Here is a 142,712-nt window from a genome sequence, read left to right on the forward strand (position 1 = left end):
ACATGTTGCAGGTAGTGTACATGTTGCAGGTAGTTTACATGTTGCAGGTAGTGCACATGTTGCAGGTAGTGTACATGTTGCAGGTAGTTTACATGTTGCAGGTAGTGTACATGTTGCAGGTAGTGTACATGTTGCGGGTAGTTTACAGGTTGCAGGTAGTTTACATGTTGCAGGTAGTGTACATGTTGCAGGTAGTTTACATGTTGCAGGTAGTGTACATGTTGCAGGTAGTTTACATGTTGCGGGTAGTTTACATGTTGCGGGTAGTTTACATGTTGCAGGTAGTTTACATGTTGCAGTTATTCTACATGCTGCAGGTGGCAGCAGAGGCTGTGACTGAACTTGGTGCGTGAGCTTCGCCTTTAACCCCGTCGTGTGTCAGTGCAGATCTGCGGTGAATTGCGCACATACCGAGGCGTGGACGGAAAACATTTACACTGCGGGCTGGAAATGAAACACAGTTCTTATTTAAACTTTTTTCCACTGAAGACTGAACTGAGAGTGTACTGGGTGCGCTCTGGATTTACTGTAAACCTGACTAAGTTGAGAAGTGTCGCTAGAATGAATGCTTGAGTTAGCATTGCGTTAAGCTAACTGTGCTACTCTACAGTCTCTTCTCCTAGCTTCAAAGTTCTTGTCGAAATGATCGCATTTTCGAAAACGCTTGATCATCATGACATTTTCTGACTAGTATTAGATGTGGATTATACACGCTCATGTGGAGTTTCGATTGCTTTGCATTGCGTTAAATGTCAAGACCGAGTCAAGTAGCAAGGGTGAGTAGCAAGCAACAGGCTACATTGGTTTAGCAGCTCGTCTAGTTTGACAGTGAACTTCAGATGTTACGAAAGTGGGACATACGATCATATCTGGACTACGATCAACCGAAGCTATGGATTAAACTGGGATTTCTGGGTTGAAGTTGCGCTGGCCAGCAAGATAAACTGTCAACCTTGCTAGCTAGCTTAGCGACCAACCAAGTAAGTTTTGCAGCTTTCCACAAGATAACAATCTTCTTGTTTACATAGCTTTTTGTTTACATAGCTTTCATTACGGTCCTTTTAAAATATTACTCTTTATACTGTTAATAAACTATTTAACGCAAATGCATTACGATTCGTTAACTGGCTGACCTGTTGTGTTTAGACTAACCTATCAATTTGTCATCTGTCTGCTGACCTAGTTTACTGTTGTTAGTAGATGCGTCCCAACCTCGTATCTTCTTAACGGTGTGTCCTAATAGTATTGATAATGTGCTGGTTAAGATGTTGTGAGCAATTATACTATATTTATGTGGAATTTAAAAGATTAAAATGAAAGGGTTCGTACCACAGTAAATTAGGATTACCTTCTTAGCTACTTTAGCAACAAACCTAGCAAGTCTTCATATTAAGTTTTCATTTAGCGAGAATTATATTATTTTAAGGTACATAAATTGGTAACATGCAATAAAGAACGAGCTGTTTAAGCAGTACTAACTCGTATATTTGGAAAGTAATACTAAATTAACTAAATTTGCGTGAATTTGTATTGTATTCACTTTAATGAATACGTTTTTAATATTTGTTGGGTTGTCATAACCATCTTTGTTTTAGTTGTTTTATTTGATTTATATGTTTATATGTTGGTGCGCATGTATATTATTTTGTATGTATGTTAATGATTTGTTAAATGTTGCATAGTTGAGTGGTATTTATACTTGATTTTAATGTACAGCACTTTGGTTGACACACGTTGTCTTTTAAATGTGCTATAGAAATAAAGGTGACTTGACTTGTAACTGTTTACCTTTGCAGGTTTGTTTTTTATTGGCTGCGTCTTAAACCACGCAGGATTTGCTAAATAGTATGTAAAAGTAGTAACGATAACAGACATCCCAAGTTGCAAAAACTCATTTTAGGGAGGTACGCCCGGACCCGGACCTCGACCTCGACCCCCCAAGCCCAAAAAAGCTAAAAAAAAAAAAAAAAAAACTCTCGCACACACCAAAGGATATATATGGGTGATAACAGAACTTTTAGGAGCTGCTAACGGAGCTACTAAGCTAACTGTTCGCGTCACAAACACGTGTACTACCTAGTGCACTAGATAGTGTGAAAGATAATAGATTTATGTTCCCTACATAGTGCACTAGATAATGTGAAAGATAATAGATTTATGTTCCCTACATAGTGCACTAGATAGTGTGAAAGATAATAGATTTATGTTCCCTACATAGTGCACTAGATAGTGTGAAAGATAATAGATTTATGTTCCCTACATAGTGCACTAGATTGTATATTAGAAAAGAATTTATGTTCCATACCTAGTGCACTAGATAGTGTACTAGATAATAGACTTATGTTTCTTACATAATGCTTTAGGTAGTGTATTTGTTAACGGATTTAGTGACTGAAGAAGTCATTCGGATTGAGTGACGAAACGTATCTCTACAACAAACTTGTGTCCAGATGAACTGATTCAACTTTGTGGATTTGTGTACGTGGATTATTGAGCATGCATCAACAGATTAACGGATTTAGGTTCCCTACATAGTGCACTAGATAATATTTTAGATATGAATTTATGTTCCCTACAAAGTGCACTAGATATTGAATTAGACAATTGGTTTATGTTCCCTACACAGTGCGCTAGATTGTATATCAGATCACGGATTTACGTTCCCTACGTAGTGCACTAGATAGTGTATTAGATAACGCATTCATGATCACTACATAGTGCACTAGAAAGTATAACTAGATGATGATTTGTGTTCCTTACATAGTGCACTAGATAGTGTATTACATAATTAATTATGTTCCCTACATAGTGCACTAAATTGTATATCAGATAATGGATTTATGTTCCCTACATAGTGCACTAGACCGTATATTAGACAATTGATTTATGTTCCCTACACAGTGCACTAGATTGTATATCAGATAACGGATTTAATACGCGATCTGGGAAAAAAGTCTGTGTCGCCTGCGTGTGCGTGTGTGTGCTCTTGGTCGCTCGTTCTAGATTCCGGGAGATTTTATCTGACTTGCGGGCATCAGGGAGTCGCTATTGTAGTCGCAAAAAATGCTTTTCCGCGATAATAACCAGACCAGACCAGTTTGCCTTAGGAATTAAGAATACCCTTTATTCTTAAGAACGTAACACCAGCGGGAAGGTTTCAGAACAGATCTGACAAAACCTTCCCCGAGATGTTAACATTTGTGTCTCTTATACTTTCAACATGAAATGCATGGTTCATGGTGTAGTCTCATTGGCTAATCACAAATGTCCATACAATGAATATGCATTGTTCACAGGAATCACGGGACCCCCCAGGGTGAAACAGATGTAAAACTTTTGAAATGAGCCCAGTTGTAAATTCCAGACCCCCCCATGGGTGAATCCTGTTATCTCCAGTCATAAAGTCCAGGTGTAAACCATTGTGCCTTTCAACTACCACACTATGTATATGCGAGAGACTCCTGGACCTTCCGGGAGACTTGGGATGTCTGCGATAATGAGTTGTGCTTAGTACTGTTTTGTGTTGTAGTTTGCGATTTGGGACACAGTTACTTCTCAGTTGCTTAATAATGTTGCAGTGACTTACTTGCTAGCTAGCTGCATGATAATCTAGATTAAGTTTTGCAACGTTTCCAAAACGAACATAAACTGTTTTACTTTGCTTTCGTTTCGGTTCTTTTAAAGGTTTATACATTTATGTGATTAATAAACAACGTATTGCAAACAAATCAGCATCTCACTTACTAACTTGTTGTGAACATTTGCTTAGGTAAACATTTTCTCAACTCTCAGCTTGCCTAGTTTACTATTGTTAGTGGATGCGTCCAAACGACATATTTTCTAAACGTGTGTCCCAATAGTATTGATACTTTTTATATCATGTAGTTTGTTACTTTTTGGGATGTTGTCAGCTGACCATTAGTTTTTGGACATTCTGTTCCAAACCATTGATAATACTATGGTGTTTCTCCTGCCCCCTACTTAGAGGTGTAAAACCCTCCACTCTTCTAGGAAGGTTTTGCACAAGATTTTGGAATGTCTGCAGGAATTTGTGCCCATTCAGCTGAAAGAGCATTCCTGAGGTCAGGCACTAGTGTTAGGTGAGAAGACCTGGTTGCAAACAATGTTCAAGTTTTTTTGAGCTGCAACTTGGGACATGAGCATTGTTGCTGGAGTAATTCCAAGTCATTCACATCCATACTGTGGACCCTAATTCACCCTTAACCATTACAAATCTTGGCTTTTGCATCTTGCTGATAAGTCTGGCCGGTCCTTTTTGTGTTTGGCACTAGCTGAAATGTGAATTCATCTGACCAGAGCACACGTTTCAGTTGTCTTTTTGTCTATCTGAGATAAGCTCGCTTCCAGAGAACTCGGCACCATTTGCATGTAGAATCCATAGACATGGATTTCTCGTTCAAGTTCCTCTTTCACTTTCTCTTTCAGTTTCATGTTGCATTTGTTTATGCAGGGGGGAGGAAGCTGTGTTAACTGACAATAAAGGTCAGCACCAATGGTTTCCGGCTTCACTCTACACGGACTAAAACCTTTTTGTATTTCCTGAATCTTTTTACTATATTATGCTTGGTAGATGGCGAAAGTGTTTTGCAATCTTGCGTTGATACATTTTTAACTGATATTTTTTTCAAAGTTCTTATTTGCAAACACTGAGCCATTTGGTGGATCCTCCTTTTGTCATGATAAATCTGGAAACAGTGCTTGTGTCTTTCAAACATCTGCTCCTCCAGTAAGTAATTCTGAAAAATTCATGTTCAACACAATATGAATGTCTTAAAATTATGGAGAACAATAACGGACCATTCTTATTTATAACCAAACCGGTATGCAGATTGTTTTCAAATAGCGTTTTTTGTATTCTCAGCAGTTTGTCTTGGTGTAGGGCTTTTAAAATATTAGGGGTTTTGTAGCATTTTCAAGATTATAGTAAACTGTAAAAACAACTTTTTAACGTTTAGTGCAACTTGTTAACTTAATATCATACACTTTAAAGCTACCTTTATTTTTATTTTAAATAGTACCCTGCAGTAAAATATGGTACACATCCAAATTCAGAACCATCTGTACAGTATGTGCTATTGTCCATTTACAATTGCTTTTATTTTTTTCATAGTACCATTTTAATAAAAGCTATTGCAATTGGGTTTTAAATATGTTGCTTGTATTGCCTTACCTTACTGTACTAGTGATTTTGTGATGCTTGCATTTGACATCACCATGTGTCCCTAGTAAATAGTATATGCACCAATGGCTGCAAATGTTTAGCCACACTCCACATTGAACAGTGAATGGTGTAAACACAGTGACACAGAAGAAATTAAAAGTTGATTTTGATATAATTACTGGGTGCAGGGGCTCTGGACTTATGCGTGATAGATTCCCAGTTTAGAATTGAAATGTGTAAACATGGATTGTAGTTTCCTTGTTTGACTTGGAATCAAACAGCCAAGCCATTGGGGATGCACCTGCCAGTGTGTTCTCTTTTAGATGCCCAGGTAAAATAAACATGGGTGTCAATTTAAGTATGCTGGCCAAAAGGATTTGATGTGATGAAACCTTAATATGGGTGCAGCTAAATAAAACAAACGTATGAGTAATCCAGTAATGCAGTTCCCTTAACTAACAAACATTATTGTTCCCTTAATCAATGTCTTTAATCAAACACTGTAAATAATAATACTTTGATGGGTATATTATATTATGGGCACTTGGGTCCTATAATGGTCCTGAAATTGAACACAGTCCTACTTATTTTTTATCCATTGCAACACTGGAAGAGCTGGATCCATACACAAAATGACTGAAAGGGTTCAAAGTAAAAACAAAATAGACCTAGTTGCTATTGTATTCAGTTTTTTAAAGGTTTTTTAAAGCACTAGCTATTTAGCTCCAATGCAGAATCATAAAACACAGGACGTGATGGTAAACTTGTCCATTGTGCCAATAAATGGTATGCACATGAGGTTTGCCTTGGTGTTGAGAGTGGCGTGAGAGCTATATCTCAGACATGGAAAGGTGTAAATTTTGGGACACATCATCAGTAGTGTACCTTTGAATCAAGGGGTGTTTCGGCCTTTCAACACTAAACACCCTCATCAAAGGTGGCCAACTACAGGGTGATCAAACCTGAGCTTGTGTCCCATGTCCAATCATGAGAATTGCCTGGTTATTTAGTCCACGGGACTATGCGTGGGACTATTAGGGGTGTCCACTAATCTCATACCTTGTTCATTCTCCTCCTAGAGGCTTGTGACATGGGTTCTCTAATGGGATGGGGTAGGGAGGGGATTAGTGAGCGGGTCCTGTCGATGCTCTTTGAGCCCAGCAATGGTCCTTCCGCTTGATCCATATCCACTGGCTGCTTCTTTCGGCCGCTTCAGAAACTGATCTAATTGTTTGTCGCAGAGCCTGTCCGTGGATGCCAAGGTCTTTTAGCAGCCTGATGGTGGAGGAAGCTACAAAACCTCTGCAACCCACTTCGACCGGATAGACTTTCGTGTTCCATCCTCGTTGCTGAACATCTGCTGCCAGTTCTGTGTAGCACAGTTTCTTGCGCTCATAGGCCTCTTCTGTTAAATTCTCCCATGGGACTGTGAGCTCTATGATGTAAACAGACTTCAGTGAAGGGGACCAGAGTACCAAGTCTGGCCTAAGGGTGGTGGCTGCATTGTTATTCAATTTTACTGGAGATGCTGTAGAGCTAATGCTACAGAGCAGCCTACAGTCTACCTGGGATAAAATGTGTGGGCAAGTCGTTTGAGCAACAAACATAGTACAATATTTGCAGATGTATTTACATTTCTGTTTACTTTAGCATTTAGCAAACACTTTAGCATTAATGTACCAACAGTGGGTTTCTGTAAGTTCTCACAATGTGTCAGTCACTAGCACAAAACCACTGAGTTATTACAGCTAATGTTGGTTTTTATTATTTTTGTATCGCAATATTTGTAGACTTAAATATTTCCTTATTTCAAATATAACTAGCTAGTTTGCTTATTTATCTTTCAGAAAAATGACAGCAGACCATGAACAGTAAAGCACAAAATCATAGCTTCTATATCCTAAGACTGAGTTTTGGTGGTATGTCACTACTAGTGTGTTTTTTTTTTTTTTTTTTTTTTTCTTTATTCCGCCATTCTTGCAATTATTTACATAGTCATGTTTTTAAATTTATGAATGTGTGAAATATGTAAACTTGGTGTGTTTACAATCAGTGCCTTTACACCAGCTGTAGTTTATGTGTCACATGAAAGGACAAAAAGACTTTAGAATTAGAACAAAATTCACCATTTTCATTAAACTGATATCTGACAGCCATTAGTCCATGATTCATTTATAATCTGCAACCTTTAGCACCATAGCAAAATATAGAACACAGCATGAGTGTCAGATTTCAAGAAGTCATGCTTTATATAATTAATGTAACATAGTAAACATGGTAGTAATGTAGCAGAACCAGTTCAGCATTTAGAGTGTACATTTTATACAGAGTCCGTAGCGAACAGTTAATTAACAGTTAAGTAAACAAGCACTGACTAAACATGCTAATCAAAAAAATCCAATAATATGTCGGATTTTTTTGGCATTTCCTCCAATCGAATCATTGCCAATTCCCTATTGCAATTCTCTTGTTGCTTGTACCTACCTGTGCTGGCCAAGAATATTTTAGATCATCACATAGACCTGCGTGTAGTCGCTGGCTATATCTTTCACCTACCAGTAAGGCAGTCTCACAGAGAGCCGTACCGCGTACGAAGAGACACTCTAGGAACTAACAGTAAATACCCCACCATTGGTGCAGTCACCTCAACCACACAGAATATGTCATTTGTGGTTATATGTATACCCGGCCAGGGTTATAGCACCGTCTGGGATTCAAACTCGTGAGCCTGAGATCTCAGAGATGGTGGGCTAGCATATTAGACCGCTTCGCCACCTGAGCGATCTTGATTATGATTATGATTAAAAATACATTTTAGTCAGACAGGAGAGAGGGTTTGTTAGTAGGGGGGGGGGGTTGTGTTTATTTTACCCCGAAGTAAATACAATTAAAAAAATCATAGTTAAGAAATTGTATTGTGGAATGCAAATTTATGATTGGTCTACCTCTAACCTGTAGTCTGTGTTCACATATTGGACAGTGGGAGCCTGGGTTTGACTCCCAGTTCTTCCTTGCAACCAGTGGTGGGCCACTGGGCAATGCCCTTAACCTTCTTGGCTCCAGGGGCGCCATGCAATGGCTGACACTGCGTTCTGACCCTAGCTTTCAAAGATGTTGGCATATGCAGAAGAAACATTGTGCTGTAGATGTGTATTCATATATGACAGATAAAGACATTTCATCTGCAGTTAGATAAATTTTTTTATTATTATTATATTACATGGACCCTGTTGCCATCTGTTAAAACTGCACTGCTGGCACTAAATTCAGTGAGAATTATCAGTTAATTAAACATACTCATTGACGCACTGCTATACATCACAATGACGCTACATTTTCTGTTTTTAAAAAAGTTCACTGGGTTCGGAGACAGATTCAGTCACTCAGGTCAGTGAAGAAAATAAAGGACAAAATTAATACATCTTGTGTAAAACTGCCCAATCCAGCTGTTATTTATAGTTCTTATACCCAGTGCACAGGAAAACAGGCAGTTTAAAATTGTTTAGTTGTGCTGACTGTGTTAATGTTCATCTTACAGTTCTATATTAATGCTGTGCTCATTATGTAAAGCTGTCTTTTAAAAATAGAGCACTAAGGCTATGTAGTATAAGGTAACTTGCTCAAGTCATAACCACTTGCAAATTGTAAACCTGTATTAACAAGTGCAGTCATTGCTCAGTTATTATTCCCCTAATCATGTGCTAAGCATGTAGAAAAGGGTGCTGGGGTTTCTGCATCAATTATTAACTGGAAAGGGGCAAGTTTAATGTTTTTGTTCTGGACTGTGGAAATATTTCTAGCCAAGTAAAAAAAAATTGCAATTTATTCTGAGACTAGCAAAAGTGTGTATTACCGTGTGGTTACTCACAGCCATCTCTGTGTCATACTTCTCAGGTGAATGTAGCCTCTTCACCCCCCATCCACGTCTGTGACTATAACGGCCATGGCCGCTTGCCCTCCTCCACATCAGAACGGTGGCGTCCACAGGCAGGATCGAGTGCCAAAGCCTCCCGTCACTGCTCTGACACTTCATCTGTACCACAGCAGCCAGAGGGAGGGAGACTGCACCCCGCTCTGCTACCCTCCAGGAGAATATGTTGTTGAACAGCTGGCCATCGAAGCAGCCAAGGAGATTGGTGAGTCATTAACAAATGCAGTAAGCAAATGTGAACCAGGAAACAGAGAACCAACTAGTGAAAGTTCAGAAGAGTTCAGTGCTGATCTTAGATTAGTGTCTAAATCAATAAATACATACACTGTGTGGTCAAAAGTATGTGGACATTTGATCATAAGCTTGTTCGGCATCTTGTTCCTAAACTATGGCTCCACTTTGCAGCTATAACAGGCATTTGACTTCAAAATTTGGGCCTATTTAGTTTTATCTTAAAGTTTTTCCACACCAAACTTGTCAATCCAAGTCTTTATGGACCTTGGCGCAGTCATGCCGGAAGAGGAAATTGGACTTATTATTTCTTTCATATAGTTGATGTTAGCAGTAGGTTCAGCAGAAACATTGAAATAATTAGAGGGGGTGTTCATACCTAAAGCCACATAGTGTCACTCTTTGAAGTGTTAACATGTAATCCAGGTTTAGCCGTATGTCCAAAATGCACTCACTGTAAATGAATGACAGAAATAAGTTTTGGATTTTTGACTGTGACAGTCCAGCACTTTAACAAGGTGTCGCCTATTTGAAAACAAAAAGAGAGATGTCATTGTTGAAGCATATTTGGAGGCCTAAAGAGTCTTTGTGTTCTGTATTGGGAACACTTTACTCTTTATCACTTTTGAGTAAAGTTGTGTTGCAAGAATAGCAAAGCATTTTCATCAAAGCAAAGATATTCCTTTAAAATATGAATCCTTAAAATGAATCCTGTATGGTGGTGCTGAAACATCTATACTGTAACAGAAGTGTATAGGCTTCTAATTCCTCATTAGTGATTATGATTGACTGTGATTGACCATGACCTTAAAAATAAAGCTAGTTTGACTGCACCTATTAAACTCCACAAGCATTGCAATAGGGAAAGTGTAACAAGCTTGAAACTGTTTTAAGCAACTTCAGATACCAAAATCATTTGTATAAACAAATATTTGATAAGTTCAAGGAGAAATCTTTTGGCCAAGGATTTGGCCAAGAAAACCCACTCTGTCATATTATTATAAGAGGAAATTTGTCCAGATGGTAAAGAACCATTAAAAGTGTCTGCCATTAATTAAAAGCTGCTGGGACACTGCGTGATCACTTATCAAGGCTTAAACCACTTTAACTTTTTAAGAGTTTGTCGATAGAGGTGAAGCGGACAGTATTGACAGCCAAATTTGGCTACAAAACGTGTCAGCTACCATTTGAGCTTCAATCAGAATGATCACTTGAATGTTGGAGCTGCAGGCATGTCTGGTTGGAGCAATTTCTATAGTTCCTATAGTTCTTTATCCTGGCTCAGGACCAAACAAGACCCCAATCAGGATAAATCTGTTATAAATGGATTAATGAATGGAAAATATAGGTTTATAGCTTTTATTAGTAGTGAACCAGTCATACCCATCACCAGTACGCACCCAGAGTAACATGGTTCCAGTATACACATCCAGTCCCATTAGGGAAGCTTTTAAATGAGATATTTGGAGAGACCTGTTTGTCTGCCTCTATTTATCATGTACCAACATAAACATGTAGCATGTCAGGCAGGAGTTCATCATCAGTTCATTGCAATCAGAAGCATTCTCCAGACAGAAATATTGTTGTACGACCATACGAATCAGTGCTTGTTTTTAAATGGGTTAGCCTTAAAAATTTGTAGGATTTTATCTTTGTTCTGTATGTGTGACCAAGCACAAGGTCTTTTCAGTAATGAAAGTAAAGCAATTGAGTGATTAGCCCTCTGTTTGACTCTTGTTTTTCCTTCCTTTTACCTTCCACACAGGGGTGTCGCCAGTCTACTTCAACCTTTTCGGCCTTTACAGAGAAAGTGACCGTGTGTGGCTGTCACCCAATTACATCCTTCACTTAGATGAATCTGCCAAAGAGAATCTGATTTTCAGAATTAGGTAATAAAAATGTTTTTATCTGTAAACTGATATCAGTTATTTAAAGCTGTGTAAAGTGTTTATGCGTCACCCTGCACATAATGCGTAATTTGTTTATACAACATGATGCTTGAAATGAATTGGGACATCCTGTTATGGAAAGCACAATATCTGACTCTGTTGTTAGATCTAGATGAAAATATAGACCCTTTGCATAAGGGCAATGTCAGTGTTTATGTTGTGGTATTTAAATACAGGCAGTATTTAATGTTTTCTAAAATATGTCTATGTTTAAAAGTGCACAACTTTGTTTGCTTAGTTTTACTGTTTTCTTTTTCTTTTAATTACATTTACTACATTTAGCAGACATTTTTGTCCAAAGCGACTTACAATTATGACTAAATTGCGGCCTAAGGGCCTTGCTCAGGGGCCCAACAGTGGCATCTAGACGTACTTTAGAAAACAGTTGTCAAGAAATGCAATCTGAAACTGTATTATGCAAAAAGAAAGGTGTACACCAATTCTATGCTAAAACAACGTCATGTTTTCTGGGCCCAGGCTCCTCTCAGATGGACCTAAAGTCATTAAAAACATATGCTATTGTCAGTTGTGTCCTTGTTTCAGCTTGTTTTGGGAAAAACAGACCATACTTCTGAATGAACTGTTGCTAAGAGACGTGTAATGTGATTTTAGAAAGACACATGCTGCTATCGTATTGATCACGTTATGACAGCAAGACAATGCCAGACCTGATTCTACACATGTGGCTTTATAGACACAGATACACGCACACACAAATGTTTGGACAGACACTTATTGTAGCTTTGCAAGTGAAATTGTTGCCAAATTTTGCTTGGTGCAAGACTTCAGCTGCTTGACAGTTGTAGTTGTCTGACTCTCCACCTCATGACGCGCCATACATTATAAATTCGAGAGAGATCTGGACTGCAAGCAGGCAAGTAAAGCACATGCAGTCTGTGCCTGTGACGCCACACCAAATTGGTAGCATGCTACTAATTCTGCCAGGCCAAGTGTTTAAAGAGTTAACTTGTTAATGCCTATCAAAAGTAGTTTATTTGAGTAACAAGAGCTAAGGGACAAGCAATCAATTTTAGGTGTGCAGAATGTGTATTTTTGTCAAACGTTTTGTTGTGTCTGCCATGAGTTTGTTGTGTCTGCCATGAGTTTGTTCAATGTCTAATTCTTAGTTGTTTTTTTACAGGTTCTATTTTCCTGGATGGTATAGCTGTGGAGGATCACGAGCTTACCGATATGGCTTTACTAAAGGATCCGAAAGTTCGGTGATGGATGACCATGTTATGGCTTACCTTTTTGCCCAGGTAAGACTCCTTTAAAACATCCAACCGTGTCATAGTTACACATTACTGAAGCTTTACTTAGACAAAACGTCATGGTCATTTAATCATAAAACCTGGCAGTAGTTTTAAAGACATGCAGCTGGAGGGGCATTATAGTTAAATCCAGGTATATCAGGATGCCAGGAGTCCCTGGGGGCATGGCTATCCTTGAGAATAAGAGGCCATGTTTGAAGTAGTAAATGAATAGTTAAATTATTTATGGGTTTGTGGTGGTGGTGAGGTGATCTAGTAACACAGGCTGTATGTGTGAAGATTGGCATGTTGCTTACATTTACATTTTAGGCATTTAGCAGATGCCTTTATCCAAAGCGACTTACATTACAGTTACAGTATACAGTCTGAGCATTTAAGGATTAAGGGCCTTGCTCAAGGGCCCAACAACAGCAACCTGGCAGTGGTGGGGTTTGAACCAGACCTTCTGATCACTAGTCCAGTACCTTAACCACTAGGCTACGGCTTGCCCCGCTTGCATGTTGGTGCACCAGTAGGTGCATGACTCTTGTTTACATAGCAAAGGCTAAATAAAGAAAACCCTTGATGCTGCTCCAGAAAGTGTTTGCTTCTTTGGTGCTAGTTTTTCTTTGCCACTATTTTGGTACGTGCTGTTTATCATTCGTGAGGTAGCGTGAAGTTCGGTTTTCAGCTTAAATGTAAACAAACAGGTTGTTTAACTGTTTTGATGCATTCTGGTATAGCATTTGGAAGTCATTTATGGTCAATAAGAGCTAACAATGTGCAGAGCTGTCATTGGCTACACTGAGGTGGTTGAAACAAAAAGTTAAACAAAATACACTATATGTCCAAAATATGTGGACTCTTGACCATTAGCTTGTTAGATATCCTATTCCAAAACTATGGGCAATAATATGGAGTTGTCCCCCCCCCCCCCCCCCCGTGGCACCTATGACAGCTAACGTTGGATTCCCACCCTGTCAGAGTTGTGTTATTGCATTGAGCCAAGTGCTTCCAAGGAGGCCAGACCTACAGCGATCCTGACCAGGATAAAGTGGTCTATAACGTTAAAATAAAATGTGGGAAAAATATGTTTTCTTAAATTCTTAATAATCAAAGATTTTTGTGTAAACGATATAAATGTGACAAGTTCTTTGTGGTAGCAAACTTTATATAATGCTGGATGGTAGCTTGCCAGTTTGCTTCAGTAACCTAGGACTTGGCGAGCAAGATTAAACCCCCTTCTCTGCCAGAAGGGTCATGTTACGCACTTCATTTACTCCAGATTCTCTTTTGTCATGTCAATACACCGCTTGTCAGCCTTTGCCATTTCCATCAGTTTGTACCACTAACATGCCATTGCTCTTTCTTTTTTTGATCTCAGTGGAGAAGTGACTTTGTGAACGGCTGGGTGAAGCTGTCCAATAACCACGAGACCCAAGAAGAATGCCTTGGCATGGCGGTTTTAGACATAATGAGGATAGCCAAGGAGAAGCAGTGCTCACCACTTGATATTTACAGTGCCATAAGGTACGAATGATTTTGAGCCTGTCGAATCTTTCAGCGTTTAGAAGGTGGAGGTGATTCTATCTTTGTCATGATTAGATCTGAAGTCTTCCTTCCTCAGTCTGACCTAATTTCAGTGGCTAATATTCTCTTTAGTTATCAGTATTTCCCCTCTGCATTTTGCAGCTTTTAGAACTTTCAGAATGAATGAAGTGTAGTTTTTGAGAATATAATGCAGAAAATAACCTGCTTTTTTGCTTTAAGCTTTGCGTGTTCCAAATAAATATTTTTAATTCTGCTTAGATTGGCAGGAAATGCACTGTAAGCTACAACCAATTCTTTTCTATTTAATGCTGAGACACTGCACTACACTGCCTACACAGAGCTCTAACCTTAACTCAATTCACACAGATACTCTCTAAGACTGCTTTCCCAAAGAAGTGGGGGCTTTTATAGCCACAAAAAGGTGCAACTCTATATATTCATGCCTATGGTTGTGGAAGAGGATGTTTAAGCTTTTGATCAGTTGTCTGCAATCAATACACTGACTCATCATTCCAAGTCCAAGCTGGAAGATAACACAACCTTCTGGGTCACATTCTCCAAGGTGATTACATTAATTAGACAGGATTTGAGGTATGGGTTAAAGGTGTGCCTTCCACTATGAAAGTCAAAGCCTGCTGTCTTCAGAAAACTCTTAGCTCTTAGCTCCAAGCTGAAACAAATGTATAGTTCTGGCAGTCTTCAAGTAGATGAAATTAACTACAATTTCGTTTACCCGCAAAAATCACACCAAAGAACTCACAGTACACCATCATAAATCTTTAAGACTTCTTATGGTCATCTCAGTTCCTGTGTCATATAGAAATATATAGTTAATAGTGGGAGTCCTCAGAGAAACCCTTTGTTTTCTTAAATATACTGTATTTCTACAGGTTTTTAATGCTTCTGGGGCATTATTCTATGAAAAACATAGGAAAGCACACAACACTCTGTCTGGAGGAAAAGGCCTTTCATACAAACACCAAAACCTTACCGGAAAGCACAGTAAAATAAGCATCATGGTTCCCGGCTCATTGACTCCCTTGTGGCCTGAACAGCTTCCAAGTTATTCAGGGAACAATATATTAAAAACGTATCAAGACATCCGAACAATAGAAGTCGGATGACGCAGAATCAGAGTTAAGATCTTAAATACAGGGCTGTAAAACAGCTGCTAATGCAAGAAATCCTGGAATAATCTACAGTTCATTTCCACCATTGTGTAAGTCTGATTAACACTGATCGGCAGGAACCATTATTCCAGCTAAAGTAGGTTCTGACTGAACAAATACAAGGGTTTACTTACATCTGTCTATTATTCCTAACTTTTTATTAAAGCTCTAAACTAGTCAGCAATCTGACTGATTTCTTTCCACAGCTATAAGTCCTTCCTCCCGAAAGACATGCGGGTGCAGATCCAGGACTACCACTTTGTGACGCGGAAGCGGATACGCTACCGGTTTCGCAAGGTGGTGCAGCAGTTCAGTCAGTGCCGGGCCACCCCCCGAGACCTCAAGCTCAAGTACCTGATCAACCTGGAGGCGCTCGATTCAGGCTTCTACACAGAGCGCTTCCAGGTCAAAGAGGCATCGGCTGGCCAGGTTGTTATCATCGTGTCCGCTGATCAAGGCCTCCAGTGGTGCCGCGAGAAGCAAAAAGATGCCCAGCCAGAGGTGAGCAAGCTTGACTGGTTTTAAAATTCTGGCTTTATATTACAGTTTTAACCTGCAGTTAGGAGAGGCTTCAAGTTCAAATTAAATTGAACACCCCTCCCCTATGTATTAAATACTCGCGTTCATAGAATTGGTTGGGAGTTTTCCAAACTGTTACCTGAGTAATGTTTTTAGCTGCTTTAGACTTCGGCATCTTGGACATTTTGACTAACCAATTGATAACTGAATTGCTGTAGGATTGCTAGGACCGCCTCATAGTGAAAATTAACCAGTAAACGTAAAGCACTTGAATGCTTTGCAAATGAAAATCGCTATATACAAACCATAAAGTTTACATTTCACAGCAAATTGCATATTACACAGGAAAAGGCACATTTCACTGTCCATGAATTACGTAGGGCCTTAGTTATAACACAGTGGTTCTCAAAATTTATTCCAGACACCAATGAATTCAGTAATCCTATCACACTGACTAATCTGCCAGATTTATGTTGGATCAAATTCTTCCTTTCTGTTCTGTGTAATTTCCTTGTACTTCTTCTGCAGGAGCTGCAGACATATTGCGATTTCCCTCACGTCATTGATATCAGTATCAGACAAGCCAGCAAAGAAGGTGCCAACAAGAGCCGGGTTGTCTCCATCAACAAACAAGATGGCAAAACTCTGGTAAGCATGTTTCAACAAAAGTTGCTATCACAGCATAACGTTTCATAATGCCACTAGAGTGTTCTTTGAGTATTAGCTAATAGCCTGTAAGCATATTAAATGATTTCACATGTCCCAAATGTTAAGAGTAAACTGATCTTTCATTGTGCCATATTAGGTTATATAAAAAAATTTTGTTTGTGTAATCAGTGGTGACATAATGTAACCAACCAGATGGGTGACGAGGCAGTGTAATTGTTGCCACAGTTCTGTTGTATAAGCCACCAGTGACGCAGGATGAGGCATGTTTTTGTGACTAATTCAATTTTATTTATGACCGGGCAGATCCAGCTTTCTCTCACACACACACACAAACACACACACAAACAAAAAAAAGCCTTAGTACTTAATTCTCATTTTGGATGAACAGGCATTTTACATTTGCAGTTTTACCCCGTCACAAGCAGTTAATTTTTTGACCAGTCTGAGCATAGAGCATTTTCTTAAGATGTTTTATAATCATCCAGGCACTTTTTTTCTTTTCAAATGTCAGACAAGCACTGATGTTTTTTCTGTGCTATTCTCCCACACATTTCATTTTGCCTGCTATTGTTTGGTTTGTGTTTGCAAGGTGATTGCATTTTAAAATCTTTTGTGACTTCTTGACCCATGGAAAAATACCTGGCTAGATTTAGCAATGTTTCCCTCATTAAAAGATAATTGCTCTTATTGTGGTTTGGTGGGGTCCTTGGACCTTTTGTATTTTTTATTGTTTGTTTTTTTCCTTTTCTCTAGTTTTCCTAGATCATGGCATAGTGTTTTTGTAGATAGATAAGTGCTTATTTTTGTATTTTTTATGATTTAAGATGGGTGATATTTATACTCTACAGCCCTGGCTGAATTATGTTTTGGATACCTTTCATTAAAATAATAAGTAAAGTTTTTTGCTCAGAATCCAGTTTCTGATATTGTCTTTTGTTTAAGGATCTGAAATCATTTAAATATTATTTATATGGTTAATTGGTAAACATGCAATGCTACAAAAAATCAATTTGAGGTCTCTAATGGACACGATTGTGTGTTTTGGTACAGGAGCTCGAGTTTACCTCCCAAGCCGAGGCTCTTTCCTTCGTGTCTCTGATAGATGGCTACTACAGGCTCACTACAGATGCCCATCACTACCTCTGTAAAGACGTTGTTCCTCCTCGATTACTGGAGGTCATCGAGAACTACTGCCATGGGCCAATATCGTAAGCTTTGTTATGCATTTAAGTTGATCAGTATAAACACTGGAAATAATTTTTTTACTTTTGTCAGTTAATTAAAGGTGCAAGAGAATTAAAATAATAATTGTAACTTTTTTGGAAACGGGGTTTGTGAGTGTGCAATATAAATACCCCTTACTGTGCATAAACAGGCAGCTCTGCATTCTACTTGTAAAAGAAAACTGTAAAAATAACCAACCCCCACCACACACACAAACGCACAGACAAATTAAATATTCCCTAAATTAACATGATGAAAAATGACACCATCCGTATGTAAATGTCTTATTATGTTCCAAAATGGGCTTTATATTGTTGATGTAGTTTTGTCTGGTTTTTGTTTTGTTTAAATGGACCTTACAACTGATCACATTTCTCTGTGTGTTTGTGTAGAATGGAGTTTGCCATCAGTAAGCTGCGCAAGGCTGGAAACCAGCGAGGTCTATATGTGCTACGCTGCAGCCCCAAAGATTACAACAAATACTTCCTGACATTTGCTATCGGGGTAGGTCACACATAGCTTAACAGCAGCCACCCACATTTTCTGCAGCCCAGGTTCCCAAAGTCAGTTCTCCATAGACATGTAAAAAAACAATTGAGTTGAACCAAATGAACCAGCTACCACTGAAAATTAAGAGAAAGAGTTAGATAATAGAAGTAAGTACGGTGGCACTTGGGTGGTGTGGTGGTCCACACAAACACAATTGGCCATGTTTGATTTAGGGAAGGTCTCCAGGACTGGTCCTGGCACTTGCATAAATGGGAGCTGGCAAAGTCACGTTAAGTTTAGTGATACAGCTCGGTGTGGTAACTTAACACTGGAACTTATGGACACTTCTGGTGATCTAACTCTCCTTGATCAGATTGGGGGTTGTGCATGCAGAAATTGGAGGTAGATTGGGGGTGTTAAACAGTATAGCAGAAGCTGCAAGTCAGATTATAATAGAACAGTTTTAAAGATCCAAATGTTGATCAATTTTCAAAATTCTTTCACTGTTGGACACAACAACGTCATTTTACTTATCTAAAATACTGCCATGACAACCATTGGTGTTTCCTGCTCAGCAGCATCAGACAGTATTGTAACACAAGATAAAATGGTTTTACCACAAAGGACAGAATGTTAATGAAGAACTTTGCTGTGCAAGATCTGTGAAATTGGTAGAAATAAAAAATGAAAAACCTTTCGTACGAAAAACACCCAGTACATAGTTATACATTGGATGGCTAAATATATTTGAATACCTGACCATGAGCTTGTATGTCAACCTATTTTTAAACCATGTGCATTAACATTAGATGCAATGCAGCTAAAACAGCCTCCAGTCTATTTTAAACATGATTTTGGAGATTGTGCCAATTCAGTTAAAAGAGCATTTGTATTTTCAGGCCCTGTGCAGACCATTTAGGTTCTTCCACAATCTGGTCAAATTATGTATTTGTAGAATTCACTTTGTGCACATACTGAAACAGGAAAGTGAAAGCACTCCCCCTGAAGTGCTGCTACAAATTTGGAAGCAGGTAATTTATTTGACATTGGAACTCAGTAGTTGGAGCCATGAAGTGAATGTCACTTAGCTTTTTTTTTTCTCTCGGTACATTTCGGACAGCTGCTTTTAATGGCCATCAGTAAACCTTTGGCACAATTTTACTTGGATCTTTGATCTCTCTACTTGGCAGAATTAATAGTTTAATCAAACTTGTTGATTTTTCAGTACAGTTTACATATTCCCAATAGGGTTAAGGTTAGAAATTTTAAAACATCCTAACATCCAAACTCCTGGTTTGAAGGTGTTTTGCTTCATTGCTTTGCTAAAACACCTAATTCCATCCAATGGGGAAACATTTTTTATTTATTATTTTTTCACTTTCTACAATTTATTGATTTCACTTTGAGGCAAAACAGCCCCAAAACATAGTACTACCACCACCATGCTTGACCATACGTAATTTTTGAATTTGGATTTTTGGTTTTTGGATTACATATAACCATGGAGATACATTTTCTTTAAGGATGAATTGACTATTTGTTTTCTTCCTGATTGTGGTAAAGAGACCACTGTTTCATGTACTTTGAAGTTGTGGATACTTTGTTTGTACAGATAATCTTAGGACCAGATATTGCCTAGAAATTGCTCAAACTGATATTCAGCTTTTTGTAATCTTCACAAATCTTGCTTTTTTCTTTACCTTTCTCTTTTATATTTTTAAACCTTTGGACATTATATATCTTTTACCATTCTAAAGATGATAAAAATTGTGCACCATCTTTTTAGACCAAGTAGAATTTTCACCTCAACCAAATTGAAGCAACTGAAACAAAACTAGATTAAATTTAAACAAAATATTCCATAAAATGTAATTGAATAAATAAAACTGACCTACATTTAATAACGTAAGCAAAATAAAAATACAGTACATTTAAAAATGTGCTCATGTGTGTGTTCAGTTGAGCATATTTCCAATTTATTTACTCTGGTGTTATGCCAGTCAATTAAGGTACCCAAGAACAGCTTAGATCAGGGGTCGAATTTCAGCAGTGCTATCGGCCAGGTGGCCATTTACACAGACATTATGGACTTTGGGGGGGGAAAGGACAAAGCCCTGTAATAGATTGGCACCCTGTCCAGAGTGCCCCTGCTTTGCTCCCAGTGTTTCCCAGTGGAAACAGATAATCCGTGACCCTGACCAGGATAAAATGGCTAATAACATTTACATTTTTGCATGCGTGTTGGTCCTTTTAGTTGTTCTTTACATTAGATGTAATGCAACTAAACCTGATTTTGGAGTGTGACTGTGGGATATTGTGCCAATTCAGTCAAAAATCATTTCAATGGTCTGGCTCTGTGCACACTATTTGAGTTCCTCCACGAACTCCACAAACAAATTATGTGTTTATGGAATTAATTTTGTGCACAGGGCAGAATCATTTTTAAAACAGGAAAGGAAAGGACCCTTCCAAAGTGCTGCCACAAATTTGGAAGCGTTTAATTTCTTGACACCATCAATGTTTAAGTTGTAAATGTGCATACATATAATCAATCTGAACTCTTTTTTCCCAGATATATAATGAAGTGGAGTACAAGCATTGTCTGATCAGTAGATCAGAAAGTAGTGATTATGTTCTGAGTGGGACTAAGAGGACCTTCAGGAGCATGCAGGAGCTGCTTAAATGCTACCAAAAAGAGACCATCAGATCAGACGGAATCGCCTTTCAGTTCAGCAAATGCTGCCCTCCCAAGTCCAAAGGTCAGTACTGCATCAAGACCTTAAAACCAATGTTAGTGGTGCATAACACATTTTAAGGTGAGTGTGGTCGAATATTCTGATTGTACATTTATGCCACAAGTAGCAACCATGGTACAGGTGCAGGAGTTTCCTGAAATTCTCAGAAACAAAAACAGTTAAATGGGAAAAGCTACATAGCAATAGCAAACACTTTTACACTTTTTAATAGTTCATGGAACTGCATGGAATTTTCTGATTCTACATATGCAAAACACCTCTGCTAGTAAAGAAGCACAGAGATTGTTTTCTCCTCTGCAATAATTCAGCTTGTCATGTTTGGAGAATTAAGAGTTTGTACTATAAACACCACACCCACACTGAACTGTGGAGGTGGGAAAATTATTATTAAGAGCTGCTTCTTACACACCATCAAAAAGGTGTTTGCATGACCTATGAAAAAATCCTGATAAAATCATTGAAAATTTATCAAGTATTTTAAAATAATAAAAAGTGAGACCTATGTAATCTTGAAGAATTGAAGGTGGTTTGATAAGAGTACAAAATTAAATGACACTGCTTCAAAAACCTTATTATCTTTATGAGTACATACACTATATGGCCAAAAGTATTTAGACACCTGATCATGAGCTTGTAGGACATCCTATTTCAAAACCAAATAGTATTAAAGTTAAGTGACCTCCTATGTCTGTGGTTTAATCCCCACCACTGCCAAAATGCCACTGCTGGGCCCCTGAGTAAGGCTCTTAATCCTCAAATACTTGCATAGTATTTGTTTATAGTTGTAAGTTACTTTGAATAAAAGCATCCACTGCGTGCCATGAATGTCTTTGTTTTGTTGCAGAAAAGTCAAGTCTGCTGGTGTGTAGGAGCAATAAGGGCTCTGAGGTTCCTCCCTCACCCTCCTTGCAGAGACAGAACATCAGTCAGATGGTTTTCCACAAAATCAGGAAAGAAGATCTTGAGTTGGTAAGTGTTTTCTTCTTTCTCCTCCGCTCATTTATAAAATGTGAATTTGAAGTTTTTTTTCATTCATGCTATACTGCTGAGTGTAACCTGGTGGTTCTCAACCTTGGGCTCAGGACTTCATGTAAGGTCGCCTGATATACAGCTGGGGTCTTATTATGTATTAATACAGAGTTTTAGACACACAAATTAATTTTTTCAGGTGGCACGGTGGCTTGGTGGGTACCACTGTCACCTCACACCAAGAATGTCCTGGGTTTGATTCCCAGGTGGAGCGATCCAGGTTCTTTCTGTGTAGAGTTTGCATGTTCTCCTCGTGTCTGCATTGGTTTCCTCTGGGAGCTCCAGTTTCCTCCCACAGTCCAAATACATGCAAGTGAGGTGAACTGTAGATACAAAGTTTTCCATGACTGTGTTTGACATTAAAGACATTAAAGAACTGATGAACCTCGTGTAACGAGTAACTACCTGTTCTGTCATGAACGTAACTAAAGGGTGTAAAAGAGTCGTTAAAATCCTAATAAATAAATAATTCTGACGTTCCCTTATTTCATATTTAATGTTCATTTGAAAATATTGGCTACACAAACATTACTAATGATTCACTTGTAATAGAAACCACACACACTTAACTAACATTATATGCAGTATGGTTTAATATATATACTGTACAACATTGCACTGTAAATAATGGTCTAGGTTCTAATGGAGTCCTTAGAATTTTGAGTCATTGAAATGTGGTCACTGGACAAAAGAGATTGAGAAACCCTGGGTTTACATTTCAGGAAATTGTCTGTGTAAGTAAGAAGAATTTGATACATTAAGAAACATAATACCTAGCCGCTCAGGTGGCGCAGTGGTAAAGTATGCTAGCTCACCAGAGTTGGGGTTTCGAATACATCATATCAGAGGGTGAAAAATGCACTATCTGTACTGACTGTGCGTACCAGAGGGGGCACATGTCAGTTGGTCAGGCGTCCTCAGTCAGCGGTGAAGGGGCAAATCAGTATAGAGGACGCATTCAGGGTAACTGGACACGACTAGACAGGGGGATAAAAATTGGGGGAAAAAAGGGGAAAAAATATAAAAAAAAAAAAAAAAAAAGAAACATAATACCTATTTTTGCCATTTCATGACTCATATGTGGTAAATATGGCGTTAAAACCCCAAAAAATAAATATATAAAATAAATTATTACAGAATTGGGAAATTGCTCCAGAAAAACTTTCTTTGTTATTTTTTCTTTCTTTTTTTTGGCTTTTTGTATTTACCTATTCTTGTTCTTTTAGGGGGCGAATCAAGGTCAAGGAACATTTACCAAAATCTTTAAGGGAATTCGAAAAGAGCTGGGCGATTATGGAGAAATGCACAAGACAGACGTGATCATCAAAGTCCTTGATAAGGAGCACAGGAAATATTCTGAGGTGTGCATTGTTTAAATAGTTAGCATTTATTTGGTGGAGACACTGCAAGTTTTGTTAAAAAATTATACACAATTAATAACTGTTGATATTTTTGTGCGCAGTCTTTCTTTGAGGCAGCCAGTATGATGAGTCAGCTCTCACACAAGCATCTGGCGCTCACCTATGGCATCTGTGTGTGTGGCGAGGAGAGTAAGTGTGTCACATTTCTCCCCAGACATTTAATCTCATGCCCTCTAACCAACCTTCTCCATTACCCCTCATGTGCCATGCGTCTACTGGCAAGCTTTCATCGGTTGATCTTTTCTTTGGCTTAGAAATGGCATCTGCTTGATGTGTAATGTGTTCCTTTAGATATTATGGTACAAGAATTTGTGAAGTTTGGCTCCTTGGACACCTACTTGAAGAAGAACAAGAATTCTGTGAATATCTTGTGGAAACTGGAAGTCGCAAAACAGCTCGCATGGGCCATGCAGTTCCTGGTGAGGTTTTTTTTTGCTTGTGTAATGTTTGTAAGTTTGGGAAAGCAGCTATTTAACTCATACTTACCCACTACAGGAGGAGAAGAACCTGGCACATGGGAATGTGTGTGCAAAAAATGTGCTTCTGATCCGTGAGGAGGACAAGAAGACGGGCAACCCTCCCTTTATCAAACTCAGCGACCCGGGAATCAGCATCACAGTGCTGCCTAGAGAGAGTGAGTGAACTGTTTAGTCTCAATAGGAATCAAATGTTTGAAGGAATGCAGGCTTATAATGTGCAATCCAGCAATGCACCAATGCATAACTGAGTATTGGTATTGCATCTGATACTGGCTTAACACTGGTTTGTCTGTGTGGAGTTTGCTTGTTCTCCCTGTGTCTGTGTGGGTTTCCTTCGGGAGCTTCGGCTTCCTCCCTCAGTCCAAAGACGTGCAAGTGAGGTGAATTGGAGACACTAAATTGTCCATGACTGTGTTCGATATTAAAGACTTCAGCTGATGACTCTTGTGTAACCAGTAATTATCTGTTCTGTCATGAATGTAACCAAAGTTTGCAAAGAGCGGCTAGAGCTAGAATTTGAACCCTCAACCAACTGATTAACAGCCCAAAGTGCTAACAATTGAGTCACAATATATTGAAGGATCCAATATCTGCAGTCAGCTACTGCACATGTGTCGGAGGGGCCGTAGGAGGGGTTATGTCAGTCTCGGCTCTTATCAACCAGAGCGGAGATCAGCATCACTAGAGAGGAAGCACAATGCATTTGGGTAATTGGATATGCTGGAAGATGGGAGAAAAAGGGGAGATGCTAGCAGTTTTTGATTAGTATGGAGCACATTGTCATTTCTTTCTATAACACAAATCACAGTTTATACTAAATGTGAATTATACCTGAATGTGTGTACTAAGTCTGAACTTTTCCTCTTCCAGTTTTGTTGGAGCGAATCCCATGGGTGGCTCCTGAATGTATTGTAGACCCTAAGAACCTTAGTCTAGCTACAGATAAGTGGAGCTTTGGCACTACGCTCTGGGAGATATGCAGTGGAGGAGAGAAGCCTCTTGCTAACATGGACAACTCAAAAGTAAGACGGTCACACCACACAGACCATTTAGTGATTAATAAGCATACGCACTGATAACTTAATCATGTTTACACTTTATTATCATTGATTACCAGAATTTGTATCAGTTGTTGTGAAGCTGATGTTTTGATCTTGTCACGAGTCCAAGAAATGAAAAAAACAATATTGAATATTTAGGAGCTTGACAGTTATACCCATGTTCTTTTTCATTGCTTTTTAATGTAATGTTTTAAAAATATCCCTGCAGAAACGCATGTTCTATGAGAACCACCATCAGCTGCCCGTCCCCAAGTGGACAGAACTGGCCAACCTGATCAACAGTTGCATGGACTATGAGCCAGCTTTCAGGTTATCCTTCAGAGCCATCATCCGTGACCTCAACACTCTTTCTTGTCCAGGTCTGTGGTTTCTCATACACACATTCTCAGATTTTTGCTTTTGTTTCATGAATTGTCAACAGACTGTGGTCATATCTGACTATATTATTCTCCATTTGGGAAAGGAACACAGTGCTCAGTAAAGCCAATCAGCCTTTTCAAGACAATACCACTCTTTTTTTGGCCAATCAGCCTTTTTAAGACAATACCACTCTTTTTTTTGGGCTAAGCACTTAAGCTTTCAGTCAAATATTCAGTTCTGGCATGGATTCCACAAACTTTTGGCAACATTTCTTTGAGTTTGTGGTCTACATTGACGTTATCACTGACGTCAGTACTGCAGATTAATCAGCTGCACATTGATGCTGCTGATCTCCTGTCATACCACATTCCAAAAAGCTCGAATAAATTCACATCTGGTGACTGGGAAAGCCATTAAAGTGCACTGATCTTATAGTCACTGAATCGGTTAAGATGACTTGTGCTTTCCAAAGTAGTGCCTTATGTTGGAGGTGCCAAAATGAGATGGCAGATTTTGTCAGCAGCAACACTGCAAGATTGGCTGTGGAATTCAATCCACGTTCAATTGGTATAAGCGAGTTCAGTGTGTGCCAAGAAAGCACACCATCACATCACCAACCAGCCTTAACTGCTGACACAAGGCAAGTTGGATTAATGGATCCATGCTGTTTATGCCAAAAACAGACCCAATCCTGCAAATCCCTAATCCTTGTTGTGGCCTATCTGCCTCATGGTATCATGTGTTGTACACATCCAGATGCTTTTCTGCTCATACAGCTGTAAAGACTAGTTCTTTAGGCCTTTGTATCTGCTTTAACGAGCCTGACTTCTCCTCTGAGCTCTGCCACTTTCTGGATGTTTTTTTTCTAACAACTTTTGTGTGAAATCCCAAGTGAACAGCAGTTTCTGACATACTCAAACCAGCCCTTCAGGCACCAACAGCACAGTTACTTAAATCACATTTAACCCCATTCTTGATATGTCTTACCTAAATCGCTGATACATTTGAGGTTAAAATACTGGACTACTAAAAGGAAGGTCTCTGGTTTAAGTTCCACTGCTGCTAAGTTGTCACTGTTGGCTGCCTAAACAGGGATCTTAAACCTCAATTGCATGCACTGTAATCAGTTTCACTTGTCACTTTGGATAATAGCATCTGCTAAATTCCATAGATGTCAGTATGTCTTTTTTTGGCATTGTACTGTGTGCACAATGCTCAGGGTGATTGGATAATTACATGAATGAGCAAGTGTAACATGGTCCTTATAAAGATGGCCTATTACTGTGTTTAATTTAGTAACAAAACCCTTACAATTCTTTCACTTTAGTGATTAAGTGGTTTTCTTTACAATTTCCTTTTAATTCCATTTTATTACCCCTTTTTATTGTATTCTTTACCATTTCCTTTTTATATTATTATAAATTGTTTAAAATCTTTCTCTGAAATGTTGACACTCTTTTCTCTACAGATTATGAAACCGTAATGATGGAGAGTGATGTGGTGCCCATTCGAACAGGAGGTCTTGCATTTGCCACAGGAGCTTTTGAAGATCAAGAGCCAGTGCAGTTTGAGGAAAGGCATCTGATTTTCCTACAGCAGCTTGGCAAGGTAGTACCCCTTAACACTTGTAAAATTATATTGTAGATTTCCAGTGGTTATGCTTAGCAAAAAATACTTTTTAATATTTAACTTTATTTCTGGAACTGAACTGTACATTGAAACCTCAGTTTGGCTATGCATCATAACCCCAGGTCTAGCAGTGTATTTAAAAATGGACGCAAGTATGTTGCATGGTAAAGCAGTAGTAAGTGGCAGTGGCAGTTTATCCGAAGCTCACTAGTTTACCAGAAGCTCACTAGAGCATTGATCATGTCACATGCCATGTGCCTGAAAACTGAAAGTTGATGGGTCCTGCTCTCTGGGTGGAAATAACACCAGGCCTCAGGCCTTTGTGCTAGTATACAAATATAAAGATGTTGGCATCTCAGAACTGGGCACATTATTGCATGAGCCACAGCTTGTAAAATGGAACATAGAACATAGAAATTGCACAATAGTATGTGTTATTCAGGTTTGACTATCAGGTGCATCAGTGTTGTTGGGAATTTTGAATGCTGTTCAAACTTTCTGGCCTCTTGTTTAGGAACACGTTGTTGCAATAGTTTCTGGAATAACCTAGTTTGATGGGTTTGAAAGGGAGAAACTTCAGTGGCCTGCAAAAAGCATTGACATTAACCCTACTGAAGACATTTGGATAAATTGGAATCTTGATTATAATAAATTATTATTATTTAATTATTATTACATTTAAGTAAAAAAAATGACATGGCTAACTTTCTGTTAAACATGCACATTTTCCAGTAAAGCACTGGAAAAAAGCCCACTGGGAAGTGGGTTAATGATGGAATAATGATCATTTTATGACCTTAAAATGTGATCAGTGGTCCAAAAAAAAAGTAAAATTGCTTTAGTGTTGAGCTGTACACCTGAATGTCATGTTCTGATCATTAAAAATATATGTTCTTATATGTATATGTTGTGTGCTGCAGGGAAACTTCGGCAGTGTGGAAATGTGCCGATACGACCCCCTGCAAGACAGCACAGGTGAAGTGGTGGCAGTAAAGAAGCTCCAGCATAGCACCACAGAGCACATCCGCGACTTTAAGCGTGAGATCGAGATCCTCAAATCACTTCAGCATGAGAACATCGTGAAATACAAAGGAGTGTGCTATGGTGCAGGTAAAAATGTGATATGTGATACTTCACAGTGATTTCTGTAAGTGTTTCTGTTAGTTATTCATGAAAAAATGAAATCCTTCTGCTCCAGGTCGACGAAATCTTCTGTTGGTTATGGAGTACCTGCCCTTTGGCAGTCTGAGAGATTACCTTAGCAAAAACCGGGACAGGATTGATCACAAGAAGCTTGTACATTATGCTTCTCAAATATGCAAGGTATTCACAACATGCATGTCAATATCCTTAACTGCTTTATTTGTAATGCTTATCTGTGTTTATGTTTTTATTCATTAGATTGTAGGCTGTATTGTGTAAACTTGGTGTGTGTGACCTGCTTGCGTTGATACAGGGGATGGAGTACCTTGCAAATAAACGTTACATCCATCGAGATCTGGCCACTCGAAACATTTTGGTGGAGAGCGAGTCTCGGGTGAAAATCGGGGATTTTGGCCTGACTAAGGTTTTGCCTCAGGGGAAAGAATACTACAAGGTCAAAGAGCCTGGAGAGAGTCCAATATTCTGGTAAGATTTTTGACAGTATTTGGCTCAGATTTCTTATTGTAGGTCTTTTCTGAATTGTTGTCACACCATCTTAAGGGCAAATCAAAAAAAAAAAAAAGTTTGGTGTTTGTAGGTACGCTCCCGAATCACTTACAGAGAGCAAGTTCTCGGTGGCATCGGACGTCTGGAGTTTTGGTGTTGTTCTGTATGAACTCTTCACACACAGTGACAAGATGTGCAGCCCTCCTACAGTATGTAGCTCACCCACGTTCTTAAATTATTCCCTCTGTCCTGTTATCTAATTGAGAATTTGCAAATAGTAATCACGTTAGCAACACGGCATCATTAACTAAGCTGCAACTCTTTCTCTCTGTTCAGGTGTTTATGAGCATGATGGGAGGAGACAAGCATGGACAGACTATAGTATATCATCTCATCGAGCTGCTTAAGCAAGGGAATCGCTTACCCCAGCCGGTGGGATGCCCTTCTGAGGTAAGACCACCAATTACAATTAATGATTAGAGGTTCTATTAAATATTAAATGTACAATCCTCCATTACAGATTTCATTAAGTCTTTACTTCATTGTTAGGTTAAAGGTTTTCACACTGTTTTTAGAAATACCACGTCTATAGTGATGTATTGACTTTTTAGGGAGAGTTGAATTTCAAATTATTTTTAGAGACGAATTCACTAAATCCATTTCATTTTGACTAAAGTGTTATTTTGTATACACAAAACTGCAAGAACTGGTTCGAATCTCAGCTCTGCTACCGGCAGACTGAGCGCCTACATGAACAATGATTGTCGCGTTGTTTAGGGAGGGTGCCAGAGGGGATTCCTCATAACTGATGCAATTAAGACTTCTGCTGGCTGACTGATGGTGCCTGCACAGAGACAAGGGATAATGTGATCAGGGTGTGTCTCTCCACGCACAAAGCTGATCCGCATATGAACTTGCCTGGTGCAACTGAAAAGATGCAGTCGGCTACTAAATGTGTCAGAGGGGGCGTGTCTTAGTTACGGCTCTCCTCAGTCAGGAGTGGAGGTCAACATCAGTAGGGGGAAGCGTAATGCAATCGGGTAATTGGATGTGACTAGATGCTGCTGCTGGGTGGGAGGGAAAACAATAGACTGTAACCCCCCTTTCCCCCCCAGCAGACATTGAACCCCTAATTTCTGCCTACATTAAAAATACATAGCAGAATGAATGGAGCACACAGAACAATAACAAACTTTACGATACTCATCCTAAGATTCAGATGTTATTCTGATATGCTATCATGCCAAACCCAAAACACTATTAACTTTCTGTGTTTTTAATCTCTAGATGTACGAAACAATGCAGGAATGCTGGGATAGCGACCCAAGCTTCAGGCCAGCCTTTAAGGAGCTCTCTCTGCGCATCGACTTGTTCAGAGATGGCAGCGACTCAGACCGATATACCCAAGTGCCTCAGTTTTAGTAAAAAAACCTTGCTGTGTTTTTATAACCGCCATTGATATTACCAGGACCCGGACGAGAATCAAGACCCGTATCATCAGCCTCCTCATGTTTCTCACTGTGCAATCCTGGCAGAACCTTATTTAGGACCTGCGATCTTAAAGCAGCCTTCAGTTTCTGTCAGGTCTTTTTTTATTAATTTTTTTTTTTTTTTTTTTTTTTTTTTTTTTTTTTTTTTTTTTTTTACTACAACAAACCATTGATTCTTGCCTTTTTGCTAGCAGTGCTGGCATTTCCTCACCCTGAAGAACTGTGAAAGAAGATTGCATATTCATTGCATTCTTTTTGTATCTCTTAAGTGTTTTATGTACATATTAAAAGATTTTATAATTTTGTAAAAATGAAATGCAACCTCTTGCTGTATTTGGACTGTTCAGATGCAATGAAATGCAAATGAAGATAGATATAATTGTTTATAGGTTTGTTTTTTTATTGTCATGCAGGTGGTGTCTGATTAAAATCTTATATCAAAGCTATATGTGCCTGGAAAAGTCATTTTAAAATGTAAACAGATTTTCTGTAAAATGTGATTTTTTTTTTATCTAGGGAGAGGCTCTGGTTTAAATAGTTCACTGTATTACATTAAAATGATGTTATAGAGACCTAGAAGAGGTTTTAAATGTTTTTGTCCCAAACATTAGCCCAGTAATACAACCTCAAATCAGAAATAGTTGGTAAAGATTGAAAAATGCAAATACACTGATCAGCCATAACATTAAAACCACCTCCTTGTTTTTATACTCACTGTCTATTTTATCAGCTCCACTTTGAAGTTCTACAATTATTGACTAGTCCATTTGTTTCTCTACACATCTTTTTAACCTGCTTTCACCCTGTTTTTCAATGGTCAGGACCCCCACAGGACCACCACAGAGCAGGTGTTATTTGGGTGGTGGGTCATTCTCAGCACTGCAGTGACACTGACATGGTGGTGGCATGTTAGTGTGTGTTGTACTGGTGTGGGTTGATAAGACACAGCAGCGCTGATAGAGTTTTAAAACACATCACTGTCACTGCTGGACTGAGAATAGTTCGCCAACCAAAAATATATCCAGTCAACAGCACCCCATGGGCAGCGTCCTGTGACCACTGATGAAGGTCTAGAAGATGACCATCTCAAACTGGAGCGATCATCTCTGACTTTACATCTACAAGGTGAACCAACTAGGTAGGAGTGTCTAATAGAGTGAACAGTGAGTGGACACGGTATTTAAAAACTCCAGCGCTGCTGTGTCTGATCTACTCATACCAGCACAACACACACTAACACACCACCACCATGTCAGTGTCACTGCAGTGCAGAATCATCCACCACCTAAATAATACCTACTCTGGTGGTCCTGTGGGGGTCCTGACCATTGAAGAAAAGGCTAAAACAGTATAGAAATAGATGGACTACAGTCAGTAATTGTATAACTACAAAGTGCTTCTATATGGTAAGTGAAACTGATAAAATGGACAGTGAGTGTAGAAACAAGGAGGTGGTTTTAATGTTATGGCTGATCAGTGTATAAAACCATAGTATTTCTTAGATTGACCTTGACTTTTATTTTATTGCAGACAGTATGAACCCAAGATATTTCATGTATTGTCTAGTCAACTTCATTTTATTTGTTAATGTGCATTTTAATATACAAATATGCATTTTAGGCACATACCCAAGAAATTTGGGAGGGTGCAATTTAGGATTAGTAGTTTAGAATAAACTAAATAAGTATGTGTGTAGCAGGCCTGAAATGCAGGAATGGATTTATATTAACAAGTGAATTTATGTTGACAAACAGAAACTATCTTGGGTTCATACTGCCTGCAGTGGAAAAAAAGATTAAAAAATATATAAATGTAAAAAACTGCTCTTAGTGCTGCAAACCTCCACTCCTGCCCACGGAGGGATAACTAACACACACACCCTTTGACTGCTTGTTTTCACCTGCACAAGGCAGGTTCACATGGGGATCCGTGTGGTGCACTGAAGGTGACGCAACGTTCTTCACTTTTCCCCATTCTCTGTGTAGGTGCCAATTATCAGCCAGCAGAGGTCATAACTGCAGCAGTTATGATGGATCCCTACGGCCTCCTAATTATTGTCACCTGATTAAAAATAATAAAAAGTCTTAATGTTTGAATTATATTGAAAGTATTCTGTCCATTATAACTCTTGAGCAACTATAGAGTGGAATACTGAGAAAGGGAATATAACAGAAATAGAATAATTATGTATGTATAAGCTTTAAACTCACTGTATCATGCTGCACACGGAGCAGAGGAGAGTGGTTGTGTCCCAAATACCATATACATTCAGATTTGGTATAATGGCTTTTGAGGAAGGATAGTTGAAAGGATAGTTGTGAGTAGACGGACATAACCATAGTACCAAAAGGTGCTAGCCATTTAGTAAGGTAGTCTGTCATGTTTTCATTTGTGAGCAGTAGTATATTTGGTAAACTAAAGACTCTCATGCTAGCCATATAACATAAATAGCATGAAAACGTAAAAAAGAAAAAAAAAAGTCAGACCATGTTTTCTCAGACTTATACTCTTGCTTGACTATATAGCTTAAAAATTTTTGTTTTGTGCTCTTTGTGTATTTCTAACTTGATTGCAATAAAACACACAAATTCTGACCAGTATGCATTAACAGGTGGTGAAGTTATACACGGCTGCCACCTATGCAAGTGAGTTAGGACCTGAGTGTGCAGTTTTTTAGATTTTTCTATCTCTACTTTGGTTTCTGCTATGGTTTCCTTTTTCCTTACAAAAATATGAATGTGGGTTGGTTTCTCTAAGTTAGTTAGTAAGTTAGTACTAATGGTTCTTGGAAATAAATAAAATAAATTAATAATAATAAATATATAATAAATAAATAAATTAAAGGTGGTGCCTAATGTCACATTTTTATACAAACATACATGAACAAATTATTACAAAATAAAGGTGTACATATATTTTATATTTATTAGTTTACATATACAGTACAGTATTATGATTAATGATGGTGCCACAACTACTTGTGACCACTAGATGTCAAAATCACTCCAGTAGCTGTATATAACGCTCCTAGTACTGAGTGATATTAATTTGACAACAGCATTCCCAAGTCTGAGAAATGCATAATGTTTTAAGAAAATAATACAACATAATAAAACAAATGTAATGAAAAATTCTGTAACATTGTCTGTCTCTTGGGATTTTAAAATAGAAAATACAGTCTAAGATTTGTACATGTTTTTCTTTATAAATAAAATTATGTGTAACACAACAGGAGAGAGATTAATACCACAGTGTGAAAAACAGTTAGAGGGTATACTATCATTAAAGCTAAACAAATGCCACGACCAAGGAATTCAAATAGTGAAAATTAACTTGAAGTAATAAATTAAACTGTGTTTTTCAGGATAGGCATTGCTGATGGCTATGCACAACTGGCACAGCAACTTGTGTCTGAAGAATTTCTGTCAAGAAATTAGTGTGTATCTGTCTTGCGCAATCTGATTTAAAGTGCAGTCAAACCCAACACTGCATGACTAACCCTGCCCAGATTGATGTGTTTGTGAAATTCCTCTCCAACACATGTTTGAACATCTCCTGCCCCACAGAAAACACATTACCTTTACTTACTTTTGAAATTCTATAATCATCCTCTTTAAATGAAAGCCTTGCAATCATTGCTGTATGCTGTTGCTCTCAATGGTAATTTAGGTAACAATAACTGTAGGTTTATCATGAGCTGTATGTACTCTGATTATAGTATTAACAGTAGTATAACAATTGCAAGTGGAAACAGTAGGAGTGTTGTACTAAACAGCATCACTGCCTCAAAAGTCTGAAGTTCAATTGTAAGCACAACGTAACTGATGATGATTTGAGTGTAGGCCCAGCTTAAGCAAGGGTACAAACCTTTTCTCCAACCTGTCTTGACTCTTGAGCGAAGAAGTTTGTGCAGCTTGTAGTCCCCTAACACAGCTATGGCCCATCCAAGAAAACCTATGACCTGACCTGGGTACAAGCCATGCCACAAAGCTGAGAAGCTGAATGTCATTAGTAGTGGCACCCTGCTGCACCTTTGGAACACAAGTCTGCGAAGCCATGTAGCCGTTGTGCCATTCCAGTGACGAGCGAACTCTGAAATACTTTTTGAACTCTCAATTGTCCATGCGTTGCCATCAGAGAGTCCATTCCACAATGCACGACCATTTGGGCCACGCCCATTAAACCCCAATCCTGCTGCATTGTTAAGACATTCACTTATTTTCCAGTGAGTATAATAGTTAAGTCTAAGAACCAGTGAGAAGACCCAGATCCACAATATATCTAGATGGCTGCTTAAGATGAATATATCAGACTGTAGAGAGCTTGCTAGGAGGTTTTTAAGTGCTAGCAAGATCAAAACTTGTGATAGCTTCCAAGGCAGAATTGCAAAAGGGGAGGGTGGTGGACTGATGCTCATCTGCTCCACAAAGGTTACATAAGTGTTAAATGAGCAAAGTGGTCCTCCAAGAAGAGCAGGAAAATTGAGAATGTAGCTTATGAGAGGAATAAAGAAATACAGTTGGGTCTGATATCTCCTTTGATCATTTTTGATGACTTTTCCATCCTGAAGGTCCATCGATACAGAGGTGACTCTCTGGCTAAGAAGCATTAGAGCAGACATGGCCAACACAAGCCTGAGGAAGGAAAAAAGCAAATCTAAAACTTGATCTCGAATGGCTAATATTAATTAAATACTTTTATATTTGGGTTAAATTTGTTTGTAGCACACAAAAGCTATTTTTTGTCATTTAAAATAGACTTTTTTGACATTTCAAGTACTAACATACTTTCACTTATTATCAGTGATTAGTGATTTCATAATGATCAGGGTCATTATCAAACAACACCTTGGAACTCTGTGGAGATCCAATATTCGAATTATTATTGCCTATTATTTAATTAATGTAATAACTGAAATTATTGTAAAGTACACTGAGAGTTTGATACAAACATTACACTCATGTTTAACATGTTTAACATTAAACTCATTTCATTTTCATCAACTGCCTTATCCTTGTCAGGCTCGCAATGGCTCCTGTTCTACCAAAAAAACTCTAGGCGCAAGGCAGGAACATCTCAGACAGGGTCCCAAATTACCACAGGGCTTTGGCTCCCTTCCCCCTCAGACAAAGCCAAGCATGTCTATGTAGACGCCCAATCGACTGATACCACCACTGAGATTTAAACCCAGATCTCAGCAAGGTGGGCTAGCGTAATAGATCACTGTGCTACCTGAGCGCCCTGTGTTAAATATGCGTTTGTTAAAATAAAACCTTGGCTAACTACGACACGTTAAGTACACACCTAACTCTTAGTACAGCAGAACAGGACTCAACACAGGAGCCAGTTTAATCTGGTACAGTGAGTGCTGCACAGGTTCTAGTAACCTTGGTTTGTAGTTTCCGGTCACTCTCTGTTAGTAGATTTTCAGGTTCTTCCCATTGTGTGTGACTTTTACAGTTTTTCCAATGTTATGAGAGAGGACTAACTGCTCTAAATGGTCTGTATGTGTGATTGAGTGAATGGTTGCAAGAGTAATGCCCTACAATGGATTGGTTCCTTGTCCAATGTGTAGTCCTGCCTTCTAGCTGGTTTTACCAGGTGCCATCTGACCCATGAACTGGTTACTGAAGCTGGATGAATAAATAATGTAATAGGTAATGTATGAGTAATCTGAGCTATGTTGATTTATTAGCAGTTAAAGCTGAAGTTGAAAAGTGTACGTACACTTATAGGGAACATGTAGATCACGGGATATCAACAATTCTGTGAGTTAATGTAAAAAGGCTTTCCCCAATTTGAGTTCATTTATTTTAGTTTTAGTTTAGATTTATTAAGTTATGAGATTGGACCACCAGAGATTGAACTTGTTTGTCCAGCACATCCCACAGACACTCAATTAGATTGAGATCTTGGGAGTTTAAAGACCTGTGTCAGTGCCATTATGGCTATTACCACTGATCACTGCATTTGAGTGGATTAACACCATTGTCATAAGGTCATTAGACCATACAGCATGATGATAGCATTTCTTGTAACCCAATATCCCTAAACAGTGCTTCTAAAATCTCTGCTTGACTTTTATGTCACCTACAATCAAAACATTATTGCTGATTAAGAACAGTGAAAACTGGGATGAATAATTCATGCCACTTACTAACCTTTTCCATTTTTGGTGCAAAGAAAAATGACATGAATTCCTCCTTGTTGGCTGATATGGCCATGTACGTAATGACTTCAACTGTACATTACCAGATAGGTATTATAAAAGAGTAAGATGACATGGATGACATGAATATGCTTTTAAATAGCATATTCAGAGTTATTTATACATTTTAATATTATTAGTAAATTTACGAAGATATTACTAGGCCACTTTAGTGACTTCTTGTGCTATAAAATAATACACAATTTTAAAGTGTCAGGTTCAGGGCTACTTTTCACCAGATCTTACTGACTTCACGTTTTCTTCGAGTTTTTATTCTTTTAATTGTAACTAAATTTGCAAAAAGCCTTTCTGAGGTTCTAGATCTCAGGAATGTTTTAATGATTTTAATTTTTCCTTTTGTAAAGCACTTTGAATTGCCACTGTGTATGAAAGGTGCAGAGTAACAAACTTGCCTTGCCTTGCCTTGAAGGCATAAAGGATGAAAATGTAAAAAATATTTACCTACAATCTATAGACTCATAAAGCCAGTATTGTTTGTACTGCATATAGAAGTGCCAGAAGGATTGCCATCCCATCTGCAAACCAAAAACCCAGTAGTGAATGTGAACGGGTTCCACAAAGTTCACGAGTAGCAAAAATATGGCAGCAGCGATGAAAAGCAACATGCTGTATGGACCCATGGTCAGAATAGCCAGAAACAGTCCACCTGCCATCAAACAGATATACCTGCCAAAAATAATTTTCCTTTAGTAATATGACACACAATATGACACAATTTGATTTTAAAATGAAACTTACCTTTGAAACACAGACAGGTATCCATGTGCAGCCATACTATAAAAAATCAAAGCCATGGGTATAGTAAACAACTGATACACCAGCTGAGGATTTTGATGAAAAAATATACTTAAAAGCCCCATATTATACGAGTGGTGCAGTGACTGCTGTATGTGTGTTTAGTTTCATTTACCCTCTGCTTTATCAACACATACAGTGTGCGTGTCTTCTGTAGAAGTTTATTATTAACAAGATTGCTAGGAGTCTTTAATATTTCTATTTTACACAATCAAAATTCCAGGCATGAACAGACAGAAAGAGGTGCAAGGAGTTCTACCTGACCACATTATCAACAAATGGAGGTCTAAAGCATGGCAACACTATCATAAGTAACCATTGGTATCAAGTTAGTTAATCCCACATCTTCTGCTATAGCAACCTCGACTCCTCTAGGAATGTTTTATCAGGTTTGAAATATGACTGTGAAGATTCTCTTCTACTGATTTGCATGACCATTAGCAATTTTAAGTGCTTTGCACTTACTATTGCAATGTATTTCAAAGGCGTTCTATGAAATCTATGAATTTAGGTTAATTCACACTACACTTAGCAAACAATTTCTTGATAGATTTTACTGCTGATGATACAGATATGCCAAAACTACAAAATGGACAATTCCCATGCTGTTGCCACAAAGCTGAAAGTCCCTCAACCAAACTTTACAGTTTGCAGAATGCATTCAGGCCAGTAGTGTTTTTCTGACATCTGCCACACACCAAATTAATCTGTCAGACTGCCAAATTAATCATGCCAGACATGATTAATGCTCCAAAGATCAAAGGTGGTGCATTACGCTTTCTCAGTCAATTCTCAGCTTATGTGTGGTTTTTTGGCTACAAAAACCCAGCCCAAAAACTGATGTCTTTTCCAAAAGCAGTTTGGAACTTCTTAGTCCATGCTAAAGCGCAGTGTGTGTTCCAGCACACAGCAATCTTTTTTTGTAAACTTGTGTTTTGTACACTTGTGTTCTGCCTTGTGATGTGCTTTTAATGTTTACTGTAACCTCAGATTCCTGTACTTTACTGACAGTTGAGGAACTCAGTGTGGTCTTTTGATTTTCCAATCCAGAACTAACAGACTGGTGTACAGAACCACAGTGAATACATTGTAGTCTTTAGTAGTAGACTGTGCAGTGTGTCTGTATATCTGAATTCTGGGTCCTTTGTGTGTGAAGTCTGTAAGTTCTCCAAATGTCTGGTGGGTTTCCTCCGGGAGCTCCGGTTCCCTCCCACAGTCCAAAGACATACAAGAGTTCTTTAAAAAGTTTCCGCACTTTTTAAACTATTTATTAAGAATTTCAAAAACAAATGACATCACTTTTCTACATAGTCAACTTCCGAAGCATTTTTCCCAGTGTCGTACCAACTTTTTAATGCCATCAGCGAAAAATGTTTTTGGTTGAGTGCATAGCCACTGATGCGCCGCTGCTTTCATATTATCATCACATGAAAATCTTCTTCCCCTTAGAGCTTCTTTGAGCGGAATCTGGACTATAAGCTCTCTCTCAGTCTCTCAGACATGACCAGGTAATGAGTAACCACCGTTCCTGTCATGAATGTAACCAAAAGTGTAAAAAAAATCCTAATAAAACGCCGCTCAGGTGGCGCAGCGGTAAAGTACGCTAGCTCACCAGAGTTGGGGTTTCGAATACATCGTATCGAACCTCAGCTCTGCCTTTCCGACTAGGCTGGGCGGCAGTATGAACAACGATTGGCTGTTCTTCTTAGGGGTAGGAAAGTCGGACCATAGGTCCTCATAACTGGTGCGACTGCGGCACCTGCTGGCTGACTGATGGACTGATGGACTGAGGAATAATGCTGATGGGAGTATGACCCTCCGTGCACAGTGCTTGTCAAGTATATGAACTCGACTCATGCGGGTGAAAAATGCACTATCTGTACTGACTGTGCGTACCGGAGGGGGCATGTCAGTTGAGAGGCGTCCTCAGTCAGCGGTGAAGGGTCGAATCAGTATAGAGGACGCATTCAGGGTAATTGGACACGACTAGACTGGGGGATAAAAAAATGGGGGGAAAAAAGAGGGGGAAAAAAATCCTAATAAAACAAACAAACAAACAGACATGACCAATTACTACTCCTCCCGCCCTCACTGTTTCGTGCGGAAAAAAGTGCGGAAACGTTTTGAAGATCCATCGTATAAGTTAGGTGAATTATGATTGCAAAATGGCCCATGACAGTGTTTGCCATTGAACTTGAACTGATAAATCATGGGTGACCAAAGTACCTGTCCTGTCATGAATGTAACCGAAGTGTAAAACATGACTTTAAAAGCACTGTTAAAGCACTTTGCAGATGGAAAAGTTTTCCACATATCCTTTGGAGCACCTGCATCGAATGTTCCAGATCATATTTTCATTTAGGTTGGTTTTAAAAGTTTCCAGTTTTTTCGAATTTTCAACTTTTTGCTTTGACAAAAATTAAGTTGAGGGTCACATTAGGATAAATTGCAAGCATGTAAGGCCTTTGAGGGTGGTTAGCTGATCAGATGAGCGGGTGTAAATATAAGTGACTTGGCACAGGGCACATGAGCAGTATAGAGGGCGGAGAGTTGACGCGGGGCTCGCCTCTGCGTCACACCGATTCCACCTTCTGATTGGCTGTTGGTTGGATAACGAGGAGGCGTATAAACTACACTGAACTCTTCCAGCAGCTTCACATTCACTTACACAGCAGCGCCAGCTTCAGCTTCAGTCTCAGTGCAGCTGCAGCGGTGGTATTTAGCGGCTCACACAGAGTGCAGTCTGGCTTGAACTCCTGGAAGCTTTTTCTCACTATAGTAAACTTTGTTGAATTGTCGAAATGCAGAGCTGTGCGAGATCCTGGGCGCTTATCACCAGCAGGACGGTTAATACCCGGCTGCACTACAAACCACAGTGTGTGAAGAACCTGTTTCAGAAAGCGCACGCCACTAACCAACTTTCGCACTTCTCCGCCAATGTAAGCCAGTTGAGAACTTCAGCTGCTTCGGGCTCCAGGATGATCGATAGGATACTACCAAGACATGATGATTTTTCTGAGAGACATATTGGACCTGGTGATAAGGAGAAGAGAGAGATGCTTAACACGCTCAGCCTTGGGGTGAGTTCATATAATAAAGACATTCAACATGCAACAGTGTTCCGTACAGTTGATTTGCATTATCGTCTTTTATATTAATTCGGCAAATTAGACTGTCAATAAAAAGAAGGAAATATGTCTCTGATTTGCAGAATATTTGATTTACAAGGGTCATATGTTGTTTTTTTTTGTTTGTTTTTTATCGACGTGGACATAGCATCAGAGACCTGTATTGTAACATGGTGGTTAGATGAAGGATCACAGTGTTCCGCACAGCTAATTGACAGTCACTGAGGTTATTATTAAATATTTTTACTTTAACCAAAACAAATATCTTAGCAAATACTCCTCCAGGTTCATTATTTATTTATTTATTATTTTTTAAAGAAGAAAAACTTACTCTTTACCACAGTTAAACCATATTGAACACTAATAAACAAACACTGACGCAAACATTTTGCAACGCATTTTATATTTATATTTATTTTTAATATATATATATTTAATTTAAACATAATGTAGTGTAATGTATTTGCAGTAAATCACACGGGTGACATTATTCCATTCAGTTTACTCGAAACACTTTAGAGTTAAACTGAACAAAATACTGTAGCCATTAGCTAATAATTATTAGCAAAGCATTAAAGCTAAGGTAATGGTATTCCGCACAGAGCTCCTCAGTGTTCCGTACAGTTGACCTTTTAAAGTCGAATTTCAAATTAATTTTAGTTTCATGCAAAAGTTTGTGCACCTCCTTTTCTGCTAATCTATGTGCCCATCTTCTAATCATGTGTTAAATTTCAGTATTTAATAAACAACAACCGTGGAATGTGCCATAATTTTGCATTAAACTGTATGCAGGTAAATAAAAGTGCTTGTCTCCTTGTTTGTTGACATCTGAAAAGGAACCCATGCCCTTGAAAAACCATCTATGTGTAAAAACTGCAGCATGGGAGGCATTTTAATATTGCACCTTGATGTAGGGTAAAGATTAACCTGTGCTTTAGCAATTTCTGTTATAACACAGCAAATTGGCATCTGAATAGCGGAAATAATCAAGGTGTTGAAATGGCCAGGTCAAAGTTCAGATCTGAACCCTGTTAAGATGCTGTGATGGCATTTTAAGACTGCTGCAAACAGCAGTCTTTTTTTTTTTGACTGGTTCATTATAGACAGGGTCTCAGTGGGTCCCACGCCACATGGGAAAACACTGAGCGAATGGCATGAGGGCATTCTGGACAGCACACTATTCCAAAGGAGAATTTACTTACTCACACCAAGGGCAAATTTAAAGTAGCCAGCCAACCTTCTGCATGGTTTAATCAGGTGGAAAACCAGAGTACAGGGAGGAAACCCATGTGGCTTTTGAAGAACATGCCAAACACTTCATGAACGGGGACAGAAAGTAACATGATCTCGGGATCTCACAATAAGAAGTGTGATGCACACATTGTACTAGCAGAAGAACTGAGAAATGATTGAAATTCCAAAACTGCCATGACATACATGTCATGAGTTCCATGCAGTTTATCATGGTGTTTGTGTGTCAAATTGTGTCTGCTGTTTAAAGTGTTCGTAGTGGCTCGTACAAATTAAAGCTGTGTTTGTTCTATTGATCTGAATAAAATTTAAATAAAACTTAATGTTACATTTTAGCTGTATGGAACACTAACAGTCGTACCTAATGTATAGAACACCATAAACTCAGTGTACATGTTTTGCATTTTGAGTGTGGCTTTTTGTGTAAGTAATATGACAAAGTTATATTACAGTATGTTACAGACAACTGATGTTGATTCACAGAGTTCTGTATACTGTGATTTGTCTGATTTGTTTGTTTATACATCTTATGTTTCTGTAAAATTACATTTAATGTAAAATCATTGCATTTATAAAAAGTGTTGTATACATTTTAAGGTATGCTTTATTAATTTGTTTTCAGTCCGTATCAGAGCTCATAGAAAGCACAATTCCTGCATCTATTCGCCTGCAAAGAGGTCTGAAAATGGATGATCCTGTGTGTAAGTGCTCCTCTTTTCTTTTCTCCTAACATGTGTGTGCATGTACTACTGTACAAGAAAAAGACAGCATGTGTTGGTTGTTGTTGTAATCTAACATTACTTTTAACAATATCAGTGCATGGTGTTATCCTGATCAGTGCTTTAGATAATGGAAGACAATGATAAAACTGAGATAAACCCAACACACAGTTAAGCCAGTTTCAATAGAAGGTGTGAATGTGAGATTTTTTTGGAACTGAAACAAAAGTGAGTGTCAGCTCAGAATGTAGGCTGCACGCTCTCTGTGTGCCAATAGATCTGACCAGACTTGTTACTCTTCCTCTTTTCCTGCCTTTGCACATATTTGGAGTTGTTTATTTGAGGGAAGCGCCTCCTGACGCCCCTCAGCCCTCTGCCAGTAGGATGGCTATTCGAGTGTAAAGTTCAGCCCCGAGCTGCCGTCACACTCACGCAGGGCCAGTTTGAGCTGGTTTAGCGTCAGCCTTACATCATGCCTCACACACTCGCTGCATGAAGAATAACCCACATGCTCAAACACAAAGGGTGCAGTTCCCTTGAATTTGAACGGGTGCTTAGAGTTTTCCATGAATGCAGAAGTGTAGGTTGATGTTATGTAAAATTTCTTTACTTTAAGCAGTGCACATTCACAATCAATTGAGATTAGTGTTTGTGTGTATGATTGATGTCAAAAGATTACATACACTTGTGTTGGACATGTATTTCATGTTCTTGTCTATAATCTGAATTGAGTTCTTTTAAAGGTATATTGTGGCTTTCTAATAATCGTCGCGTCAAAAATGTACAAACAGCGACTCAGATTTTTAATATGGTGGTGTAGAAAGTTCTCCCAATTCATTTAACTTTGGTGTGGCCTTTAAATTCATTGTAACTTATTGTTTGATTATAGCTAAGAGGCTGCCATTCAAGGAAGGAAAACACATTGTGCATGAGTGCACACTAATCATGGCCTTTTTTCCTGGAAAATGTACACTTCTAGGCAAAAGAAATAGGCCAGAACCAAAATTGCACCAATCTTTTAAGGAAAAAAAACAAGCCAGACATGCTGAAATAAGTTTTGTTTTAAACTGTTTAAATCTTTCCAGCCCCCCAACAGTTCACTGCAGTGACAAGCAAATGGTGGTGCAGGTGTCAGGAGTACATAGTTCTTAGTTTTTGCTAACATTCTGCCGAATGATTTGTTGTTCGAACCATGTGGGTTTTTAAGAATTAATGTACACATTATGTTTCTTAAATGTAGTTTTATGGGCGGTACGGTGGCTCGGTGGGTAGCACTGTCACCTCACAGCAAGAAGGTCCTGGGTTTGATTACAAACTAGAGATGGGACGATCGATCGGCTACGAATCGGTATCGGCCGATTTTTTATCAAAATATGCGATCGGCGATATTTCCTAAAAGTAGCCGATCCGATCGTGTGATATATAAAGACCATGTTAAGTTAACAGCTCAGTGGATTGATCCAGACTTTGAGCTACGAAGCACCAACCATCACATCACCATTCATCAACAATCGTACAGAAACCATCGTGAAAGCTCTTACGATGTAATTTTGCTGATTGTAATATTTACTTTAAAAAGATAATTCAACCCGGTCACATCTGAGTCGATTCTATCAGCACGTTATATAAACTCCTGGTTCACTTTGGTAAATCGTGAGCGGTTCTTACTTGTGATGTAGATGAGAACAGAAAACGTTACAGAGCCAATCCGAGGCAAAAGTTTATTCATTACCAAATTCGTTAGTTCAGGATCATCTGCTGAACTTTTAGAAAACTTTTAGCTCCTTAGACGGAACGAGACTGACTCGGTTACAGATCTGTGGTAATAGCAGTTTAATTAAGCTTTTTAATTAAGCTTTTTAATGTAAGAGAGTCACACAAAATGTTCTGTAGTAGCTGGTGTTTATTTAAAACCACGACATTTAATTAATAACAGTAAACACGGAGAGATAACTGAGAAGAGAAACTTACGCTTCACATAAAAACGAATCAACTCATGAATCAATGAATCACTTATAGCGATACTGTGAACAAAGCGTGTCTTCTAAAGGCACAAACACACACACACGTGCTGCTCCGGTTTATCTTTACTGTGAGGCTCTTTTTAAGTTTATTTACTGCTAATCCCACGCCTCCACCCCCCCGATCGCAATCGGCTATCGGCCGATGTCCCTGAAAGGAGATTGGAGATCGGAATCGGTGCCAAAAACCCCGATCGGTCCATCTCTATTACAAACATAAATCATATTATTAAAAAATGCATACGGCCAGTATTATTTACTTTAGATTAGGAGCAAATGTATTGCAGAGAAAGGATCCAGACAGAAACTGTATGTTCCAGATTACGATTAACATATATTGAATGTCGAGTTTTGCACTTTTTGCAAGCACATTTCTGTTCAACATGATTGCAGATTATAACTAGCGCCTGAATGCTTAGTGTTTTGCATTTGAATTTGGATTTTAAATTACAGTTCTACATATATTTGTAAAGGAACAAGCCAGTAAACAATCATTTTTTTATTAGCAAGGAGGTCTTTTCAATGCAGCACTGTGTCCAGATGTCAGTTTCGCCTGCTTGTGTTGTCGTAATGAATCAAGCCATGCTGAAGAGCTCCATGGGGGACCATACTGGATTTTGCTAGTTTAACTGCCAAGAACTGGGTTTGCGATTCCACCAGGAGATCCACAGATCAACAGTTAATGCAACCCCACTTAGGGAAATGCTTTTAAACATAATAAGAAAGACGATGCTTCTATTATATTTACCTGCTCTAATATTTATTTAACAATATATTTACCTGCTCTAATATTTATTTAACAAGGTAAAATAGTTAGGATAACAGCTTAGCTTATTCAGACTCGGCTGTCTGAATTGTTTACCTAATATGATGTGGTTGTGAATTTTAGACAGTATTTCCGCAGTACACAATACATTGTGTGACCTTGTTTTACAGTTTATGATAGTTTATAGTCAATGTAGTCTTGCATATCTTGCAGGTGAGTGTGTGTTTCCATATGAGTCTGTTCTGCTGGATTGGTGTTGCCCTGCTGAGTTGCTGTGTTACTAAGCTACAACACAATGCCTTAGGGATTCCAGCGTGCTCTGGCTTCAATGCCACTTGGCGACTGGAATAAAATTAAGCAAAATCTTGCACTTTTTTTCCCTATCTATTTTTGCACCTGGTTCTTTTTTTTCTTTTAATCAAGTTGTTTCTGGGATTCCAGTGTACTCTGGTTTCAATGGCTCTTGGCAACTGGAATAAACTTGGGCAAAATCTTGTGTGAAGCTTTTGACCTGTGTTTGAATAACTGAATGCATCACACTGCTGCTGCATGCCTTTGGTAATTAGACAAATTACCAAGTGTACAGGTGTTTTCAAAGTGGTCAATTATTGTATGTGGAGTCCATATAGTGAACAGTAAGGTAAAACTAGAACACAACAAGGAATCTAAGCCCAACTCTCTCTCTCCAGATCCTTTAGGTTCTCTCTAGTAGACTACTCTCCCTACTGCTTGCATTGCAGCTTTTTTAAGGGCATTAGGATTGAACATGGATAACCATGGCTAAAATATTCTGTGCTCTTTTGTGCTCACACCAATTTTGTGCGGATTCTGACATATTAGATTAGATTATTGTCCAGCTGTAAAATAACACAGATGAGTTGTGGAAAGGCTTTTAAAAGGGGGACTTCACATAAATGGCCATATGCAAAAGAAGAGCTACTGTAGCACAACACACCGAGTGTGGGGCTGCATAACTGCAAGCTGGTCAGAGAGCACATGTTGACCTATGGAAGAGATGATGCACTATGGGAACAAGGCAAGCCAGTGGTGGCAATGTGATGCTCAGAGCAATGTTCTTGCTTTGAAAGCATGGGTCCTGGTTATTACTTTGACATGTACCACCTACCTGAACATTGTTGCAACCAAGTACACCCATGTAGGGGGATCTACACAGTATTAGGCAGGTGGTTTTACTGTTATGGCCGATATGGTGTGTACAGAAAAATACTATTTAAATTGTTGTCGAGTGTTTATCCAAATATGATTGCCTAGACCAGAAAAACTCATTTATTTAACTAGATTTTTTTTATTATCCTATTATTAAACAAGCACATTCTTAAAATTTTATTCTCCATCTCAACAGCTTTTATTCCAAGAGGGCAAATCCTCTGGTTTCCTGGAGGTCCTATTCATGCATTTCTTATCTTGTCAGTTCAAATTAGATTGATTCGCAGCTATTTGTTCATGTTCATGCAGAGTTGTTCATGTTCAGCAAAGCATGAGAATGACCACGACTATTCATCAGTTGTGTTATGCTACTGACTGTTAGAATACTGATTCCTAAAATTAAACTGTGTATTTTGTAAACTTTTTGAATCAGTGTTGAAAAAATTGTACTTACTGTCCACAGGTGAGAATCAGATTCTTGAGACGCTCCAAAAGATTGCTTCCAAGAACAAGATATGGAGGTCCTACATTGGCATGGGTTATTATAATTGCTCTGTCCCTCCTGTCATACAAAGAAATCTTCTTGAAAATTCTGGATGGTGCGTCTGTGTCTTTCTTTTTTTTTTATCTGTGTAAAACATGACTTTAAAATCCCAATAAATAAAAAAAATATGTGACATGTCCACCTAGGGACATGCCTAGAAGTTAGTTAGCTGAGCTTATATGATGACATAAGTGGAAGGTTGCGATTCATGTGTGCTTTTAGGATTTATTTACTAGTAGCCAAACATATCAATTAATGTCTGCCTTTGTCCAGTGTAAGGAAGAATTGGTAAGAAAAAAATACATACTTGCATAGATGGTGTGCAGAATCTGGCAGGCTGATTGCACTAATTACTTCCACATGTGTTTTATACAGCCTTGTCAAATATTTTTAACTGTTTGGGCTGAAGGGACAGTAGGGCTGTTTGAGGCCCTGTATAAGAGGGTTATTCACCTAAATGTGGATCAGTTCTGATTTGCTCGGGTTTAATTCCACTTAGAAGTTACCTAATATGACATCTTTGCAACATACTTGTCCTGGGTTCATCTTTTATGTCTTAAAACTTATAAGTTTTTCTTGTATCTTTCATCATTGGGCTCAGTTACTAGATCACATATCACACTGCTATATGGACAACATGAAAGAAAGGTGGACCAAGAACTGACTTATGGGAACAACCCTTTAGTTAGACTGTTATGTAATTAAATCTAGACCTTTGTAGACTATCTGGCAGAATTGGCCTTGTTGATAAATAGAAAATCTGATCAGTAAGTGGCTTCCAATTAGTTTATCTTTTGTAAAACAGAAAAAAGAATGTGTCCACTTGACTATTAACGTCTAATTAATAGCCTGGCTATTAAAATCTCTCACTCCATAGGGTGACCCAGTACACCCCATACCAGCCTGAGGTCTCGCAGGGTCGCCTGGAGAGCTTGCTTAATTACCAGACCATGGTGTGTGATCTTACTGGCATGGCAGTAGCCAATGCTTCACTGCTGGATGAAGGCACTGCAGCTGCTGAGGCCATGCAGCTCTGTCACAGGTTAGAACATCTACAGAAGCTACAGCGTGCAATAAAATATTTTCTTCGGCCATGTGACTAATGACTACCATATGTCCTTAGGCAGAACAAGAGAAGGATTTTCTACATCGATCCTCGTTGTCATCCACAAACTATTGCGGTGGTCCAGACCAGAGCAAAGTACTTTACCTTGATTTATAATTAAAATGAACAGTATATCATGCACGTGAATAGTTGTTAATGCTAATTTATGACATGTATATGTTTAGCTACATCGGAGTTCAGACTGTGCTTAAATTGCCACATGAGATGGACTTCAGTGGGAAGGATGTGAGTGGGGTGCTGTTCCAATACCCTGACACTGAAGGCAGAGTGGAGGACTTCTCTGAACTTGTGGACAGAGCCCACAAGGGTGGGGTATGTATGTGAAGCTGGACCTTTTGTTAGCCGAGGGAGCCCCAGCTTAACCTGTGTAGAATTAATTGCCTTGGGTTTTGAAATTTTGGGTTTTTGTTTTTTTTTGTAAATAAAAAACAGAGGAACCTTAGAAGAATACACACTTGTTAGGAATTAAATAATTAATTTGTTAAAGTCTAAACTGCATGTTAAAATATCTCCAAACGCTTAACACTTGCTTCCTTTTGCCTCAAGGCTCTGGCTTGCTGTGCTACTGATCTGTTGGCGCTTTGCATCCTGCGTCCACCTGGCGAGTTTGGGGTGGACGTTGCTCTGGGTAGCGCCCAGCGCTTTGGAGTGCCTCTCTGTTATGGCGGACCTCACGCTGCCTTCTTCTCGGTCAAAGAGAACTTGGTCAGGATGATGCCAGGAAGAATGGTTGGAGTCACAAGGTAGGTTTATATAATATATTTAATCCAGGAATGTTTTCCTAATGTACTTTTTATGATAGACACGTACTTCACTCAGAATTTATTGAGATTTGGAACAGCACTTTTATCCAAAGCGACTTACAGTTATGACTAAATACAATTTGGGGAATTTTAGGCTTAAGGGCCTTGGTCAAGGACCCTAAGGTAGCAACTTGGCAGTGATTGGGCTTGAACCATTCAGGAACGTTCTAGTCCAGTACCTTAACCACTGAGCTACCACTGCTAGTTGCTGAAGTTTAAATGTAATATTTTCTTTACATCACAGTGACACATTAGAATTAGTGTGTTAGGGGTATTCTTCATGTGTGTCAAAGAATGCTTGTACCACTCTTCACCCTTACAGGTTGGCACTGACTGCATTGTAAAAAAAAAAAAAAAAAAGTGTCATGGCTCCTTGTTATTATTGTTTTGGTCTGAGTAGTTAATTACAGAATACTATTTGAGAGGTTTTTGGTGTGCTTGGGTTTGCTAGCCAACTCCACTGAGATCCTGGGTTTGAATCTCAGTGGTGCTATTGATCGGTCTGGGGTTGTATTGGCTGAACCATCTAGCCAGTTGAAGGTGCACTTCTCTGTGCGCTCTCAGTTCCGGTCCCAAGCCCGGATAAAATAAGGCGGACTGTGTCAGGAATTTCATGCAGTGTAAAAGCTCTGCCATATCAGGTATTAAAACCATAATGAATCGCTGTGGTGACCTCTAAATACAGAAGCAGCTTAATTTATATTGACTAAAGTGTATGTGAAAGAAAGGGGGGCACACTCACTACATTCCAATATCTTCTTTGATTTTTTTTTGTGCAGAGATGCCGCTGGTAAAGATGTGTATCGTCTTGCCCTGCAGACCAGAGAGCAGCACATCCGCAGAGACAAAGCCACCAGCAACATCTGCACAGCTCAGGTGCAAAATTATAAAGACTATCAGTAGCAACACAGAAGCCATCCTTGACATTTTTAGTTCAGTGTTAGAAATATCATGGGTGCCATAGTAGTTTAGTGCGGCACCACTGAGCCTTACCTTTGCCACAGGCCAGGTCTAAAGAGCACTCCACAGACACAATTGGTTGTGTCTGAGGGAGGGAAGTCTGCTTCAACCATTTCTCCTACTGTCTGGTCAAGTCATCGGACTAGCAGCAGAAAAATACCTAGAGTGCAATGGGGAAATGTCTTAATTGGGCAGTAAAATGTATAGTATGGATTATACTGCAAATCAATATTATTCAAGTGAATATTATTTTGTATTGTTAGATCTCTTATGCCTAGCAAATTGCTATCAATGACTCGTACTTTTAGGCCCTGTTGGCGAACATGGCTGCTATGTATGGACTATACCATGGCTCCCAGGGTTTGAGACACATTGCTGAAAGGACTCACAATGCAACGCTTGTTCTTGCTGAGGGTTTGTTATCAGTGTTATTATCTTTATTGGCCAATAATTACAATTATGTAAACAATAGTGTCTGCTGACTTATTGCTAAAAATCCTGCCGTCTCAGGGCTTGTTAGAGCTGGACACAAAGTGCAGCACAAAAGCTTTTTCGACACACTGAAGATTCACTGTGGCGTGGCTGCTAAAGACATACTAGAGAAGGCTGCGCAGCGTCAGGTCAATCTACGGGTTTACAGTGAAGGAGTGGTGAGTATTTCTGAGTACGTCTGAAAAAGCAATTAAAAAAGATATAAGAAAAAAATAGTCTGTATAGAGTAGTGTATTAGTCATATGTAAGCAAATATTATAGAAATAAACTTTGCTCTGTTCATAAGGTGTCAGTTGTTTATTAATACTGTTGGTTAAAAAGTCTTTTTAATTCATATTAAAGTATAGACTTCTTTGTTAGTGATTAACAGATTAATTATTAATATCCCTTAATAATATCACATAACATCTAATAGATTGCCAACCAGGGTAAAAGTCTATTGGCTTAAATGTAATAATTTCTTCACAAAGTAATGGCAAATTTAGATTTGCAGCATTTAGCAGCCAAATAACAAATACGACTGACTACAATTTGCTCAGTTGAAAAGGGTTAAGGGCCTTGCTAGAGAAAATATTTCTAGTTTATGTTTAGTGTTGTATTTAAATGAATACTGTTTTAATTCACAGTCTTTTTTGTTTTGGTTAGCTATAATAACACTTTCTCAGTATATATTTATTTAATGTTTCAGCTTGGAGTGTCACTGGATGAGACCGTTACAGAGAGAGACTTGGATGACCTGCTCTGGATCTTTGGATGTGAATCATCTGCTGTAAGTGCTTAAACACACTAAGTGAAATTTGATTTATTTTAGTAGAATTCAGGTGTTGTTGGCGTATCATGTTGTGGGTTCCTGTGCTTTTGCTGAGCTCATACATACCTAAACATGCGGTTATTGCAAGTCGGTGGATTCAAAATTGTAAAAAATATGGAGGATTCAAAAATTACAACCCCAGTAGTTTATACATCAGAGGATTGGCTAGACTATGCAATCACCTTCACACCTTTTTAAACTGTATTTTTATAATTGTTGTTGTATTTTTATAGTTGTTGTGTAAAGATCTCTAAAGACTACATTTTGTAGCTGGTTAGGTTTATTTTTAATGTCCTGATAAGTTTTGCTTCATTAATGTAAGTTTTCTGAATACTATGTGATGCCCAGTATCATTTGCAGAATAGAAGTCTAATATTATAATGCTCCTACATCCATACTTCACAGTAGATTTGGTCTTGTTCCTTTTTCAAACAGGATAAGCTGATTTACAGTTCTTCTTTTATTGATTATTGTTTAACAACTAACCAAACTGGTTAAATACTCCTCACAAGTGGTTGAATACTCCTCACTGAAGGACTTCACTTGTTTATTTTTCTTTTTTCCAATCTGGTAAAACCAGAGTTAATTGCCCATGTAAATACTGTACATGTAAGTTAAAATGTTATGCAACAGCCAAATTGCTAACTGCATGACAGCAGAAGACTGCTTTCATAACCTGAAATTCAATACCAGCTTGTTACGCCTATTCTAAGAAAAACTTAGAATTAAGTAAAGAATTTATTTAATTGTTATGTTTTACCATTGCTTTATCCTGGACAGGCTCGTAACGGGTTTTGTTTTACTGGAATCACTGGTTGCAGTGCAGTAGCACACCCCAGACAGGGGTCCTCAAGTTAGGGGTGATCTTTTATGGGGATTTGTATTGTTTGGCAATGTTGGTCCGGGTGTGGACTTCTGAGCAAAGTGTTATGTAAAACACAGTAAACAGTTAAATCCCTAACAATTTTTAAACCCCTGGCCAAGGTTGCCACTGACATAAGGGCTTGAACTTAAAACCGTTCACCCCATGATATAACAATGTTTTATTGCACCTATAGTTGATGCTTATTGTTTTTGTCTTTTTTCTTGTTTTAGGAGCTTATTGCTGAGAAAATGAGTGAAAGAACCAAAGGCCTGTTAGCAAGTCCTTTCAAGAGAACCAGCAAATTCCTCACACACCCAGTATTCAACAGGTTTGTTATGAAGTGGTGGTGTTAATGGTAATTTATTGTTTGATTAACCATAATATGGCAACATGTTTATGTCCTTGTCTAATTTGTATACAGTCAACTGGCTTGCTGCGTTAGCTGAGTTTTATTCCTGTGCTGTTAAAAAGTCACAAACAAAGCTTTAATATAATTACATTTCATCAAGTTATTTATTTATTGTTTTTATATAGGTAATTCCTTTGTTTTGCATTTTTAGTTATCACTCCGAGACCAACATAGTGCGCTATATGAAAAGGTTGGAGAATAAAGACATTTCACTTGTGCACAGCATGATTCCTTTGGTAAGTAAAAATACAATGGATTTAAAAAATTGTTATTTATACATAAACATGATATTGAGATTTGTGTTCACATGCAGGGATCCTGCACAATGAAGCTGAACAGCTCCTCAGAACTCATGGTGAGTCAGACTTCCTCATGGTAATCATGGATTGCATTGTGGGTGTTGCCAGGGGTTATGTCTGGCTCAAATTTCAGAATGTGTGCAGTCACCAAGACCATCCAGCCAACATTGTTAGGAATGTGCAGGCCTACCCCGTACTTAACGGCTAGTCAATGTGACTTTCTTTGCTTACTCCTGTTTATTGACCCTCACTTAGACAAGTCCATTCATGAGTGTTTTTTTTTCCCACTTGTTGACAGCCAATCACCTGGCAGGAATTCGCTAACATCCACCCATTTGTGCCTTTGGACCAGGCAGAGGGTTATCAGCAGCTTTTTAGACAGCTGGAGAAGGATCTTTGTGATATAACCGGATACGACAAAATTTCCTTCCAACCAAATAGGCAAGCATTGTATTTGTAATACATTGTTTTATTTAATCTACAGTAATATAAATTTTTACTTTCATAATTATTCATACTCCTGGCTGACTAAAAGGTCTTCAGGTTGTATTGGAACACAAGTAAAAAACACTTCTACCTTTTATGTCTATTAAACATACTGATTAAAGATTTTCATTCCATGCATGAACATTATGTAACTGATTTATTGTTAATTTACTGTTTTTATTCTTTTTTGTACCAACATTAATATTTCTGGTAACTGTAATGTCCTGGAATTCTTTAACCATTCTCAGAAAACTTTAAACCTCGAGTATACGAATATGCTGTCTAACAAATGTTGATAAAACATTTGCTCTTCCTGTAGACAGATAAGCTTATTAATTACTGTTAATGTTTAGCATATGTGCTTAGACAGCCCAAACGTCTACTACTTAATACAGTATCTGTTCCATACTGCACTTTGTCCATACTGAAATAACACAGGAAAGAAACTTTGAACTGAAATCTGCTGAGGCTGTGTCGCTGATGCCAGCTAAAATGTTTGATTATTTCCCCCTCCTACAGTGGTGCCCAGGGAGAGTATGCTGGGCTGGCTGCAATCAAAGCCTATTTGAACTCCAAAGGAGAATCCCACAGAACTGTGAGTATCCACTGCCATAGTCAAAAGGAAAAGCCTATTTACTTAGACAGAAAATCACATGCTTAAATCTTCATTGCTGTAATCAGAACGGATTTATGTACCAATGAGCACTGTAAAGAGGTAAGAACAGACCAATGACAGATAAAGAAATGAACCGTTAAAGCTGTCTGATACTCAGCTGTTTGAACAAAGTTATTAAGTGCAAATATCCTTTAAAACTTTAAGCTCTGCTGAGTCATCGATACCTGTGACATGTTGCAACATCCTGGGAAATGAATTAGATGGTGGTAGGAAGAGGATAAATCTAACAATGTTCCAAACACTACACAAGGAGATCACAACACCATAATACAAAGCAGTGATAAACCAGTGTAGACAAGGTAATAACACTAGTGCAACTTGTAATCTGCTGTATTATAAGCAGATCTTAGATAGCAGACAGGTTGCTAGAACAGCCAGGGTCCAAACTGCCATGGTTAAGCAAATAATGAGATAGAAATTATCCACCCATCTCAGTAGGGCTAAAGCACTTTGCTAGTGTGCAAAATTCCTTATTTGGTGACTGAAAGCTCTGAGGCAAAACTTCATAAACAAACTGACCAGGTCTCTGTGCCCTGGTGTCCTAGTACAAAATGTTCAAAATGGACTTTAAAGTTGTTGTAGGATTTTATGTTGTGATTGGCCTATAATTATGGATGATATGCAATACGGGTCGTAATTTTATTATTAGCTATCGGAAGAAGGTCCTGGGTTTGATTTCCAAGTGTGGAGCGGTCCAGGTCCTTTTCTTGTGAAGTTTGCATGTTCTCCCGGTGTCTGTGTGTTGCCTCCCAAAGTCCAAAGACATGCAAGTGAGGTTAATTGGAGATACGAAATTGTCCATGACTGTGTTTGGCATTAAAGACTTGATCTGATTAATCTTGTGTAACCAGTAGATTAGAATAGAATGCCTTTATTTGTCATATATACATATACACATATACAGAACAATAAAATTCTCTCTTTGCATATGCCAGCTTGTTTGGAAGCTGGGGTCATGGTGCTCCTGGAGCAGAGAGGGTTAGGGGCCTTGCTGAAGGGCCCAACAGCTGCATGGCAGAGCCAGGATTCAAACTCTCAACCTTTCATTTGATAGCCCAAAGCACTACCCACTAGGCTACCACTGTCATTACCTGTCCTGTCATGAATGTAATCAAAGTGTGTAAAACATGACATTAAAATCCTAATGAATAAATAAATAAAATTAACTACAAGTTATGAAATATTTTGATGTAGTTGACATTTCTCCCTGTTTTGCTAGGGCAGGTATCCACAGCCACTAAGCTATTTGCTAATAAACACTGATTAGTCACAAGAACAAACAAGTGAGGATACAGTCCTGAAGTCTGGGTTTGCACACCATGCAGTTTAATCTTGGAAAGTTGGATAAAACTACATAAAACAGTTTTAGAAAGACTCATATGTCTCCCAGCATTATGGGTGATGAAAACCTCTACCCAAATAACTTTGATGCACACCACCACAGTTAAGACTCTTGGGGTAGAGAAACATGCCAGTGCTTGTCTGTGAACATTTTGATTGTTACAGATGTGATGTTAGTTTGTACAACACAGAAGTGTTCCTTTCACTTTCTTGCTTTCTTTTTTTAGCACTGTTTATGATAATAACACAGTTATTTATCATATTAAAACACTGCCCACCTTCCATAGTGATGACCAGCCATGTCATATTTTCAATTTAGCCTGGTGTCTTTTTGTAAATAGATTACAGTTTACTTAAATGTCTGCACATTTCTGGAAATGGTTAATCTTACTGTTTCTGTTTTAAACCATAGGTGTGCTTAATTCCTAAGTCTGCTCATGGAACCAACCCTGCCAGTGCTCAGATGGCTGGCATGAAAGTGCAGGTTGTGGAGGTGGACAAAGATGGCAGCATTGATGTCGCTCACCTGAAAGCAATGGTACATTTATTTATTGTGCTTTATTTCAAATAGGTATATTGCAACAAAAACTGGCCAGTCTATTTGCTAATATGCACTTGGGAGAGAAAATACAATACCCAGAGGAAACTCACATGGACACAGTTATAACATGCCAAATTTCTCACGGACTGTAACGGGAGCAAATAATAAACTCAAGTCCCCATGATGCTGAAATAGCTGCACGCACTTTACCCGCTGTGCCTCTGTGCCATCCAGCAATGGTACAAAAGACAGAATATTTTATACTTCAACAGCACAATATACTAATAGTTGTAACAACAGTTCTTGTATGAAGCCATACAATGAAGTCTGAATTAGATTTATAAAAATATTTTACTTTACTGGGGGAACTTTACCATTAAGTTGTAATGCTAAAGAATGAGGAAGATGGTCAAACATTTTATTTTATTTGTTTATTTATAGTGCTAAAATATATATATAAATAGGCTTAACATCTTTCAATCAGGTGACACCGTGGCTCAGTAGGTAGCACTGTCACCTCACAGCATTGAAGGCCCTGGGTTTGATTCCCAGGTGGACCGATCCAAGTCACTTTCTGTGTGAAATTTGCATGTTCCCCCCATGTCTGGGTTTCTTCCGGGAGCTCCGGTTTCCTCCCACAGTCCAAAGACATGCAAGTAAGGTGAATTGGAGAAAGAAATTGTCCATGACCGTGTTTGACATTAAACTTGAGCTGATAAATCTTGTGTAACCAGTGATTACCTGTTCTGTCATAAATGTAATCAAAGTGTGTAAAACATGACTTTAAAATCCTAAAATAAATACATATTTTTCAATCATATTTATGAACTTTACTTGTAAACAAACATCTAAGAGCTGGTGCTATAAATACTAATAAATTACCCATTTTTTGGGTACTTTTTAGGTAGTATATACACATGTAAACAAACCAGACAGTAATGTATCAAACAATGACAACATTGATCTTGCTCAGCTGAAGGCAATGGTAATGCAAAACATATCACAGACAGCTGGCATTAGCAAACAAGCTAAAGAAGCAAAATAATTGTAATATATTACAAATATATATTAATTGTAATTGCCCCCCCCCCATACTATATAAAATAAAATATTGCACTTTTAAAAATGTTGCTTTGTGTAATGTTAGGATTCGTCAGTGTTTCCATCAGTTGTTGATATGGCGTGAATGCTTTACAATAGCTGGACACCCCCCACCCAGGGTTTAGTTCACGGCTACGGCTTTGGACTTTTCGCCCACTGTCCAAACGAGTGTCGCCGTACCAATTGAAAAAAAAATGTATATAGTGACCTCTGCTGGTAAAGCAGTAGAATTACGTTTTTGTAATTAAATTGTGTATAAATTAGCAGCAAAGTAACTCTTTTGTAGCAGACATCTGATGGTGAGACTTTGATTAAATTATTCATTAAATAATCATCTGCTAAATGCCAAACATAAACATTTCCTGTTTATTTAATTGTGTCTCCCACAGGTGGACAAACACAAAGACAACCTGGCTGCCATAATGATCACATATCCCTCAACTAACGGGGTGTTTGAGGAGAATGTAAGTGAGGTGTGCGAGCTCATTCACCAGAATGGAGGACAGGTGTATCTGGACGGTGCTAACATGAACGCACAGGTCAGAGCAGTTCCTACGGCAGCATTAGAGGATTACCATGTATTTTGCCATCTCATTAAAGCCCTGTATGCTTACCTTGTGACGTAAACAGGTGGGATTATGTCGGCCTGGAGATTACGGCGCAGACGTTTCTCACCTGAACCTTCACAAAACCTTCTGTATTCCTCATGGAGGCGGAGGCCCTGGTATGGGTCCTATCGGAGTGTACGTTCAGCTTTCTTTCAAAAATCATGTTGGTTTATGGTTGTGTATTCATGCAGAGACCGATTTCATGTCTGGAGAACTTAAAAAGATGTTAATGTTACTGTGAAAGCAAGTGTGGGATTTTCTCCCAATTTTTCATATTTCCACCTCTACTGCTGCAAACCTCTACTCCTGACTGACGTGGGCCATAACTAGCTGTCCCCCTCCGACACAGATGCAATAGCCCAGGTCACAGAGAAAAAAAATTATAATTAAATAAACAAATTTTAACAAGCACATAAACAAGAAATTAACTTGTCCATGTATGCCCCCATGTGGAGGCTTTGTTACATATTATAAACCACAGTGGGACCAGATTGCCACTTTTTATGAAGTATATTGAAAAACCCTGCAACAGCCGATTGCTTATTTTTACCTGAGCATAATCCCCTGCCTCATTGTGCAGGTGCCATTGATCAGCCAGCAGAGGTAATAATTTTCCAGTGGAGGGTCTGAAAGGATTCCTCATAACTGCTTTAATTATTTTCTGTATAGGTGCCCGACTGACGGCAGCAACTGACTTGCCTTTTATAAACCACATATAGGGATTTGTCTTTTAGAATTAAAGATTAATTCCAAAGTATATATAAGATTGTGGTACAAAGCCAGCATTTGATGACTGAGTTGACACATTTTCTCTATGGTCCAGTAGCCCAAACTGTAAAAAATTACATTAAGCCAAGTTATTTAAACCATCCCATAGAGCTATATATTTTTTATAACAAGGAAAACCATTCTGTTTCAGAAAGCAGCATCTTGCTCCGTTCCTGCCAAGCCACCCAGTGGTAAACATCCAGTCTAGCAACACAATAAGCTCACTGGGTACAATCAGTGCTGCACCCTGGGGCTCAAGTGCCATTCTGCCTATTTCTTGGGCTTACATAAAGGTAAGATTAAAAAAAAAACACTTACTAACATGTTGGAGGATTATAAAAGCCATGAGGAGTGTCTACTGCATGTGCAAGCTGCAAGACCAGTTTTGGTTGATTTGTTGCAGCCTAATCTTGATGATTAATGTGGGAAAAAGCGATAGGCCCAAAATAAACTGCAGGCAGCACCTCCCCATGTTTCGGGATACATATGGCCACTGTCGTCGGCTTGTATTACAGCTGTTGACTGTTACTCCCTATGTTGTGCATGATGTAGCCATTAAAATGATTTAGGATTCACTCTGCCAGAGCCTTTTTAAGAAAAGTGCTAAGAGCAGAGATTTGTTTTTTGAGGAGTTAATTTCCAAAGTATAAGATTGATGCTGTTATTGATGCAAATCTGATATGGAAGGACACTTTCCTTTTTTCTACCTCACTCTTGTTTAAGGGCAGCATAGATTAATGAAGTGAACTATAAACTTTATACCTTCTGTATTTTTTTTTAGATGATGGGCTCTAATGGCTTAAGGCATGCTACAGAAGTGGCCATCCTTAATGCAAATTATATGGCAAAGAGACTGGAAAGCCATTACAAGATCCTGTTTAGGGGGTCCAAAGGTAAACACCAGTATAGTTTAAATATTATGTAATCATTTTTTATTTCAATTGAAATGTTATCCCTTAAATTTCATACTTTCTTTACAGGATTTGTTGCTCATGAATTTATCCTGGACGTTCGACCATTTAAAAAGTCTGCCAATATCGAGGCGGTGGACATTGCTAAAAGACTACAGGATTATGGTACTCATCATTGATCCTCGTACACTATCAGCTGAGAAATAATGATTAATGTACTAACTTCTGAAACTTTTTACTAGGTTTCCATGCACCTACCATGTCTTGGCCTGTGGCTGGAACGCTGATGATTGAGCCCACTGAGTCAGAGGACAAGGCTGAGCTTGACCGTTTCTGTGACTCTCTAATGGCCATTAGACAGGAAATTGCAGACATCGAGTCAGGCAGAATGGACTCTAGGGTTAACCCACTAAAGGTACATAATTAGAGGAGTATATGCTGAACTAGTTAAACACTTAACACCCCCTGCTAACGTGCTTAAGATCAAGTGTACAATCATACAGCCCTTTAATCTTAAAGTACAAACATTAACAGATTAGTTGTACTGAGGATCTTAGTGTTAAACATCAGGCCAGTTTTACATCACTCGCAACAGATTTCCAAACTGCCTCTTGAAGTAATGTAATATACATTAAGCTTTTGCTTGGCCATTAAAAATGCTTCGGATTGGCATTACACATGCATTTTAGAACTGTTGATGATCAGCTAAAGTGGTGTAAATTAAGCCACCACTGGACTGATGTTCTGTGGTGTGAAGAACCAAACTTAAATAAAATGCAGCCTAATTGACTCGTGTTTTGTTTTAGCAAAATGGAAGTGAATCCCTGAAGTCATGTTCCACTACAAAAGAGTGGATGCTGAGCACTGACTCCTTAGTCTAAAACTATTATGTTCAAGTGGCCACATACAGTATGTCTGATCATATAGTGTGTAGCAAGTCAAAGCCTTGAAGCAGGAACTGAATCAAACTCTTGTTGTACACAGATGGCACCTCATTCTCTGGCATGCATTGCTTCATCCACATGGGACAGACCTTACTCTCGGGAGTACGCTGCCTTCCCTATGGTATGTGTTTTATTCTTCTAAAACTTCAATGTGGATGGTTAAGCTCATATATTGCGGGTTATTGACATATATAGCACACACTACACGTCTCATTTTGTGACTAGCTTTAGGAAGCTTAAAGAAATGTTCCCCGACTGCAGACAAATACACACACAATATAAAAATAAGAAAAGACCAGTTAAACAAACAGTAAATTCAATCCAGTGTTTATCCATTTACATTTTCAGCATTTAGCAGACATGTTTATCCAAAGCAACTTGCAATTATCATTGAATGCAATTTGAGCAATTGAGGGTTGAGAGCCTTGCTCAGGGCCCAACAATGGCAACTTGGTGGTGATGTGGCTTGAACCGGCAACCTTCGCATTACTAGTCAAGTATCAAATTTGCTCAATTATTTATAATAAATTATAAACGTCTGGCCAAATTTATCAATTTTGTAATGGCTGTATATAGATTTTAACATATTTCCTTTTAATTTAAATAAATCTTATTGAATCAATATGGGTTCTGTCACTTTTAATTACTAAACAGCGTGCAGTCATGGTCTTCTGCAGCGTGCTTACTTTGTAAGTGAACAGCAGGTTTTAAGCCTAATCATATTTCTCTGCTTGTTGTCAAATATTTAAATCCGATATAGTGATGTTTGTAAATGCAAACTGCTTTTGTTAAGTTTGAGAAAGCTGGTGCAAATATGCATATGATCAGTCTATAATAAGTGTTGTTAAAATAATGAATATGATTTTCTGCATTTGCTTAAAATATGCTTTCTGAATGCTCTGAACGCTCCGTTTATGTATTTAATGTAACCGTTTTATATTATGGCCAGTTATTTAGCCATGCAAACCTGTTCATATAAAATACAATGCTGTTTGATACATCGATGAGTTGTATAAGCTTGCTGAATAAAGGTAAAGCATTGAAGATGAACCGTTACCAATTAAGTGTTTATCATGCTCTACTAAAACTAATTCCTATTCCTACATGCACCTTATCCCTAGTTCACACTACACGATCTTTGCCCCGATTTTCGCTTGGCTAGATTTGCCAGCTCTGGAGCAACTCGGCGTGCACTCGGCGATCAAAACTCCACTCTTAATCGCTATGTGTGAACTACTCAACAACTCGACCCAAGCGGCTCACAGTGCTTGGCGACCGAAGAGAGATTTCTAGCTTGTAAAATATCTGGATCTGAGATGCCCGACTGGCAATGAGTGCTATGTCGAACAGCCAATGAGAACGCAAGATATGAGGGGAAACGCAGGGTAGGTGTTGTAAAAAGGTGGGACGGGGGCATAATATAGATTATATCAGAATACATTGGCACACACACAAGTATTACAGTATTTCTGACCTTATCATTCTTTACAAAACACCAACGCTGCATTGCAGAAAATATTTATTAACCTCTAACTCCCTATAGAACAATCCAAGCCAAATCCACTCATTCATTTTATTTTTTTTCTCCTTGATTTTACACTGCACATCAGCGCACAAACTTTGCTCGCTCACCACTTGTTGATGTGCATTTTTGGACGTGGTATCATAAAACCTTTCGTCACCTCTTGCATTTGTTTTCGTGAAAAAAAAAAAAAAAAAAAAAGTAGTTTGGGAGACCAGAGAAGCTCGCCTGCGATTCCAGTTGGTGATAGATGGTGTAGTGTGAAAGCCACACCGACTTGAAAGACTCCTGATTACAAGAGATCCAGTTGTGTAGTGTGAACTGTACAGCGACCTGATGACTTGTGTAATGTGAACTTGGCATTACAGAAACCTTTACGATGCTTATTTGCTGAGTTTTCTTTCTCCCGTTGCAGCCATTCGTCAGACCCGAGACCAAATTCTGGCCCACAATTTCGAGGATTGATGACATCTATGGCGACCAGCATCTGGTGTGCACTTGTCCTCCAATGGACAGTTATGAATCTCCTTATGAAGAGTGTGCATCCTCGTGACCAAGTTTCTACTCAACTTCCCAAGCAAATCCAGCAAATAATTTGTTTTATCTTGGTTTGAATAGCTGTGCCTTGTTTCGCAATTACTGTACATCCCATAATATCTATAGTGCTACTAAAAACTTAGGCAACTTGATTTAGCGACCTTTGTGTATACGTTTGTTTTTATATTTGTGTGTGAATCTTGATGTATGGATTTCGGTTTGATTGTATGTAGGTGTAACTTACTGTTTCTGTGCTCGATGTTCACATTGATTTTTATACATGTAATCATTTCAAATTTTTTAAAGAATTAATAAATGTCCCTGTGTATAGAAATGTAATAAATGTTTATTAATCTGTTTTATTAAAACCTGTGGTCTTCATTTCATGCTGACTGTGGTTCCTCTTCTTCCACAAATTGCCAACAACTATTCCCAAAAATAATAGAAGTCCTAAGTTCCGATTTGATGCAAATTTCTTCCAGCAGTCCTCAGGTTTGTTGATGTCCAAAAAATAGATCTGAAAATCACAATGTTAAAAGTGGTATTAGTCACTGAATGTTGTATACTTATAACTTTCATAAATGTATTGTACATTATTATGGCTACATGCTGAATTAGACTAACCTGTTGAGCTAGATGAAGACCGACTGCGGACACAGCTGCATAGTACGGGATCGTCTGATCAGTATTGGCGCCGGCCAGTACCAGTCCAGACAGCATGGAAACAGTAAAAGCACTCAGCCATGGTTTGGTCTGTTCCTGGAACCTTAGAGCTGTGGACTTGACGCCCAGTTTAATGTCGTCATCTTTGTCCTGCTCAACAGAGACTCCATTAATAATGAGCTTAAATTTTCGATGGGGTAGACATTTATTCATATTAATCAAGACTCATGTCATTACCTGATGGGCATAGATTGTGTCGTATATGAGTGTCCACATCACACCAGAAAAATACAGAGGCAGACACACAGACCAATCACATGATCCCATCACAGCAGACCAACCAAGCAAAGCTCCCCAGTTGAAGGTAAAACCTGAAAGAAAAGATGTTGATGTTTAAAATATGGCATTTTAATATCTTACAATTGATTTGAACATTTTAAACCCAAGAAAATCTTTTTTTTAATTGTTTTTGTTAACTTTCTAAAGCTAAAAGGTGACATTTGTAGTAAATACCTAAGACGAGCTGAGGCCAGTATGTTATTCTCTTCATTAGGGGGTAGGTAACGACCAGAGATAATGATGCTGCACCAAGGGCTATGCTGAAATATAAGAATTAAAAAGAAAGTGTAAAACACATTTAAACATATTTATTTATTTTAAAGACAGATATTAAATACCTGTAATAGTTAAGACAGAGCAGAATCCCCAATGCTAAGCTCAGCTGCCCCCCTAGGAAGACTAAAGCTTGGAACTGAGTGATCTGTCCTGCTGCTATGGGCCGCATGGCCGTCCGGGTCACCTTAAAAGCAGCAAATACAAGATTAATTAAACAGAACTGAAAATACTGATACAGTTTCACTGTATTATACATAATAGCATGAATTAGTATTAGAATAGTATTAGAATAATACAATAATAATACATTTCAGAGGTAAGGCTGACTAATTTGTAGACTATATTCAGGGAGCAGATTAAAAGACAAACACACAGGGTGCTTCAGTCCCAGTTCTGAAACAGTGACTTTATTCTTGAAGCATTACTTGTTTATTTTTTTTGTTTATAAAACTTTATTTTTTATATTAGGGAGGTGGACGGAGTATAGATAACTAGTATATCTAACTAGTAGAATTGGTTGAAAAGCACTGACTTTAGTTTGAAACACCACTTCACCAGTAGTAAATAATTCAGAAAAGTATTCGTGACATGCAACCCTAAACTACAGACAGCCAACTCTTCCAGTGTATGCTGGTTATTGAGGTAAATAAAGGTCATAGGGTAAAGCTGCAAGTCTTTTGGTTCCAGTCAAGCTATTTTGGTTCCAGTATGCAGTAAAATGTAATGCATGTCGTGTGACACAAACACAAAGGTATAGGTTTGTGCAGAGCAGTTGTTTGTTTATGTAAATGCTTTTTTTTTTTACAATGATTGCTGCTGTATTGTGTTTAATGAATGAAATTCATTTCCATGTATTTATTTGCAGCATTAACATCTAAAACTTGATTTATAACTGTTACCTTTAGATGAATGTGTTTAATATACAGACTGAATAAATTTAATAGTTTTCCTTTATTAAGTCATTTGTTTATTATTGTGTTTATACTTATCAATATCTAGTTATACCAGTACCAGTCTGACAAAATACCAACTGAATGTATGTTGAATGTTGTTTCGTTAATTGTGGATCAGGGGGACAGGTTACGGCAGAAATACCTTCTTATCGAAGTCTTTGTCCCACATGTCATTAATGGTACAGCCAGCTCCTCTCATTAGCAAAGCTCCAGTGCCAAACAGTGCCAACATCTGCAGGTCAGGTAAGCAGCCTGGTTCTGCAGCCAGCGCGATGCTCCACGTACATGGCAGATACAGGAGCCATGTCCCTACAAGCAAAAAACACTTAGGAGCAGAAGGCAGGGATCTCACTGAGCTTGAGACAGAGCCACCAACTTGATAGGTGGGATGAAATATATTGTAACGCTTGATTCAGATTTGACATACTAAATGGCCACATGTTCATGGACACTGCATATATTTAGTGGGTTCAGCTAAGTAAACCAAGCCAAGCCCTGTTGAAGCTGCCTTCATGTACTGTAAAGACAGTGTAGTTGAGCACTGATGCATGTCATACAGAAATAAGCACTTTGTAATATTTTTGACAATAACATAGTAATACAACATGTATCTACTGTATGAGCTTACCAATAGGTTTATCCAGTCTCATTAACCGGAGGTACGGCTGTACAGGTGCTGGGGCTGCATTTACTATCCCAGCAGGAGACAGGCTCAGACATCTTTTGTTGTTAAGTCCATAGATATGAACTGCTGCAGAAGCAACTCTCAGTTTAAGAAAGTCTTTCTTGATACATGAGGATCCTGTACTGTAATTTCTTGTATCCTTTTGAACAGTTGTTAAGGTGTAAACACTGTATGCTGGAATTCTTTTCAGTGTATGTGAGTTGAGCAGTTTCAAATATTTGGTGGACATCATCATGATTGCTGTGACTCCGGGAGCAGCCTACATGCCATGAACATCTGAGGGAAAACATAAACATATACTGCATATATAAACATACACCATAAGACCAATGTTTACATACCTAATAAATACCTAAATTTTGTATCCTATGCATGCACCATAAAAAGGGTTTACATGTATATAGAATCATACTGTAAATTTTTATTTTTATAGCTTGTTTTTATAGTTAGTGAATGTTGTATGTTGTATATATGTTAGAAGTTGTTGTCTGATGTGAGCTGCTGTAACAAAAAAAATTCCTGCAAAGGATCAATAAAGTATCTATCTATCTATCTATCTATCTATCTATCTATCTATCTGTCTATCTGTCTATCTATCTATCTATCTGTCTATCTGTCTATCTATCTATCTATCTATCTATCTATCTATCTATCTATCTATCTATCTACAGTAGTGTTAAAAAAAAAATAGCAGTGATTTTAAAAAAGTGAATAAAGCACAAAATCATTATAATAACTTTTATTTCCATAAATGCAAATGCACTAAAAATACTACACTTTTAATTCTAAATCAAAACATTAACAACATTTAGCCAGTTTGTGTTCATTCTTTACAGAAAGTTAAGAAAAATGAATATTAGGCTGTTCAAAAAAATAGCAGTGCCAGCATTCTTCTTTAAAAACTCAAAAAATGTATCTATAAACTGAAAATGTTTGAGGTCTAACTTTACTTTAAACTACTGAACTAATATTTAGTGGCATAACAATTGTTTTCCAAGATCTGTGTTGCATGGAGTCGACCAACTTCTGGCACCTCTGAACAGGTATTCCAGTCCAGGATGATTAGACGACATTCCACAGTTCTCAAAAAAACGTGTTTCAGATATCAGCCCACAAGTTCTCTATGGGATTGAAGTCAGGGGATTGGGCTGGCCACTCTATTACCTCAATCTTGTTTGTCTGTAACCAAGATGTTTTGGGTCATTGTCATGTTAAAACACCCATTTTAAAAGCATTTCTTCTTCGACATAGGCCAACATGATCTCCTCAAGTATTCTGATATATTTAATCTGATCCATGATCCCTCGTATGTGATAAATAGACGTAACACCATGGTATGAAAAACATCCTCATATCATAGTTTTGTACCACCGTGCTTTACTGTCTTCACAGTGTACTTTGGCTCGAATTCAGTGCTCGGGGGTTGTCTGACATACTGTCTACGGCCACTAGACCCAAAAAGAACAATTTTGCTTTCACCAGTCCACAAAATGTTGAGCCATTTCTCTTTGGACCAGTCAATGTGTTCTTTGGGAAATTTGAACCCATTCAGGACACGTCTTTTTCTTAATAACGGGACTTTGCAAGGAATTCTTGCTGATAAATTGGCTTCACTTAATCATCTTCTGTACTCACTGGGAACTTCAGATGTTCCTTGATCTTTCTGGAGGTAATCATTGGCTGAGTATTTGCCATTCTGGCTATTCTTTGATCCATTCGAACAGTAGTTCCACGCTTCTTTCTGCATCTTTCAGGTTTTGGTTGTCACTTTAAGGCATTTGAGATCATTTCAGCTGAGCAGCCTATCATTTGCTGCACTTCTCTGTATGTTTTTCCCCTCTAAAATCAACTTTTTAATCAAAGTACGCTGTTCATCAGAACAATGTCTGAAACAACCCATTTTACCCAGTATTTCAGAAGGAAATGACCAACCTGTGCATGACCAACCCGCTATGACCAACCTGTGCAACATTTGCCACCATCCTACCTTAAATAAGGGCCAAAATTGACACCCGTTCTTCTGCAGAATGAATGACTTCACCAATTGAACTCCTCACTGCTATTATTTTGAACAACCCCCTTTCAATCAATGCTTCGATTACTCAGAATGAACGGCATGCATACTCTACTACACTTTCAAGTAAATTTTTTGCTATGTAGAAATAGCATTTCTACTAAAAACAGTGATTTATCAAGTTAATGGTGTTGGACTGCTATTTTTTTGAACACCACTGTATATGTCAATCAATCTATCTATCTATCTATCTATCTATCTATCTATCTATCTATCTATCTATATGTCAGTCTATCTATCTATCCATCCATCCATCCATCCATCTATCTATCTATCAATTAACCATTTATGTACAAATGAGCTGTATCTTTTTATTCATCAATCAGTGGGGCACTGTGGCTCAGTGAATAACACTGTCACCCCACGGCAAGTAAGTCCTGGTTTTGAACCCCACGTGAGGCGGTTCAGTGTCTGCGTGTTTTTCCTTCAGAAACTCCGGTTTTCTCCCACAGTCCAAAGACATGCAAGTGAAGTAAATTGGAGATACAAAATAGTCCATTACTGTGTTTGACATTAAACTTGTGAACTGTTAAATCTTGTGTAATGAGTAACTACCGTTTCTGTTATAATTGTAACCAAGAGTGTGTAATAATAAATATTCATCAATCCTCAGTAACCACTGTTGGTTTAAAGACAATCCGGACAACACTGGGTGAAGGTTAAAAACATCCTATACGGTATTCAGTGACATTAATGGAATGTCCGACTAATGCTAATAACTTGTCGCTTGAATTATTTAAACACTGGTCATGAAAACGGTAATTGTAAAACTTTAATTATCTGCTTGTTTCTAACTTACATTAATGTTTTGACAGCACCGCGGTGACATGAACGGTTGTGTTCTGTAGATCTACTGTTCCCCTGGAAACACGGGAGAACGATTGGGTTCCGCTTGAAAATAATTAATTAAGTATAAGGAGATTTTATTTTATTTTATTTTTTTAAGAATAAGCTGTTGGGTAAAGTATTAATGTGGGAAAATTATGACATTATACGTTACTAAATAGGACAACTGAATAAAGCAGGATTAACTCAATGTACCAGGCTGTATAAGAGGGTTCCTCTGAAAACTGTGTGCCAAGGGAAATGGGCTGAACTGAATTTGAATTGTAATGCTGCTAAAAGCTTATTATTTTATAGCATGGATGTAAAGACGTATTTGCTAAGTTTTCTTTATTAAGTACTATTATTTAGTTATTTATTACTTAGTACATACTATTTAATACTTTCTTCCCAGTGTATTTGTTTTTAAAAATAACTTTAAAAAATCATTCTTTGTTGATATTTATGGTAAATACAAAGCCTAAATGTATTATGTGTATATTTGAAGTGGATACATGGGCTGGAAGTATATTAAATAGAAAAAGTAGTTGTATACTTGTTTTCCCCTTGTGCAGATGTAAAGGTTTACAAAAACACCTCAACTCTAACAAGTGTTTTAAACACGAATATATATCATATATTTCCACAGTGCTTACAATTTGTTACTGTTAGGGTAGCATTTCCAGGAGATAAACTTTGTCACTCTGGCTGTTCTGGGATTTGGGGAAAAAAATTGGTAAAGATATTCCAATTAAAAGTCAATATATTTTTTATATATTTGATAACCCTATTTTCCGGCCCATTGAGTCTTATATAATTAACTTAATAATAATACAAGCTAAATATTATATATTAATAAAGGTACAAAGGCTAAAAAAGATTTGAAAATATATTTACAAACAATAAATTCTTTGAGCCCCTCTTTAAACTAGAAATTATGTAAATAGGTAACTTAAATTTATATAAGGATAGCATTTTCTAAAGAGATTTTCATTTATTTACTTATTTATCTTTTATTGACTTTCATTTATATGATATACTATTGGTACAAGATTTATTTTAGATGATTGTAATTCCTCTGGCTTTATTTTTCCTTTTATGTTTATATTTGTTATTTCTTTGCTGTTGTTCAACATACTTTGTCTATTGTTAAAATTAGTGCGAGGTCATATTTTTGATCATGTGTTCATATATACTGTGTGTATGTTTATGTAATATTGTTGATTTAAATAAAAAAAGTTCTATTAAAAAAACGTTGTCACTCCTGGTGTGGTGTTTCTTTGCTGAGGAAGTTCTGATGACCTCTGACGGGCCAGGAGAGAGCCATTTACACCATTACACAAGACACACACACACAGAGGTGCAGATAGCTCTCTGATTTATTGAGGAAATGCTAGGAGTAATTATACAACTGAATTTAGGGGTGTTGTGGGGAATTTACCAGTTAGAGTTAAGAGTGTTCCTGGCATGAAGTGAGATGTGCTTGTATTAAGACAGTTGTTAATGTGTAATTGACTTAGTTTTGAAACACATACAAAGCTTTGCTGTTAATATGGACAAAAACTGGTCAAAGTTATCATGACACCCTAGAAGCATATTACTCACAAAAGATTAAAACATGATAAAACATATTTAAATCTTACAGTGTGCAAATTTTGCAAACTAAAGTGAAAAACTCCAGGTACATGAAAACTAGTAAATGTGTAGAACGTGTGGACTCCAAGGGGCTTGAACTTTAAATAATGTCATTAAAATTCATGGGCTTTCGGAAGTGGAAGATGTTGCCTTTGCCTTTGCGTAGTCAAAATGCCTCAGTATGCACCGCAGTGTTGAAACTGGACACCGCTTCCTGGTTGAGATAGAATCTTCCTCGGAAAAACCCTGCATACTACCGTACTAAATAGTATGTGACCTGCTGCTTCAGCACCTGATTCGTGCTATTCTTTCACACTGGTTAGTACGGAAGTATGCGGTTTGGGGGTTTTGAATATAACTGAGCTCACAGTTCCAGTTTGTTTCATGAGCGTTACTGTGTACATCAGCTCGGACTGAGGAATAACTTCAGGTAGTACTACACTTCTATTGTCTGTAACTTACTGTCTAACTATACATGTCTAGTATATATTCTTTTTATTGTCTTATATGATTATTGTTAGATGAAGGAAACGCCACTAAACGCTTTGTTTACAAACACGTAAACACTGTTTAATTTACATAAAGTTAGGTCGAGTTTGTCAAGATCTAAAAGTAACAGTATGTTCTGTGTAAAGATATATTAACATATTACTAGTCATTTACAGTAAGATCTATTTTTTTAGGTAAGATTCAAAATCCAAATTTGTTTGTGGAGTTGGTAAAGTTGTTCCCTTTGCTACTATAACAGCCTCCACTCTATTGTGGTGGCAGGACTTTTGAATAGATTTGAAAACCTGGCTGCAGTGATTTACCTTCATTCAGCCACAAGAGAATTATTGAGGTTGGGCAGTGATGTTTAGGTAAGAAGGTCTGTCCCAGCTTTCTAATAATTTCCAAAAATTACTTTTTAAGTAGATTGTCTCAGCTTAGTTCAAATATAGGATGAGAAAAGGGTTTCTTAAACCCTGGGTTGCGACCCTTGGGTAGGGTCACAGACAAAAATATTAACAAATAAACGCATTTTCACAGGCACTTAAACACAAAATGAACTTGTAAGTACATGTAAGACCACTTGTGGAAGCTTTACGTTACATATTGTAAACCACAGTGGGACCAGATTGCCACCAATTTTATTAATTAAGTATATATCGTTTTGTGTTTTGTTTTGATGCATTGTTTGTGTTGTCTGGGTTGCAGTAAATAACATGGACAAAATGTGGGTTGCTTGAAAAAAAGTTTGAAAAACCCTGCTATACCTTGTGCCATTTCAGTGAGCACATAAGATGCACTGAGGATCCTTTACAACTGTTCACTTTTGAGGAGGGCAGTGAAGGGAAAAGTGATGGCAGGAGAGAAGAGTACTCCAGAGGACAAACACTCTTCCAGAGTAATTTGGGTGGTGTTTGTGGCTCTTCTGCTGGACCTGCTTGGCTTCACCCTAATCCTTCCACTTCTTCCATCCATTTTAGACCACTACAGTCAAACAGAGGTGAGGGTTATTCTTTCTGGACTATTTTGTATCTGCTCTATTTAAATTTGCATTAGACACTACATGACAGATAATGCATTTGAAATCAAGTATAGAACTAAGGGTTCTGAAAGTTCCATATCTTTCTTTTTTCAGAGAGCTGGTTGTTGCAGATGGCTAAATCAATGGTTTGTCATATTGTGACAACCAGTTCTCAGTTCTGCCCTACCCCTATTCTATTCCCTTTCTCTGTTGCAGGATGCATATGTTTTTCTGTTCTTTCATTTGGTTTCATTTGTTACTTTATTACAAATGAATAGTAGTAGTATAAATGTTGTCATGGAGTTTTTGCCCACTTATTGTAAGATGTATAATCTGTAGTATACTGTGTTTTTAATTTTGTTTTGTTTTTATTTTTTACGTTAAAAACAGGATAATGTATACCAGTCCCTGCAAAGCTTTGTAGACTGGTTTAGAGGGACTGTAGGGGTACCTATGGAAAGAAAATACAACAGTGTTCTTTTTGGAGGTAATGTATATATTTTTTCAGGTTTTGTATTTTTTTATCTGTGCAGTTGTGTCCAACACTGACTGATCACTGTGTTTTACTTTGCAGGTCTGATTGGCTCACTCTATTCTTTGCTACAGTTTCTTTTCTCTCCAGTAATAGGAGCTGCATCTGATCAGCATGGAAGAAGACCAATGCTGTTTTTAACTACTGTGAGGACAATGCACTATTATAAAAATGAGTACTTATTTGATTACTAAAGGGGTATGGTTACCCTTGCCTATTCCTGATATTAGAAAAAGGCTGTTAAATTGCCAGAACTTGCATTATTTTTCCTCAAACTATTTGTAGGAAAAAGTCCAAGAAAACTAGACTAATGAATCAGTGTGTCTGTAACATGAAACATGCTGCTTAATTTTATTAATGTGTGTGTGTGTGTTTCTAGGTGGGACTGATATTCTCCTACATTCTGTGGGTGGTCTCACACAACTTCAGTATTTTTCTCCTGTCTCGTGTTGTGGGAGGAATATGTAAGGGAAATGTCAGCCTATGCACCGCTGTTGTTGCTGACCTGCCATGTCCTAAAGCAAGAAACCGAGGAATGGTAAGCCATTAGTTCAGTTTAATTACATGTTGTGTTAGTGCATTTTAGCCATTTTCCAAATCTTATTAAATTATGAGATAGCTCCCAACCCCTCATCTAATCTCAGCATGGACCTATCATGATCGTTAGTGGTTCTTTTGTTGCCAATCATTCATTAATGAACAAATATTTATTGTCATGTTGGAAATTGTTGGCAATAAATTACGTAGTGTATTGCTGCATCTTCTAGCCATAAACAAAAGCCAATAAGACTGCAAAAAAACTCTTGAGAAAAAGTATAAAAGAAAATCTGAAAAAGTATGAAGAGTGTATTACAAAGTGTATTACGCAATTGCGCTCTTGTCTGCAATTAATTCCATAATCTGTACTTCTTCAGCTCATGAGAAGAGAGTAGAGTGCAAGAAGATTTAAAGCCCTTAACCTTTTGATTGATATCCCAGAGCTCTAATGACTGAGCTACCTCTGTCCCAATAGACTAACTTATAAACTGCACAATAAACCTCTGTTCCACCTGGGCAACCTAAATAAATTTTTTAAATCATGTAATCTACTACAGGCTTAAATTATATATTGTGTCTTTAAAAGACAAGCTGATATTTATTTGTTAACTGTTGTGAGTGACTAATTCTTTTTGTCTTGTTTTTAAACTAGGCAATGATAGGTGTTGCTTTTTCCTTGGGTTTCACCCTGGGTCCAATAATGGGAGCTTACTTTGCACTAAAACCAGTGGATGCTGAGTTATTCTACCAAGGTCCTGCTTTACTAGCAGTTTTTTTCTCTATAGCAGACCTGCTCTTCATCATTTCTATGCTTCCAGAGACTTTGAACATGGACAGCAAGGTAAGAAAAAAAGGTAGTTGTGCAATGCCAGTGTGATATAATTTTCACATGCTTCTGCATGCTACAGTGTATTTATTTTCATTGTTTGCTTAAATTATCATTGAGATGTTTCTAGTACTCAGTCACCTACTGCAATTTGAATTCAGTGAGAATTCATTAACTCTAAAATAGCTTCAAGAGTCCTGGGAAGAACCATCTTTGCTGTAGTCCATGAATCAGGCTTTTTTATGGTCAAGATAAAAGTCACTGTTGAGTAAGGCAAATAACAGCCCAAAGCATGTAAAGGACAACATGAGAAAAACATCTCAAGTCTTTCCTTGTCCTTTAGAAATTATGCCTTAGACAAATCATCAAGTCTTAGACAACCCTATTGAACATTTGTGGAGAGACCTGAAGGTGGCAGTTTGCAGACTTTTCCCATCCGATCTCATGAAGCTGGTTAAGATCTGCCATGAATAATGGGGTAATTTGCCCAAATCCAGGTTTGCAAAGCTTGTAGTAAGCCTTCAAGAAGATATGTAGCTGTAATGGGCTTCTACAAAGTATTTCATAAAGAAAAAATCTACAAACATTCACTTTGTCATTATGGGTGACTTTGTCTGCGTCATTGGGTAAAACGGCAGTTATTTCCATTCAGGAATCTATATACTTTTTTGGATCCACTACTACATATGGTGTACGAATGACTAATATTTATTTATTCATTTAAGGGTTCTTCAGACCACACAGGGGTCAGGGTTCAGGAGCTTGGAGATCTGCTTAACCCAGTGGCACTTTTCAACTTTTCTGCTGTTACAAGAACAAAGCAGCCACCATCCAACCAACGTATGCAACACTTTGATGAATGTTATACAACTATTTTTGTGTCATAGTCCAACTAGGATATATGTTTTTATATATGTATCAGTCTTTGCCCACATAACCTGTTCTTTATTATTACTTCTTCATTAGGCATGCACAACCTAAAAGTACTGGGCTTGGTGTACTTCTCATACCTCTTCCTTTTCTCTGGGCTGGAGTTTACACTAAGCTTCTTGACTCATCAGCGCTTCCAGTTCTCCAGGTAAGCTTTACAAGACTGAACCTAATTACAAAAATCCAAAAATGTTCTTTGGACAACTACTGTTATGTTTAAACTATATGTTAATGATATGGGAATTTTGATGTATGCATTCAGCAGTCATGTACAAGACTCTGACCCATCAATACAAATATGTTTGTGAAACAGGAATTGGCTGCCTTTTAGCATTTATCCCAACTGCATCTAGATTTTATTTATGGTCAGATAACTCAAATGGTATTTAATGGGATGACAAGTGAAACTTCTTCTTCCAGTATGCAACAGGGAAAGATGTTCTTCTTTATTGGCATCACCATGGCAACATTCCAGGGTGGATATGCCCGTAAGATCCAACCAGGTCACCAAATCCGGACAGTTCGCATGGTAAATATATATTTTTAAAGCCATACACAATTACTACAGTACTTTAAAGGAACAAAAGACACATTTTACACATTTTACACATTTTACTTCTATAAAAAGCTCACCTGTTGTAAGAATTGTTATGAGATTTTTAGGTTATGAAGGTTAAATCACTTTTTTGTTGGTGCATTGTTAAATGGGCAGACACAAAGATGTAAAACGTACACAAACAAAGAATCTATTTAATCTGACTGGGCCGGCATGTTGGGTTGCACTGTTGCCTCACAGCAAAAAGGTCCTGGGTTTGATTTGCCGGTAGAACGGTCCGGGTCCGTTGCGTGGGTTTCGTCCAGGAGCTCCGGTTTTCTCTCACAGTCCAAAGACAAGCAGGTGAGGTGAATTGGAGATACAAAATTGTCCATGACTGTGTTTGACGTTAAAAAAAATTTTTAAGCATGACAATAAACACCTAATAAAATAAATAAATACATTAATCTGACTGTATGGTCAGCAGAGACAAACAGTGTCTTTAGTTAAATATACAGCTCTGGAAAAAAATAAGAGACCACTGCAAAATGCTTAGTGTCATCTTTGTTCTAAAATCTACTGACAACATTTCTCCCAAATGCCAAAAAAGACAATATGTCAAAATAAAATAGATGCCACCAGAGCTGGAATTTCGAATACATCGTATCAAATCTCAGCTCTGCCATCGTTTGGCTGTTGTTCATACAGCGTTAGGGAGCCGGATGGCGACCTCATAACTGGTGCAATTACGACCTCTGCTGGTTGGTTGATGGCGTCCACACAGAGTGGAGGAATAATGCTGATCAGGGTGTGTCTCTCTCCATGCACAGGGCTGATTCGCATATGAACTCGGCTGGTGCAGGTGGAAAAATGCAGTCGGCTACTGCTCACGCATCAGAGGGGACGTGTGTCGTTTTGCTCTCCTCAATCAGGAGCGGGGGTCAGCACCAGTAGAGAGGAAGCATAACGCCATTGGGTAAAAATTGGACGCGCTAAAAATTGGGAGAAATAGGGAGAAAATGCATTAAAAAATAAAACAAATGAGATAAAATAGATGCAATGTAAAAAGTAGGGTTTTAATCTTGGCTATCTTGTTTAAAACTGGACTTTTTAGATAAGTAACTAATTAGACATGCGTCTTAGTTGGTGTACGTGTATGGTTTGAAAGAGAAGGTTTTAATTTCTGCCATCTTTTAGCTTTGTTTTGAGTAAGCAAAAGCATGCTTTGTAATGTGGTAATAAGCCATTGTTTCTACCTACCTTTTACTGCAGAAAAGTGTCAACACCAACATGTCACTCTTTCTACATTTCTTCTTTAGGACTAAGTATATTAAATGTCAAAAAACTAGGGCTGATTCAGTTGTTTTAATGGTAATTTGTGACAAATCTAATTGTAATTTTTAGGTCAAATTAGATGTCATTGACTGAACAAACATACAATATTAGGTTCTTGACTTTTAAAACTGTAAACTTTGGTTAACAGCAATAAGCTTTATTGAATATCTGACATTAACTCTTATTACATGCAGTATTATAATTTCTAAATTGGGATTGTATCTTTTCAGGCAGTATTCTTACTGATTCCTGCCTTCTTGCTTATTGGAATGGCATGGAACCTAATAGTGCTGTATGTTGGCTTGTTTCTGTATTCCTTTGGTAAGCATCATTTATAATTATATGTATATCACTGTTGTATTAATATTCTCAATTTTAATAGCATTATTTTAAAAGAAAAGCAATAACATGTTTTTGTTACATCTCTTGTAAACACCTGCATATTTTTTTCATCTTCAGCGGCTGCCATTGTTGTGCCATGTCTTTCAGCACAAGTATCTGGACATGGTGAGCATGTACTTTCCCGTATGAATAGTTTTAATTAAGATTTCTAATAGCCGTTCAGGTGGCGCTGCAGTAAAAAACACGTTAGCACACCAGAGCTGGGATCTCGAGTACATCGTATCGAATCTCAGCTCTGCCATCCGACTGGGCTGAACAGCCACATGAAAAACGATTGGCCTGTTCATATAGGGGTGGGGTTGTAGTAAGCCGGATAGGGTCTCCTCATAACAGATGCAACTACGACCTCTGCTGGCTGATTGATGGCGCCTGCACAGGGGCGGGGAAGGAGTGCGTTTATCAGGGTGTGTCTCTCCTCACAGGGCTGATCCGCATTAGCACTCACCTAGTGCAGGTGAAAAACTGCATATGGCTGCTGTCCACGTGTCGGAGGGGGCATGGGTTAGCGTCGTTCTCCTCAATCAGAGCGGGCAGTCGGGCAAATTGGATGCGCAAAAAGTCGGGACAAAAAGGGGAGAAAATACATAAACAAAAATACAAATTTTTTTTATAATTTCTTATTATCATCTAAATTATGATTATTTTAATTATAAAACTATTTGCAGTATTCTTTGTTACTGGCACTATAATTTATTCTGTTCATTGTATGTTCGTTGTCTTACAATTTTAACTGTAATATTCATTGGGTTAGGGACTGCCAGTCAAAAAGGGACCGTGATGGGCATCCTTCGTAGTCTTGGAGCATTGGCTCGAGCACTGGGTCCTATTGTGGCATCTTCAGGTAACTAATAAAACAAGATTTTCTCATAATACTGTACCCCTAGCACTTTCTGGTGGGGACTAAATGTTTATGATAATGTTTAACATTTTAGTTGACCCCCTACTTTACTAGAACACTTAAAGAAACGTTAACTCTTTATATTAAGACTGTCCTCATATTTTATTTGCAGTGTACTGGTTGGCTGGAGCAGAGACGTGCTTTGTAGCGAGTGCGGTCTTCTTTGCTGTTCCTTTGTTCTTACTGAACAGACTGGAAAGACAAAAAGAGGACTAGAACAGTCATGCTGCCTTCACTAAAGTTTTTTTTAACTATAAAAATACTTTATCATTGAAGAACATTTTGTAAAAACATATTTTTATGCATTTTTTTATGATTTTATGCAACCTCATATGGTTTAACAGTGGTATTATTTTTAAAGACTACATTGAAGTAAGAATGATGGTTTGGCAATACATGTGGGTTTATTAGCTATTGCTTCTATAAGATAAAATATTTTACACTTTGCAAATCATTTCGAAGCGACCTAAACACCTATTTAAAGTGGTTCAACCTCATTGTTGCATAATATTTTTTGTATACACATAATATTGGGTGCATTTGATGCTTTATAAATGAGACTGTAATGAACTGGTACTCTGTTGATGGTACGATCTCACTTTCCATTGAGTGTTCCCAGAATAAGATCAAGAATAATAATGCAGATAGGATGAAGTGGGGACTAAAAATAAATAAATATACTTGTATACTTATATATATATTATATTTTAATAAATACTTAAGTATGTAGTGTGACATTTTGTATTTTTAATAAATGGGTTATTTTTTTTACTATTTCATAATTTAGGTTAAATTGTAGCACCCTAAACGAACTGTTATTCTTTGTCCCAAACAGGTAACCTGTAAAATTTTGTACTGTGTGTTTTAAACTTGCAAATGCAAAAATAATATTTGACTACTAGTTTAGTCAGTCCCAGATAGACTTCATGAGCATTACTGCTTTCTTTACCTCACATTGTGTTCACACTGAGCCGTCAGGCACGGTCATCCTCAGGTGAAATGAAACCAATGTAATCACAAGAAAAGTCACATAAAGAACACAAAGAACACTTTGCGAACTTTATTAGTTTATTGTAATTATTTACACATAATGAAAAAAAGAAAAAAAACGAGTCATAATCCCAACTGGTGGAGGTCTGGGGTCACAAATTTAGCTGCTGAGGCCGAGATTACATTCTGCATGTTCTGTTGTGTCTCATGCTGAAGAGAGCTCCTGTGAGGAACAAAGTTCATGTTACACTCAATACCAATCTCAGTTTTGGATTTACATTTTTAAATGTTATTATCTTTTACCTTTTTTATTTTGCTCCAAACATCTGAATCAGATCATCATCCAGCTGTTTTCTCTCAGTCTTTTCTCTCTGTCTCCCTGCTCTGTGCTGGTTGTTAGAAGGCTTTGGTTGTTGTTTCTCTGTTATCTCCAGCGTTGTTTCATTCAGCACCTTCTGTGTTCTTTCTCTTCTCCTCAGAGCGAGCTGCTCAGTCTGATTCTTCATTTTATCTTGTGTTTGATTTTGCTTTTTCTCATTCTTGTTCACAAACATATCAAACAAATCCATTTCTTTCGTCATGCTGGTGTCTTTTGTCTCAACTTTGGCTGCTTTCTCTTGCATGAATTCTTTTTTCCTCTCATTTGCTTTAATGCTGTTTACGGTCTCTGGTACCTTTTGTGTTCTTTCTCTTTTTCTCACAACCAGCGGTTCAGTGAGATTTACCTTTTGATTTTGTGTTTGAGTTTGCTTTTTGTGATTTTTTTTCTCAAACATCTCAAACAGATCTTCTTTCTTCTCACTGTTCTTTGTCTCCTTCTGCAGTCCCCATGTTCTCCAATCATTTCTCAGTGCATCCAGTTCTTCATCTACTTGGTTCTTAGTTTCCACTTCTGTTTCTGATTGTTTCTCAATTTTTACTTTGGCTTCTTTCTCCTGCATCAGTTCTTTATTCCTCTCATTTGTTTTAATGCTGTCTCCTATCTCTGGCACCTTTTGCATTCTTTCTCTTCTTCTCACAACCAGCGGTTCAGTGAGATTCTCCTTTTGATTTAGTGTTCGAGTTTGCTTTTTGCAATTCTTCTTCTCAAACATCTCGAACAGATCTTTCTTCTCGTTGCTTTCTGTCTCCTTCTGCAGTCCCCATGATCTCCAATCATTTCTCATGGCATCCAGTTGTTCATCCAGTTGGTTGTTAGTTTTTACTTCTGTTTCTGACTCTTTCTCTACTTTTACTTTGGCTTCTTTCTCTTGCATCTGCTCTTCTTTCCTCTCATTTTCTTTAATGCTGCTTTCTGTCTGTCCTTGTTCCTCTTGTACCTGGTTCTCTGCCTCTTTCTCCATTCCCTCCTGCAGTGTCATCAGTGTTGGTATTTCACCCTGACTCTCTGCCTTTATCTCCATCTTCTCCTGCAGTGTCAGTAGTGTTGGCATTTCACCCTGACTCTCTGCGTCTTTCTCCATCTTCTCCTGCAGTGTCAGTAGTGTTGGCATTTCACCCTGACTCTCTGCGTCTTTCTCCATCTTCTCCTGCAGTGTCAGTAGTGTTGGCATTTCACCCTGACTCTCTGCTTCTTTCTCCATCTTCTCCTGCAGTGTCAGTAGTGTTGGTATTTCACCCTGACTCTCTGCGTCTTTCTCCATCTTCTCCTGCAGTGTCAGCAGTGTTGGCATTTCACCCTGACTCTCTGCCTGTATCTCCATCTTCTCCTGCAGTGTCACCAGTGTTGGCTTTTCAACCTCAGTCTCTGCCTCTTTTTCCATCTCTTTCTGCAATGTCAAGAGTGTTGGCTTTTCAACCCCAGTCTCTGTCTCTTTCTCTATCTCCTCCTGTAATGTCACCATTGTAGGTGTTTCATCCTTTGCCTCTATCTCCATCTTCTTCTGTAAAGTCACCAGTATTGACATGTTGTCCTGTATCTCTGTCTCTTCCACTCTTTCAGTCTGTCTTTCCACCATTTTTATTTCCTCAATCTTTTCCTCTATTTCATTTACCTCATGCACTTCTTTGACTCTTTCAACTTCTCGCTCAGCCTGCTGCTTTAGAATTTTCTTTTCTTTTGCTATTCTTTTTCTTAATTTCTCCTGCTTTACTTCCTCAGCATACAGCAGTTGATCCATCTGCCTCAGTTCCTCTGCCTCTTCTATTCTTTTTCTCAGCTTCTCAAGCTCCTGCTTCAGCGCCTCTTCTTTCTCTTTCTCCTTCAGTCTCTTTAACTCTTGCTCTTTCCTCATCTTTTGTAACACAGCCCACTTTGCTCTCTCATTCTCCACCTGTATCTCCAACCTGTGCACTTTCTCTGTCTGTTTCATGGTTTCTTTCATCTCTTCCAGCTCTGTTCTCAGTTGCTCCTCTTTCTCTTTTGTTCTCACTATCTCAGACTTTTGGTGGTGGTACATTTCTCTGAGACTCTCAGTGCCAGATGCACTATAAAGCTGTGCAGGACTGAACACTGATCCACCTCGACTCAGCTCCTCCTTAAACCACTGGTTCACCCTGTTCGACTCCTGTATCCTGGATGATTCTTGTGGCCAGTTGTGGTTTGCTGTGGTCAAGGCATCTTTTTTATACCAAGTCATATTCTCTCCTGGTCTTTGCTTCACTCTTAAAAACTCCTGCACGATGTGTCTCAAATTATTTCTCTATAGAAAAAAGAAAAAAAAAACAAATATGTTTAATGTATTGTTAATACTGATTAAGAGCACAAACACAGTCTTAAACAATCTTGCCTTTTCATTTTGTCTCTGTCTCTCTTGTTCCTGAGCTTGACCTTTTTTGTGCATTCTGATTGTCTTTTTAAGCATTTCAAGCTCTACGTTCTCTTCCTGGCGTTTTTTCTTTAGCTCATCTGTGATGAACTGCTGGAGCTGCTGTTTGGTCTCTTCTGTTGTTTTTACTTTTCTCTCTTTTTTCTGCAGACTTTGTTTATTCTGCTGTTTTTGTCTCTTTTCTTGCTGAGCTTGAACTTCTTCCTTGTGCATTCTGTCCATCTCTCTAAGCATTCCAGGCTCTAACTTCTCTTCCTGATGTTTTTTGTTCAGCTCATCTACGATGAACTGCTGAAGCTGCTGCTTGGTCTCTTGTACTTTCTTCACTTTTCTCTCTTTTTTCTGCAGATTCTGAATCTGCTGTTTTCTCTCTTTCTCGTTCTTGTCCATTTGCTTCTTTAAATGATGCAGCTCTCTCTCCATCTCCAGTTTCAGCCTCTGCATCTCATGCAGTGTGTTTTTTTCTTCCTGCTGTTTCTGAATCCTCTTCTGCTCCCTTCTTTTGCTGGGCCAAATCATTTTCAGCAAGCCTCTCCAGAACCCACTACCTTTGGTCCGGTTGGACTGTGGGTCTGGGTCTCGCAGTTTAATTGTGTCCAAGGATCCAATCTGTAAACAAAACAGCATGACCAATGATTTCTCTGTGCTTCTACTTTATAGCTCAGAGACTAAACACACTTTGTTCATACTTAACAACAGTATCATGAAAACCAAAATAAAATCTGAAAATGAGTAGAAGTAAGGATAAGGGCACCTCTTTTTTCCTTCTGGATGTGTAGTCCATATCCTCAGCCACAGCCGTCCTCATTTCATTAACATAAAATGACCTAAAGTTACACACATTGTAGTTACGAACATGGAAGTGTTAAAATATTACTTTTTTTTCATTACAACTTTTTCCTGTAATACCTTGCAACAGGTTTTACTTTAGAGAATGTAATTATTTCATCTTAAGATGTGGATGTGCCAGCTACCTTTTCATCATCTCCTGTCCTAGATCCAGGCAACTGGACTATAACCTTCTGTTGAAATAAGAAGAATATTAATTTACACAAAGCTTTATGGGACCCCGGCTGGATGCAGTATGTTCAGGATCACTAAGTACCTTCACTTACACTTAATAACCGTAAAACGTCCGAAAATACAGGATTAGGAGAATAATTCAGTCGTTGGGTTAGCATACACGTGTGTTCTCTAGTAGCGCGTTTGAGTAACTGATGCTGGTTTAGGGCAGCACTGATGGAACTCTGGTTTTCCCATTATGACGTAACACACACGCTCTGGATTGAGTGGAAGATGACGTTGAAAGGACTTTACACTGTCTTTTTTACTACTTTGGAATATGTTATTTCTAATACAACTTTTAAGTTACAACCTATCAGTTCAAACCGACAGATTCTGCTGCCGTTACATGATGTTCAACCAGTAATACCAATCATGACCTATAGGTGGCGCAACAGTCGTTTTTAATGAAAAACAACATTAAAATGTCATTGTTAACTTTTACTGTGATATATGGGGTGAATTAGTAAATACAAACAGCTGAGTCAAGCATTATTGGTGCAAGACTAGGTTTATCTGTAATCAAATCTAATACTAGAATTAAATGCAAGTACAGTATTTGCCCCAGTGGTTTCTCAGACCATAATTTAATTTATTTTGATTTTATAATTGAAACACAACGTTTAAAAAAAAAAATTTGAAAACCTAATTTTAACTTAGGGAGGTATATAAACAGCCATACCTCAAACAGGAAAACAATGGGTGTACAAATCTGACTCAGTAGTGGGAGACAGGAAAAAAACATTTTTTTTTTTTTTTTTGTCAAGATGTTACCCAAAAGACTACAGGAAAGATCAGAAAGACAATACAACAATTAGAGGTAGAAATCAAGGAATTTGAAAAGAAGGCTGAAAACGTGCATTATTCAGAGCAAAAGTAGCTTCCATTAAAGATATGAATGCACCAACTACCCCTTTTATAATCGTTGGATGGTTATTGTTGCATTTGTCAAATATTTAAACCTCAACCCCATACACATTGCCATGGTATGCAATTACATGAAATCCCCCCCCCCCTTTTACCCGACCAAGTGTCCTCTTTTTTTTTTGAAAAACAAAATATGGTCACCCTATTTTAAATGTTTTAAATAGGTTAAGTTAAAGCTGTCTTTTATGGTTTATCAAATGGTACTATTTTTAAAGACTACATTGCAGTAAGACAATGGTTTTGCAACAATAAAGGTAAACCATTTGGGCTTTATAAGCTATTGCTTCTATAAGATGATTTATTTTAAAATACCCTAAAACTCAGACTCATAATGAAAGTAGAAGAAAATTGGGGACTAAAATAAATAAATAAATAAACGTATAAATTAAAATTTAATATTAATTAAAAAAAAAAAATTAATTAATGGTGTATTTTTTTCTTACTATTTTATAATTTAGTAGATATTTTAGTAGCCCAACTGTCAGCAGGTAGACTAATAGTGTACATCTAGTTTTAGATGAAAGCATTTGACTACTAACCAACTACCTAACTAAAAATGCCTAGTTTAGTTTGCTGGGCCTGCAGTGTGAGAGGTGTTATGTGTGACTTTGTAAATCAAAAAAGGAATACAACTTTGGCAGAGCACCAGTGGGCACCAAACACTCAGCTATTGACCTAAAGTTACATACATTGTAGTTGCTGACATGGAAGTGTCATATTATTTTTTTCTATTAAATCTTTTCTTATAATGCTTTGCAACAGGTTTAATTATTTAGGAGAATTTAATTATTTCATCTTATCATAACATTTGGATGACAGCATTTCTCACTTCTATTTTCCTCTATTTGTTTGTTTGTTTATTAGGATTTTAACGTCATGTTTTACACTTTGGTTACATTCATGACAGGAACGGTTGTTACTCATTACACAAGGTTCATCAGTTCACAAGCTTATATCAAACACAGTCTTGGACAATTTAGTGTCTCTAATTCACCTCACTTGCATGTCTTTGGACTGTGGGAGGAAACAGGAGCACCCAGAGGAAACCCACACGGACACGGGGAGAACATGCAAACTTCACACAGAAAGGACCCGGACTTCCTCTATTTAAGACTTGGTCACACACTGCATGATTCAAATTAATTCAGCAGTCCAAAATTTAGAAAACACTTTAATTTAGAAAAGATTTCACACATTTAAGAAAATTACCTATTTGTAATTTTCTAACTAGCACATTATTAAGTAACACAATCTAAGCATGTCTTAATAAATATGATTGTCTGTTTTTAAAGTAAGGAAAATGTATTTAATGAAATCAGATAGCAATACTTATCTCAGAATGTTAAAATGAATAATTTGACCAAACACATATTCTTGATCATTTATGCTTAAAAATAAATGTAGTAACAAAAGATTGTACTTGGGTATATGAACTAAAATGTATAACTTTATAAGCACAAACAAGTTGTGGGACAAACTGAATTTAGACAACACAAATGACAATAGCACTGCTGCAGTGGTAGTTGCAGACTTCATACACTTACAAAAAGAAAAAAAATGGACAAAATCTTCCCTAGGCACCGTGGTGCTTTTTACAAATCTTATAATAGATTGAGAAAAAAAAGCATACAGGAATGATTTAGGAATGAAAAGACTATATACATGAATGAAAATAATTCATTATAAGTCATTATTGTTGCAAGACTAGGTTGTATGTAAACAAATCTAATAAGTTGTTTGTTCGGCACATCCCACAGATACTCGATTGGATTGAGATCTGGGGAATTTGGAGGCCAAGTCAACACCTCAAACTCATTGTTGTGCTCCTCAAACCATTCCTGAACCATTTTGCTTTATGGCAGGGTGCATCATCCTGCTATAAGAAGCCACAGCCATCAAGGAATACCATTTCCATGAAAGGATGTACATGGTCTGCAACAATGCTTAGGTAGCTGGTGCGTGTCAAAGTAACATCCACATGGATGGCAGGACCCAAAGTTTCCCAACAGAACATTGCCCAAAGCATCACATTGCCTCCACCGACTTGCCTTCTTCCCATAGTGCATCCTGGTGCCATGTGTTCCCCAGGTAAGCGACGCACACACACCCGGCCATCCACGTGATGTAAAAGAAAATGTAATTCATCAGATCAGGCCACCTTCTTCCATTGCTCCATGGTCCAGTTCTGATGCTCATATGCCCATTGTTGCCGCTTTCGACAGTGGACAGGGGTCAGCATGGGCACCCTGACTGGTCTGCGGCTATGCAGCCCTATACGTAACAAACTGTGATGCACTGTGTATTCTGACACCTTTCTATCAGAACCAGCATTAACTTCTTCAGCAATTTCAGCTACAGAAGCTTGTCTGTTGGATCGGACCACTTGGGCCAGCCTTCGCTCCCCACGTGCATTAATAAACCTTGGCTGCCCATGACTCTGTCGCTGGTTTACCACTGTTCCTTTCTTGGACCACTTTTTTTCCCCAATTTTGGTGTCCAATTACCCTGATTGCGTCCTCTATACTGATTCGACCCTTCACTGCTGACTGGGGACGCCTCTCAACTTGGACCACTTTTGATAGATACTGACCACTGCAGACCGGGAACAGCCGACAAGAGCTGCAGTTTTGACCTACTCGTCTAGCCATCACAATTTGGTCCTTGTCAAACTCGCTCAAATCCTTATGCTTGTCCATTTTTTCTGCTTCTAACACATCAACTCTGAGGATAAAATGTTCATTTGCTGCCTAATATATCCCACCCTCTAACAGGTGCCGTGATACGGAGCCCCTAAGGCAGGGGTGGGCAAACTTTTCGGCTCAAGGGCCACACTGGGTTTTAAAAATTGACAGACGGGCCGGGTGGGTGCGGGGGGATGGGTGGGGGATTTGGAACTAACATAAATTCACATTTAAACCTTTATTTTCGTGATTAAAGGATGAATTTTTGAATATAAATGAAACGACAGACTCCTTTTATGTGCACATTTACACATGCGTGAATGTGATTTTTTTAAATGCATTTTTTATTATTTTTATCTTTGTTTCTACTTGGTGTATCGCCATCTAAACAAAACCAATTCAGCCTTTAACCAAAGCAGCACTTTCAACATAAGTTAATGGTTTATGTGTAACATTTTAAACCAGTCAAGTGGTTTGATCATGCTGGGGTGATAGTAGGGTTGCCAACCGTCCCGTAAAATACAGAAACGTTCCTTGTTTGGAAACTAAACGTGGTGTTCCATATTGAACCGATACTGGACGCGCTTTGTTCCGTATTTTTTATCAATGGGAGAGAAATGCAGCAGATTAGACTGAGACAGGGTGATATTTATGAAACAGAAGGAAACTGCTGCTACCGTGGGAATTAGTTTGGTTATTATTCTAAGTAGTGTTCACTTTTAGTCTCAGTAATGCCGTGTGTGCGCAGGTTATATCAGCATAACCTGTTTATTGCACCACTGTTTGAGTAGCGCAGTGGGCAGAGCGCGTCGCTCATGTTTTTCCGCCCTAGGTTCGAATCCGACTTAGGACCAAACTAATCAATGTTCCTATGACGGTGTGGTATATTTTTTATAGGTCCAACCCTAACCGCCTGGCGTGCGCCATCTAGTGGAATCAATTAAAACACTAGTTTCAATTTCCTGCAAGTAGTGCAGGAAAAAGATGAAATTAATGCGGTTTTAGGACAGTTTTGTAAATACTCAGCGGGCCGGATTAAACAGCCTAACGGGCCGTATGTGGCCCGCGGGCCGTATGTGGCCCGCGGGCCGTAGTTTGCCCACCACTGCCCTAAGGTGACATCCCCTAAAAAAAAAAAAAATGCGGGCCACGCCTTATTAACTAGTGGGAACGAGATAATTAAGTCATGGCCACGACTTAATAAGGCATGGGAACGAGATAAATAAGTCGTGGCCACCACTTAATTGTGGGAACGAGATAGTTAAGTCACTTGTTGTAAACAAGGCATCACTCATGTTTACAATGTTAATATAATTGAGCTAGATAGAAATAACAAAAAAGCAAGGAAAAACAGACATGTGAGCATAAATGTACTTAATTACATTATTAATATCACTGTTTCATTAAAGCTGCCTGATTTGCGAATTAGTATATCCTGCACATTTACATTATGATGCACTAAATTAATGGTAAATGCTCTGTGGTCATGTCTGTGACCACAATGTTACAGCGTCATCTCTGAGTTTTCCTATTATTATGTTTCATTTAATACCCAAGAGGCTTAATAACCAACATTATTTACATTAAAATAAGATTTTTAGTATGTTGGTAATTAAAACGCTCTTTTAATAAATGTTCTGTACGTGAATTCCCCTACAGCATATATCCGATTCTGTATGATTTGTGTAAGCTGTGAAAATAAAAGGTTCTTGTTACCACACCTTATTAAGTGGTGGCCACGACTTAACTGGGTCATTCTATAATTTGGGGTACATTTCACATCACCAAAAAAGTACAAAAACAATGTTCTCTCTCAATAGAACAATCAGTGGTTCAAGTTAATATATTCCTTTAGTGTAACATATCCACTATTTGCAAAGCTTAAACATTTTTTTTTTTTTTAAAGGGACAGTAGATGTAGACTACTAGGTATCTTAGTTGACAGGTAACATAGTTGACAATTTCCCTATTTTGACCCATAACTTCAGTGGTAGACCTTGCCTGGCTGACTACATGTCATTTCTTGAACAAAATAACGTTTAATTTGAACATACATTTGAATTAAAATTATAAAAACAATTGTAACCATAACAATGTATGTAACATAGTTGACGGTCAATTAATATACTCATTGACAATGTTCTATTATAGATAAAATATTTAAAAAAATAAGAGGACATTCACCACAGTTTGTTCAATATACCCTCCACAGAGAAAAATTATATCATGTAATGCTGGTCACATAGTTTTAGAACAAACCATTTTTGAGTTGCTGAGTGGAGTTCTGTTAGTAACATAGTTGACAGAACTTTTGCGGACATTAATAAATAAAGATATTTAAATGATTTAAAAGAGGAACTCAATTTAAAAAATATTATTTTTTTTTTAGTATTTAAACTTTTGAAATAAATAAAAAAATAGATGATGTTGCCCTTAATGATTTTATTCATTATTTTGAAACCAAGGCCCCCTCAACTTAAAAAACAGACACAGCAAAAACTGTTCATTTAGAAACATCATGACAAATTTCAAGCTAAATGAAGCATAGGATGCACATAATGTTTTTGTGATATTACAACATGTTTTCCATTAATAGGTAAAATACGACATTTTTAAAGAAAATAGTAAAAAAATAAATATAAATATAATTATTATCATTGGACATGGAATGTACCCCAAATTATAGAATGACTCAACTATCTCTTTCCCACGCCTTATTAAGTGGTGGCCACGACTTAATTATGTAGTTACCACGAGTTAATAAGGCGTGGCCACGCACCTTAGGGGCTCGGTACCGTGATGAAGAGATAATCATTGTTAGTCACTTCACCTGTCAGTGGTCATAATGTTATGCCTGGTCGGTGTACACGTTTTATTAGACCTCTTGGTATAATTGTATATTTTCCTGCATTGTTCGGTAGGTGTTGAATGTCTCTTTTATTGTGAATTGTGTCTGAAGGGGTGTGGCTAAAATGTGCAGGCGTGGGCGGGGCCGGATGTGCAGGCGTCTGAGGCGAGCTGTTGCCGCTCAGGCGTTGCCTAGGAAGTTAAAAGTTGCTGGGATACGAGAATCTAGCCGGAGGGTGAGGGAGAGCTATTTGTTTTTAGCATGTATGTAACGATGTCTTTTAAATGTGAACTCGGTTGTGTTATACACTCCATATTCAGATACAGACCTAATATTGTGTGCTGCTGGTTTAGCACTGTGTGCGCCGTTTTGGTAGCCGTTAGCAAACAAGGTTAAGCGTGAGCTAGCTAACAGGCTAACAAAACAAATAACGATATAAACAAACAGAAGCGTGTAGATTTAATCGTGTGTTTGTGGTGTTGATTATTTATGTAAACATAACGGTTCGCATCTCGTGCTAAATTCGGGTAATGAACTTTAATTAGCTCAATGGAACTGCTGAATAAACGTCTCAGTTAAACAGTAACGGTTTCTGTATAGATGCAAACCGTTTAACACGTAAACAGAGATTGGGGGGGGGGGGGGGGGAGGGGATCACTGAGGATCACTGAGCTGACCACTATGTATATATGACAAATAAAGTATATCTTCTTCTTCATCATCTTCAGTGTTAATATAATTGAGCTAGATAGAAAAAACAAAAAAAGCAAAGAAAAACAGTCGTGAGCATAAATGTACTTAATTACATTATTAATATCACTGTTTCATTAAAGCTGCCTGATTTGCGAATTAGTATATCCTGCACATTTACATTATGAGGCACTGAATTAATGGTAAATGCTCTATGGTCATGTCTGTGACCACAATGTTACAGCATCATCTCTGAGTTTTTCTATTATTATGTTTCATTTAATACCCAAGAGGCTTAATAACTAACATTATTTACATTAAAGTAAGTTTTTCAGTATGTGCATAATTAAAATGCTTTTTTGATAAATGTTCTGTGATTTAATTAAAATTGATATAAATAGTAAAATAATTAAAACTGAGTTTTAAAGACTATGGAATTGGCATGCAAAAAACTTCCATCTGAATCTTAGGAGACCCCAAATAGGGTCCCAACCCCAAGGCTAGGCACCACCGGCAAATGTATTTTGATAGTTAAAAATGCTATAATGCACACACATTTTCATGTGTTTGTTAAAACATGATTTGTATTGACATTATCTTATCCACATCCTATTACAAACTGTAATTAAATTACATTTCATACATGCCAGACAATAATCCTTTTTGTTTTCTTTTTTTGCAATGCACTTTCAGAATGTGAACATGTAAGGACCATGGCACTTGTTTCCATCTGATAATAAGTCTGAGAGTAGGATGAATGAGAATGAAGAACCCATCGTCCCATTCCAGCCTGTGGAAGTAAAGTCAGGTGAAAAAGCCTGCAGGAATGATTTCACTACCTTCAGCAGTGAAGTGGCAAACGACAAAAGTAACCAAAAGCAGTTCAGAGGTTCCGAATCTACTGAAGTGTTTGAAATCTCTCAAGATGAGCAAATGCAGATTAGTCCTTACATGCCTCATCCACCCTTGCTCCCCAAGTCACCTGGTATGGGAAAAGGAAGCAGGAAAATGTCGCTTGAGGAAAAGGTAAGAGGAGGAAGAAGAAGACTGAGGTCCAGCCAAGAGAGCCTCACTGACCGAGGGGAGATGTGCTCCTCAAATGACTCCCTTAATTCAACCTTTCCTGCTCCTGGTAGCCCTATGAGTTTAAGAAATGGCATAAACTCAGGGGATAGGCATTTCAGTCAGATGGTGAGGGAATCCCCACCATTCCGGGATCGATGTAGCAGCTTGTGTGAGGAGGATAAACATCCTAATACTGGACAGCACCCGAAACCCTCCAAAATCATTCTTTCTCCTCTACAGCTCACCAGAGCATTTCCTCCTCTAGAGTGCAGCATTTCTTCCTTGACCTTAAGGAGCACTAATCAGATTGACAGGGATTGCGTGGATTATGGTAAAGGGACCCGGCCAGAAAAGCTGCAAAGAAACCTCAGTGACAGCCGACTGTGGGACACCATGGTTTCAGACAACACTTCGGTCAACTCTATGAAGTCCAACTTTAGTGTGCTAAACCCAATCCGTCCCAAGGATGTCAGAAACAGGTAAAAAATATTTGTTTGCACTATTTGCTTGTTATACTAATCCGGGAATGTTCTGGCTCTTGCAACATACGCTTTACTTTCACTCAGGGATTTGTCCCTTGCTTTGCTAACATGCCATGGTGATGGTCTGACACATTCTGTCAATTAAAATTCCAGGACTTAAAATCTGTTGGTTCCAGATACAGAATATTTAGCCATTATAGGCAGCACCTATCAATGTAATGCATCAAACACTTAATCCATTGTGTTTCTGTGTAGCTAAAGTAAATTATTCTTCTAATATAAGATTAAATCATATGTTGTCTTTGAATTAAAAATATGTCTGCACTTCATACTGCCATGAAACATGTGAACACCTACCTGGTACTGTTTTTAGGAGCTTTTTGGAGGGCAGTTTGTTGGGCAACAGGGCCTTACTTGGTGCTGAAGAATTAGAGCGTTACTTTCCTGAAAGGCATTTGGGGATTTTTACTGTCACTTGGAACATGCAGGGTGAGAAGGTGAGTTAAAGCTTAAGTGTTGTAATAGTGATGCTTCATTTCATTAACATACTACATACTGTCTCATATTCATGTTAAATGTTGCATGCAATGTGCAGGGGCTTCCAGACAACCTAGATGACCTGCTGCTCCCAGCTGACCATGAATCAACGCAAGACTTCTATATCATTGGGGTTCAGGAGGGATGCCCTGATAGGTAGGATTTGCTGTGTGTGTGTGTGTGTGTGTGTGTGTGTGTGTGTGTGTGTGTGTGATAGCAAGCGAGAGACTTGATTAATCTTTTGCACTTTACACAGGAGAGAGTGGGAGATCCGACTACAGGAAACACTAGGACCATATTATGTTATGCTTTATTCAGCTGCACATGGAGTTCTGTATCTCAACGTCTTCATTCGCAGGGATCTTATATGGTTCTGTTCTGGTGAGTGAGTTACACAATTACACAGAACTACACATTTTTTATTCAGGTACTACTCTGAACTGTTTGGGATTCTATTTTGGATTCTTTTTGTAGAGGTGGAACATGCTACTGTGACCACTCGAATCATCTCACAGATTAAGACCAAGGGCGCAGTGGGCATTGGATTCACATTTTTTGGGACGTCCTTCCTTTTCATCACATCTCATTTTACTTGTAAGTAAGGAATTCAGTTCTACTGCAAGGAATATAGAGACAATGCTGTGACAATACTTATGATTTATAGGCATCTGACAATAAAGCTGCTACGTCCAAAGTGAATTATTACCATACAGTGCCAACAGATAGCTGAAATAAATTGTCAGGGGCCCTTTGCAATATCCTGGCAGGTGCCTGCCACTGTTCAGATCTGTGCTTTTCTGTAATCAAAGTAATTTAGACTCATGGTAACTTGTTTTCTAAATAGTCCATATGAAAAAACTAGTTATTTATTCTTGTAATGACTTACCAAATTGTGCTGTCAAGGTAATGTGTAGCATGATATCAAAGCTAGTCCTAAAACAGCTTGGAGGGACGTCATAAGGCACAATTTCACTTTAGGACCATGTAATAAACATAGGAAACATTTCTGTTTCAGCTGGAGATTCCAAAGTGTATGAGAGAATATTGGACTACAACAAGATCATCGAAGCTTTGGCGCTTCCCAGGGGTCTTCCAGACACCAACCCATATCGTTCCATTGCCTGTAAGTTTCCTTTAATTAAACAAGGTTTACGTTACTTCACTGATAGTGCAGCAGTCTAATACACCAGCCTACCATAGCATAGACTCAATTTATTTACTCTTGTATGAGGGATGGCACAGTGGCTTGGTAGGTAGCACTGTCGCCTCATAGCGAGAAGGTCCTCGGTTCGATCCCAAGGTATGGTGGTTCGGGTCCTTTCTGTGTGGGCCTCCTCTCACAGTCTAAGGACATGCAAGTTGGGTAAATTGGAGATACAAAATTGCCTGCGATTTAACGTTGAACCTGAACTGATGAATCATGTATAGTCTGTAATTACCTGTCCTGTCATGTATGTAAGCAAAGTCTAAAACATGACATTAAATACCCAATAAACTAATTTAATTAACTCATTTAAGTCACAGTGGTCAAATATGCCACTGGCCCAGATACTCAGTGGACACCTTTAGCTATTACTGTCTGGGAGGACCGGATAGAGATTCACATCTTGTCACTGCAATAGTTATTCCTACTGTTTAGTGAAGAAATACAAAGGACATACCTTCTTCTCTTGTTTATGTATAAGTTCGTTGTAAGAATCTGCATGTGACTGAGGAACTGTCTTTGACTTGATTACATTCTCAGCTGATGTGACCACCCGATTTGATGAGGTCTTTTGGTTCGGGGACTTCAACTTTCGCCTGAATCAAGAGCGGGAAAGGGTGGAGGCTATTTTGAAGCAGCACACTGAGAACAACATGGATGTACTTCTTCAACATGATCAGCTGTCCAAAGAAATAAAAGATGGTCAGTCTGGGTCATTTTAAAATGAGTTACAATTTAAGATTTTCATTAGATGTGAATATCGTTGCTGTCCGATGAAAAACATGTATCTTCAAAAACTCTCAGGAAAAAGCAAAAACTTTTAAACCACAGATGGTGACATTTACATACAATTCAGCACAGAAATAAAAGTATAAGTCAGTCCGTCGGTTTCATATGTAAAATGGACTTGCGTGTATAAATATAAATCATGTTTACAATCATGCAATTGAATAACCTGCATGAACTGTATAGATCAAACATTACGCATTTCTCAAACAGCCAGATAGAGATTCACATCTTGTCACTGCAATAGTTACTCCTACTCTTTAGTAAAGAAATACAAAGGACATACCTTCTTGTCTTCGTTGTAAGAATCTGCATGTGACTGAGGAACTGTCTTTGAGGAGATACACTGTTTTGATGGACATGTCTAGCAGATGATGGAGATACTTGTTAAAGAGATTGTGATTTTTCTGCTTTTCATTGGTCATTTTGATATTCGCTGATATGGACAGACAGATTTATACCCACAATCAACACAAGTAAAAAAAGTGAAAACCACTAAAAGTGGAGATACGTGTTTTTCATCGGACAGCGACGATATGCTAAGCATATGTATTGGATTTTTAGGGCTGCACTGATCCTATTACTACTATTTTAATGCAATACTGATATAAAAAGCTTTACAGATAATCCATTACCACACACTGGTCAGACACAGATCTGAAGCAACATAACATACCAATCAAAAAATTTACATGCAGTTTAGTCAGTGCTTGTATTGAACTGTTTACTAGCCACTTACTTACTGCAATACTGTTTGAAATCACATTTTCTATCTGGCAATCCCCACCTCTTTAACTCTTTTTTAAATAAAGGCTTGGTTGCTTCCTGCATTGTTTATATTTGCAGCCTCTCTTTTTTGCCCCCAACATTTGACTATATTTTATCTGAGCTACTTTCAAGGACTGTTTAGTTCCAGTTGCCCTTTTATGAGTTCCTTAGTCTGGCCACAGTTGACTAAGCAAATTCTTATCCACCCCCATCAGCTTTTCCACCCTAGCATATCATTCCTTTGTCCATCTATGGGACAGCATCACATGCTACATTTCTTCCAGCTATCCAATTTCTTATATAGACATTAATTCTAACTAATGTCCAGTTTAGATTTTTCACCAACTGTACAACCCTTATCTTGGTATTATCTAGCTTTCTTGATTAAAAAATTTCTTAATATCTATTTAGCCACCATTTTAGAAAGCAAGCTTTTTAAAACTTTGACATCTGTCCCTGATGCAACAAACATCAACTTTTAGGCCAAATTAAATACCCCAGACTGCCTGACACACCATCAAACTAAATTCTCAGCCTCAGCTGTAAAGCTCAAGTGTTTCACATTTCTTTCTACTCTGGCTAAAGAAACGTTACCCTTCATTTAGCATTCTGCCTCTTTACCCAATTTCCAAAATTAACACAGTGATCACATTAGCAAGATCCATGAAGAGAACAAACTACACTTTATACACATACATTTTCTCTTTAGCCCATATGACTTCTTGTTGATTTGTTGACCTGTTTTCAAAGGTAGTGAATATAATACCAGTGCTTCCCATGTGTTATCACTGATGTACAAGACCTAACTGTTACATCCTTGTCATAGGTTCCATCTTTAAAGGATTTCAGGAAGCCCCTATTCACTTTGCACCCACCTACAAATTTGACATTGGCTGTGATGTTTATGACAGCACTTCAAAGCAGAGAACTCCATCATATACAGTAAGGAAACTGTATCAAGTCTATAGATCTGGTTTGTTTTGATATTTTACTCTTGCTAAACATTTTTACCTTTGCCTTTATTGCAGGATCGGATTCTTTTCAGGAGCAGACAAGCAGATGATATCAAAGTGGTTAAGTACACGTCCTGCTCATCTATCAAGACCTCAGATCACCGGCCTGTCATTGCCATGTTCCAGGTTAAACTCCGACCTGGAAGAGACAAGTAAATACAACACAGAATCACAAAACTTTAGCTATTGGCTTCCACTGTGCACTACATAGGGTGTAAAAGCCATTTAGGTGTAATATCATTAATATTAGTGCACAGATCTAGACAGTAGAAGTAGAAAGATATTTGGGATCTCACCTACCTTGAATCTGTTGCTGCTTGCACCTCCGATCTGATCAAGGAGAGCCAGGTCACGTCCAGTCTGTGTGCCACTTCTTATCACCTGCCAGTATTGGGTTCCCACACAAAGCCGTATCTCGTGGACTTCCCCCACTCACACAGACACCACATATCAAAGCGGCAGCAGAAAGAGATCCACCCAACCTTCCCGTCCTTAAACACAGGCAGTTGGTTTTGTGTGGATGCCCTGCCAAGATTAGCAATACTAGTTGCTACGAGTTCATTATGAATTTGCCCTTAACCCTCCAAAACTACAACGTTTACACTAAGAACTCAGGCATTGGGACATCATTAATTACCTGGAATATAACAACTATGTAAATACTTACTAGTCGGAGCATTTTAATTGTCTTTACCCTATTTTGGGGCATCATTTTCATTTTATGTTCTGGCATTGTACACTATTATCCACTATTAAAATAGCCAAAACCAACTGTTTTCCTTTAACTTATTTGCCCAAGTTGTCTCACATATTTCACACTGACTAAAAGAATAATCAACAGATGTAATCATAGCTCATTCCAGAAGCTGACATGTTTAGAAAAAAATACATGGCTTTTTTGGCTGCAAGTCCCATTAAGAAAGATTAAACATTAATGAGTCTTACCTTTCTTTTAGTATTCCATTGGGAGCGGGTCTGTTCGACAGAGCTGTGTACCTTGAGGGCATCAAAAGGAGGATTACAAGAGAGCTGAAGAGGAGGGAGGCCATGAAAAACCAGAGCAACAGCGCAGTCTGTTCAATTTCCTGAACCAGGATCAGCCGGCTTTCGTGGATTCCATGTTTTGAGCTACTGACCCGGGAAGCTGGACTTTCAGGACTATAGTGGTGCTCAAAACTAAGAGAGCTGTACACTGGGGGACTAACTCATGACCCAGGTTTGTAAGTAGTGTTTAACACTCTTGCACATTAGAGCTTGAAAAAGGCTGTGCCTACAGATTAAAGACTGGCAGCTAGAGTTGGCATGAACAATGCACACAGAAGGGCAGCAGTCATACAGGGAATTACCAGAAAGTAAGAGAATTTCAAGAACATATTTTAATAGCATACCTAATTGTGTACTGTTTTATTCACGTTTGTATAAACTTATGTTTAAGGTTGTAAGCAATTTCTCATATAACTGACAGTGTTTAACGGTCTTGTGCAATTAACGGCTCAATTTTTCTACGTCATATTTATTACTAGTATTTATATCCTGAATCTTGTTACCGACTTGAGATAATAGAGAAATATCCTAATAGTTTCCAGTGTCCACTTTTACCCTTAAAGTAAAAGCTTTATCATAACTATAATGATTTGATGGACCGCTTGTTTGAGCTACAGTTATTTGGTCAGTCAGGATTGTTGTCCATTGCCTTAACTTGTTATATTAATATAATTCAGCCTTTTTGTTGATGTCAACTAGCCTCAAATACTGTACAAGGGTAACATTGATTTGAAGTAACTAAACCTTTCTGGCATGAGCCTAAAACAGAAGTGTCAAGACTGAATCATGTAATATTACACTTCTCACACACTGCAGATGGAAAGTGCCTACAATATTGTATTGTCTGTTACTTTTCCAGAATGTTCTGTTGTATCAACCCAAATAACTGCATGTTCTAAATGTTTACAGTAATACAAAAAAAGTTACGTCTGATTTACATGAGTTTGAGTATTTTGTTTAAATCTTTCCTTGGATTTAAAAGCAACCATGCAACTTTGATTCTAATGTTTACATAAACTTAAATGCAACGTACATCATGGCTATATTAAGATTCAATTGATTTTGCAATGTCTCATAACATCAGCTCACAAGCTATACAATCCAAACAGCACTTCATACTCAAGACACCCTAGAAATGCATAAAAAAAAAAAAAACATGTGGACCACTTTTATAAAACACAAGCAGACGTTACATTAGACGTAATTCTACATTTACTTAGTGGGGTCAGAGCAGCAAAGTTTTGAATGAAACAGAAAAAAACACGAAGCAATTTATCACATAAGCACATTAATGTGAACACAAGATAACACAAATGGCATGTAGCATATGAAATCATTTAAATGTATGGCTAAAGAGAAGTGCTTGGAAAACAAATCATTACTTCAAAACCTCTTTGCAGTCTAAAGGAGATTATACGTATAAGCATAATGCTCCAACAGCTTAATAGCTTCTGTAACAGCAAGCAGATTTTACTTCTCAATTTAGCACATGAGACTTGACAACTGTTTAATCAATTTTACATGACTTTAATGATGAGTTTGCCAAGTGCTGAAACTCACATACAGACCCACAAAATGTCACATTCATCAAAAAGCAAACTAACTTCAGTAATCTGAATAGAAACAATCCCAATGTTTACACCCTATGCTATAACTGTTTCGGTAAGAAAACTGCCATTACCACACACTGTCTGTTATGGCTCAATGATGTCTACAGTATAATGCCCCACAGCACCTTACTTACTACTTTTGACCCAATGTCTCCAGTATACCACTTGGAAAGATGTCTTTAGTGCTATAAAAGCGAGTTCATAAATTATGCATAACAGTGAAGAATTAAGTTTAATAATAAACAAGCCTCCAAACAAATTAACAGAAAATAGTAGCACATTTGACTTGCAACTCCCCTTTTTTTGTACAACACTAATCAGCATTAATCCAAGATGCTGTGTCCTAAACTCGCTGAGAATAGTCTCACAGTTCATTTCAATAGCGAGCTAAAACCAATTTACCTCTCATAGGGTTGAGTTATATATGTATAGCTCACCTTCTTATAACAATATTGAGCTTATGTTAAACCAGCTCCATGCTGTGAGTTTATATGACGTCATCTTTAAATATTACAGCACTGTCTTGAGTCAAAGTTGTATCATAACGAAGTGATTCTCAGCTTAATACTAGAGAAGCCAATGTCTACAGGGGTGCTATTAAAAATGAAAGAACGTACCGCGATGCGGTAAAATGGAGATCTTCTTTTAATCAGGCCTTTAACAGTATAAAAACGATGTAGGTAAAATGCTCAGAAAGAAAATGTAACTGGCTTAGTCTCTTACTGCATATGCAGTCAGTTTTCTGTGTCTATTTAGACATTATTTATTAGTGATTTTGCTGGTTTATAGGTTTAGTGTCGTTAAGTTGCAATCGTCCAATTCTTATCTGTTGGCTTTAAACAATAAGTTGCTATTCTTTTGTTCAGGGAGTTTATGCACAGTTTGGCTTTTAACAAAACACTGTGTTACCACTTATTAAGTAAACAAGAAATTCATTAATAATAATAATGTTTTATTTATATAGCATCATTCGCCTTTAACAAGTGCTTTCCATGTTCAAACATCTAAGTAATTAATTTGCAACTACTCAGCACTAATCATACTTTCTTTAGCACTCAACTAACATTTTGCAATGCCTTGTCGTGATATTACAAAACTATTCACTGCCACTACATGGGATTAATAATAAAACCACACAAAATAGTGGCCAACAAATCCTTGGGAGGCAAAATGTAACACCTTGACCAGTCAATCAATCTGCATCTTTAAAGTTACCACATTTAGCTCAGTACAACAGTCAATTTCGGTGCACGTTCACACAATGCACATTTAAAATACCATTATAGTTTGTGTAGTCCTTGGTGTGCAAAACTGTCTACTAGTGACATGTAACGATGTTCTACCGGAAGAGGCGGTACATTCGAGGCAGACGACCGTCTTTGCTGGACAGAGCAGCCTGGATGTGCTCGTAGGAAGGCAGCTCGGTCAGATCTCCCAATGCTGCTACAGCTGGCTTGCTGCGAAGCATCCTTGTGCTAACTCGTTTGATATCACTGGCTGTAACCTTACCTAGAATAAGAGACATAATACAGTGTGAATGCTGGAGGCTCGCTCACTTATTCTGTACATTTATTCTGCATACAGCTGAAGTTAAAGGGTTAAGGGGCAGTTGTAGCCTAACGGTTAGGGTACTGGACTAGTAAGCAGAAGGTCACTGGTTCAAACCCCACCACTCAGTTTGCACTGTTGGGCCCTTGATCAAGGCCCCTAACCCTCAATTGCTTAGACTGTATACTTATCCTTTGGGTAAAAAAACATCTGCTAAATTCTGAAAGTGTAAATGGTTACATTCACATGTAAAGGGATGTGCATGTCATGGCAGTCTTAGAATTTAAAGAATTTCTGTAGTATTTCTTTTTCTGTTCTTAACTTTATTGGGGGTCTTCGGGATTTGCCAGTGCCGCAGACCTGATCAAGTATCATGTCTGAGAAAAGGAAGGCCAAATGTTTACAACACTTCCATGTTGCAGAAACAATACATGCTACGAAGTCTGTTCCTCCACATGTTAATTCTCTTTGTTTGATGAGAAGATTCTGCTGGGGGCTTCACACCTACTGGAGGACTGTGACTGTCCTCGACCAGTGTGTGTGTGTGTGTGTGAGAGAGTGAGTGTGTGTGTGTGAGGCATATGCAGTAGTAAAGTAAGTAATTGCACTGAATAACTAAAAATGACTCCATTGTAAAAGGAAAAAAAATATGAACGAGAGATCTTCAAAAAGTTTCCGCACTTTTATAATTTCGTTGGAAGTGGTGAGGGTGGGAGGAGTAGTAAGTGATCATGTTTGAGAGGCTTATAGTCCGGATTTAGCTCCATCTGATTTTCACCTTTTTGGGCGGCTCAAAGAAGCTTTAAGGGGAAGAAGATTTTCATGTGATGATGATGTGAAAGCAGCGGTGCATCAGTGGCTAAGCGCTTAACCAAAAAATTTTTTGCTGATGGCATTAAAAAGTTGGTACGATACTGGAAAAAAATGCATTGAAAGGTGACTGTGTAGACAAGTGATGTAATTTGTTTTTGAAATTCTTAATAAATAGAGTTTTAAAAAGTGTTGAAACTTTTTGAAGAACCCTTGTATCTTCATAATCTTTCATTTTTAAACGTGACAAATTATTTGTGCTTTTGTCAACAGTTCAGTGGTGGTACTTCAACAATTTGTACCAAAGACCATTTAGATTAACCATGGCCCTTCACATCATAAGCACTAGTTCGAAAAAGTCCAAGAACCCTCTTACAAAGCTCAGAAAACAGATCATACAGCAGTACATTTTTCAGCCACAGTGAGCATTTCAACAGAACAGTAACCGATATCCACATGGCTGCTGGGTTTGGAATAGCAACATCAGTTTAAAATTAAGCTTTTGGAATGGCCTTGTAACCTATTTAATTATATATTTGCTGAATATGTGATTTAATATTTAATCTGAAAAGTCAACTTGGTGCCAAAAATACCAACAAATTTGGCTGCTACTAATTTTAAGTGGTTAATGATTTAACCAGAGATAGGATGGCTATCCAAATGAGACACCTGTTGATGGCTATCCAAAGGTAGGAAGACCATAGAGATCCCATAACTACCATTACAACTGTGGCTCATAGAACTATATGTAAACTTTTAACATCAACTGTCGATTCTTGTTGACTTTAAATGACCAGTACATCAACATTTAAAAATGAACTTTGCAGTTTTTCCTCATTAAGTCGACCTGGCTTAATCTGTGTTGTTGTGGTGCAAATTCCTGATGAAGCACACAAATGATGCCAAAACACAAATAATCCAGTCTGACTGGTTAAACTGTCATGTTTTAACGTTCTATTTTATTTAACGTAAATGTGCTCACTGTTTCACCTGCTTAGACTGGTCGTGTTAAACTGAGTTGCATAAACACTGCATTCATTTACTAATGTACTGAGATGCAATTTCTACTTACTGATGAGTGCACACAGTTCATGAGGCAGCTTCCTTTTGCCCGTGGCTAGAACCTGCCGACCGACATCCTCGAAGATTACGGGTCTGGCTTCTAAATTCATCATTAGCATAGACTTCAGCTGGGTCTTTGCTCTTTCCAGTTCCATCTAGAAATGAATCAGCAAAACTGGTGTAAAAAAAAAAAAGGCCAGAGGCTACAGAACGCTTTGAGGTGAAAATCCACAAATATACCTCTCCTGCTGTTCCAGCCATTTGGATGAACTCTCGTGTGATAATCTCTACCATTTCCCGCACCTGTAACAGATTTGTTGCCGTCCTTTCAGACATGAAAGTTCCTGGCGTGAAGAAATCATGCTGCATTCAGGTTTGATGTGTGTGTGCGTGTGTGTACCTGTCTTGGGTCTGCACTGGCATGAATGCAAAGCAGGCCACTGTCCTCATAGCTGTGGTGGTAAGAGGTAGCATTGTACATCCAGTGATGTCTGAAAAACATGCAACAGAATTAATATGAGTAGTTAAATGATGGTATTTTATTGGTTTACACTGAAACAACACACAAACTGGAATCCTACACAAATACCCCCTTGAGTTGTGATAATCTTTTTTTCTATTTTATTTATGCATTTTCCCCCCATTTTCTCCCAATTTAGCGTAGTCAATTTGTCTTCCGCTGCTGGAGGATCCCTGATTGCAGTCGAGGTGGGTATATTGCTGCTCACGCCTCCTCCGAACCGGAACCCTGTTTTCACCCATGCATTCTGCACAGGCCGGTCATCCCGCCCTAGAAGACACTGCAAATCATGCCTGCTAGATGGCACCCAGCCGACCGGTGGCAACACCGAGTTTCGTACAGAGGAGTTCAAAAGGGATATTATTCTTATGCTGTCTGCAAGGATGACAAAATAACTTGTTTTCAAACTAACATTTATTAGTCCCTCTTGCTCAGGGGAAATTCAATGAATTCATAATAAAAGTAATATTGTCTGATTTTATGTAGTGGGTTTACTGCTAGTACTGTGTGACCTGGGCCTACTGGGTCCCAACGTAGGCTATTGATAGTTAAAAATTGATTTATATGACATCACAAGAGCTCTCCCATATGCCACTAGCCTATTGATTTTCCTGTCCCAACACGTGTGATTATTATTACTCTTCTCAATAAAATGCAATAGGACCCCGGCCCCCTGGTTGGGAACCACTAACCTACACAAACTCTATACAAACACAGCATTTGGTAAGCTTATGCATCGTAAATCAAACTCACTACATTCTACATACTGTCAAGATAAAAACATCACCACTGGCAGTGAACTATATGTATTGAGTGAAATTATCATATGCTAGTTTTGCATAATGTTAGTCAGTCAGTGCTCTCATCAGTTATTTACTGTTATAGAATAGTAGGAAAACGCAGCCTTCTTAAAGCCAGACTGTATGTAAAGGAGTCATACCTGTTTAAAACGTTCAGATAGAGTCGAGTAAACATGCCTTTTCCAGGACCACCAGCTGAGAAGGACCCTCCACCTCCCATCATCATGTTGAGAACAGCAAAAGGAATAAAATCATCCTCCTACCATTGAAAAAACACATTCTACATTAGCAGTCAGTGCAATACTGTGTGTATTACTGGTACATCCCTGCTGAATGTGCAAACCCACAAGGAAAGAGCAGCTCTCCAGGCCAATCATAATGTGAGCGAGTTCTGGGATGGGTGTGGGTCCGAGGCTTACATCAGACATGTCCTTCTCCATCTGCACACACAATGCAATCTTAATCGTTATCAAACTGTTATCTCCTATTCACACAGGGCCAAATAATCGCAAATCTTACCACTGTGTATTTTTTTAATGAAATTTCAATATTCAATAAAATGTACTTCCTAATGCATTTGTAACGTATACCAGGATTTCCTATAGGCACTTAAGTGGCACAGCAGTCTATTACTCTAACTCACCACCACTGAAATATGGGTTCGAATCTCAGCAATGCTATCAGTCAACTGGACTTGTATACAGACATGACTGCCTATGTCGCGAGGTTGGGGTATCCTAAGGCCTGTGATGAATGGGCACCCTGTAGATCAGGGGTGTCAAACTCATTTTCACCGAGGGCCACATCAGCATTATTGTGGCCCTCAAAGGGCCGATTGTAACGTATCCTGCTGTGATTGCAGTCTGCTGTTTTTCTTGGAGGCTGATTTCCGCATTTATATTGTCCTCCTTTACCACAGACACAGCCTCATAACACAAGAGACGCACCGTTTTCTCTTCCTGAAGCACAAACTTGTTTTCACTTTCATTAAATTTCCTCCTTCTGCTTAATTTTCTTAATTATCTTCTTGTACATTTTGGGATTATGTGTAAATATGTGTAACATCATCTACTGGCGGGATGTGTCACTTTGCAGGTCACAAAATCAGCATGCATTTTGAAAGATGCAGTTTGTTTAGGATTTTACAGTGTATTTTTAAGACAATCATTCTGCCCTCACTAATAGTTTATCCCCCTTGCTTAGCTAGACAGACAGACAGACAGCTCCCTTCAGAATACAGTCGGTTTATTTGCTTCCCAGCTGTGTGATACACTGTGTGCATCAAAATGAAGTAAAAATACAAACAATAAAAACAATAAAGAACTTAATACAGTACAAGCACACAGCTGTAGTTACATCTGGTACAATATGAGATTTAACCAAACGTAAAACAGCGCTAACGATAAAAAGCGCTGTGATATACTCACTAAACATTTACAAACAACTGAGAATATAAACGCCACTTCTTACAGACGATGCTTTGGTATTATACTGCAAGATAATTATCAGTATTTATTTATTATTGTTTAAGTTACTGACTACGCTACCCCGCGTTCTTTTGCAGTAAAAGTCACATGGCTACTCAGCGAGGTCAAAGTTAGTTGCCATGACTACGATGTCAACAGTTGAATTTAAAGGCGTAGGAATCCCATAAAATTATAAGTGCGTCTCTGTAACGACTCGAACCATCACAACTATCGTACAGTCGTTTAAGCGCTCGCGGGCCACATCAAATGACGTGGCGGGCCGGATCTGGCCCGTGGGCCGTGAGTTTGACACCCCTGCTGTAGATGGATATTCCTGTCTTGCGTCCAGTGTTTCCATGTGTACACAACACAGTAACATACAACATAATGGATCATATATAAACAATCAACAAAGGATATCAATAAATATTTGCTATTCTTAGTCAAGTAAATGTAACTACAATGGGTAAAATATACATAAGAGTATTTTTGTTTATGAAGTTATACCAGTTGCACCAGCATTTTAGGCTTTTAAAAGCCTTCATCTCAGATCTTAGATTGTTCTAATTAACCTTTATAATCAAATAACGCTGTTCTCTTGGTGTATGCTGCATGTGCATTTTCTCTAATAAAACAATGGCCTGCCTGTCTTTGTGACTAAAGCTTCTGCCATCTGTGTTCCAATAATAACCCTTCTTTCAAATTCTGTTCAACATTTTGTCTACTTATTTTTGTCCTCCATCCTAATCCAAATTTAAGGTCAACAGAGCTTGCTCAGTAATTTAAATAAATCCAGCACATGTATCTGAAAGCATTTGCACTCACTCTGTTTCTTAATTTTTTTCTATTTTACTTTTACCAGTATATAAATGCATCTTGCTTGCTGAATATAATACAGATGATCAATTTTACCCAAAAACATTTTATAAACTAAAACCATTAACTAACCTTAATGATGCCTCCTGTGTACTGCGCCACAGACCGATCCACATTGGCCGGTGTGCTTGTGCCCCACACGGGTTTTGTGTTCAGCAGGTACTTCCTGGCACACTCCACTAACTGCTCGTGCTCGATTCCCACCCCTGCCAGCACCATGCGCTCTGGGCTGTAGTAGCTGCGCATGTATGTATGGAGCAAGTTCCTATCAATCTTCTCCACGTTCTCCACAGGGCAGTATCGAGGTAGGCCGACTGTGTTGCCTCGATATGCTGCCTAAAGTAAAAAGAGCAAACAAGTCATTAGGTGGTTATATACATATCCTGAAATTAAATTAAAGTGAGTTTGTTATTGCACAGAAATCGGGTGGCTGTGTTCACTCAAGGTAAGAGGATAAGCAATGCCTGAATGTTAAATTGGCTCCAGACTGACATAGTGCAAAAGTAGCTGAAATATGTTGTCAAAATGTATATTTACAATATATGACAATATTTATAAAACCCAGAAAATTATATAAATGCAGCTATGTTTCCATTCTTTTATGTATTTTAACCTTCTCTTACGACCAGCCCTGTTGGCCCGGACCAATATGTCACCTGTGGGGTCTGTGGGGAAAACACACTTATTTATCCAAAGGCCATTGTTGCTGGCTCATACAGATCAATAGTGTGTCCTTTGGTTATTTCTTGGGATTTCTGAGGGTGGGTGTAATTTTTTTGGATGGATAAAGGGTAAACACATACTAAATGCAAAAAAAGACCTTTTTATTATTTAACTGGTTCACTGGATCTATCAAAGCCAACCACATGAGTTTGTTGTTTTACTGTGTCATAAACAATTTGCATAAAATTAATTTTAAATTTTGCACTTCTTGCTATTTTTAAGACATTAGAATGCTAGATTGAGTCAAGAAAACTATTTACTCACAGCATGGATCATTTCTGTCAATAAAGGCTCAGGATCAGGTCTCATATTCAAATCCTCCAACTCAAACCTCACAGTCATCCGGGTCATCTCAAGCTCTTCATCTGTGTAAAAATAACAAACGCTCTTTACTGCTGAATACGTAAGTCACAACCATGCACTATTTTGACAGTTCCATGTGTGACATGGACTCACCTAATAATCGCGGCTGTAAAACAGCATCTGCCAACAGGTTAACCACAGTGTCCAGACCTTTCACTTCAGCAGAGACTGCATACATTGTTGTATCCCTACAAGAATCATAGTTTAAAAACTACATTTACTGCTGAATTTGCTCTATTAATTTACTGTATGCATGGAGGAAAATACAACTTTCAAAACTATATAAAAAAATAATAAAAACCTGGATGTCTGGCAGTCACAGATTCCACCATGTTTTTCCAATGACAGCAGGATTTCATCTTTACTTCCGTACTGAGATGTAGACTGAATAAAGCAAAACCACAGACAAAATGTTAACAAAATGTAGTAAATAATATATCTTACACTGTTACTGTTAGGACAAAAGCAAAGCATAGGAAAGCAGTTTAACCAAAAATCCTTAATTCTACTTACTGAAAATGCAAGCTTTTCCAAAAAGTGTGAAATTCCACTAGGATACTTGGCTTCATAGCGTGAACCTGAATTTACCAAAACTGAAAAGTAAACATAGCACAATGTGAGAAGTCCAACTAAAACACTAATTGCAAAAATATCTAATAGCCTAATTAAATTAAATCCACTGTGATAAGAGCATACGACATATGCAAACATACACACATTCATATACACATATTCCTCTTTGCTATTCAGCAATGTGCATCACTTTTCTGAACAACAAAATCAGTGTTATTCCTAAATAATTACAATGTGAACATTTTATAATGCTGTTTGGGTGGAGCAGTGGTCTATTATGCAGGCCAAAAAAGCAATTAATTTAGACAGATCAAACAATTACTGTTACACATAATAAAAACTTTTTATACTTACTTCCAACTGTACAGAACTGACCAAACTTATTCTGTGAAGCCACTTTAAGCCCATTCTCTAAGGTGGTGATTTTCGTTTCGTTTTTTTCATGTCCATCAACTGAAGCATATACAGGCTTGGGAATGCCGGGTATCGGTGTGGACAGAGAAACATTAGGATAGCCACTGGAACTGCTGTATTGTCTACATGCAGCGAACCTACAACAGAAATGAATCAATGAATCAGTGAACCAATCAGGACATTAAAATTAGAGATGAACAATAGAAGCTTTAAAGTAGACTACTGAGTGATGGGTAAATAAATAGACAAATCAGTCTAAATCTACCTGACCACAAAAGCAGCCAAAAGTCAGACTTGCAAGCCACACACAATCATAAATATAATCTATTCTTTATGTTTGGTGTGCTACTTTTAAATGTGAACACTTTTGAACATTAAATCTACTTAGCAATACATTTTTGGCTGGTTGCTTTTACTTTACCCCTGGTTGAAATATATTTTATATCAAAGACAACTGCCCAGAGAAAACAAAAATGGCAAGCCTTGTGAAAGCTTAAGGCCTAGTGCTGTGCTTGCCTTTTTTTTGTTTGTTTGTTTATTAGGATTTTAACGTCATGTTTTACACTTTTGGTCACATTCATGACAGGAACGGTGGCTACTCATTACACAAGGTTCATCAGTTCACAAGGTTATATCGAACACAGTCATGGACAATTTTGTCTTTAATTCACCTCACTTGCATGTCTTTGGACTGTGGGAGGAAACCGGAGCTCCCGGAGGAAACCCACGCCGACACAGGGAGAACATGCAAACTCCACACAGAAAGGACCCGGGTCGTCCCACCTGGGGATCGAACCCAGGACCTTCTTGCTGTGAGGCGACAGTGCTACCCACTTAGCCACCGTGCCACCCTATTTTCAGGTATCTCTGCTTAACATATTTAAGGCATCCATCAAATACAAAAGCATGCTTTTAAATCTAAATTGCATAACTAATAATTGTTTAATTTGTTACACATTAAATGTCATTTTTAAAAAAGGAACGACACATATTTTGTGCATTGTGCAAATAAATCAAGAAAAAAAAATCTAATAACTCCACTGATCATTAGTAAAGACAAATTGAACATTATATTTCTGTAGTGAAAACCTACTATAATCAGACAATAAAATACACCTTATGACACTGCTACCACTACTACAGACAGTTACATTATTAATAGCAATAGTATGGTGTGATATGACAACACAAACTGTTGACTAATGCATGTCGATAAAATTATTATTACATTTATTTGGTTATAATAATCTAATTTCATTACAGAAATAGAAATAACACCAGCTGCCATTATTATAATTGATGCAGCATAGTGGTGCCATGATGGACACTAATAATCTGGATAAGGCCTGCTTTAGGAGGTAATATGATTATTCAAATATTCATGTAAACAGCCTATTTGTAAGATCTGAAAATAAAAAGGTCATATTGTTCATGGACAGAAATTATAACCCCTTTGAGGCTTTACCAAAAATACAAATTATAAAAACCCAAGAAAACATCATCATGTCTGGTATCACAAATAACTGTCTTTTAGGTAACATATCGTTTGAAGGTAAACTAAAAATTAACCACATATTGTAAAAAAAAAAAAAATAAAAAAAAAGTAACCATAACACTAACAAGATAATAACCGATTAACCATTATTGAACTATCGACTAAAATCTGATAAACGATTAATCGTTCCAGTTCATCCTAAACAGCGACATAAAGACAAACTAAACATAATAAAAAGTTATTGTTATTGTATTAATAACCAAGAAAGGTATAAACATAACAACGCAATGCATTATATAAAATTCATTATAAAAAAAAAACGACTTAACTATTTATATGTATTACTGGTTCAATAATAAACAGTCTACATTAGCCAGGTGCGCTAGCTTTTCAAAGTGCATTACTTAAAACAGCGCTCTGAAACAAAACCAATTCCCATATTAGCTAAATAAATATCTGAATAATGTCTTCCATTGTGTACACAACACATTACTGCAAATAATAAACAATAAAACTCTCCACACCTCTGTACTCGCCCCCAACACCTGAGCCTCGATACGTTAGACGCCATGCTGATTTTCAGTGACCATGAAGGCTCACCGGAAGTAATGCAAAGGTTACAGCATGAATTGTGTCACGTTCCAAATGACCCCTCACTCCCTACTGCCTACAGACTACAAAGTGTATGAGAGTATTAGAACACGGAATCGATTCTCTTATTTCTAATATAGTAAATAGACAGCCGACTTCAAAGTTGTGCAGTAAGTAAAGTAAGTAAGTAAAGTTTATTTATATAGCGCTTTTCTAGGACCAATAAATAATAAAAGGACTTATAAAAGCAGTATGTTTACTTTCATGTAGGGGAGATCAGTATGTCATGATTTATGAGTATGGTATTTATTACTATAATGAACTAAGTCTGGGGTTTTGTTTATAACCAATAATAATAACATAATAATAATATAATAACAAAACATAATTTATCCCTTTCATTGCACTTTTATCTCCACACAGCTCCTCTCTCTCAAACTCAAACTCAAAAGAAGCTTTATTGGCATGACAAATAAGGACACTCGTATTGCCAAAGCAAGTTACAGAGAAATAATAAAAATATCAATAAGAAAGAACAAATATATACAAAACAGTTACATGTGCAAAAATATAAAATAGAATAAAATATTAATAAAAACAGTGCTAAATAATAACAATAATAAATATTTATAATATTTTCTCTCTCTAACATGTGCATACCTGTCAAGTTTTGGATTTAAAAATAAGGGAAATTTTCCGCCGCGCGCTTCGAGCCGTCCCACCAGCCCAACCGAGGTTCAGTATCCCTTACATTTTAAGACAGGTTTACAAGAAATCTAAAATAACCACCTGTGAACCACTTACAAACTACAATTAGATGATCAGAATCTGATAGGCCTACCTTTGTTGACACTGAAATGCTGTGGACATTCCTACATATGTAATTCTTATAATACAGCCTAAATGAAAACACAGTTACAAACCTTACAGAATGCATAACTCTGCCCCATCCTGCTCCTCTTTAGAAAGGTAAATTCGATGTCCCATTTAGATATTTACATGCAGTCTTTACTTTTTTGGCAGGAATGCCCTCTCTCTCCTTGCATCCATCCATCTCTCCCTGTTCCAGGTTTGTTCCCGCTGTCCGCACTAACCTCGTGAGAACTGCCACTTGCAGCAGCCTGGGTGGCAGTTCTCACGAGGTTAGTGACATTTCAGTTTGAAGAGGCACAGGAATGTTTTTTTGAATTATAATTGTAGTATTGTGTAAAGGAAACATAAAAATACTTACCTGTAATGGGGAGCTGAACCTGTGGGAGGCACTGTTACCTTTTGTTATTGTTGTGGTGCGGTTAAAGGAGGGTCAGAAGAAAGTTACCGTTCTGAGAGTTTGCACATGACTTTATTGCTTATCTGAGATTTGTTGGTTAATAATAAAGACACTTAAATATATTATATTTGGATGTGATGATTGAAGATACCACAATAAAATAATACGGGAAATTTACGGGAAAATACTAATACGGGAAGACGGCGGGAAAGAGGGTAAAATACGGTAGTTTCCCGGTCAAAACGGGAGACTTGACAGGTATGCATGTGTTCGGTCTCTCGGTGCCCTTAGTCACGTGACGGTACCACAACAAAACCCAGCAGAGCATGAGGAGAGATGTGAGCGTGTAAGATGTGAGAGAAGCGGCGTCTGTACAAACATGGATTCTACTTTCTGATAAAACTGGAGAAACGTACCGAATGTAGCGAAGAAAAAGTAAAAATGAAGTATTAATACTATCAATATGTGGATCGATCCGCCCACCTCTACTAATAAGGTTAGAACAGCCGCGTGAAGGTGTCAATACATATCCTAGCCAGCTAGTTCACAGCTAAGATACTGCCTGAAACCCAAATAACTCAAACACCATAATTATTATAATGAAAGATATACAGTAAAGACTTGTGCACTGTGTGCAATACACTAACTATACGAAAGACATTACAGCTGTGTATGAATATCCAAGGTAAACAACACGGTACTTGTTAGCTTAGTCGCTCGTGTTAGCTGCTAAGCTAATTGCAGTGATTTGTTTCTATAAGCACTTTGTATTCATAATTCATCCTATTAATATTGAAGTACATGCACCTTTGTCAGATTTCTTGTTTCTGGGTGCTTTACTTTCTCACGTTACCATTATGACGTAATTTCCTCTGGATAAGTAAAGTATTTATCACCACCAAGCGGCTAACTCCTAGTTGTGTTTGCTGGGTGCATAAATACAGTAATCCCTCGCTATATCGCGCTTCGACTTTTGCGGCTTCACTCTATCGCGGATTTTATTTGCAAGCATGTCTAAATATAAATCGCGGATTTCCGCTAGTGATGGGTCGGTCGCGAACGATCCGGCTCTAAGAGTCGGCTCTTTAAAGTGAACGACGGGATTCGGCTCCTGGTTGGGAGCCGATTCGTGGGTTTTTTTTTCCGGTTTTTTTCTGTTAAAGCCGCACGTGATTGGTCAAGATGCGTAGAGTGGCGTGCACAGACAGCGTGCACACGAACAGGAGGGAGAACTTAATAAAGTTTCACCTTTCGTGGAGGGTTCTGGAACGCAACCCCCGCGATCGAGGAGGGATTACTGTATTAACATATTAAATAGTGACCGAATACATGTGTCCTTATTTATTTAAAATAATAATAGATGCGTATCCATTTACATTTATAAGCACAAAGTCAAAAGGAAAGAGAAATTATTCACCAAAACACAAACACGGAATGAGAGCCACACTACGCATGCTCCGATTCACGAAACTGACCTACGTACGAGGAGTTTCGTAAATTTGCGTAATTTGCGCAAAGTACGTAAAGTGCATTTGTACTGTATAATTTACACTGTACATTTACACTCTATAAAATTGCCCCTATTTCTGTATGTGCACAGAATAGTATTTAAAAACTAACAAATCTTCTGTCAGAAATAAAAGAACAAAAAAATATAAGTTAGATCCAAGAAAAAGTTTCAGCAGGGAGACTGATACAGGTCCTTCTCAAAAAATTAGCATATTGTGATAAAGTTCATTATTTTCCATAATGTAATGATAAAAATTAAACTTTCATATATTTTAGATTCATTGCACACCAACTGAAATATTTCAGGTCTTTTATTGTTTTAATACTGATGATTTTGGCATACAGCTCATGAAAACCCAAAATTCCTATCTCAAAAAATTAGCATATCATGAAAAGGTTCTCTAAACGAGCTATTAACCTAATCATCTGAATCAACGAATTAACTCTAAACACCTGCAAAAGATTCCTGAGGCTTTTAAAAACTCCCAGCCTGGTTCATTACTCAAAACTGCAATCATGGGTAAGACTGCCGACCTGACTGCTGTCCAGAAGGCCATCATTGACACCCTCAAGCAAGAGGGTAAGACACAGAAAGAAATTTCTGAACGAATAGGCTGTTCCCAGAGTGCTGTATCAAGGCACCTCAGTGGGAAGTCTGTGGGAAGGAAAAAGTGTGGCAGAAAACGCTGCACAACGAGAAGAGGTGACCGGACCCTGAGGAAGATTGTGGAGAAGGGCCGATTCCAGACCTTGGGGGACCTGCGGAAGCAGTGGACTGAGTCTGGAGTAGAAACATCCAGAGCCACCGTGCACAGGCGTGTGCAGGAAATGGGCTACAGGTGCCGCATTCCCCAGGTCAAGCCACTTTTGAACCAGAAACAGCAGCACTGGACTGTTGCTCAGTGGTCCAAAGTACTGTTTTCGGATGAAAGCAAATTTTGCATGTCATTCGGAAATCAAGGTGCCAGAGTCTGGAGGAAGACTGGGGAGAAGGAAATGCCAAAATGCCTGAAGTCCAGTGTCAAGTACCCACAGTCAGTGATGGTCTGGGGTGCCATGTCAGCTGCTGGTGTTGGTCCACTGTGTTTTATCAAGGGCAGGGTCAATGCAGCTAGCTATCAGGAGATTTTGGAGCACTTCATGCTTCCATCTGCTGAAAAGCTTTATGGAGATGAAGATTTCATTTTTCAGCACGACCTGGCACCTGCTCACAGTGCCAAAACCACTGGTGAATGGTTTACTGACCATGGTATTACTGTGCTCAATTGGCCTGCCAACTCTCCTGACCTGAACCCCATAGAGAATCTGTGGGATATTGTGAAGAGAAAGTTGAGAGACACAAGACCCAACACTCTGGATGAGCTTAAGGCCGCTATCGAAGCATCCTGGGCCTCCATAACACCTCAGCAGTGCCACAGGCTGATTGCCTCCATGCCACGCCGCATTGAAGCAGTCATTTCTGCAAAAGGATTCCCGACCAAGTATTGAGTGCATAACTGAACATAATTATTTGAAGGTTGACTTTTTTTGTATTAAAAACACTTTTCTTTTATTGGTCGGATGAAATATGCTAATTTTTTGAGATAGGAATTTTGGGTTTTCATGAGCTGTATGCCAAAATCATCAGTATTAAAACAATAAAAGACCTGAAATATTTCAGTTGGTGTGCAATGAATCTAAAATATATGAAAGTTTAATTTTTATCATTACATTATGGAAAATAATGAACTTTATCACAATATGCTAATTTTTTGAGAAGGACCTGTATATGCTTCTGCTAGCTTTAAGGACACAAAGCAAAATCGTGGACTAACATTAAATGTGGTTTGCATTATTTGTTTTTCTGATGATACTTAGGCCTACATTTCATAATTCACAGAAGCCTTTAAGTATACAAATGAACCATCGTCTCTACTAAAGAACCATTGTTTTTAAGTGTGTGTGCAAATCAGGACAGTAATCAAGTACAGTTATGTAAAATTTCAAATATATGTACTTTATTTGTACTTATTTGTAATAGACACAGACAAACACTAAGTACTCTTTGTGCAAAATAAGCAGCATGATCCCTGGTATCCTAGGTGAGTTTGTCTCTGTATGGTTTTCTCTCATTTTGCGTCTGCTTCTCCAGCTTTTACTGCTTTGAAAGAATAAATAAGTAATGTAAGTGTCTTTGCTGCTACTTTCACTAAACCGCTAATAAAAACATTACATATATAGTGGCGCGTCGGTGACGTCACCTCGCTAAACACGTAGACACGTGACTGACAAAGACCTTCCAGCATCTAGTAATGAACTATTGAATCACTAAACCGACACTTCATTCATTTTAATGCGTATTATAATATTGCTTATTTACATTCAAATGAAATAATTTATTGCATATATAAAAATAATAATTTGTACTCGTTATTTATGACAGTTTTGATAATAAACGGAAATTTGATCATACGAACCGTTTTCAGAATATTTGTGGTGTTTCTACGCCATCATGTGGATCTTTGCTGAGGTAACTTGTCCAGTTGCTCACATTGTCTCTAGATCTTAATGTTTATACTGAAGGTATTAATATAATGGATAAAAAAAGAATAACAAACATATAAGAAACCTTCTTATCCAAAATTTTAGTTTGAAGACATTTCTCACATACCTGGAGATAATAAAAAAGGCAGTTAGTTTGGACTTTATCGTATAAATTTGTAATTAATAATAAAAAAAGACATGTAGATTTTAAAATACTTCATAAATGCTACCCAGTCAATGCTAGATTGAGTAGATTTATGACCATTTCTGATAAGTGTATCTTCTGTAAATGCTTTTTTGATTGTGTCTATACATTTTCCTTTTGGGTATTTGGGAAAAAAATTGGTAAAGATATAAAAATTTTTCTAAAGAGATTTTCATTTATTTAGTTATTTATCTTTCATTGACTTTCATTTTATATGATATACTATTGGTACAAGATTTTTTTTTTTGATGATTGTAATTCCTCTGGCTTTGTTTTTCCTTTTATGTTTATATTTTTTATTACTTTGCTGTTGTTCAACATACTTTGTCTATTGTTAAAATTAATGCGAGGTCATATTTTTGATAATGTGTTCATATATATACTATGTGTATGTTTATGTAATATTGTTTATTTAAATAAAATAAAAAAAACTTGTCCAGTTGCTGGCTATATAAAGAGGAGTAAATAAACATTAAACAATGTGGCTGCACCACAACAGCTTCTGTACAGGAGCTCAAATACTAAAGAAAATACAAATTTAACACGTTTCCATGTTGAGTTTTGAGCACTAAGGCATATCAAGTCAAACTGAACAGTAAAGGTGAACAGGTGTTTTTATATGGCTGTTTTCTTCTTTTGATAGAAACAGTTGAGAGTGCGGTGCTAAAATACTCGTGTGATAAACGTGTATTTATTATCGACCGAGGTTCCACTTTTCTGGCCTTTTGTAAAATAAACAAAATACACAAAATTATTAAATAACTTACTGGAAATGTTTTAAACTTAAAATTCTTCTTTATTTCATTTTAATTTCATTTACTGCCTTAATATATTCCCACACAGCTCCTCTCTCTCACTGCTACATGTGCATGGTCTACTCTCCTCTGTCGCTTAGTCACGTGACGGTACCACAACAAAACCCAGCAGAGCAGGAGGAGAGATGTGAGCCTGTAAGATGTGAGAGAAGCGGCGTCTGTACAAACATGGATTCTACTTTCTTATGAAACTGGAGAAACGTGCTGAATGTCGCGGAGAAAAAGTAAAACTGAAGTATCGATACTATCGATATTTGGATCGATCCGCCAACCCTTAGTAATAAGGTTAGAACAGCCGTGTGGTGTCAATACGCAGCCTAGCCAACTAGTTCACAGCTGAGATACTGATTTAAACCTAAATAACTGATACACCATAACTATTATTATGATTACTATGAAAGATATACAGTAAAGACTTGTGCACTGTGTGCAGTACACTAACTATACGAAAGACATTACAGCTGTGCCTTAATACTCAAGGTAAACAACACGGTACTTGTTAGCTTAGTCGCTAGTGTTAGCTGCTACGCTAATGGCAGTGATTTCTGTTTCTTTAAGCACTCTGTATTTATAACTATCATATTAATATTGTTAATACTTACATTTTGTAAGCAGTAGGGTTGTAGATAAATTCAGTTGTTTAAAGCGGTCCGATTTTTTGTTTCTGGTGCTTTACTTTCTCACAACGATACCATCATAGCGTATCAGCACCAAGCGGCTAACTCACACCACATAGTTGTCTTTGCTGGGTCAATAAATTTGTACATTTTTAATAGTGATTGAATACATGTGTCTTTGTTAAGCTGTTAACATTTATAAGCACAAAGTCAAAAGAAAAGAGCTCTCATTCACCAAAACACAAACACGGAATAAGAGCCTCACTGCGCATGCTCCGATTCATTTGCGTAAGGTGCGTCCGTACTTTACGTACGTATATTTACACTATTATTTCCATAAAAATTTCTGTGTGTGCAAAGTATTCAAAAACTTTTTAATGCCTACCAATTTCCTGATGTCTGTTTTGCCAAGTTCACACTACACGACTTTCCAAGTCGTCAGGTCGTTGTACAGTTCACACTACACGACTGAATCTCTTGCACTCGGGAGTCCTTCAGTCGGTGTATATTTCACACTACACGACTGATCGGCGATAGGGGGTTTCACACTACACGATCCATCACCAACTGGAATCGCAGACGAGCTTCTCTGGTCTCCTTTTTTTTCTTCTTTACAAAAACACACGTGAGAAGTGACGAGGGGTTTAATGATACCACGTCCAAAAATGCACGTCAACAAGTAGCGAGAGATCAAAGGGTTTGTGGTCTGATGTGCAGCGTAAAATCAAAGAGGTACAATAAATTAATCTGAGTGGATTTGGCAACACAAACAGTATATGGCTTGTTCTGTAGTAAAGTGGAGGTTAATTAATAATTTTGTAATGCAGCGTGGGTGTTATGTTTTGTACAGGATCAAATCAGAAATACTGTAAAACGTGTGTGTGTGTGCCGGTGTATCCTGATATAAACTATATCATCTCCTGCATTTCCCTTCACGCTGTATCCTGTGTTCTCATTGGCTGTTCGACATGTCACTCATTTCCAGTCGCACATCTGAGATCAGATATCTGATGTGCTAGAAAACTCAATCCAGTCGCCGAGCGCTCGGCGAGCCGGTCGGGTCGAGTTGTTGGGTAGTTCACACTTAGCGACTGAGAGCCGAGTTTTGATCGCCGAGTGAACGCTGAGTTGCTCCCGACCCGGAAAATCAGTCGCCGAGCGAAAATCAGGGCAAAAATCGTGTAGTGTGAACTAGGCATTAGGATTTTAACAACGTGACGGTACCACAACAAAACACAGCAGAGCAGGAGGGGAGGAGCAAGTTGTGCATGTAAGATGTGAGAGGAGTGGTGGTTTTACAGACACAGTCTTTACTTTCTGATGAAACAGGAGAAATGTACTGAATGTTGTGGAAAAAAAGTAAAACAAAAGTATCAATCCCATCACACTAATATTGATCAGATTCCAGTACCAACGTTGGTATCAATAATATCTGGATCGATCCACCCACCCCTACTGTGTAGTCAGTTGCTGCTGTTGGGCTCCTGAGCAAGGCCCTTAACCCTCAATTGCTCAGGCTAGATACTGTAACTATAATGTAAGTCACGTTGGATAAAGGCATCTGCTAAATGCCAAACATGTAAATGGAAGAAATGTCAATGCCAACAAGGCAAATTAAGTTCTTGTTTTTTCTGAGGAACATCTAAGATGATAATGTATTTGTCAAGAACTGCTGTCATGCAAATTAATTTATCAATTATGATAGAACATAAAATGCATAGCAAACATCGCACTGTTTATGTTTTCTAATCAAATTAATTCCATTATTTTACTTTTTGTAATCTATCATCTATCAAAGGTATTTTGTGGAACTAAATTCTAAAAACTATGACACTGGAACTGAAGTCCACTCCATTAACAGTTGTATTAAAATTTAAATGCCACACTATATACTACTTAACCAGGTGATTTGTCATTTTCATGTGACTTTCCTATTGATTATCTTTGTTATTACTCATACTAACCCCAACAAAAGCAACGCGTGTAATATTAATGCTGAATATAATTTATAGTAAAAATTACAAGCAGGTCAGACATAATTTTACTGTTATGAATTAAACTATTACAAATATATATATATATATATATATATACACAAATATATGTTATTTTCATATATGTGACTTTCCTAATATTTGTTAATACTCATACTACCCCCAACAAAAGCAACATATGTAATATTAATACTGAATATAATTTATAGTAAAAATTAAAAGCAGGTCAGAGAAATAATTTTACTGTTATAAATTACATTATTACAACAAAATATATATATATTGTACATTGTTGTTTAAACTTTGGATGCTTTTTATGTTGTGTAAAAGACATTGTTATTTTTGATAAAGGATTCAATTACAAAAACATATCAATAGGGTACCTTATATTTATTGCAAAATAAATATATACATACATGTTAATTTTATAATTTTCATAAAAAATGTTTTTTTATTATTTAAGCTTTTTGTTGCATGTTCTCCCTTTGTCTGCGTGGGTTTCCTCCGGGAGCTCCGGTTTCCTCCCACAGTTTAAGGACATGCAAGTGAAGTAAATTGGAGATACAAAATTGTCCCTGACTGTGTTGGACATTAAACTTGTTAACTGATGAATCTTAACTACCGTCCAAAGTGTGTAAAACAGGACGTTAAGATCCTAATAAATAAATAAATAAATAAGCTTTTTGGAGAAGTGCGTGTTCTCCTCGTGGACATTTCAAAATAAAAGTCCGGCGCTACTTGAGTAGTTCAGTGCAGTATACTGTACACGCCTTTTAGGGAAACGCTTCCTACATCGATCTAGGCACTCGAGTGCGTCATGTGTTCCCGCAATCCTCAGTTCATTCTTACACTTTTAACAGCAGCCTGGAGTCGCGATCATGTCTGGAGCTATTAAACAGTTCTCAATAAGCTACGATGCGGTTAATGAGAGCAACATGTTCACTAATGGTGATGTGATTAACGGCAGAGTGATCCTGGAGGTAAATAAAGAGGTAAAGGTTGAGAAGCTGTATATAAAGTGTAAAGGAGAAGCCAATGTGCACTGGACTGAACATAACAGCTCTAATAACTCCGATGATTCCTACAGCGCTCATGAGAGATACTTCAAATTCAAACAGATCTTCATATGGGACAACTCCAAAAAAGGTACAGATCATACATTTAAACTTTAATCCAAAACGATTTACATCTGTGACAGATTACAGTCTAAGCAATTAAGGGTTAGGAACATTTCCCAGGGGCCCAATGGTGGCAGCATGGCAGTAGTGGGGCTTAAATCAGTGATCTGATTACTAGTCCAGTATCCTCACCTGAGATGCCACTTGTTTACTAGTTAAACAAACTAGATTATTGTAAACTTGTTTTACAGGTTGATGCTGACCGATTGAACTGATTTAAAGGGCATTCTCCTCATAATTCATCATAATCCAGTTCAGGTGGAGAATATGATGAAAATTTGTAAAACAAAACACATTTAAGAGCTGTACAATATGAACAATTAAACATGATGTTGTAATGATCAAAAATAACAAATAAACAAAAGATAAAGAAAATAATACATAATAAAATCATTATTTACTAGTTTTGATTTATATGTATTAAATTAAATGTAAAAGTTTTTGAAACTTTATAGTTTTAAACTAAAAATAACAGTTTTTTCCAGTTAGTTTATTGTTAGTTTTGTTAAGTATTTTATAGCCTAGTTCTTTTGTGTATAGTTTAAGTTTTAAACTTAGGGGAAAAACATTTAAAGGTGTTTTTAATTGTCTACAAAGAAAAGTATTCAGTTATTTAATGCGAGACAGCTGATCGATAAAGTTATACTGGCTACATAGAATTGTTTAAAAAATTGTAAATGTCTGGAAATAGTTCCTTTAGGCAATAGGCCTATTTTAGCTTCAACGGTAGTGTATTTGTTTTATTTTGTTTAAAAACAAAAATGTGTAGCTTTAGTTTTTCTTAACCCAAACCTTTCAGTAAAAAAAAAAAAGCAGTAATAACTTAAAAGTGAAAAGAAGAATCCAAAAACTAGATTAAAGTTAGAGTAATAAAACGTTATAATTGTGTACATTGCTGTTTTCTAAAAGTTAGAAATTTTCACTTTGTAACAAAGTAAAAGTTAGGAGTGTTGCAATTTTAAAAAGCATACACATGATGTATGCAGTTGTGTCATATTAAAAATTCCCTAAACTGTTGTCTACCTTCCTTAATTGCAACACAGTTCTTATCTCCATTTGTGGAGGCCCCATTGCCACTTTATCCTGGTCAGGGTTGCCGAGGTCTGGTTTTGGTCTGGTTTCACCAGTAAACACTGGGCGCAAGGCAGGAAAACCCAGGTACCAATCTATTGCAGAGCAGGGAATGACCACAGCCTCAGACATAGCCAATTATTTTAGTGTAGACGACCAGCTGGCCAATATCACCACTGAGATTTGAACCCAGATCCGCTGCACTTTTCATTTTTTACTTTAGGCTTTGAAAGGCTTTGAAAGAGTTGACATTTGCAACACTGTGGAATGTATTGGGTTGACTGTAAATTTTAGGTTGCCACAAATGACTACTCATGTTTATCACTTGTAGTCACACAATAAGTGATATTGTAATACCCGCAGTACCTTAGATCATGTTTCCCTGTTGGTTTTTGTACTGGAATACTGTGACGCAATCCTTCCAGTAAACCTATATCTTGTGTCTGTGTCCTATTATTCAATGTCATAAAAGTAAGTATAAATAGACTTGAGTAAATGTAAACATCTAATAAGGCTGCAAAGGCTTGTAGCATATTCAATATTAAGAACAACATTTAAATTTTTACTATTTTACTGAAAATACATCTTCTGCATCTAACTGATTCAACTGCACTGGTATAATAAAAAAAATATATATATGTTTTTGTCAACAAGACTATGTCACCGGCAAAAGTGGGTGACATACATGTATTATTATGTTCTAGTTTATAGTAAGAATAGTTTTCACTCGTTCATGCTGAAGTAATATGCGATTTGATTTTACCTAATAGAAGTATTCCTTTTTTTTTTAAATGTATTTATGTTATATGACCAAAAGGATGTGGATGTCTAACTGCTTCTTCATGGATCTGGCTTTGTGCACATGGACACAGTGATCATGTTAGAGGAAGCATATAATTTATAATGTATAATAGATTTTATATAATGTTTGCAATGGGTGTGACAAACACCTGAATTCAATAACTAGAAGTGTCAATATACTTTTTGAAAGTATATTAAAATAGTACTCCATAATAGGTGTCATTTTTTCCAATGATATAGAAAAAATAAGCGTTACCCACCAATTTCAGTAACATATCAGCAAAGCAAGGCTTTTTAAAATGGAGTTTAACATTTGTGCTTGTCTTACCCAAGTTCTGAGTGGAGGATCAAGGCGAGCGTGACTAGTGGTTTTCTAAGGTAGTTTGGAGCTGGTCCATTTTTGGTTTTGTGGGCAAGCATCAGTGTTTTAAACTGAATGTGGGCAGCTACAGGAAACCAGTGAAGAGAACACAGCAGTGGGGTGATGTGCTAGCGTTTAGGTTGGTTGAAAACCAGACGAGCAGCCGCATTTGAAATGAGTTGCAAAGTTGCAAAGTGGACTGGGATTGAAACATTGAAACCAAACATGCAGTAAATACTGTGTGTAAAAATGTTGGGCTAACAGGTTAAAAAAAAAATTTCTTTGGAATGGGCTGAAAAAGCTAATGAGCTAATGTATGTTTAAGTTTTTTAACATTTTCTTTTTAACTTTATTGATTTCTGTAGTTATTCTCTCATTTCTTACTTGGTAGATGCAATACATTAAAAAAAAAAAAGCTAGGGCTGGGCAAAGAAAGAACAGGTAAGCAGTGAAATGTTAAAAAAGACATCTATAACAAATGACGCTGTCATGAATAGGTATTAGGGAAGCATTAACCAAAAGCTTAGTTGAATACAAGCAAAGGGGGGTAATGTTACCCAACAGCTTTAAAACAGTTATCTACTCAACATTACAACCTAGAAAGTTCCCAGTCTACATTCCTTCATATTAATAAAGCATTCAGAAGAAAAACTTAATTTTTTGCATAAAGAACAAGGAGCTCTCAGACGACCCTGCATTACACACCAAGCCTTGTCAGTAAACATAGTTTGGCTTTGAATGTACAAATGCAAGTTTAGCAGTAAGCCAAACAGGATCTGCAAATGATTGCTTTCTGGTTTTATTTACATATATTTACAACCTTTTTTTGAAAGGGGACTGTATATGGACTTGTATGTACACATTATTGTGCAATGCTAATAGAATAAAAACAGTTAAAAGAATAATTGGAAACATGATCTTTTGTTCTGTGATTACAGGGAAACGCAGTGGATCCATGCTTGTAACAAATGGTGAAACATGTAAGTGACCAACATGCTTGAAATGATCAGCATTTATGTAATGTAATAAAACAGCTCGATAACTAGTTGTAAACCCAGTGATTAGCAACAGACAGTGTACATGCACCATGATGTTAGCATTAATCACTGGGGTATATTATCTAAAAACCTTTTGTGTTTATGTCATTTCATTAGATTATATTGGCACAACTCATATGTGTGATTTTCTTTTGTAACCTACAGATAACAATGTCATTATGCCTGGATATCATGACTTCCCATTTACATTTGTACTTCCTCAAAGGTAAGTGATTTTAAAATTGTCAGAAAGTTGCTTTATGGTAATAAATAAATGAATTTTATTTTGAGCGTGTCATCACTACCAATCCTATGATTTATTTATAAATGATACATTAATTCTTACCAAAATGCTTCATCCTGGTCAGGAGTCCAGCAAAAGGCAAAGGTAGCACAGCTAATAGACTGGGTCCTGCACAGCCACATGGACCCATGTGGGGCAAGTTTTGATTATCACATTTTGTCACAAGTTTATATTCCTTATTATATACTGTATAATACTTAAATAAGCAAAGAAACTGTTTAGCACATAATATAGTTAGTTATATAGTTTAGCACAAAAATAAGTTAAACAAGTATTGTTTTAATACTGAAATCTACACTTGGTTTTAAAATAGTAAAACTTCTGATATTACAACAATTATGTTTCAACACGACAAATGTGGAAAGTGTGGCATGTTTTTGTGATGTTGACATCACTAGTGTACAGTTAAAATGACATTTTGGAATTTTCTACCTTTATTTAATGCAAGCTATATCAATTAACCAGCCCGTTATGTAGGTGGTACTATTACCTTTAAAATGTTACTACTGCTTAATAAATTACTAAAAAATATTATGAGGCATGGCCCAGCTTTTGATGACCTGCTTTGTGGCTTTCGGCCGCTGCATGCAGGACTCGGGAAATATCAGAGCTTTTAGCTAACATCCCTGCAAGCTCTGTGCTACTGTCTACATAAAATCATATTTTTTCATATGTAATATTATTGAAGATAGCTGCTGCAGACACAATAGACAAAACTATATACCTACTCTTGATGAGGCTAAATGAAGGGACTATTAATAACACTGTAGCTACAATCCAGTCTCTGTTAAAATATCAGTCTTCTGAGTTGTTTTGTGTTTTATACCAAGACCTAATTTGTGTAAATATGCATTTGCAAAACCTCGTACTAAAACTATATAAAATGATTAAAATCCAGTTATGTGGCAGCAAATATACTCAAAACATTTTTTCTTTTGGCTGCTCCTATATTTAGGCATAGTTTTTACACCGGATGCCCTTTCTGTCTCAACCCTCCTTTTTCTATCCAGGCTTGGGACTGGCATTGAGATTGCACTGACAAGTGAACCTCGCATTGGCTAGGCTGGTTATGGTTGAGGTCGGGCCAGGCCATTTATTTAGGTGCCTTGATTTGTACATAGAAGTACATTTAGGATAAAACAAAAGCAACCTTTCCTAAACTGTTCCCACAAGGCAGAAGCACACAATTCTCTTGAGATTCAGTACATGTTGTAGCTATCTGTAGTGAAAAACACCTGTGACAAGTCCAAGCCCATTAACAGCAGAGATCAGGTTAAGTTTTGCCTAAAGAAGGTTTTTAAAGTCTAGGTTAAAGTCCAAATGTTTGCAAGACTGAGTCAATATTGAGACTAAGACTTAAACTAAACTATACAGTGAAGGTGTATATAGATGTATTACAATTACAGTTATTTCAAAATCTATTGTATAACTACAAAATGTAAAATGATATGTGAGACTTTAATTAAATAATTAATTTGTATGATCGCAAAAGAGTATAAATGTTATAAACATTTACTACAGTTTAAACTGTTGGTTATGATGGATGATGGGTGGATGAGAAATCAAGTCCTTTAGCTCTAGTGGTTGTAATTGCTTTTTAGACTGGTAGTGTTCTCATAGCATCATCCCTCAGACTGTTAGATGTTAAAATAGATCCATCACTCGAGATCAGTTATTTCCATGGCTCTTGAGTCCCATGGCATTGTGTTTGGCCTACTACTTCACACTTAAACAGCTGTAGCTCCCAGGGGTTTAGACTTTATGATCATTTAACTAATTATATTGTTGACTGGAAAGGTGTTGTGCTAATAATGAAAGATACTGAGTTCACAGTGACCCATATTGACAATGATATTGTATGTGAACTAGGTTGCATGGCTGTATTCCTGATTTTGTGCACCTGTTAGTAACACTCACTCACTCACTGACTGACTTAACCGCTTATCCAATTAGGGTCGTGGGTGGTGGTGGTGGAGCCTATCCCAGCTTTTCAATGGGCGCAGTTACACCCTGAACGGGGCACCAGTCCATCACAGGGCGGGCACGCACGCACGCACACACACACACACACACATTCACCTATAGGGCAATTGACTGCATATTTTTGGACTGTGGGAGGAAACTGGAGCTCCCGGAGGAAACCCATGCAAACATGGGTAGAACATGCAAACTCTGCACAGAAAGGACCAGGGACGCCCCGCCTTAAGCTAAAATTCCTCAAATCCACTAATAATACGGGTGTCCAAATAATTTTGACCATGTCGTGTAGTTACATCTTGTTCATGAGTGATAAATTATAAATAATAGTTAGACCAAATGCAGAACAGTAGCATGCTCCTACAAAAGATAGTGATTTTCTAAAGTTAATTAAGTGAATCTCTTTTGTAGCAACACACCATCATCTTTTAAAGGAGCCCATGGATCGATTAAATACATTCTTGAGGCCAGATTGAGTAGATCGTGGAAGATGACTCAAACAGCATCTAGGGAATTTGTTTTTGTGTCATCTGCTCATGAACATGGTGCTGAGTTATTGGTATGTGCTTTTACGCTTACATACTTTGTAATGAATAAAATAACTGACTAATAAAAGTCTTTATTTAATTATGTGAAATGTCTAGCATGTATTGCCTGGAATTCATACTGTTTATTGCTAAATTTCTGCACACAGCAACCACTTTCTGGTGCCATAGACAAAAAGATGAAGTTGTTCACTTCTGGAAGTGTCTCAGTGAGGGCATCTACTGACAAAATGGGCTATGAACCAGGTAATTGTACATAGTATATAAAATCTTGTAGATGTTTATGCTGTTGTTAGGCTAGCTGCCCATCAGGGTACATGAAGAGAAAGGATTAAACTGGCATGTGTACTGTGCTGGTGTAATATTTGTGTTTTTCCATAAATTGTGCAAGTAGAAAACCTCCACTGTTACACAAGGCTTGCCTTTTTATGTAAGAAAATGAAGATGGAACATTAAAAAAACAACAACAGCAGATCTGACTCAGATGGTATGCAGTACAAAAAATGCACAATTCATGAGTACATAAATGTTAAAAATAAAAAAACACTGGGCCATCCGACTGGGCTGGGTGGCCACATGAACAATGATTGGCTGTTGTTCAGGGATGGGAAAGCTGGAGTTGGGAAATAATGCTGATCAGCGTGTGGCTCGCTGTGCATATGAACTGATGATCTGCATATGAACTTACCTCATGCAGATGAAAAGATGCAGTCGGTACTGTGCACGTGTCGGAGGGGGCGTGTGTCAGTTGTGAAGCACCTCAGTCAGCGGTGGAGGGTTGTATCGGTAGAGGTGTAATTCAGGGTAATTGGACTAGATTAGGGGAGAAAATTTGGGGGGAAAATCTGAGAAAAAGAGGGGGAAAAAATCAGATAACACAGCTAGATAACCAATCTATTTTAGGCTATGATGTTTCTAAAATGCAATTTTATTTTGCAATTATTTGTCTTATTCTTGGCGTGTGTTATTTTGCCATGTTGAAAAATGACATTTTATTGGCCCTGTTAGTAAATACTCAAGAGGGTAAATGTTTCTACTATGTTTGTGAAAGTAGAGTCAGTAAGACATCTATTGGGGACAGGTCAGGACTGCAGGCAGGCCAGTCCAGTACCCGTACCCTCTTCTTCCGCAGTCATGTCTTTGTAATGTGTGCAGCATGTTGTTTTGCATTGTCTTGTTGGAAAATGCATGGACGTCCCTGGAAAATATATGCATATGTTAGGCAGCATATGTTGCTCTAAGATCTCAGTGTACTTTTCTGCATTAATGCTGCCATCACAGAAGTGTAAATGACCTTTGTCCGGATCCTCTGGTTATCTTTGCTCATCAAAGACTCAGCCTTTCCTGGATGCTGCTTGTGTACCAAACCATGATTACAATCACCTGTTTGGAATCACATCTTTATTTAGTTTCTTCACCTCATTACTAGTCCTAAATTGCCCCCGTCCCAACTTTTTTTGGAATGTGTTGCAGGCCTGTAATGCAGGAATGAATGTATATTAATAAATCAAATTAAGTTGAGCAGATAAAACATGAAATATCTTGGGTTCAAACTGTCCGCAATCTAATAAAAGTCAAAGTAAATGTAAGGAACACTGCATTTTTATTTTATTTGAATATAAGATAAGATAAGATTCCTTTATTGATCCCCATGGGGGAAATTCGAGTGTTACAGCAACTCCAGTACAGTGTAAGTACAGTAAATACAGTAAATAAAAATAGAGTAGAATAAAAAAAAAAAATAAGGAAATTATAAAAAAAAATACTATTATACACCAGTATGGTAATTACAACCATATAATAAAAACACTATATATACTATATGTACATATATACATATGTGTGAATAATGAAATATAGAGTCCAGTGCTGGGGAAAAGGGTGGGGAGATCTTGAGTTATTGTAGGGGGGGGAGCTGGCTCATCAGTGTGAGGACAGCCTGTGTATTCTGCTATTGTTATGAATTATGAAATGAATGATGAATTATTCCATACTATTCCAACTTTGTCTGATTTGGGGTTGTATTTATTAAGGAAAAATTTTGATTTTGCTCTTTCATAAAAGGGTACCTCCATAGTCCATCAATTGTGTGCATGCTTTTACTTACAAAAACATTCAGAGCCCTAGTGTGCTGAATTGTATCTTATTTTTTTTACAGGTGAAACCATCAAGGTTGAAGCCCATATTGAAAACTCCTCATCTCGTGATCTCAAGCTGAAGTTTAAACTTGAACAAAGACAGACGTTCACTGCCCAATCTCGCCACAACTACTCACATAAACTTATTTTTAAAGCAGTGGAAGATCCAGCCCCATCAAGATCTAAGAAAACAGTTACCAGCAGGCTAAAAATTCCACCTGCCTTGGATCTATCCATCTCAAACTGTTCGATCATTAAGGTGGAGTATATCCTCAAGGTAATTATTCTTCACATGCTTATCATGGGTTTGCCACTCTGAACGTTGTCCTCTTATCATGATACCATGACATGTATGCATTATTCTTATTTTTCAAAGGTGTACCTGGATGTGCCCTATGCAAGAGATCCTGAGATCGCATTTCCAGTCGTCATTCTCCAAACAAACCAGAATTTTCCTTCTCACCAAAACCAAGCGGCTAACCACTCCTACTGGAACACACATGACACAGTACCACAAGCATATGCATCCCAACCAGCATTTGGTCCCACCTCAGGTATTGCAGCTGCTGCATCCCCTGGATTATCTTTCGGTCTGTACCCAAATCTATACCCTCAACAGCCGGCCAATCCAGATGAACCTCCACCTTCCTACACTGACATCTTTCCAGATTCTAATACAGCAGCACCAGCATTTCATCCATCTCCATTAAACCCAGCCCACACTCCTCTGCCATATGCTACTATGCTGTATCCACCAGCTTCTGCTCCACAGCACCACCCAGCACCAGAATATCCGAGTACCCCTGGATACTGGCCAGGTCCGGCTAATTCCGAGTGTTAATCTGGAAAGAACCAGAACTGCCATTTAGTTCATCACCAGCTATTTTTTAATGCAGCACTATACTATTGTTTTAAATATACAAGTGCATTTAAGGGGTGACACGGTGGCTTGGTGGGTAGTGCTGTTGCCTCACAGCAAGACTGTCATGGGTTTTCACCCACAGTCCAAAGACATGCAGTCAGGTTAATAAGAGCTAATAAAATTGCCTTAAGTGTGTGTGTGTGTGTGTGTGTGTGTGTGTGTGTGTTTGCCCTGTGATAGACAGGTTAACAATTCAGGGTGTTTCCTGGCTTGCACTCAGTGAAACAGACCCACCGCGACACCGAATAAGATAAAATCAGTCGTAAAACAGACAGCAAATGAATGAAGTGCCTATTATTATTTGCATTTATTTTATAGATAATCATATTTTATTGTAAATTGTATTTTTCTATACAGACCTAAGCACTTAAAGAACTGTTTCAAATGTGGTTTTGATTACACTTTTTTATCCTCATTTCATTTTGAGAACGCATTAATTATTTATTTTGATATGTTTGACAATATACTTTTTAAAAATTAATACACTTGAGATATGACTGTATTTGTATATATTTTAATGTAATGTTTACAACAATAAAATGTGAAAAATAAAATGATAAAACAATAAATCAGTGCATTATCATTAATTAATGTGTATTTTATTTTATTTATTTATTTATTTTTTTAATGCATTTTCTCCCTCTTTAGCGTGTCCAATTGCATCATGCTCTGGCCGAGGAGATCGAAGCTAACCCACGCCCCCTCCAACACGTGGGCAGCAAGCCGTATGCATCTTATCACCCACACATTGACTAGTGTTGTGCCACCTAGCGTTGTGTACGGAGAGACACACCCTAAGTGCACTCTTTCCTTATTTCTGTGTAGGCATCTCTAATCAGCCATATTATAAAGTATTAATATAGAGCAGAGTTCATATACACTTTCAGCTGTCACGACAAACAGATACTGGGCTGTTTTATTGGTTATATACTACATCTTCCAGTCTATATTTCATCTGATAAACTATGCCCCTCTTAATTTATGACTTTATGTTGAACCTTGGAAGTTTTTACCCTACCTGATATTTAACCACGGTTTTTACATTCCAGCTTCCTTCAGACATTAAGCATTCCTTTATTTAAGGGTTTTACTCATTTTAAGGATAGTGCAAATTTAACTTCTGGAAATCACATTTATTCATTCAGGCTATTTTTTCGATGTGTTAAATAGATATCTTGTCTTAAAATAGAGACTTCATTTATTTCTAAAACAAGCTTGCAAATTGAATTTACAAATGTGAGTTTGAGAGTTGGCCACTCTGGTACTAGTAAAATGTTTAAACTTAGTAGTTTTAGGTTGTCATAACTTTTAGACATAGGTAAACATTTTGTAGTATGTAATATCAATTTAACCATCTAGAGATGTTATGGTAGGTACTGTATATAAGCCTTACCTAACCATTGTGAGGTGCACTTGCCAGTGCCAGTCCCAAACACGGATGAAATTAGAAGGCTTGAACTAAAGGGCTGATAAGATACAGCAATGCTGATGGAGTTTTTAAACACCTCACTGTCACTGCTGGACTGAAAATAGTCCACCAACCAAATATATCCAGCCAACAGCGCCTCGTGCGCAGCGTCCTGTGACCACTGATGAAGGTCTAGAAGATTACCAACTCAAACAGCAGCAATAGATGAGCGATCGTCTCTTACTTTACATCTACAAGGTGGACCAACTAGGTAGGAGTGTCTAATAGAGTGGACAGTGAGTGGACACGGTATTTAAAAACTTCAGCAGAGCTGCTCCAGCACAACACACACTAACACACCACCACCATGTCAGTGTCACTGCAGTGCTGAGAATGATCCACCACCTAAATAATACCTGCTCTGTAGTGGTCCTGTGGGGGTCCTGACCATTGAAGAACAGGGTGATACAGGCTAAAAAAAAAGCATGCAGAGAAACAGATGGACTACAGTCAGTAATTGTAGAACTACAAAGTGCTTCTATATGGTAAGTGAGTATTACAGTATAGTACTTCATATCTCACCCTTCTGCTGGTATTTTATGCAAAAACAATTGCTTTCTGTTGTTTTTTTAGATGGCAGAATCTGATTGGCTGGGATGACGGAGGGGGCGGTACTAGATCCTGTGATTAGGGGTGCTGTTTAGAGTCGTTGTAGAAGGCGTAGCTTTGCTTGGTCATAGCGCCTCTGTCCGAGCATTCACGTTCTCCATGCAGAAGCTCCTATCGGAAATATTGACCTCTACTACTACTACATACATTTAAATATAGAGTTAATGCAGACCTACAAACATGTCAGGAACGATCAAAGAGCTTAGTCTGACCTACGATGCCGTTAACAGCAGTAACACGTTCTCAAGTGGCGACGTTATTAACGGTAAAGTGATTCTAGAAGTGAGCAAAGAAGTTAAAGTCGATAGTTTATTTATCAAGTGTAAAGGAGGTGCGAACGTGCACTGGTCGGAGCGACACAACGATAACACTCGCAATTACAGTTCTCATGAGAGATACTTCAAAGTCAAGCAGTATTTCATCCAGGACCCGTCCAAGAAAGGTAAGTACTGTTTATAAAGCTGTTATAGAGCGATATAGATGATCTACAGCAGGACGGGGTGTGTTCACTTATCACTTCCATTTCATGAGTAGCGGTGTTTCCCAGCGTGGATTTTGTGGTGCTTTTTCGAGTTTCCTCAAACGTTGTTTTTGCCCTTTCAAGAGTAACATGAGCTGTAGCAGACCACCCCGCCTACACTCCCTGTGTGTGTGTGTGTGTGTGTGTGTGTGAAAAGTCCTTTATGAGAAACAACCTGTGCAACCTGTAGACCCGTACAGTACGCATAGAGCTGCCCTCTTAGTACAGTAGACCCAGAGCTGGACTCTCAATACAGTAGAGACAGAGCTGCACACTCAGTACAGTAGACCCAGAGCTGCCCTCTTAGTACAGTAGACCCAGAGCTGCACTCTCAATACAGTAGAGACAGAGCTGCACACTCAGTACAGTAGACCCAGAGCTGCCCTCTTAGTACAGTAGACCCAGAGCTGCCCTCTTAGTACAGTAGACCCAGAGCTGCCCTCTCAATACAGTAGAGACAGAGCTGCACACTCAGTACAGTAGACCCAGAGCTGCCCTCTTAGTACAATAGACCCAGAGCTGCACTCTCAATACAGTAGAGACAGAGCTGCACACTCAGTACAGTAGACCCAGAGCTGCCCTCTTAGTACAGTAGACCCAGAGCTGCCCTCTTAGTACAGTAGACCCAGAGCTGCCCTCTCAATACAGTAGAGACAGAGCTGCACACTCAGTACAGTAGACCCAGAGCTGCCCTCTTAGTACAATAGACCCAGAGCTGCCCTCTTAGTACAGTAGACCCAGAGCTGCACTCTCAATACAGTAGACCCAGAGCTGCCCTCTTAGTACAGTAGACCCAGAGCTGCCCTCTTAGTACAGTAGACCCAGAGCTGCACTCTCAATACAGTAGACCCAGAGCTGCCCTCTTAGTACAGTAGACCCAGAGCTGCCCTCTTAGTACAGTAGACCCAGAGCTGCATTCTCAATACAGTAGAGACAGAGCTGCACACTCAGTACAGTAGACCCAGAGCTGCCCTCTTAGTACAGTAGACCCAGAGCTGCACTCTCAATACAGTAGAGACAGAGCTGCACACTCAGTACAGTAGACCCAGAGCTGCCCTCTTAGTACAATAGACCCAGAGCTGCCCTCTTAGTACAGTAGACCCAGAGCTGCACTCTCAATACAGTAGAGACAGAGCTGCCCTCTCAGTACAGTAGACCCAGAGCTTTACTCTCAATGCAGTAGAGACAGAGCTGCACTCTTAGTACAGTAGACCCAGAGCTGCCCTCTTAGTACAGTAGACCCAGAGCTGCACTCTCAATACAGTAGAGACAGAGCTGCACTCTTAGTACAGTAGACCCAGAGCTGCCCTCTTAGTACAGTAGACCCAGAGCTGCCCTCTTAGTACAGTAGACCCAGAGCTGCCCTCTCAGTACAGTAGACCCAGAGCTGCACTCTCAATACAGTAGAGACAGAGCTGCACTCTTAGTACAGTAGACCCAGAGCTGCACTCTCAGTACAGTAGAGGCAGAGCTGCAGTCTCAGTACAGTAGAGACAGAGCTGCAGTCTTAGTACAGTAGAGACAGAGCTGCCCTCTCAGTACAGTAGAGACAGAGCTGCCCTCTCAGTACAGTAGAGGCAGAGATGCAGTCTCAGTACAGTAGAGACAGAGCTGCAGTCTTAGTACAGTAGACCCAGAGCTGCCCTCTTAGTACAGTAGACCCAGAGCTGCACTCTCAATACAGTAGAGACAGAGCTGCACACTCAGTACAGTAGACCCAGAGCTGCCCTCTTAGTACAGTAGACCCAGAGCTGCACTCTCAATACAGTAGAGACAGAGCTGCACACTCAGTACAGTAGACCCAGAGCTGCCCTCTTAGTACAATAGACCCAGAGCTGCCCTCTTAGTACAGTAGACCCAGAGCTGCACTCTCAATACAGTAGAGACAGAGCTGCCCTCTCAGTACAGTAGACCCAGAGCTTTACTCTCAATACAGTAGAGACAGAGCTGCACTCTTAGTACAGTAGACCCAGAGCTGCCCTCTTAGTACAGTAGACCCAGAGCTGCACTCTCAATACAGTAGAGACAGAGCTGCACTCTTAGTACAGTAGACCCAGAGCTGCCCTCTTAGTACAGTAGACCCAGAGCTGCCCTCTTAGTACAGTAGACCCAGAGCTGCACTCTCAATACAGTAGAGACAGAGCTGCACTCTTAGTACAGTAGACCCAGAGCTGCACTCTCAGTACAGTAGAGGCAGAGCTGCAGTCTCAGTACAGTAGAGACAGAGCTGCAGTCTTAGTACAGTAGACCCAGAGCTGCCCTCATAGTACAGTAGACCCAGAGCTGCACTCTCAATACAGTAGAGACAGAGCTGCACACTCAGTACAGTAGACCCAGAGCTGCCCTCTTAGTACAGTAGACCCAGAGCTGCACTCTCAATACAGTAGAGACAGAGCTGCACACTCAGTACAGTAGACCCAGAGCTGCCCTCTTAGTACAGTAGACCCAGAGCTGCACTCTCAATACAGTAGAGACAGAGCTGCACACTCAGTACAGTAGACCCAGAGCTGCCCTCTTAGTACAATAGACCCAGAGCTGCCCTCTTAGTACAGTAGACCCAGAGCTGCACTCTCAATACAGTAGAGACAGAGCTGCCCTCTCAGTACAGTAGACCCAGAGCTTTACTCTCAATACAGTAGAGACAGAGCTGCACTCTTAGTACAGTAGACCCAGAGCTGCCCTCTTAGTACAGTAGACCCAGAGCTGCACTCTCAATACAGTAGAGACAGAGCTGCACTCTTAGTACAGTAGACCCAGAGCTGCCCTCTTAGTACAGTAGACCCAGAGCTGCCCTCTTAGTACAGTAGACCCAGAGCTGCCCTCTTAGTACAGTAGACCCAGAGCTGCACTCTCAATACAGTAGAGACAGAGCTGCACTCTTAGTACAGTAGACCCAGAGCTGCACTCTCAGTACAGTAGAGGCAGAGCTGCAGTCTCAGTACAGTAGAGACAGAGCTGCAGTCTTAGTACAGTAGAGACAGAGCTGCCCTCTCAGTACAGTAGAGACAGAGCTGCCCTCTCAGTACAGTAGAGACAGAGCTGCCCTCTCAGTACAGTAGAGGCAGAGCTGCAGTCTCAGTACAGTAGAGACAGAGCTGCAGTCTTAGTACAGTAGAGACAGAGCTGCAGTCTTAGTACAGTAGAGACAGAGCTGCACTCTTAGTACAGTAGACCCAGAGCTGCCCTCTCAATACAGTAGAGACAGAGCTGCAGTCTCAGTACAGTAGAGACAGAGCTGCAGTCTTAGTACAGTAGAGACAGAGCTGCCCTCTCAGTACAGTAGAGACAGAGCTGCCCTCTCAGTACAGTAGAGGCAGAGCTGCAGTCTCAGTACAGTAGAGACAGAGCTGCAGTCTTAGTACAGTAGAGACAGAGCTGCACTCTTAGTACAGTAGAGACAGAGTTGCAGTCTTAGTACAGTAGAGACAGAGCTGCAGTCTTAGTACAGTAGAGACAGAGCTGCAGTCTTAGTACAGTAGAGACAGAGCTGCAGTCTTAGTACAGTAGAGACAGAGTTGCAGTCTCAGTACAGTAGACAGAGCTGCAGTCTTAGTACAGTAGAGACAGAGCTGCACTCTTAGTACAGTAGAGTGCTAACTGGTATATTACGTTGCTAAAGTGCATAACATTACAAATCCATCGTTGTCAAGCAGTGTACATTCACTGTGGTCTGCAACTTCAATAACACACCCAAATCAACATTTCAGAGCAGGAAAACCCAAAGCTGCAGCCAAAATAACATGCCTTGAAAGTATGCAAAACCCACCAGGGACGTTCATTGCTCAAAAAGAAAGGATGCACGACGATCTTTGCTCTGTGAAAACGTATTGATAGTTTCTCTGTCGAAGTCCAGCAGTAAATAAATAAATAAACGACAAATTTGTATTAAATTGCCTTGCTGTTAGTGGTGGCTAACAGAACTGTAATGACTTTAATAAATGTCATGATGTAGGCCTGTGGAAATGTAATTTTTATTGGCTGCTCTCACCATGGGGCCAAAATGATTGTTCCCCACAGCTAATCATTGAAAGTGCATAGTGTTTTAGACTCATTACTTGATTACAATAAGGGTGTGGGGTCGGCCCTATGCTCATTAAGGACTGCTATGAGAAGTACTGCCTTACATAACAGGTAAAGGAAGATTTTAGGAATGTATCAGACAGTGATACCACTGTCATATGTAATAAACACAATAGTAGTTAGTCCATCTATTTCTCTACATACCCTTTTAGCCTGCTTTCACCCTGTTCTTTAATGGTCAGGACCCTCACAGGACCACCACAGAGCAGGTATTATTTAGGTGGTGGATCATTCTCAGCACTGCAGTGACAATGACATGATGATGGTGTGTTAGTGTGTGTTGTGCTGGCTTGAGTGGATCAGACACAGCAGCGCTGCTGGAGTTTTTAAATACCGTGTCCACTCACTGTCAACTCTATTAGACACTCCTACCTAGTTGGTCCACCTTGTAGATGTAAAGTCAGAGACGATAACTCATCTGTTGCTGCTGTTTGAGTTGGTCATCTACTAGACCTTCATCAGTGGTCACAGGACGCTGCCCACGGGGCGCTGTTGACTGGATATTTTTGGTTGGTGGACTATTCTCAGTCCAGCAGTGACAGTGAGGTGTTTAAAAACTCCAGCAGCACTGCTGTGTCTTATCCACTAATACCAGCACAACACACACTAACACACCACCACCATGTCAGCGTCACTGCAGTGCTGAGAATCATCCACCACCACCCAAATAAACCTGCTCTGTGGGGGTCCTGACCATTGAAGAACAGGGTGAAAGCAGGCTATAAAAGTATGTAGAGAAGCAGATGGACTACAGTCAGTAATTGTAGAACTACAAAGTGCTTTTACTTATATGGTAAGTGGAGCTGATAAAATGGACAGTGAGTGTAGAAACAGGGATCAGTGTATATATGTAACATATATAACATTTATTAATAATAATGTGCACTGTTACACAGATGTGTCCGGTATTAACGCATGATCGAGAATCATGCATGTTGTTGACTTGTTTATGTTCTCTTTACAGGAAATGAAGACCCTGGTGTTGTAATAATGGGTGGGGAGACTTGTAAGTGTACTCTGCAAACCAATGTGCATTTTCTTGTCTGTGTGAGGTTTAAAACATTGCCATTAGGAATCCTTTGTTGTTATGTCATGCTTGTATTGCATATCCAACACAGCACATTAACTGCACAGATCTAGAAGTAGAAATTGTGAAGCTATTAGCTCCAAATGCTTTAATGACTAATGACTTAGCACAGTGATAATTCACTCAAATGATGCTGCTATATCCAACCACAAACACAAACAGCAGATGTTTTAGTATCCATCAAAATCCATTAACCCAAGAAATGTATCCGGAAATGTAGAGCCTAGAATTAAATTCTCCCTAATTGGTTTAGGGACCAACGGTTTAACCCTAACATAACCGTAAATGGTTTATGTTCATTGTGACGTTTGACTTTTAAATAGTGCAGTTAAATTTGATAATGTAGCCGCTCAGGTGGCGCAGCGGTAAACAAGCACACGCTGCAACCAGAGCTGGATTCCGAATACGTGGTATCGAATCCAGCTCTGCCTTACCGGCTCGAGGCTGAGTGGCAACATGAACAACGATTGGCCTGTTGTTCAGTTGGATCCGGACGTGGGTCTCTCTCTGTCAGCAATTACGACCTCTGCTGGCTGATTAGAGGCGCCCACACAGAGATGAGAAAGGAGTGCTCTTAGGGTGTGTCTCTCCGCGTGCAACACTAGGTGGCACAACACTCATCAAGGTGTGGGTGGCAAAAATGCATACGGCTTGCTGCTCATATGTCGGAGGGGATGTGGGTTAGCTTCGATCTCCTCGGTCAGGGCAGGGTTCGGCATAGACAGAGAGGAAGCACGATGCAAAATTGGATAATTGGACGCGCTAAAGGGGGAGAAAAAGGGGAGAAAATACAAAAAAATGTTTTTTAAATTTGATAATGTAATTATAATAATAATATCTAATGTACACCGATTAGGCATAACATTATGACCACCTTCCTAATATTGTGTTGGTCCCCCGTTTGCTGCCAAAAAAGCCCAGCAACTGCGATGCACTGTGTATTCTGACACCATTCTATCAGAAGCAGTACAGCTACAGTAGCTCGTCTGTTGGATCGGACCACACGGGCCAGCCTTCACTCCCCGTGTGCATCAATGAGCCTTGGCCGCCCATGTGTTGCCGGTTTACCACTGTTCCTTCCTTGAACCACCTTTTCACAAGAGCTGCAGTTTTGGAGATGTTCTGACCCAGTTGTCTAGCCATCACAATTTGGCCCTTGTCAAACTCCTCAAATCCTTACGCTCGCCCATTTGTCCTGCTTCTAACACATCAAATTTTAAGATAAAATGATCACTTTCTGACTAATGTATCCCACCCACTAACAGGTGCCGTGATGGAGATTATCAGTGTTATTCACTTCACCTGTCAGTGGTCATAATGTTATGTCGGTGTACATTCTTACACTGTGCACTATATATAATTATTGTTTATGTATGACAGTTCTGTGTACAGTATTTCTATAATTTTTATTAAATTGTATTTACATAATTTTATTAAATTTATCAATTCCAACTACTTCTCTCTAATTTCCTGTCTCATCTTCTGCAATTTTCAGACAGTAATGTGATTAAACCAGGAAACCATGTTTATCCATTTAGCCTTCAGCTGCCCCAAGGGTAAGTGCAATAGTTCTGAAACTTGTTTTAACTACTTTTTCAGTAAGCTTGGGGGGTACATTGGCCAAAAAATGGGAACCATGATTACAGTATACAGGTTATAAGAAAAGAGAAGTACACCGATCAGGCATAACATTATGACCACCTCCTTGTTTCTACACTCACTGTCCATTTTATCAGCTCCACTTACCATATAGAAGCACTTTGTAGTTCTGTTTCTCTACATACTTTTTTAGCCTGCCTTCACCCTGTTCTTCAATGGTCAGGACCACCACAGAGCAGGTATTATTTAGGTGGTGGATCATTCTTAGCACTGCAGCGACACTGGCATGGTGGTGGTGTGTTAGTGTGTGTTGTGCTGGTATGAGTGGATACACCTCAATGTCACTGCTGGACTGAGAATAGTCCACCAACCAAAAATATCCAGCCAACAGCGCCCCGTGGGCAGCGTCCTGTGACCACTGATGAAGGTCTAGAAGATGACCAACTCAAACAGGAGCAATTTTTTTCTTTTGCTTGAAATTATTAACAGTATTTTGGGAGGGAAATGAGCTGGGAGGGAAATGGTTGCTCCAACCACAGGACAAGCACAACTGTGTGCACTGATTTGGTTGGCATACTATCATTTACCTGGACATTTAAATGTATTGAAATTCAAGCAGCTACAAGGAAGGTCGACCTTAGAAACTACAGTGTATCACAAAAGTGAGTACACCCCTCACATTTCTGCAGATATTTAAGTATATCTTTTCATGGGACAAGACTGACAAAATGACACTTTGACACAATGAAAAGTAGTCTGTGTGCAGCTTATATAACAGTGTAAATTTATTCTTCCCTCAAAATAACTCAATATACAGCCATTAATGTCTAAACCACCGGCAACAAAAGTGAGTACACCCCTTAGTGAAAGTTCCTGAAGTGTCAATATTTTGTGTGGCCACCATTATTTCCCAGAACTGCCTTAACTCTCCTGGGCATGGAGTTTACCAGAGCTTCACAGGTTGCCACTGGAATGCTTTTCCACTCCTCCATGACGACATCACGGAGCTGGCGGATATTCGAGACTTTGCGCTCCTCCACCTTCCGCTTGAGGATGCCCCAAAGATGTTCTATTGGGTTTAGGTCTGGAGACATGCTTGGCCAGTCCATCACCTTTACCCTCAGCCTCTTCAATAAAGCAGTGGTCGTCTTAGAGGTGTGTTTGGGGTCATTATCATGCTGGAACACTGCCCTGCGACCCAGTTTCCGGAGGGAGGGGATCATGCTCTGCTTCGGTATTTCACAGTACATATTGGAGTTCATGTGTCCCTCAATGAAATGTAACTCCCCAACACCTGCTGCACCCATGCAGCCCCAGACCATGGCATTCCCACCACCATGCTTGACTGTAGGCATGACACACTTATCTTTGTACTCCTCACCTGATTGCCGCCACACATGCTTGAGACCATCTGAACCAAACAAATTAATCTTGGTCTCATCAGACCATAGGACATGGTTCCAGTAATCCATGTCCTTTGTTGACATGTCTTCAGCAAACTGTTTGCGGGCTTTCTTGTGTAGAGACTTCAGAAGAGGCTTCCTTCTGGGGTGACAGCCATGCAGACCAATTTGACGTAGTGTGCGGCGTATGGTCTGAGCACTGACAGGCTGACCCCCCACCTTTTCAATCTCTGCAGCAATGCTGACAGCACTCCTGCGCCTATCTTTCAAAGACAGCAGTTGGATGTGACGCTGAGCACGTGCACTCAGCTTCTTTGGACAACCAACGCGAGGTCTGTTCTGAGTGGACCCTGCTCTTTTAAAACGCTGGATGATCTTGGCTACTGTGCTGCAGCTCAGTTTCAGGGTGTTGGCAATCTTCTTGTAGCCTTGGCCATCTTCATGTAGCGCAACAATTCGTCTTTTAAGATCCTCAGAGAGTTCTTTGCCATGAGGTGCCATGTTGGAACTTTCAGTGACCAGTATGAGAGAGTGTGAGAGCTGTACTACTAAATTGAACACACCTGCTCCCTATGCACACCTGAGACCTAGTAACACTAACAAATCACATGACATTTTGGAGGGAAAATGACAAGCAGTGCTCAATTTGGACATTTAGGGGTGTAGTCTCTTAGGGGTGTACTCACTTTTGTTGCCGGTGGTTTAGACATTAATGGCTGTATATTGAGTTATTTTGAGGGAAGAATAAATTTACACTGTTATATAAGCTGCACACAGACTACTTTTCATTGTGTCAAAGTGTCATTTTGTCAGTGTTGTCCCATGAAAAGATATACTTAAATATCTGCAGAAATGTGAGGGGTGTACTCACTTTTGTGATACACTGTAGGTACAACTTCCTTTTTGCTCCTTGTATGTTAGTTTATACTGATGCAATAGGGATTATTGTAGTGGTGCATTCAGAATTGTTTATTCCCAATTAGGTCAGAATATACAGTGTCAGTACTACTTGTTGGTAAAGTAAATATACCTCAAATCTGGCTATTTTATTAGGACAGGGCTGTTTGTCTACAACTCAGTTTAGTGACTTAATTTTGTCAAGCTACCAATAAAATTGGCTCAAAGTCAGCAAGTTTTGTTGCATTCCATTTTCCCACCAGGACATCATCAATAATAGACAATGAATCAGGTACAATGCCCTGTGTTTTCTTCACTTTAGGAATTTTCCGGCATCCTTTAATGGAAACCATGGCTCTGTGAAGTACATTCTCGAAGTCACACTAGACCGGTCTTGGAAGATGGATCGTACTGTAAAGCAAGAAATCAACTTTGTGCCAAGGTTTCATGGTGATGGTAGTATTTTATTGGTACGTGCTTTTGTGGAAAAATTTGTGTATTATAGACCAAGTCAGATCATTTGTTAATTTTCATTATTATTACTCATTATTTCTGAGAAATTTGTATGCATTGTTTTTACTAGTATTTCTTTGGTTTTGCAAATGTAAAGGGTCTTTCTGAGGGTAAAGCCTAGTAGATTACATACATAAATACAGTTTACCTTCTTTTGTAAGATGCTTTTTATGATGTTTGAGTAGGGCATATACACCTTTACTTTAGGATATACACCGATCAGCCATAACATTAAAACCACCCACTGTCCATTTTATCAGCTCCACTTACCATATAGAAGCATTTTGTAGTTCTACAATTACTGACTGTAGTCTATCTGTTTCTCTACATGCTTTGTTAGCCCACTTTCATGCTGTTCTTCAATGGTCAGGACCACTACAGAGCAGGTATTTGGGTTGTGGATCATTCTCAGCACTGCAGTGACACTGACATGGTGGTGGTGTGTTAGTGTGTGTTGTGCTGGTATGAGTGCATAAGACACAGCAGTGCTGATGGAGTTTTTAAACACCTCACTGTCACTGCTGGACTGAAAATAGTCCACCAACCAAAAATATCCAGCCAACAGCACCCCAAGGGCAGCGTCCTGTGACCACTGATGAAGGTCTAGAAGATGACCAACTCAAACAGCAGCAATAGATGAGCGATCGTCTCTGACTTTACATCTACAAGGTGGACCAACTAGGTAGGAGTGTCTAATAGAGTAGCGCTGCTGAGTCTGCTGAGTTTTACCCACACAACACACACTAACACACCACCACCATGTCAGTGTCACTGCAGTGCTGAGAATCATCCACCACCTAAATAATACCTGATCTGTGGGGGTCCTGACCATTGAAGAACAGCATGAAAGGGGGCTGACAAAGCATGACAAGAAACAGATGGACTACAGTCAGTAATTGTAGAACTACAAAGTGCTTCTATATGGTAAGTGGAGCTGATAAAATGAACAGTGAGAGTAGAAACAAGGAGGTGGTCATAATGTTATGCCTGATCAGTGTATAGTGGTAAATATTAACTTGCTATTTAAGTGGGAGAGATGCTATTCCTGTACCCTTATCAGTGTGACTCTAGCTTATCTAAGTGTCCTAAAATTTGTTAGGCCACTGTACCTCCACCAAGCATGTTTTAACTGCAGTTAAAAAAGATTCCCAAGATTGCTAACAAGCAACTACAAACCCTCACCTTTCCATATTGGTAGCTACCATACAATAAGGAAGGCTCAGTGGGCAATGTTAAATAGCAATTTTAGTTAAATAACATTGCTTTTTGTTTTACTGGCTCTAGAACCCACAGAGTGGTGCTGTCGACAAGAAGATGAAACTTTTTTCTTCTGGAAGTGCATCTTTCAAAGCAACAATTAACAAAATGGGTTATATGCCAGGTCAGTTTATGTTCATTCATTCATTCATTGTCATATTTTACCAACTCTTTATCCTGGTTACCCCCTATCTTCCACCCCCTTTTCCAGTCATGCCTGTATGTAGATGTCATGCATGAGCAGCCAATAGCACCACTGGGAATTCACACCCTGGACAGTTTTAACTCCATATTTTCTCTTTTTTTAAAGGTGAGGTCATCAAGGTTTCCACTAGCGTTGACAACTCTTCATCTCGTGACCTGAAGCCGAAGTACAGTCTCGACCAAACCCAGACTTTCTGTGCAGAGGGTCACACTAAACATTTTTCACAAAATATCTTCAAAGTAGTTGGGGACCCGATCTCATCAAAATCAAATCTGACACTGAACACAGACCTGACAATCCCGCCGAATCTGAATCTAACCATAGCAAACTGTGGTATTATCAAGGTGGAATACTTATTCAAGGTAATGTTTTTGCCTTTAATGTTATGCCTTTAAAAATTTGATTTCAAAAACAATTTTGCAGATTGCACATGAAAGTAAAATAGTTTTATTTTAAAGGTTTTTGAGACTTCAAGGACTGGTTTGCCAGAAAGAGTTTAAATTAAGCAGATTAAAGTTTTAAACCCTGATTTACTAAGGGCTTACATGTGTAAAAAGCTGTCTAACCAGAAGTGCAGATATAGGGCATGGTCAATGTAAGAATACTGTATAATATGGCCAATAGTTGCCCATCTAAATTAATACTAGGTGTTAATATTGGTGCACTGATGGCAACAAACAAACAAAGGCTTGGATGCAGCTGCTCGGCCATGGAAACCCATTCCATGAAGCTCTCTACACACTGTCCTTGAGCTAATCTGAAGGCCACATGAAGTTTGGAGGTCTGTAGCGAATGACTCTGCAGAAAGTTGGTGACCTCTGCGCACTATGTGCCTCAGCATCCGCCAACCCCGCTCTGTCATTTTACGTGGCTACCACTTCGTGGCTGAGTTGCTGTTGCTCCCAATCGCTTCCCCTTTGTACTATAGTACCACTGACAGTTGACTGTGGAATATTTAGAAGCAAGGAAATTTCACCACTGGACTTGTTGCACAGGTGGCATCCTATCACGTTACCACCCTGAAATTCACTGAGCTCCAGAGAGCGACCCATTCTTTCACAAATGTTTGTAGAAGCAGTCTGCATCTTCACTTGTTTAAAAGTTTTAACCTAAATAAATATATTACTGTACTAGAAATCCACTGATTGCAATTGTTCTCAAACTTGGCTATTAGGAAAAGTCCCTTTTATTTCTCAACCAGCCCTATTCCTGTTATTGTGACTTTTTATCATGCTAACATAAACTATGCCATTCTGGTCAGGGTAATGACAGATCCAGTT

At 38.4% G+C, this 142,712-nt stretch overlaps 10 protein-coding genes and 1 long non-coding RNA gene across 15 annotated transcripts in view; 6 read left to right on the forward strand and 5 right to left on the reverse strand.

Annotated features, from left to right (window-relative positions):
- Positions 1–421: 421 nt before the first annotated feature.
- On the forward strand, positions 422–30,131 carry jak2b (Janus kinase 2b). 3 transcript variants are annotated; one of them, XM_063018365.1, is made up of 24 exons: positions 429–980; positions 9,077–9,318; positions 11,110–11,233; positions 12,435–12,552; positions 13,928–14,073; positions 15,470–15,764; positions 16,311–16,430; positions 17,502–17,659; positions 18,068–18,179; positions 20,737–20,923; positions 21,765–21,889; positions 23,176–23,310; positions 23,412–23,499; positions 23,662–23,789; positions 23,866–24,004; positions 24,720–24,871; positions 25,119–25,269; positions 26,739–26,878; positions 27,820–28,009; positions 28,098–28,222; positions 28,356–28,528; positions 28,641–28,758; positions 28,886–28,999; positions 29,837–30,131. In XM_063018365.1, exons 2-24 carry the CDS (start codon positions 9,126–9,128, stop codon positions 29,969–29,971), a joined length of 3,366 nt encoding a protein of 1,121 aa, XP_062874435.1. In that variant the 5' UTR covers positions 429–980; positions 9,077–9,125; the 3' UTR covers positions 29,972–30,131. The 3 variants fall into 3 exon arrangements, with proteins under 3 accessions (XP_062874436.1, XP_062874435.1, XP_062874437.1); XM_063018366.1 differs by lacking the exon at positions 29,837–30,131 and having other exon boundaries at positions 422–980; positions 28,627–28,758; positions 28,886–28,968; XM_063018367.1 differs by lacking the exons at positions 429–980; positions 9,077–9,318; positions 11,110–11,233; positions 12,435–12,552; positions 13,928–14,073 and adding an exon at positions 14,322–14,656.
- Positions 30,132–33,751: 3,620 nt separating this feature from the next.
- mboat4 (membrane bound O-acyltransferase domain containing 4) lies at positions 33,752–37,128 on the reverse strand. Its single transcript, XM_063018231.1, has 3 exons — positions 37,007–37,128; positions 36,710–36,934; positions 33,752–34,673 (listed from the first exon to the last, which is right to left on the reverse strand). The coding sequence occupies exons 1-3, from the start codon at positions 37,126–37,128 to the stop codon at positions 33,752–33,754; spliced, it is 1,269 nt and encodes a 422-aa protein (XP_062874301.1).
- A 2,653-nt stretch (positions 37,129–39,781) lies between these two features.
- Positions 39,782–62,251, forward strand: gldc (glycine dehydrogenase (decarboxylating)). Its single transcript, XM_063017606.1, has 25 exons — positions 39,782–40,143; positions 42,065–42,143; positions 46,579–46,714; positions 47,537–47,701; positions 47,783–47,860; positions 47,950–48,097; positions 48,332–48,528; positions 49,368–49,464; positions 49,857–49,962; positions 50,059–50,198; positions 50,729–50,809; positions 51,947–52,044; positions 52,277–52,361; positions 52,439–52,480; positions 52,723–52,865; positions 53,430–53,505; positions 55,340–55,465; positions 56,959–57,108; positions 57,200–57,312; positions 58,097–58,238; positions 58,727–58,838; positions 58,926–59,021; positions 59,099–59,271; positions 59,841–59,921; positions 61,738–62,251. The coding sequence occupies exons 1-25, from the start codon at positions 39,865–39,867 to the stop codon at positions 61,873–61,875; spliced, it is 3,081 nt and encodes a 1,026-aa protein (XP_062873676.1). The 5' UTR covers positions 39,782–39,864; the 3' UTR covers positions 61,876–62,251.
- On the reverse strand, positions 60,112–67,711 carry coq2 (coenzyme Q2 4-hydroxybenzoate polyprenyltransferase). Its single transcript, XM_063017607.1, has 8 exons — positions 67,649–67,711; positions 64,719–65,051; positions 64,233–64,399; positions 63,200–63,321; positions 63,036–63,121; positions 62,760–62,893; positions 62,484–62,672; positions 60,112–62,376 (listed from the first exon to the last, which is right to left on the reverse strand). The coding sequence occupies exons 2-8, from the start codon at positions 65,008–65,010 to the stop codon at positions 62,209–62,211; spliced, it is 1,158 nt and encodes a 385-aa protein (XP_062873677.1). The 5' UTR covers positions 65,011–65,051; positions 67,649–67,711; the 3' UTR covers positions 60,112–62,208.
- A 1,971-nt stretch (positions 67,712–69,682) lies between these two features.
- mfsd10 (major facilitator superfamily domain containing 10) lies at positions 69,683–77,546 on the forward strand. Its single transcript, XM_063017992.1, has 13 exons — positions 69,683–69,736; positions 70,578–70,795; positions 71,207–71,303; positions 71,391–71,494; positions 71,728–71,886; positions 72,538–72,726; positions 73,437–73,551; positions 73,678–73,789; positions 74,062–74,170; positions 75,742–75,832; positions 75,971–76,018; positions 76,665–76,754; positions 76,924–77,546. Exons 2-13 carry the CDS (start codon positions 70,649–70,651, stop codon positions 77,025–77,027), a joined length of 1,365 nt encoding a protein of 454 aa, XP_062874062.1. The 5' UTR covers positions 69,683–69,736; positions 70,578–70,648; the 3' UTR covers positions 77,028–77,546.
- Positions 77,547–77,867: 321 nt separating this feature from the next.
- LOC134335327 (trichohyalin-like) lies at positions 77,868–81,767 on the reverse strand. Its single transcript, XM_063017852.1, has 6 exons — positions 81,685–81,767; positions 81,544–81,591; positions 81,324–81,396; positions 80,531–81,178; positions 78,105–80,443; positions 77,868–78,024 (listed from the first exon to the last, which is right to left on the reverse strand). Exons 2-5 carry the CDS (start codon positions 81,552–81,554, stop codon positions 78,110–78,112), a joined length of 3,066 nt encoding a protein of 1,021 aa, XP_062873922.1. The 5' UTR covers positions 81,555–81,591; positions 81,685–81,767; the 3' UTR covers positions 77,868–78,024; positions 78,105–78,109.
- Positions 81,768–88,184: 6,417 nt separating this feature from the next.
- On the forward strand, positions 88,185–96,628 carry inpp5e (inositol polyphosphate-5-phosphatase E). The gene is made up of 11 exons (XM_063017741.1): positions 88,185–88,322; positions 89,471–90,321; positions 90,698–90,821; positions 90,920–91,017; positions 91,118–91,242; positions 91,336–91,455; positions 91,877–91,984; positions 92,606–92,767; positions 94,446–94,561; positions 94,648–94,784; positions 95,589–96,628. Exons 2-11 carry the CDS (start codon positions 89,531–89,533, stop codon positions 95,719–95,721), a joined length of 1,914 nt encoding a protein of 637 aa, XP_062873811.1. The 5' UTR covers positions 88,185–88,322; positions 89,471–89,530; the 3' UTR covers positions 95,722–96,628.
- An 871-nt stretch (positions 96,629–97,499) lies between these two features.
- On the reverse strand, positions 97,500–108,610 carry pmpca (peptidase, mitochondrial processing subunit alpha). 2 transcript variants are annotated; one of them, XM_063017635.1, is made up of 13 exons: positions 108,461–108,610; positions 106,382–106,578; positions 105,968–106,047; positions 105,756–105,838; positions 105,548–105,642; positions 105,356–105,456; positions 104,441–104,704; positions 102,374–102,466; positions 102,167–102,285; positions 101,107–101,197; positions 100,947–101,009; positions 100,717–100,861; positions 97,500–98,795 (listed from the first exon to the last, which is right to left on the reverse strand). In XM_063017635.1, the coding sequence occupies exons 1-13, from the start codon at positions 108,505–108,507 to the stop codon at positions 98,626–98,628; spliced, it is 1,548 nt and encodes a 515-aa protein (XP_062873705.1). In that variant the 5' UTR covers positions 108,508–108,610; the 3' UTR covers positions 97,500–98,625. The 2 variants fall into 2 exon arrangements, with proteins under 2 accessions (XP_062873705.1, XP_062873706.1); XM_063017636.1 differs by lacking the exons at positions 106,382–106,578; positions 108,461–108,610 and having other exon boundaries at positions 105,548–105,645; positions 105,761–105,838; positions 105,968–106,023.
- Positions 108,611–113,304: 4,694 nt separating this feature from the next.
- On the reverse strand, positions 113,305–115,690 carry LOC134335654 (uncharacterized). Of its 2 annotated transcripts, none has more exons than XR_010015635.1 (3): positions 115,452–115,690; positions 113,763–113,862; positions 113,305–113,443 (listed from the first exon to the last, which is right to left on the reverse strand). It is a non-coding gene; the product is annotated as an uncharacterized LOC134335654 (long non-coding RNA). The 2 variants fall into 2 exon arrangements; XR_010015634.1 differs by having other exon boundaries at positions 113,305–113,446.
- A 2,594-nt stretch (positions 115,691–118,284) lies between these two features.
- LOC134335651 (arrestin domain-containing protein 3-like) lies at positions 118,285–128,329 on the forward strand. The gene is made up of 7 exons (XM_063018232.1): positions 118,285–118,606; positions 121,810–121,851; positions 122,074–122,134; positions 124,601–124,748; positions 124,884–124,980; positions 126,893–127,149; positions 127,249–128,329. The coding sequence occupies exons 1-7, from the start codon at positions 118,339–118,341 to the stop codon at positions 127,711–127,713; spliced, it is 1,338 nt and encodes a 445-aa protein (XP_062874302.1). The 5' UTR covers positions 118,285–118,338; the 3' UTR covers positions 127,714–128,329.
- A 1,648-nt stretch (positions 128,330–129,977) lies between these two features.
- The window catches only part of LOC134335652 (arrestin domain-containing protein 3-like), a 13,663-nt gene continuing 928 nt past the window's right edge, over positions 129,978–142,712 (forward strand). Inside the window, exons 1-6 of the mRNA XM_063018233.1 lie at positions 129,978–130,313; positions 135,436–135,477; positions 137,054–137,114; positions 139,780–139,927; positions 141,255–141,351; positions 141,538–141,794. Of these exons, the coding sequence (XP_062874303.1) occupies positions 130,052–130,313; positions 135,436–135,477; positions 137,054–137,114; positions 139,780–139,927; positions 141,255–141,351; positions 141,538–141,794 (867 nt within the window). The 5' untranslated portion in view covers positions 129,978–130,051. The remainder of the gene's footprint in view (positions 130,314–135,435; positions 135,478–137,053; positions 137,115–139,779; positions 139,928–141,254; positions 141,352–141,537; positions 141,795–142,712) is intronic.

Source organism: Trichomycterus rosablanca, chromosome 21, assembly GCF_030014385.1.
Source record: "Trichomycterus rosablanca isolate fTriRos1 chromosome 21, fTriRos1.hap1, whole genome shotgun sequence".
In the NCBI taxonomy this organism is placed as follows: domain Eukaryota; kingdom Metazoa; phylum Chordata; class Actinopteri; order Siluriformes; family Trichomycteridae; genus Trichomycterus; species Trichomycterus rosablanca.

Bases quoted from the DNA above. Each gene is read 5' to 3' on its own strand.
- mboat4 (XM_063018231.1), bottom strand. From the start codon at position 37,128: ATGGGGCTTTTAAGTATATTTTTTCATCAAAATCCTCAGCTGGTGTAT. The intron at 36,935-37,006 runs GTAAGTTTCATT...TATTTTTGGCAG, and splicing joins TACCTGTCTGTGTTTCAAAG to GTATATCTGTTTGATGGCAG. The intron at 34,674-36,709 runs GTAAATATTTTT...TTCCTTCCTCAG, and splicing joins TATGAGTCTATAGATTGTAG to GCTTGTGTTGGCCATGTCTG.
- coq2 (XM_063017607.1), bottom strand. From the start codon at position 65,010: ATGATGATGTCCACCAAATATTTGAAACTGCTCAACTCACATACACTG. The intron at 64,400-64,718 runs GTAAGCTCATAC...TTTTGCTTGTAG, and splicing joins GAGACTGGATAAACCTATTG to GGACATGGCTCCTGTATCTG. The intron at 63,322-64,232 runs GTATTTCTGCCG...GCTGCTTTTAAG, and splicing joins ACAAAGACTTCGATAAGAAG to GTGACCCGGACGGCCATGCG.
- gldc (XM_063017606.1), top strand. From the start codon at position 39,865: ATGCAGAGCTGTGCGAGATCCTGGGCGCTTATCACCAGCAGGACGGTT. The intron at 47,861-47,949 runs GTACTTTACCTT...GTATATGTTTAG, and splicing joins GTGGTCCAGACCAGAGCAAA to CTACATCGGAGTTCAGACTG. The intron at 52,045-52,276 runs GTTTGTTATGAA...TTGCATTTTTAG, and splicing joins ACACACCCAGTATTCAACAG to TTATCACTCCGAGACCAACA.
- mfsd10 (XM_063017992.1), top strand. From the start codon at position 70,649: ATGGCAGGAGAGAAGAGTACTCCAGAGGACAAACACTCTTCCAGAGTA. The intron at 73,552-73,677 runs GTATGCAACACT...CTTCTTCATTAG, and splicing joins GCAGCCACCATCCAACCAAC to GCATGCACAACCTAAAAGTA. The intron at 75,833-75,970 runs GTAAGCATCATT...TTTCATCTTCAG, and splicing joins CTTGTTTCTGTATTCCTTTG to CGGCTGCCATTGTTGTGCCA.
- jak2b (XM_063018365.1), top strand. From the start codon at position 9,126: ATGGCCGCTTGCCCTCCTCCACATCAGAACGGTGGCGTCCACAGGCAG. The intron at 9,319-11,109 runs GTGAGTCATTAA...CCTTCCACACAG, and splicing joins CGAAGCAGCCAAGGAGATTG to GGGTGTCGCCAGTCTACTTC. The intron at 23,311-23,411 runs GTGTGCATTGTT...TTTTGTGCGCAG, and splicing joins AGCACAGGAAATATTCTGAG to TCTTTCTTTGAGGCAGCCAG.
- LOC134335327 (XM_063017852.1), bottom strand. The intron at 81,179-81,323 runs GTGCCCTTATCC...TTTTGTTTACAG, and splicing joins CATCCAGAAGGAAAAAAGAG to ATTGGATCCTTGGACACAAT. The intron at 80,444-80,530 runs GCAAGATTGTTT...TTTTTTCTATAG, and splicing joins GACAGAGACAAAATGAAAAG to AGAAATAATTTGAGACACAT.
- inpp5e (XM_063017741.1), top strand. From the start codon at position 89,531: ATGAATGAGAATGAAGAACCCATCGTCCCATTCCAGCCTGTGGAAGTA. The intron at 91,456-91,876 runs GTAAGTAAGGAA...TTTCTGTTTCAG, and splicing joins CATCACATCTCATTTTACTT to CTGGAGATTCCAAAGTGTAT. The intron at 94,785-95,588 runs GTAAATACAACA...CCTTTCTTTTAG, and splicing joins CTCCGACCTGGAAGAGACAA to TATTCCATTGGGAGCGGGTC.
- LOC134335651 (XM_063018232.1), top strand. From the start codon at position 118,339: ATGTCTGGAGCTATTAAACAGTTCTCAATAAGCTACGATGCGGTTAAT. The intron at 121,852-122,073 runs GTAAGTGACCAA...TGTAACCTACAG, and splicing joins TGTAACAAATGGTGAAACAT to ATAACAATGTCATTATGCCT. The intron at 127,150-127,248 runs GTAATTATTCTT...TATTTTTCAAAG, and splicing joins AGGTGGAGTATATCCTCAAG to GTGTACCTGGATGTGCCCTA.
- pmpca (XM_063017635.1), bottom strand. From the start codon at position 108,507: ATGGCGTCTAACGTATCGAGGCTCAGGTGTTGGGGGCGAGTACAGAG. The intron at 101,010-101,106 runs GTACACACACGC...AATCTGTTACAG, and splicing joins CCAGTGCAGACCCAAGACAG to GTGCGGGAAATGGTAGAGAT. The intron at 98,796-100,716 runs GTAAGTAGAAAT...CTCTTATTCTAG, and splicing joins TGAACTGTGTGCACTCATCA to GTAAGGTTACAGCCAGTGAT.